Source organism: Balaenoptera physalus (genome assembly GCF_965194825.1).
Source record: "Balaenoptera physalus genome assembly, chromosome: 14".
NCBI classification, from domain to species: domain Eukaryota; kingdom Metazoa; phylum Chordata; class Mammalia; order Artiodactyla; family Balaenopteridae; genus Balaenoptera; species Balaenoptera physalus.
This window is the reverse complement of record NC_138893.1, coordinates 86,194,945-86,326,678: the sequence shown is the minus strand read 5'-3', so window position 1 is coordinate 86,326,678 and position 131,734 is coordinate 86,194,945. Positions and strand designations below refer to the sequence as shown.

At 50.9% G+C, this 131,734-nt stretch overlaps 1 protein-coding gene across 6 annotated transcripts; it reads left to right on the top strand.

The window, feature by feature from the left end:
- The first annotated feature begins 27,713 nt into the window (after positions 1-27,713).
- On the top strand, positions 27,714-123,210 carry PALD1 (phosphatase domain containing paladin 1). 6 transcript variants are annotated; one of them, XM_082424451.1, is made up of 21 exons: positions 28,177-28,485; positions 50,225-50,341; positions 67,431-67,644; positions 70,612-70,714; positions 72,030-72,209; positions 73,327-73,491; positions 74,332-74,492; positions 74,690-74,765; positions 75,385-75,536; positions 75,893-75,992; positions 76,209-76,313; positions 78,232-78,327; positions 78,766-78,894; positions 79,395-79,511; positions 79,592-79,747; positions 80,060-80,242; positions 81,390-81,530; positions 81,767-81,838; positions 91,246-91,386; positions 108,800-108,955; positions 110,985-112,791. In XM_082424451.1, exons 3-21 carry the CDS (start codon positions 67,460-67,462, stop codon positions 111,135-111,137), a joined length of 2,571 nt encoding a protein of 856 aa, XP_082280577.1. In that variant the 5' UTR covers positions 28,177-28,485; positions 50,225-50,341; positions 67,431-67,459; the 3' UTR covers positions 111,138-112,791. The 6 variants fall into 6 exon arrangements, with proteins under 6 accessions (XP_082280576.1, XP_082280580.1, XP_082280577.1 ...); XM_082424452.1 differs by lacking the exon at positions 50,225-50,341 and adding an exon at positions 45,367-45,408; XM_082424450.1 differs by lacking the exons at positions 28,177-28,485; positions 50,225-50,341 and adding an exon at positions 27,714-28,083.
- The last annotated feature ends 8,524 nt before the right edge of the window (positions 123,211-131,734 follow it).

Sequence of the window (131,734 nt, the reverse complement as noted above, 5' to 3'; positions counted from 1 at the left end):
GCTGGGGCTCTGAGGTCAGGCTGCCAGAAGGCAGACTCTGGATCCTTCTCTATCGCTACCTGGGCATATTAGATCACTTACCATCTTGAAGCATTTGCTCCCTCAGCTGTAAAATGGAGATAAAGAATAGTATCTACTTGACAAGAATGCTGTAAGCAGTAAATGTGTGTAAAGTAGTGCTTGGTCATTTGTTTATTCATTCATTGAACAAACCTGTTTATCTAGGAGTCTAAGGCAGGTTACCGGCAAGTGCTAGATTCTCAGGAAGTCAGGGCAGGAAGGCATTTCAGTTCCGCACATATTTAATGAACGTTTCTTATATCAGTGTGACACTGGCTGTCCTCGCATATATGTTAGCCTATAGAAGCCTGTGTAATCCTGTTTACCCCTCCCTGAAGCTCTGTAAGGTATGTAAGGCATTTTAGAGATGGGGAAACTGAGGTACAGAGGAATTAAATAGCATCATTATTTTGAAGGTGGAGGGCGTCTGCTTTATCACGCTCCTCCCATGCCTGGCACAGCTCCTGGCACACAGGAACTCAGTAAGGACTTGTCAGGTGATTGAATGAGGTCCACATTCCTGAACAGGTTCCCAGCACACCTCTGCCTTTCACATGCTCCTTCTCCATGCAGCCTCCTGCTGTTTCCACTTAATCTCCCTGGTAAACTCCTTCTCACCTATCAAGACACAGCGTAAACACTGCTGCTTCCTCTACAAACCTGTCACTAGCTCCCTAGCAATTTGGCAGAGTCCTCTTCTAAGCAGAGCGCTGAGGAGCAGTTGTCCCAGCCCTCATGAGCAACTGCCATCAGGCTGTGAGCTCCCTGGAAGTGCAGACGACTCCTGTCTCTGAAGCCCCAGCCCCTGCTTCCTAGCTGACCATTGCTTGCTGTGATCCTCAGCCTGATGCAGTCCCGCAAATGGCAGAGGCGGGACTAAACACAGGCTTCTGGCTTCCACCTCCGGTACTTGGTGCCCTTCCTGTACCCCTCACTGCTGGTCTTGGAGGGCCCATCTAGGTGCCTCTACTGGGCACACGTGGCTCTCTCTGTGATCTGGAGATAGAGACCTCAGCCTTCCTCTACAATCCCCTTGTACCCCAAATGCACTCTGGCCCCATGGAAACACCCACCCTTCCCCAAAGTTCAGAGCTGTTCTTGCTCTGCCCAGAATGATTTTTGCCTCCTCTTCATTCACACAAAATACACCTATTTATCCCACAGAATCCAGCTCAAGGGTCTCCTCGTCCACGTGGCCTCCTTCCCCCTTCAGGCTCTGGTCCCTGGAGCCCCTCGGAGTTTTCCACCAGGAGCCTGCTGCTGGCTGGCTCTGTATTCTGCAGTGTTCAGCAAAGGGCCTGGCCTTGGTAGGTAGAGCTTGCAAGTCTGCCTGCAGCCCACCTTGGCTGATCCACAGTGTTTTGTCTGCTCCCAACAGTGTTTTGAAAGGTTTTTATTTAAATCACCAATACTGAAAGTTCATAAGATTTTGCAGAAAATAGTTTGTTTTCATCATTTAAGAAATGGAAAGGGCTAGGCCCTCATTTTAACAAAGCAAGCGTTCCCTTAAGCTGAATAGGATCTGCTTCCTTTAGGCAGGGTCTGTTCTCTAAGGAGCGGCACAGTCCCCTCCACTCCTTAACTTACTGCACCCATGTGCCTGGCCCTAAAGACAAATGAGTTTGAGACACTTGCTGTATATTGGATGAGAGTAAGACACTCCGGAATCAGTTTGGAAGTGCAGGCTCGGGATCAGCCCACCCCATTGTCCTTCTCCAACTAACCCATGGATTGTGGGTACCTGGCCCAGGCTGGATGAAATAGAAATAATCTATTATTTAATAAGAACTTACCATGGGACTTCCCTGGTGGTCCAGTGGGTAAGACTCTGCGCTCCCGATGCAGGGGGCCTGGGATCGATCCCTGGTCAGGGAACTAGATCCCGCATGCATGCCGCAGCTAAGAGTCCGCATGCCACAACTAAAATAAAGATCCCATGTGCTGCAACTAAGACCCAGCACAGCCTAAATAAATAAATATTTAAAAAGTCACTTATTGGGCTTCCCTGGTGGCGCAGTGGTTAAGAATCTGCCTGCCAATTCAGGGGACACGGGTGCCAGCCCTGGTCTGGGAAGATCCCACATGCCGCGGAGCAACTAAGCCTGTGCGCCACAACTACTGAAGCCCGTGCGCCTAGAGGCTGTGCAGAGAAGCCACCACAGTGAGAAGCCAGTGCACCACAACGAAGAGTAGCCCCCGCTCGCCTCAACTAAAGAAAGCCTGCGCGCAGGCCCAACGCAGTCAAAAATAAATAAATAAAAATAAAATTTTAAAAGTCACTTATTAATAAGTACTTACCATAATGTGCTTGAATTATCTAATTTACCCTTCCTATCACTCCCATGAAGCAGACTGGATATTTACTTCCATTTTACAGGTGTGAAAACTGAGGCTCTGCAGAGTTAAGCCCCTTGCCCAGGATGGAATGCTTGCAAACGGTAAGGCTGAGATGGATACTCAGTCATTCTGACTCTGGAAGCCAGACTGGATATTGCCATGTCCCCACACGGTCGTTTATTACCTCCTTTACAGGAGGGGCCTTTCCCCTGTCTAAATGGACCTCCTGCACTCCATCACGTCACCCCGTTCATTTCCTCCACAGCACTTCCATGGTTGGAAATTAAGTTGTTTACTTTGGTACTGTTTGTTTATTTTTTGTCTGTTCCCCTTCCCCAGCAGTGGGCTGTCAGCCAGACTCCTGTCTGTTCAGTTCACCACTGAACCCCCAGTGCTCAGCACAGTTCTCGATTCTAGGACTCAGTACGTATATGTTGAAGGAATACATTTAACCTAGTCCCTGGACTAGGGGACACAGAGGTAAGAAGGCGGGGATAGGGGAGTCCCTTCTCCTCCAGTCACCACCAAAAGGGTATGAGCCCCGCAGGTCACCAGCTTCCTCTGGTTTCAAGTTCTTCACTCTCCTGCGCACATGTGGGGTACATAGTAGGTGCTCAGTAAGTGCTCAGTACACCTGCTTTGGCTTGCGGATGTCTTGACACCAGCAAGAGAATGCCTTCCTGGCGCTTGTGACTCCTCTTGAACATGCTTCACGTTATTGCACCTTTTGCATGCATCGCTCATGCCGCCCTCTCGCCTCCATCCTCTCCCCTGATCCTTGCAGGAGCTGAGGGACCTGAGCAGGGCTGGTCTCTCCCTCCCAGAGAGTGACTGGCCCGAGATGGTAGAACTGGTAAGGGCCAGGCCTGTCTGATTCTAAATCTCTTGCTCCCTCCAGCTCCCGTGGCCAGACTCTCGTCCCAGCCCCTCCTGGGTGGAGCCGAGGCTCGACTTGTGCTTCCCACAGGGTCAGGAGGTGAAGGCTCAGCCTGCCCTGGGAAACAAACAGAGAGACCACCAGGAGGGTCCCTCTCTTCCCACCCCAGAAGCTTCTCAGAGATTCCCGCAGCGCAGTCTGCCACCCCTGCCTTTGCCTTCCCACCCCCCCATTTCCCTTCCACAGAGAGTCACTGGTCCTGGAGTTGAACTGGAGTTTGATGACCCAGCTGAGCCTGGGACTGGGAGAAAGCTCTGTGCCTGTGTACATGCGTGCGCGCATGCGTGCTGTGTGTGTGTGTGTGTGTGTGTGTGTGTGTGTGTGTGTGTGTGGAGGGCAAGGAAAAGAATCACTACTAAGAACAAACCCTTAGGGGAGTGCTTCCTGTGGGGGTAAGGAGTGCTTGGGGAGCGCTTACAGTGGACCAGGCACTGACTATGCTAAGAGGTTTATGTGCACTATTAGCTCAGTGTCTTCCAAAACTGCTTGAGCATAATAATCCCCTGGGGCACTTATTAAAAGTAAAGGGAGTCCCAAAAGTCATAGTGTACTATTTTTAGTGCTCTTTTAAGCTTTAATAGCCTCAAAAATATAAATGATAGAAACTTACAAAAATCATCCTTTGATAGTTTAATTTTTTAAATTCCTTTTACACCTATTTAGTTTTGTGAATTTTAAAAAATTAATTAATTAATTAATTTTTGGCTGCGTTGGGTCTTCATTGCTGTGCGCTGTCTTTCTCTAGTTGCGGCCAGCGGGGGCTACTCTTCATTGCGGTGCGCAATCTTCTCACTGCGGTGGCTTCTCTTGTTGCGGAGCATGGGTTCTAGGCACATAGGCTTCAGTAGTTGTGGCGCATGGGCTCTAGAGTGCAGGTTCAGTAGTTGTGGCGCACAGGCTTAGTTGCTCCACGGCATGTGGGATCTTTCCAGACAAGGGCTCGAACCCGTGTCCCCTGCATTGGCAGGCGGATTCCTAACCACTGCGCCACCAGGGAAGTCCCTAGTTTTGTGAATTTTTAATAATACATTTTTAATTAAAATTTTTTGTTTAGTAAACATTTGCTATTTTTAAAAAACATAATTAAAATTTCATTATGCAAAATTCAAAACAGTGGATGATTGGATAAACAAATAATGGCATATATCTGTACATTGGAGTACTACCTGAAATAAAAAGGAATGCACTATGGATACAAATAACAAGGATGAATCTTAAATAATGATGCTGAGTTGAACAAGCAGACAAAAGACAGTATATACTGTATGATTCCAATCATATAAAATTCTAGAAAATGCAAACTAATGTTTGCAGACAAGCAGATTAGCTGCAGAATGTGGATCAGTGGTTGTCTGGGAGGAGAGGGGAGAGGGAGGATTCAGCAGGAGAGTTTTGGGGGTGATAAATATGTTCATTATCTTGATTGTAGTGGCAGTTGTATACATGTGTCAAAGCTTACCAAAATGCACACTTTATTTGCAGTTGTTGTGTGTCAGTTATACTTTACTAAAGCTGTAAAAATGAACATAAATACAATAAACTTTTAAAATATAAGAATTACTATTAAGAATTCATATAACTAAATAAACAAAAGAAATTTATTTTTTATATTTTTTATTTTCCCAAATTTCTTACTGTTTAACAAAAGAAATTTAGATAAACTTTGTGTTCTTTGTAAGTTTGTAGCATTTATACTTCTGAAATAGAACTATACTTAATAGAATATAAGTATATTCGACTAAATATTAAGTATATTCTAATAAATAGTATATTCTCCTGTACTTCTACTACAGCTTAAGAATGCACTAAACTTTAAGGACTCCAAAGTCTCATAGGTCTATGGGCTCAGTAGGCCTGGAATGGGACCCAGGAATCCCTGCCCTTCCAGAGAGCCTTATCAGGTAAGATGGAAAACACAGCATCATCTCTTTCTCTTTTCTTCCCTCTCTTCTGTCTTTCCACAGACACACAAGGTAGATGCTTCTGCTGGCTTCTTTCTACAGCTGAGGAGTCTGAGGCTCGGAGAGGCCGGGCAACTTGCCCAAGGTCATGCAGTTAATTAATAGCAGTGCTGGGATTTGGGGCCAGGCAGTCTGACTCCAAAGCCTGCACGTGGGGTAACTCACGCGGGGGACTTGTATTTCCAACTCTCCCACCCCCACCCCCGCGCAAGCCCTGTGCCCTGTTAGCCACTGACCTCAGGGCTAGAGGGATCCCAGGCTGGTGCATCCCCCATTCACATCAAAGAACCCCAGACTTCAAAGGCAGCTTGAAGGGAGATGCACATACCTGGCTGGGTATGCAGGGAAGCCCTGGAGAGCTAATATGATTAACCAGAGACCCAGTGGGGCAGGAAGAGTTTTCATGAAGCAGATAACTCAGTGGAAGCAGTTTGAATCCATTCTCACCCACCATTCACCCTCAGAGCCTTTCATTCTATGGCTACTGGCGGAACCTCCAGACACCTGGGAATTGGGGGTGAGGGGAGGGCTGAGCCAAACCTGTGTCCATTTCATAGATGGAAAAACATGTTGAAAGCCAGCTGTTACCTTTGTGCCGGGCATAGTGCTGAGTGCTTTGGACACATGCCTTATGCACAACTCTAAGGAGCTCCTTTCACACTGTGTTCTATAATGATTCCCGTTTTACCGATGACAAAACTGAGGGCTGGATTGCTTAAACACTTGCCCAGGGTCAAGTTGGTGCTAAACAGCTCGGCTGGATTGGACTCCAGGTCTGTTTTGACCCTAACCTTCATTCTGACTATCTCCTCTGCTGTTTCAGAGCCAGAGGATCAGGGTTGTGAGGCTTGCAGGAGGCTGTGCTTCCTCAGCTCCAGTCTTGGCCACACTGGCTTCCCTCCCCGGGAGACCCCGGCCCAGCCCCCTTCCCAGCCTACTCCTGGCTCTCTTCATTCTTGCCCTCCCCACTCCCACCCCAGCTCTCAGCTCCCCTTTTCCATCCTCCCTGTGGACTACACCCCTCAGAACTGTGTTCCTTCCCCACTGGTAAGAGGGCGCTGCCCTGCTGGGGAGTCCAGTCAAGGAAACTCCCAAAGAGCAGGGCGGGGAGGGGGAGAGGGTATTGGTCTGAATTAGTACCAGTTAGATTGGCATGCAGGAGGGGAGGGGGCGAGGACATCTAGGGCCTCCTCTCAGCTCAAGCCAGACCAGCATGTGACCTTGGCCAAGCCACATGGCCTCGTTGAACCTCAGTTTCTGCATCTGGGATTGTCCCCAGCTCTGTCCCCCACTTGGCTATCCTGGACTTGGTGGAGATCTGAGACCAGTGAGTGGAAGTGTTTCCTAACATTCAGGTCCTGCACATGTGGGCTTTGCAGTTTCTTCCTCCTCTGTTCATCCCAACCAGTTGATGAAATGTTAACAAAATTTTTCCGCTTAGTTCCTTGTATTGTGCTTTTCTGTGTACAGAATTAACGTATATTCACTGTAGAAAATTTACTGCATAACAGTACATAGAGGAAAAGAAAAATCCCCTCTAATCCTGCAATCCATATGTAACTGTGGTTCGCATTTTGGAGTATGTCCTTCCTATCCACCCCCCCCCCCCGGGCATTTATGTGCACATGTGTCTTTTACTTAGAACAATCACACTGTGTGAACTGTTCTGTAAACTGCTTCTTTCATGTAACCTGAACATATTTCCAGGCCAATAAGCATCCTTCACCACTATCTAAAAATAAATGTTGCTTATTTTAAGAGACCACCTCCTCCAGGAAGCCAGCTGAGATTTCTGCAGTCCAGTCAGCCCTCTCTCAGGACCCTTAAATCATGCCCCCTATTACCCACCTCCTCTTAGACTATGAGCTTTTAGGGGACAGAAGTCTCCTCTGCACCCCTGCACTCAGTGCCATGTGTACAATAGGTGCTAATTAAGGGGGATGAAAAAGTACTTTTCTTATAGAGCTTGCTTTCCCCAGGCAGGTTGATTGTTGTCATCGGGAGGTGACGGAGGCAAAGGAAAGGAACACTCATGGAAGCCGTGCCCTTCAGCGTGCATGCCTGCCTCTGGCTTTGCTCTCTTGTTTGTGGAGAGGAGTCCTAAAGGGACGTGTGCAGGGCGGTGCCCAGCCCTGCCAGCCGCGTCAGGCTGCTGCGCCCGCCTTCTTGGGAAAGCGCTCGGTGGGCGACCCGGGCAACTCGGCCGCCAGCTAGCCGAAAGAGCAGAGTGGGCTGTGGCGCCAGAGGAAGCTGGAGGAGGCGGTGAGTGGCCTGGAGCCCCGTCGCGGGTCCCCAGCGCGGCGGTGGGGTGTCTCCTGCCCAGGCCCCAGTGGGTGTGAGCGCTGCAGGTCTTGCCCGTGTGTCGCTGTGCCCACGACTTGGCGCTGCACCTCGGGCAGCTCCTCCGCCCTGCGAGTCTTGCCACTTGGTCCTGGACTGGAGCCCTGAGAAAGAGGGACCCTCTGGAGTGAGCCCCCGACCTGGACGTAGTGGTCAGGGACCTGGGTCCGCTGGATGTGTTCCCCTCCTGTCTATCCTGTCCCCACCCTGGGCCTACTCTGTAAGCTGGGGCCTCAGGAGGACGTTATGGCTCAGGGCCATCTGCAGAGCCCCAACTTGGTGCCAGGCTGGCTCTGGGGTGGGGGTGGGACAGGTGCGGTGAGTCACCACCAACTTTTCGTGCTCCCCAGCGCTTCTGCCCCTGGACTTAGGGAGGGCAGAGCCCCCCACCCCCACCCCCAGGGGAGCCCAGTCCACAATAGCGACTGTCACAGTTTGTCAGAGCTCACCCGCAACCCTTTGCACAGTTACCTCATTTAGTGCTCACACCTCTGCACGGTGGGTGCTGAGAGATGATGTCAGTTGCTTCAGGCGAGGGCAGCCACAGGTGGAGTTAGTTACCTTGAGGCTGATGAAGGGTAAGTTTCACGCCCCTCCAAGGTCCCCAGCTCTAATTTGTATTTGTATTTTTGTGTTCTTTCCTTCAAACCCCCTCTCCCAACAGTATGAGGCTCGGGCCCCATAACAAGTGATCTTTCCTGGGTACCTGGTCTTGTCTGCTGTCCCCTGCCACACTGCCCAGGGTGGGGGATTGCCGGAGCCGGGCAGTGCAGGCCTGGCAGGGAGGGAAGGGTGTGCAGACCCGTCAGGGGCCCACATGACCTCTGCACCATTCTTGGCTCCCCATGACTCCAAACAGCCTGCCCACCACCCGGCTCCCTGGCCCCCTAAGGAGCCAGCTTGGGCAGAGCCCTAGTGTGACCTTGGGCCCCTCTCTGGGGCTCAGTTTCCCTCATCAGAGAAAGGGGTGGTTGTTACAGGGGTGACTAGAGAAGCCAGGGTGAAAGTGGAGGAGTGGCAGAAGAAAGAGGCTCTGGAAAGCTGCGGCGTCCTGCAGCCCTGCCTGTGTCCTCCGTGCTCTCCCAGCCCCCATGCCCCGGGCCAGTTCCCATCAGAGCACCCCACCATGCCCTGACACCCCGTCTTTACAGCCACACACCCCAGTCCCCTTCCAGCTGCTCATCTTCTCGAATTGTCATTGATGGTGCTGCCTTCCCACACTCCCTGCCTCCTGGTCACTCTTCACCTCTGAGAGCATCTCCCCCTGCCCACCATGGACACTGCCCCGGCTTGGGTTGTGGGACACTCATGTTGCCAAATTGGTTTAGTCCTGCTTGACCTCAAGGCAGCTTTTGACACAGTTGAAACACTCTCCTACCCCTTGACTTTGGTGCCACCAAGCTTCCCTCCCACCTCCCCGGCGCTCCTGCTCTCTAGTGCCCCCCACCCACTCGGCACTGATGGCTCCCTCCCCTCCCCGTACATCCCTCTTCTGGAGCGTCTTGCCCTTCTAAGGCTTAAACCCCACCCGATGCTGATGGTGCCCTGCCTTTCTCTACGTCTGCGTCCAGGACCCACACCCACCGCCCACCTGTGCATCCACCCCGGGCTCCCTCATGGGCTTCTCCAGCTCCCCTCCCATCCAGGACTGAGCTCTTCACGTGCTGCTCGAGCAGTGCTCCCACTTCACTCAAGCCCCTCCCTCTACTCAAGCCAGACACCCTGATTCCCTCCTCTCCCCAACATCCCAACATCCGATCCAACACTAGCCCCACCGCTCCTGCTTTTAAAATCGTTCTCTAGAATCCATCTGTCCCTCTCCATCTCCTCTGTCATCACCCTGGTCCCAGCCACCCTTTGCTCTGCACTGGCCTTCTCGCTGGTCCCCACAATCCATTCCTCCCAGGAGCGGCAGCCGTGGGTGGGATTGCAGCGCTTCCCTCGTTGAAACCCTCGGAGCTCCCCTTGCCTCGGGATCAAATACAAGCTCCTGAAGCCCGGGCCCTGTGCCTCATGCCTCATTGCCCTCCACCTGCAGCAGCCTTCCGCCTTCTTTCAGTTCCTGGAATCTGGTGAGCTTGTTCCCACCTCAGGGCCTTTGCCCTTGCCGTCCCCTCTGCCCAAATGCCCTTTCTCCCGCTCTGCCTGGCAAACACCTACTAGCCTTCAAGTCTTTGCTTAAATGTTACATCCTTGGAGAGACCTTCCCCCAGCACGCGGTTGAAAGATGACCCCCTCACACTCCCTCAGAGCACTTATTGTCAGCTGTGGTTACATCTTCGCTCGGGGGCTGTTGGTTCATGTTTGCCCCCCACCCCCGGCAGACTGTAAGCGCCGCAAAGCCTGTTGGGTTTACTGTCTGTGTTGCTCTGCACCCCTGCACTTAGCATGGTGCTAGGCACACGGAGAGCACCCGGGAAACACCTGTTGTGAAGGAGAGGAGCGTCCGGCTGCCCGGGCTCTCCTGCTGCCATCTGTCCAGCAGGTGGCCTCCCAGGGCAGAACTTCATCGGTCCTCTGATTCCAGGACAGCTCCCACTGCGACCCCACAGCCCCCAGTCAAGCAGCAGGTGCAGGAGTCAGGCTCCCCTCTTAACGTCTTCCTGCCCCACAGAGCCCTCTGTACTCCGCTCTACTCTTTGAGATCTGGGGCTCCGCATCGTGGTTATGTTTACCGGCATCTCCTGCAGGGCGCTAGAGGCAACTTGAAGCCAGAGGCCAGATCAAACCCGTTTCTTTTTCCTTGGTGCCTGTGCAGAGCTCAGAAAACTGAATGACCAGTGGGAAAACCAAATGACTCAGTCCCGTGGAGAGGCTCTGCTCCTGGCGGTTGTCATTAAGGCTTTGGAGCCTGATTGCTTGGGTTCTAACCCTCACTCTACTGCTTACTAGTTGTGAGACTCTGGGCAAGTTACATAACCACTGTGTGCCTCATTTTCCTCCTCTGTAAAAGTGGGAATAGTTCCTGTCTCATAGGCTTGTTGTGAGACTAGAAAGAGGAAATACACAAGTATCTAGCATGGTACCTGGGTGTAGTAAATACTCAGTGAATGACAGCTTTTACTACTGAACAATTCTTTACCCCCTATGGGAATCCCCATTCCAGATGTGGGAGAGACTGTCCGTGCTTGTGCATGGCACACACACACACACACACACACACACAGGGAAAAACGCAGGAACAACACATACCTCTCCCAGCTGTGGGCTCAGGCAGGCCAAGGTGCCTCCTTTGCCAGGACAGGGGAGCCCAGCAGATGCCCAATTGCCTTCCTGGCACTGTGTCTCCTGCATTCAGTGCCAGTGGCTTGGCAGGACAGTTGCCATGGCAGCAAGTGACCCGGCCTGCAGACAGGGACAGTGGCTGGCTTTTGCTGAGCTCTCTGACTCTTTAGAAGGGGTGGTTTCCTGCCAAGGCACAGGCCTTCCTGCTGCCCAGACATTCAGCTGGCATGGGCAGCCTTGGCCACACCCAGAGCCTACCAGTCTCCCTACCCTGGGAACTGGGAGGCTGAGCCAGCCACTTACTCTGGGCATTCCCTCAGAAGCCCTGGTGAGTTCAGGTTGGGCCTGGCACCTCGTAGGCCTCTCTTGCATGTTTTTGGGGTGAATGAAAACACAGACAATGAATTTCCTCTCACCACTTTGAAGAGTAAAAGTTTGAGACATAATCTGACCTTCTCTAGAAATGGCCTTCTCACCCCACAAATATTTATTTAGTACCCACTGTGTGCCAGCCATTGCTCTAGGTGGAGCCAAGATTTGAACCCAGCTAGACACGTTCCTGCTCTCAGGGAGCTGACATCCTAGTAGGGGGAGAAAGACAATAAACAAACAAACAGCCAGAACAAGGAAAGTATCAGATAGTGACGGGTGCTGTGGAGAGAATTAGGGTGACGGAATAGGGAGAGAATGAGGGACTGCTTCAGGTGGAGGCGGCAGAGAAGGCCTCTCCAAGGAGGTGGCAGGTAAGCAAAGACCTAAGTGGAAGGAAGGAAGATCTGGAGGAAGAGCATCTTGGGAAGAGGGATCAGCAAGTGCAAACACCCCGAGGAGGGACCACAACTGGCCAGTTTGAGGAACTGAAAGAAGTTAGGCTGGAACTTAGTGGGCAAAGGGGATGATGAAAATAATGCATAAAGTGTACTGATTTTAAAGTCATAATCTGATGAATTTTCACAGCTGTATTCGTCTATGTAACATATCCAGATCAAGATATAGAACATCCCCAGTGCCCCAGAAGTTTCCCTCAGGCCCCCTCCCAGTCAATGTCGCCCCTCACCCAGAGGTGACCACCCTTCTGCCCTCAATCATCATAGGCTAGTTTTACCTGTCCTAGGAGTTGGTCTAAATGATGGAATCTTACACTACATTTTCATTTGGATCTAGCTCTTTTCGTCCATGATGTTGGTGAATTGGTAGTTCATTCATTTTAGTTGCTAGGAAGTATTCCATTAAGACACTGCACCACAATTTGTTTTTGTTTTTTTTAAAATAATTTTTTAATAGATTTATTTATTTTTATTTATTTATTTTTGGCTGCGTTAGGTCTTCGTTGCTGTGCGCGGGCTTTCTCTAGTTGCGGTGCACGGGCTTCTCATTGGGGTGGCTTCTCTTGCTGCGGAGCACGGGCTCTAGGCATGCGGACTTCAGTAGTTGTGGCACGCGGGCTCAGTAGTTGTGGCTCGTGGACTTAGTTGCTCCATGGCATGTGGGATCTTCCCGGACCAGGGATCGAACCCTTGTCCCCTGCATTGGCAGGCAGATTCTTAACCACTGTGCCACCAGTGAAGTCCCCTGCACCACAGTTTGTTCATCCATTCTTCTCTTGATGGACATTTGAGTTGTTTACATATTTTGGGCTATTCTGAATAATGCTGCTAGGAACATTCTTGTAGATAGCATGCCCGAAAAGATATTATACATGCACTTTTAGGTATGTTATATACACCAGTGAAGGATCAGCAAGCTCTACCCTTTCATTCTGCAGGTGGAGAAACAGGCCCAGAGAAGGGAATGGACTTGCCCCAGGTTACCCAGGCAATCAGTGGGTGAGGCGGGATGCTGCTGACCATTTTTGCACCACTTGTGCTAGGCAGAAGGCCCTGGGTCCCCAGGAGGGAAGAGGAAAGAAAAGAAATTTTTTGAGCACCTACTGCGTTTCAGGCCCTTCATAGGTATTATATCATTTGTGCTAATCCTCAAAGAATACCACCAATTAGGCATTATTGTGCCCATTTTACAGATGGGGGGCCTAGTCTAAGAAGCATATTTATAGAGATGGAATCAGGACTCAGGCAGGCCTGTCTGATTCTAAAGCCTGACCCCTCCGTGACATGCTGCCACCCAGGGGACTGAAGGCTCCACGTGCCAGGGCTGCAAAGGCCGAGTATAGAACCTGCGGGGAAATGAGAAACTTGAGAGGCTCCTCACATTAGCAGGTCCCCAGGCAGGATGGGAAGCAGCTGGGAGAAATAGCCTAGGTATTCTGTTTTAAACTGCTGCCAGACCCCAACTGGCCTGCATTTCCCTTCTGAGGACAGCTCAGGGCTGGGTCTGCTCAGTGGGCCTTGTGGTTAACTTGCTGTGTGACCTTGGGCCAGGCACTGCCTCTCGGTGCCTCTGGTACCTTCTGGCTCTGACCTGGGGTTGGGACTGGGGGTCTCCAGGCCTTCACTGGCCTGACAGGTGCCCTTTGCTCCAGGGCTGCCACTGGGGATGCTGGTGGGGAGAGGCGGCTTTGGGACTCCCAGGACCGCTCCATGGGGCTGGTGTGGGGTCTCTACCTCCCAGACAGTGATCTTCCTACTCAGAGCTGGAACTTTGGCCCACTTGGGACTTCTTGGTGAGGCCTTTTGTGTCGGGGGGAGGGGGCAATTATTTTCTCCATTCTGTGGGGTTTTTTTAAAATTAATTTTTATTGGAGTAGAGTTGCTTTACAATGTTGTGTTAGTTTCTCCTGCACAGCAAAATGAATCAGCCACACACATACATACAACCCCTCCTTTTTGGATTTCCCTCCATTTAGGTCGGGTTTTTTTTTTATTGTTGTAAAATATACATAACATAAAATTGACCATTTTAACCACTTTTAAGTATACAGTTCAGTGGCATTAAGTGCATTCACATTGTTGTGCAGCCATCACCGCCATCCATCTCTAGAACTTTTTCGTCTTCCCCAAATGAAACGCCACACCCATTAAACACTAACTTATTGAATAGGGGTTTTTGGAGGTGGGGGTAGGAGGTCGCTGTCCCTGAGTGACCAGGGGGAAGCTGTGAGAGGAAGTAAGAGAATGTGGAACAAACTAGTGAGGAAGGCAGGGATTTGGGGCAGAAACTGGGGCCCCTGAGCAGGGAGACTTAGCTCGCTCCCCTCCAAGACCCTGTCCTGGGCTGTCCTGATTCCCTGCACGGGGCTCTTTATTTCCTTCCCACCGGCCCCTGGCTGCCTGCCCCACCCCCATCCTGGCCTCTCCCTCTGTCTCCCTACAGAATAGTGAGCATTTTTAACGGCTTCACTGCTTCACTGCTAGCAGCAGCTAGAGATTTGAAGGGGGGCGGTGACAGGCTGGGAGGTGCGTGCCTGCGGCTCCAGAAGGACACTTGTCTGCAGGTTTCTGAATGTCAAATGTCAGCTAGGTGTGAAGTCAGAGCCCAGAGACTAGATCCCTGGGGGTAGGGAGGTGCTGAGTGGTGAGAGAGAAGGGTTTCATTCTCTTCTCAACCCCCTTGGGAAAGAGCTCCCTGGGGGACCTGGAGGTGGAATAACAGTTAAGACCTTTTCCGGTCTTGGAAGCTCCCACGGGGCTTTGAAAGCCCAGGGGTTGTTTAGCTGGAGAAGTCTGCAGGCAGGGTAAGAGATGGCATTTCTCAAATATTTGAAAGGAAGAGGTATGTACCTGTGCGCTGGTGGTCCCAGGGTGGCCGGGACAGGACCAGCTGGGGACTGAGGAGAGTGGCTGGGAAGTGGAGGTCAGATTCATGTTAGGAGGAGGAGGACAGTTCTGCAGAGAAGTCTCCCTAGGGGGTGAGCTCCCATCCCCGGGGAATTAAAGTCAGGTAGCACTTTGGCTGAACTCAAGGGCTCTGAGGTCAGAGATGGCTGAGGGACGTGGGGCAAGTTCCTCAACCTCTCTGTGCCTCGGTTTCTTCATTCAAAAAATGAGGATAGTAGTGGAATATGCTTTTCAAAAATGAGGAATGGGATTATGGATCTGAAGTCTAATACAGTACCTGGCACTTAGAAAGCACCCAGTAAAGGATCGGAGTACAGTGGGGAGCATTCTTGGGTGAGATGGGGAGTTGGGTTAAATTCCCACAAAGAGCCTCTCAGCCCTGATGTTCCATGGAAGGAGAACCATGGGGTTCATTCTGACAGTGCACCAGAGTTGTCTGAAGTTTGTCACTTACCGCCAAATGGGCAATTTGTCCACCTATCCACCATAGATGGGGTCTGAGAAGAGTACCTGTGTTTATGTGCAAGGCAAGAGTTATTTATCTCATTTTACAGATGAGGAGACTGAGGCCCAGAGAGTTTCCTTTAATTGCCCAGTGTAGACATGGTGAGGCAGGATCTCGATTAGGGCTTGAATCTCCAGAAGTCTGGTCAGGGGCTCTGTCCAAACAACCCGTCTGGTCATGGCCTTTATCAAGCCCATGGCCTCTTGGTTTTCTGCTCAGTTAGAGGGGTTGCCTGACTCTCTTGCTGGAAAAAAGGTGGGATGAGGGGTACCAGCCAAGGTTAAGGAAGCTTCTTTTCCCCAGGGCCTAAATGTGGACCCCTTTTCCCTGCTTTTGCCCCAGGAGGGGTCCCTGCCCAGGGCTTCTTGTGGACCTGCTACAGTGAGCAGGGCACAGCAGGCTTTGACGTCAGGAGAGCCATCCTCAGAGGAGTGACATCACCACTCCAAGCCTCAGTGCTCTGGGACGTGGGAGTGGCACCTACTTCTCAGGTTGGCTGAAAATAGCCAGCACGGTAATTTTGAGAAAGCCCTTTGTAATCCAAAAGCAGGCCTTGAGTCCAAGCTTGGTGTATGTAGGTACTCAGGACTTGAATTTCTTCCTTGTTTCCTCTGCCCAAGACCACCTCTTACAGTGGAAGCGGCTGTCCTGCAGCATTTGGAGGTTTGGCCTGGCCAATTATACAAGCATTTATTAAGCTCCTAGTATATGCTGTGCCCTGGGCTGGAACACAGCAATGAACAGTACATATTTCCCTGCCCTCCGGGAGCTCAGAGATAACAGTACATATTTCCCTGCCCTCCGGGAGCTCAGAGGTAACAGTACATATTTCCCTGCCCTCCGGGAGCTCAGAGGTAACAGTACATATTTCCCTGCCTAGTGGCGGAGGGACAGGCAAGCCGATGGATCATGCCAGGGGTGGCAGCCTTGAGGTGTGCTATTCTGAGCTCCCTTGCAGAGAACTTGCTGCAGGACGCAGTTAGCTGACTGCCCTCAGCTGCCCCACCTTTGGGATCCACTGCTGCGTTCACACTGAGGCCACCACCTCCCTGGGCTCCTGGCCAGTGGCTGAGCCCCGGGCGGGTACTAGAGCTGGGCCACATCTGCCAGATGCAGGACTCCTCTAGTGGGCAGTCTTTCTTCGGGTTTCCCGCTTGGCCTGGCTGAGGTGTTCTCAGGGCTGCCCTGGGCCCGGGGCTCTTCCTCTCAACCCTCCTTCCTTCCCCATCCTTGCACAGGTGTCAGACCTGCAACATGGTCTGAAGGCTCTCCCCACTCATTCCTACCTCCTCGCCCCTTGTCTTTCACTGGCATTTCCCCCAATAAACCAACTGCACTGCTAACTTTGCCTTGGCGCCCGCTTTCCAGAGATCATAACTGACACGCACTGTGGAGGGACACATACCCTGACCCAGGGACGCCTGGTTACATAGAGCATAGTGTCGCTGACCACGCTTTGGACGGCAGATGTCTGGCTCGGTCACTGGAGCACAGAGGCAGGCTGAGCTTTTGCTGTGGGTAGAAAAGCAGATCTTTGAAGTCAGGCTGCCTGGTGTGAATCCCAGCTTGGCCCCTTACCAGCTGTGTGCCCTGGGGTGGGTTAGTGCATCTCCCTGAGCCTCAGTTTCCTCATCTGCTAAGGAGGATGAGACGACTCCTGCCTCGTGGGGCAGGGGTGAGGCTTCAGTGAGTTAATGCATGTGAACTGTGGCACAGAGTAAACACTCAGTGTCTCCCTTCCCCTGTAGGAGGGAAGACCTTGCAGGGGAGGGGGCGAGATGCCATCTCTGAATCTGTGCCTCTGGCCTCAGAAAGCACCCTGGATTTGGGGGGCTGTCTGTGCCCTTCTGAGCCTTGGCCAGCACATTCTTAAGAGGAGTTGGCATCACCTGGTCCCCTGCCAGCCGCAGGTGGGAACACTACACCCTGGGCAGGGCTGGGGGCAGGCCAGAATCTTGGTACAGAGGCAGGCTGCTAAGAGTCGGATTGGCCCTTTGCAGAAGAGGGCCTTGGAGTCACTTGGCCCCGTGGTCCCCAAACACCAGATACTTGACTATTGCCTTAGAACCACCCAGGGGGCTTTCCCAGGCTCCAGCCCTGGAGATTCTGGCTTAGGAGGGCTGGAGTGGAGCCTGGGAATCTGTGGTCGAATCCCTCCTGCTGGTGATTCAAATGCACACATAGGCCAGCTGGGAACAGTTGTCCAGTCCCGGCCCCAGGTTTACCCCTGACTGCCAGGACAGTGAATGCCTGTCTCAGACGGCCTGGGGTGGGGGGTGGGGCGCCTGGAGAGGCCTTCCAAGCCAGCAGGTCTTTAGTGGCCTCCAGTTTACGTGAACGTGCCTGGCGTGCCATTATGCTTCTGAGTTTGTTTTGGAAAGGAAGGGACTCTAATGAGCTGGGCTGTTTCTCTGTGGCTTTGAGCTGCTTCTGCCCATGGCTGCGTGCCTCCAAGACAACAAAGGGAATGGGGGGTGGTGTCTGTCCCTTCTGAGAAGCCTAGCTCTAGGCCATTAGGACAAAGAAGGAGGCTGGGTCAGGAGTGAGTTCCTCGTCTCTGGGAACAGTCAAACAGACGCAGGGACCACTACCCCTCAGAGATTTCATACAGGGAATCCCTCTAAGTCTGCCAGGGTGCTCTGTCTGGCCTCGTAGACTTCATTTCTTTAAGATATGTTTACTGCATCCATCATATTCTGATGGAGGTTGGGGCGAAATTGTGTAATGTCTGTGGGTTGCTTTAAAATACTCCAGAAAGAAAACCAAAAGAGAAAAAAAGATGACAGTAGATGAAGCAAGAGTGGCAAAATCTTGATAATTGTCATATCTGATAATGGGTATATAGCGTCGATTATGCTATTCTCTACTTTTGTGCATATATAAAGTGTTCAAAATAAAAATTAAAAATGACAGTTATTAGGAAATTCCCTGGCGGTTCAGTGCTTAGGACTCTTCGCTCTCACTGCCAAGAGCCAGGGTTCAATCCCTGGTCGGGTAACTAAGATCCCACATGCCTCATGGCATGGCCAAAAAAAAAAAAAGACAGTTATTTGAATATTTCGTAGATGCATAGGGTAAAAAAAGCCAACTGTACAAAAGGATAGTGAGTGGAGGGCAAGCCCAATTCCCCTCCCCAAGCTTCTTGCTTCCTCTCCCCAGGCCTCATTTATCCTCTGAGGGCTAAGCCCTCTTCCCAGCATCTTCTGTAGCCTTCCAGAGACTGACCCTGTGTGTACAAGCCTATCAGTTGATTATTATTATTTAAAAATAGATAACACATCGACATGGAACAAAATTCAAATGCACAAGAAGGTGTGCAGTGAGAAATTTCCATCCAGCCACCCAGTTCCCTGGAGGCAACTAAAATCACTGGTTTCTTACCTGTTCTTCAGAGACATTTAATGTACAGTTTACCCTTGAACATCGCGGGGGTTAGGGGTGCCCACCTCCGTGCAGTCAAAAATCCGCATGTAATTTAATTTATAGCTGGCCCCTGGCGGTATCTCCCATTCTGCATCCCCAGATTCAACCAACCGTGAATCTTGTAGTATTGTAGTAAAAAAATTGTGTATAAGTCGCCCCCTGCAGTTCAAACCTGTGTTATTCTAGGGTCAACTGTATTCTGTGTATGTACGTATATATAAGCAACCCTCCATATCCAGTTTCCACCTCAGCTGATACCCACTGTACGTACAGCTGATACAGCTGTACTACTATATAAGGGACTTGAGCATCTGCAGATTTTGGTATCCATGGGCGTCCTGGAACCAATCCCCCAGTGGATATTGAGGGACTATATCTATACAGCTCCTAAAGTGCTAGAATATTAGAGACCTGTCCTGCAATTTCCTCTCCTCCCTCCCCCTTCCCTCCTTCTTTTTTACCTCAGCTGCAGTTGAGTAAATAATTTTCCTCAATCATCATCAATATATGTGAGGCCTTTCTCTTGCATTGTTCTCTTTGTTTCATTTCCCCTTCATTGTATTTCTTTTTCTCATAGGCACCCATGGTAGTGTGTTTGATCAGTGTTCTTGCATAGCGCACATATCCTCATTTTTAAAAACTATGGTTATTTTTCTGTGTATGAGTGTTGTTACTTTACATCAATGGTATTGTATGGCTAATCCAGCTCTATTATTTTATCACAGGATACCGTGTTTTCAAGCTCACTCCACATCTTTGCAGGTGCACCTGGACTGTTGGGTGTACCTGTTGGATGGGATTCTGTGGTTGGAATCCATGTGACTTATCTATTCCCCTAGAGACAGATGCCAACGCTGCCTCCAGTGCCCACTGTCACAGACTACGCTGCCCTGATCGTCTCTGTCCATGTCCACTCCTGGACTTTGCTCCCAGCTCTAGAGATCATTTTCCATCAGCCCACATACATCTGCCTCGTGTTTTAAAATAGCTGCATGGCATTTCCAGTTTCTAGGTGTTCCAGAGTTTATCTAGCCAATCATCTCTCTGTCCACAGACTTTTCGGCTGTTTCCAATCTTTCACCATCGCAAACGAGGAATAACCTTGCACAGTTGTCAATCTGTCCGTGTGCAGGCACATCTCTAGGCTAAATTCCTAGAAATGGAATTGCTGAGGGGAAGAGTCTGCATTTGTCATGTGGATAGATACTGTCAAAAAGTGTGAGACCGTCCCTTTCCTATCCCTCTTCCTTTTTTTTTTCCTATCCCTCTTCTGTCACTAAGGTTCTTTGAGGCTCAGAGAGGTGGGTGACCTGGCTGGGATAACACAGCCAGTGAGTTTTGGCACCGAGACTAGACCTCAGGAGGCTGAGCCTGGGCCAGTGATCTTTCCAAGGCACTTCGTTGGCTCCTGTGTGTCCCAAACTTTGGGGAGCCTGGGATCTTCCCTGTAAGTCTGGGAGGTCTTGGCCTCTGCTGGAATGTTTCTGGTAAGCAAGCACTCCTCACTGTCCACTCCTCTGGTGAGGGGTCAGCCCAGGAGCTCTGTTCCTGGGGACCAGGAACTTGCCATCTGAAGGCCTTGGGAAGGCGCTATCAGGCCTCTGTAGCTCCCTTGACCCCCACCCCACCCCCTTTTCCCTTGCAGCATCTTCATAAATGGCTCTGTCAGAGTGAGACATCCTTGGGCGCCTGAGTAGTGTTGCTTGGATACAACTGGGCAACAGATCTGGGTTATTTAAGGGAGAAGGATAGTGGGAGGGAAGGGGTGACAGCCTATTTATTCAGGGATAGATGGTCTTCCTGCTGCAGGGCTTGGCAGACCCCCTCTCAACACCCCCCATCCCACCCCGCCTCATTATTTTCAGTGTCCAGGGCCTGGGGTTCTGCAGTGAGACCCAGCAGAAGGCCACTTGGAGCTCCTTTCTCATAGCAGCGGGGGCAGGGGATTCTCTGCACGTTATGAGAGGGGAGGGAGAGGAGGGAGGAGGTGAGGGCAGACGGAGACCCCTAGGAGGGGATCTTCTGATGATGCTAGCAGCCACAACTACTATTATGTTATTGAGCGTCTTCTTGGACAGCTATTTGTTAAGGGCTTTAAATTTGTTAGTTCATTTAATCTCAAAATCCTGTCGAAGTATGTGTGACTGTCCTCATTTTATAAGCACTTTTTAAAAATTTAATTTAATTTATTTTTTGGCCAGGCTGCGTGGCATGCGGGATCTTAGTTCCCAGACTAGGGATCGAACCCACGCCCCTTGCAGTGGAAGCACAGCGTCTCAACCCCTGGACTGCCAGGGAGGTCCCAATCCTCGTTTTATAGATGCGGAAACAGAGGCTCAGAGAAGCTCAGAAACTTGCCTGAGGTCATGTAGCTAAGAAATGGCAGAAACTGAATTCAGACTCAGGTCTCTCTGATGCCAAAGCCGAAACAAATCAGTGTACATCACTGAGCTGGTAGGGCCCTCCCAGGACATCCACTTCCACTCTGAGCTGACCTGGGAGGTGGTGCTGGTGTCCTCTTCACAGCCCTCCCAGCACCCTGGTCCCCACTCCACCCTGCAGGAAACACATCTCTCTGAAAATTTACTGCTCTGCCTGCCTCACAGGTCTGGGAGCACCTGGGGCAGGGTGGGGTCTGCACCCTGAGACCAGGGTCAGGCACATAGTAGGTACTTAACGTTGCAGCTTGGAGCTCAGATGCTTGAGCAGCTCACCTGAGACAGGGATCCTCACTCACTTCCCGACAGCCCTGCAGGGACCAGAAGACAGTGTCCTGCCTCTGAGCCTTCTCTGCTCCAATTGAACAGACCCGGACCCTTCAGCATTTCCTGGGGCTGGGCTCCAGATCTCCACCCTCTTGCTATCTTGCTGGGAGTCAGCACCCATGTTCCTGGGCAGGTGTCATCTGATCAGCGGGAGTCCACAGAGGCGCAGGTGCGGTGCTGAAGGCTGCTGGTATCTGTCCCTGTGCAGCTCAGGACACCCACCAGAAGGAACTTAACTCTTCAGTGGCCCAGCTCTTAGGGAGGACTGGTCAAACTGGGCCGGGCTGAATTGTAGGGTGGGGTGGGAGTAGGGAGCTGTGGCTTGGGAAATGGGGAGAGACATGCCAGGTGAGCTGTGCAGAGGAAGAAGCCAATACGTGTGTGGGTCCTGGGCTTGTGCTGTAATCAGCGTGTCCCCTCATCATCCTCTGAACCCCAGTACAACCTTACACTTTGCGGAACTTTATCACAACCTGCCTTCAGTCACGCTTATCCATCGAATAGCGATGACGGTAAAGGCCACTCTGTGCTACATACTTTGAAGTCATCACCCCATTTAAGTCCCACAACCACCAGCTCAGGTAAGTGAGGTAAGTGTCATGAGTTACCTGAGGCTCAGAGACCTCCACTATTTCTAAAGTAGCCCCACTTTTCTTTACCATTCTATTATTTTCTTCATTGCATGAATCACTCAGGAATGATGTTGCCTCTGTTATTATTTACTTGTTTATTGTATCCTTTGCCCCGCCCTACTAAAATGTCAGCCCCATGACGGAACTTGTCTGCCTCATTCACTGCTCAAGGCCTAGAACAGGCCTTGGAAGATAGAAGGGGCTCTGTAAATGTTTGTTGATTGACTGACAATGAATGAATGAAATATCTGTGGACTGAATGAACCAGGATTCCTTCTCCCTTTTCTCTCTTCTTCTTCTGATGGAGGGCTCTCCTTGTAGTACTTGAGGAATGTTCTGGAGATAGAATCACCCTCCTCCCACATGTCCTGGGCACTCTTCAGTCAGGCATTGAGAAGTGCTGGGGGATGGGTAGGGGGGAGGTCCCCTTGCCCTCGGGGACCTCATTGTTCTTCAAGGCATTTTCAAACTGCAGGTCACAGGTAAAATCAGTTTTGTGCACTGTAATCAGTAAAAACAAAAAGAAATAGGATAGGGGCTTCCCTGGTGGTGCAGTGGTTAAGAATCCGCCCGCCAATGCAGGGGACATGGGTTCAAGCCCTGGTCCGGGAAGATTCCACATGCTGCAGAGCAACTAAGCCCGTGAGCCACAACTACTGAAGCCCGCGCACCTAGAGCCCATGCTCCACAACAAGAGAAGCCACCACGATGAGAAGCCCGCACACCGCAACAAAGAGTAGGCACTGCAACTAGAGAAAGCCTGCACGCAGCAACGAAGACCCAACACAGCCAAAAGAATAAAAATTAAAAATATATAAAATAAATAAATTTATTTTAAAAAAAGAAAGAAGTAGGATAGGATAGAGTAGAAAGTATCAGAGTGCATCACATGCAGTAAGGCTAAGCATTTTTTTGTTTGTTTTGGTATATTTATGTCTCTGTGTAGCTGGTGGTCCCAAGGTAAAAAAAAAAAAAAAAAAAAAAATATATATATATATATATATATATATAATATAGTTGATTTACAATATTGTGTTAGTTTCAGGCCATGATAATATTGTGTTAATACAGCCAAGTGATTCAGCTAATATATATTTTGCAGATTCTATTCCATTATAGGTTATAAGATGTTGAATATAGTTCTCTGTGCTATGCAGTAAATCCTTATAGCTTATCTATTTTATGTATAGTAGTTTGAATCTGTTAAACCCATGTTCTTGATTTGTCCCTCCCTCCCTCCCCCTTTGGTAACCATAAGTTTGTTTTGTATGTCTGTGATTCTGTTTCTGTTTTGTATATAGATTCATTTGGATCCCATTTCAGATTCCACATATAAGAGATATCATACAGTATTTGTCTTTCTCTGTCTGACTTCACTAAGTATAATATTCTCTAGGTCCATTCATGTTGCTGCAAGTGGCAATATTTCTTTTTTTATGGCTGAGTAATATTCCATTGTATAAATATACCACATCTTCTTAAGCCAAATGTCTGTTGATAGGCACTTTGGTTGTTTCCATGTCTTGGCTATTGTAAATAGTGCTGTTGTGCACATTGGGGTGTATGTATCTTTTTGAATCAGAGTTTTCATTTTTCTGGATATATACCCTAAAATGTATTTCTTTTTTTTTTAATATTTAGTTATGGGACTTCCCTGGTGGCGCAGTGGTTAAGAATCCGCCTGCCAACGCAGGGGACGTGGGTCTGATCCCTGGTCTGGGAAGATGCCACGTGCCGTGGAGCAGCTAAGCCCATGCGCCACTACTGAGCTTGTGCTCTAGAGCCTGCGAGCCACAACTACTGAGCCCACGTGCTGCAACTACTGAAGCCTGAGCGCCTAGAGCCTGTGCTCCACAACAAGAGAAGCCACCACAACGAGAAGCCCGTGCATGCCGCAACTAGAGAAAAATCCCACGCGCAGCAACGAAGACCCAACTCAGCCAAAAAATAAATACATAAATAAATAAATTTTAAAAACTACTAAAAAAATTATTTATTTATTTAGTTAGTTGCATGGGGTCTTTGTCACAGCAGGCGTGTTCCTTAGTTGCAGCTTGTGAGCTCCTTAGTTGTGGCGTGCAAACTCTTAGTTGTGGCATGCATGTGGGATCTAGTTCCCTGACCAGGGATTGAACCCGGGCCCTCGGCATTGGAAGCGTGGAGTCTTATCCCCTGCACCACCAGGGAAGTTCCTAAAATGCATTTCTTACTTTGAGTTTCGTCAAAAAAGTTTGAACCTAGTGTGTGAATTTAGGAGGTGGGAGATGCTATCCTTGGACCTAGACCCAAAGGAGGGCCAACCAATGAAATTAATAATCCAGCTGATAATTATAATGTCAATTATTGAACATGTATTCTGTGCCAGGCAGGAGTGCTCAAGTACTAGGGCCCTGCACAGAGGTGAGGGGGAAGGAGTCCAGGGCAGACAGAGATCCTTTGAGCAGGGAAGACTGCCTGGAGGCGGTGGAACCTGAACTGAACTCAGCCTCGGAGAACGCCTCTGCCCTGGCAGGTGCAGGGCTGGGTGAGGGTGTGAGCTCAGGTGGCAATAATAGTAACAATAACAATAGCTTCGGTCAGTGAGCTCTGGCCAAGTGCCAGGCACTCCTTTAATCCTCCAGACATTTCCTGGGGCATAAACTGCTCTTCATACCAGTTTACAAATGAGGAAAAAAAGACTTGGAGAAATGTGGTGACTTTTAGGGTAAGGGTCACATAGTGGTAAAATTGCTGAGGTTAGATCCAGGCAAATTGGCCCTACTCAGAGCCCATGTCTTTCAGCCCTGGACTGCACACAGCAAGGCCCGAACAAGCGAGGGCTGCTGGATCCTGGTGGTGGGGCGGTGGGCCTAGAGGGGCAGACAGCCAGAGCAGGACCCTGAGGCAGCTGGGGCAGGTGGGGACAGGTCTGTGTTGGGCCTCAGAGACCACCTGGCTCACAGGGAAGACTGCAGGCTCCAAGACGCCCACCATGGAGGGCCCACGTGGGTCCCAGTCTTGGCAATAACGTGGCCACGGGGAGTAGCGCCAGATTGGCTTCCTGCCCTGATGTTGTCTATTCCTCGGGCCCAGTGTCCCCCAGCCTGTGGTGGGCTTGGCGTGCAACGAGGAGCAGAGAAGAGCAGTAGAGCCTGTTTCTCATCTTTTGTCAAGTCTCATCTTTGTTGGTTTGAACCCAGCTCCTCTGCCTTCCGGCGAGTCATTTCTACCTGTCAGGAAATAATTCTTGGCCTGAGCGTTCCCACGAGGGAAACCGGGGGTTCGCACAGCTTATGTTTCTTCGCAGGGATTGAACTTGGGACTTGCTTGCCTGGGCAGAGGGGGCTGTGGATGGCCACTGGCGATTCTCTTGGAAGCGTGAGTAATGGGGTGGTTCACTACCCTTTGCAGTAGCGGCTTGCCTGGTTTTGGACGGTGGTGGGTTAGTTTGTGTGTGTGCTACACATGCCCACATACACACGCATGCTCACTCCTACATCCACACTCACACCCACTAGACACTCGCACAAACATGCACACTCTCATTCACATCTCTGCAAACATACATGAGCAACACGAGCACATATGTGTACATACATGTGTTCACACACGAGCACACAGTTGTACTGCAGGGCCACCCGCGGGGCCCTGGCATTCTTTAGATGATAAGGTGGCGTCTCGTCTCGGGTGCTTGTGCATCTGGGATGTGGGGTGGTGGCGTTAGTTCTGGTGGAGGTGCTGGGTCAGTAGGGGTGGGTCCTGAGCCCTCTAGTTTCTGAGATCCTGTTCGGGGACCATTGATCCTTTCTCAGCAGACTTTTGGGCTTCTGCTCTGAGCTTACAGACTTCTTGGGGAGCTTCTGCGGCAGTTTGCGCTGAGAGAGTTGGCCCAATTGATTCTTCCGTTCTGCCTGGGGTTGGAGAGAGAGGGCAGAGTGCCTTCTTTGGGGTATACCTAGGGCTGCTGTGTCCCTTCCTTCTTCTCTTCCTCAACATTCAGTCCCCTTCCCCCTTCCAGGCCGCTGGGTCCGGTGGGGGGCAGGATCTGGTCCTGCAGGCTTTCTTGTGGTGGGGGGAACCCCCAGCATTTGCTGCTCTGAGCAAGGACTTGGCAGAACCTCAGGGGCTGGGGGCGGGCTGGTGAGGCTGGACGCTGTGATCTGGATGCCATCTGTACCCTGTTTCTGAGATACCTCTAAACCCCCAGCCCTCTACTTCTGGGGTCTACCAGCTGAGCCCCGAGGCTGTCTGTTGGAGCCAGAAGGGCAGTGATTCTGGTTCTTCTGGGGACATCTCTGCCCTGGGCTTTTCTGCTTGATTCAACCAGAACACCTACTGTGTGCATGGTGAACACGAATGAATGAATGAATGACCAATGTGCCAGACACTGTGCTGAGGACCAAATGACAGGTCAGACACAGACTTTTGTCCTCCAGGAGCTCAGTCTAGAGAGGCAGCCAGCCACAGATCCCAGGGAGGAAGAGTAGTGTGTGCGTGCATGTGTGTATGTGTGCATGTGTGTATATGTGTATATGTGTGTGCTCGAGCACAGTCTTAGTGCACATACGCACCCCTACCTTAGTCCTGGCTGCAAGGGGGCATTATCCTGGATAATGCAGGTTTATGAGGATGCATTATCAGCATCCTCAGTATGGCAGGGGCTTCAGTTGGGGAATCTGACACGGGGTGGGGTGGTTTATGAGGTTGTACAAAGAGGAGGAAGGAAGGGAGCAGTGCCCAAAGATGGTGCCTACAATGTGCCACATGCCACGCCAAGGCATCACATGCCCCAGCTTCCTGGCTTGTCAACACCTCTTTGAAGGAGGACAGACCATATTCTGGCTGAGGCACTTGAAGATCAGACAGGTTATGTCACAGACCACACAGGCAGTAAACTATGAGCCAACTTGAGCCTAGCTCTGCTGGTCTCTGAAGGTCAGGTCTGCTTCCCAAGGCCACTCCTGGGTCTTCTCCGCTCCTCTCCTCCTCGCACATCTTGGTTGTTACAGGAGGGGGCCTGGAGCTGAGGGTGAGTGTTCCCTGGGCCTCAGTTTCCTCATCCACCAAAAGAGGGATAATAAAAGTAGTTATCTCATAGAATCATCCAGTGAAGCTACTTGAGACCTGGGTGCTGGAGACTTGGTAAAAGCACCACAAATAACAGCCATTCCGCTTGTCTTTATTTGTTCTTAGGGCTCCCATGGACTGCAGGGCCTGCCTGCCCCTCTCCTAGCCCAGCGCCTCTGGCCTGACTTTGGAGAGAGGTGAGGCCCGTGCTGCCTTCATCCTGGGGAAACTTGGACTTCACCGACTCCTGCTGCAGCCCTGATTGTGGGTGAGGCAGGTAGTGACAGGTGAGGAAGACCGATTTCCCCAGTGTGGAGCAGAGTGAAGGAAGAAGTGACTCACCAACCACGACAAAGCCCATCTCCCCCAGAGGAAACAGTGGCGAGAGAGCGAATGCCCTTGGGTGACTTTGGGGGCACGCGCCAGCGGAGGGCTGGCATGGGCTGCTGGGGCGTCGTCAGGGTGCACCTGGCTGGGCTGCCGAGTCCTGTCAGTGGCAGGCGGGGATAGGCCCCCCCTGGGGGTGGGTATTGTACGTATCACTGCAGGGAGCCATGGGGTGGGGGCAGAGGGACCCCTCCCCTTCCAAAGTTTCTGCCCCATTCTTCCCTTTTCGCCTCCGGGGACTGAGGGTGTCTAGGGCTTGGGAGAAGCCCACGATTGAGTGGACAGTCTGCTTTTTAAGGGCTCAACCGTTGACTCCTGTGGTGGCTGAGGTCCAGAGAGGGCAATCGCCTAGCTCAGGTTGCACAGCGCAGCGAGGATTCTTCCGGTGCCCAGCTGCTTGTCTCGGTCCCGCCGAGGCTTGGCCTGGCTTTAAAAAGCAGAGAGCGGCGAGGGCCAGCCGATTTCCCGGGGAGCTGGAGTCTGGGAGGGGGTGTGGCACCGAGAGCTTTTGCTTCTTTCTCCTGCCAGGGAGGCTGGATGTAGGGTTTGGGCTTCTTCCAGAACTAGCCGAACTAATGACAAGGGAAGAGGAGCTGGCTTCCCAGGCCATCTCACCCGTCCCAAACTTTTCCTCCCAGGCGGAAGGTGGAAGCGGGGCGGGAAAGGTGGGGCCAGCCGTTCCTCCCCGCCAGGCTGCCGAGGCTCTGGAATGCCGATCTGGACGCTGCTTGGTGAGTGTGTCTTTAAATCCGAGACCCCCCCGCCCCCTTGGCGGCTGGGGCCGGGGCTCGGGCTGGCCGGGCGGCGGCGGGCTCGGTGATTGGCGGCCTGGCCGGATCCGCCCCTCGGCTTGGGGGTCGTGGGGCGCGGGGAGCGGAGCGGCGCGCTCGGTCTGGGGCGGGCAGCTCCCTTCGCCGGCGAGTGCGGGCTCCTTCTCTCGTGGCCTCGCCTCGTCGCGCCCGGCCTGCCAGCCTCCGGAACCGCCTCTGCCCACGGATGGGCTGGGGAAGTTGGGAGGAGCGAGCCGGAGCCCGCGCCGGGCGCGACCCGCCGCTGCCTGACTCGGCGCCCGCCGTTCGGGCGCAGCGCGCCAGCCGCAGGAGCGCGAATGCCCCGGAGCCGCGGGCTGGCAGGTACCGATGCGTCCGGACCCGGGCTGGCGAGGGAGGGCTGATTCAGGAGTTCTCTGGGCACTCCCGGGCTGGGTTAGCTCCGACCACCCACTCCCCATCCCCCAGATCGCACGCCTCCCTGGGCTCCGCGGGGAAGAGAGGTCTTGGGCTCCCACCCAAACCCGCGCGGGATCGTTGCCTGGGAGAGAAGCGGAACCTCACATATTAAACAGTGAGGAGTTATTGAGTCCTTCTGTCTGTCCGGCTCTGGGCTACCGACTTCCTCGAGGAGGTTTCCCTCGGACTGGGGTAGATGTGGGCTGGCGACACCTCCACTCGAAATGGCTAGGCCTGGGGCAAGGCCCAAGAGCTGGGCTTCCTGTGCAGCTGCGGCGAGGCAGGACACTTCATGATCCACACTTGGGGTCCCTGGGCTCATCTTTAGGGGCTTGAGGCCCATGGCACCGAGAAGAGTCCAGAGAACCCAGTGGGTGCAAGCTTTGATGCTGGGCCCCATCTGGTCCTTTCCTTCTGTAGGCCTGGGACTCCGAGGGGAGCCCCCTTTTCATCTTCAGAGGTTTTTCCTGAAGGGGCAAGAGGCCTGGTCAGAAAGCAGAGTGCAGTGTGCGGGAGACTGTTGCCTTGGACTTTCGAAAGTGGCCAGGGTGGTTGGAACGTGTTCTTATCTCTTGGGGAGTCAGAAATGGAAGAAAAGCTCCCCGACTTCAGGAAGCTTCCCAGCTTCCCTACTCTCTCGACCAGAATTCCAGGCACCGACTCCTTGGCTTCCTGCAGAGCAACCTGGACCCGTGACTGAGCATTTCTTAAACGCCAGGGAGGGTGGGAGTGGTGGAAGGTGTTGGAGGGTTCTCCCCTTAGGTGGCTCAGCCCCACGGGGGGAGACAAGACATAAACACAAAGAAAGTTCGCTAATACAGGGTTTCGATCCCAGTTCCGGACTAATTATAATACTAGTGGAAATACCAAGAGCATACACATGATTAATTGCTGAGTGAGTGACAGGGTCTGCAGTTGCTAGGGGAGCTGGGATGCAGTTCTCAGGCAGCCATGCAAATATGTTTAAAATGTTGTGCCTCCATGCCCACCCTTTGTGATTACCGTGCTAGTGGTTAGGCCTTCTCACCACTTCCATGGATAGGGAGCAGCTGGAGTGTGCCCCAGCCCCACTCCCAGGTGTTTTTTGTTTTTATGTTTTCCTGCTGGTGGATTTCTAAAGAAGCACATTTGGTGTCTGGGGTCAGGCTGCCCATAGGACTCTCCCAGCCTCCCTGGGGCTCTTGAGGTTTAGGATCTAGATCCAGCCTTACAGGAGGAAGTCCTCTCTTCCTTTCGGAAGAGCCTCTGTCGCTGGGGGCTGGGGATGAGTTTGTCAGGCTGGAGGCCCTGAGCCAGACACTGTTTCCTGTGAGTGCAGACAGACAATCTTCCCCTCGCTGGCCATCCGGGGTTGGAGTTGGGGTGTTGGAGGTGGGCAGGCCTGGCAGGGCTGGCTTGAGGTGAGTGGTACCTGGGGCATCCTGACCTCACCTCTGAGGTTCTGCTTTGTCTAGGGCTCTGCCCTCTCCCGCATCATCCCTCGCAAGTTTCTGTTTTCTGGAACACTTTGCAGAGGTGGCAGTGTGCTTGTGCCTGTGGTCTTGGGAGCTGTTCTGGGGGTGGGAGTTGCTGAACTCACCCTTTAGCCCTTGGCCGGCACTGTGAGTACTTGGGTGAACACACCCACCTGCCTCCAAACAGGTGGCACACACAGGGTCACCCAGGCACAGGTGGGGAATGCTGGCACGGGAAGAGAGGTGCGCGCGTGCTCAGGTTTATAACTGTGTGGGCAAGGGCTGTGAGGAACTGGATACAGATGGACACGAAGGCAATGGAGGTGGGCAAGCAACCCAAGGCACAGACACGTGCAGGGGCAGACAGTGTGAACACACAAGTGTGGACCACGCACAGGCCGCAGATACGCTATAGATGGACCTACGCTATCATGGAGATTTGGCTGATAGAAGTGGACAGACATGTGGGTGGGCTCACGGAAGCACAGACAGGGATGTGAGCTGACATTCACCAACTCGAGACATGGAGCCACATGGACGTGCCTTGAATCCTGGGCAGACATGGAGTTGGCTCTGGGCACCTGGGACACAGACAACACAGACAGTTATACCTGCTGAGTCTTCCGGCAGCAGAGGGCAGAACACAGTCGGAGGTAGGTACCAAGATATAGTATGAGGCAAGTGCTGCTCAGTTATCCCTGTGACTCTGTGTGGCAGCAGTGCCTGAAAGCTGACCTGTTTGGGGTGGAGGTGGTACAAGTGCTGTGTGGTGTGGCTTCATTTCTGGATTCCCGCTTTGGAGTTTGAAGACCCCAAAGGGCTCAGTATCCTCTGTTTCACCCTGAGAGTTCTTTGACCTCCCTACTCCCTAAATTACAGGGCTGGGTGCATGCCTTAAACACCATCAGGGACTCCTTGAACTTTGAGGCTCATCTCCCCTGGGTCTCCAGAGCTTCCCGAAGTGAGGTCGTGTGGTCAGGGTAGGGGAGGTACCTGGCTGGGGACTGTCCTTCTGAGCCCAAGCCTGAGGGTTTTTGGCAGGGAACGGACAATCCCTGGGGAAGAGAAAGAGTAGACATGTAGTTGGGTCTTTGATGAGGCCTTTGCTTTCTGGTATGGATGGACTGCCCCTCCCCCAAACCCTTGGACAGGGAAGTCCCCCCTGCCCCCAATCTGGCTATGGCTCAACCTGGAGATTGGGAGATACAGCTCGACACTAGCTCACCGTGTTACCTGGGCAAGTTACTTAATGTCTTAACTAACTCTTTAATGTCTTAACTAAATCTTTAAAGTGAAACGCCTCATCTTTAAAATGGTGCCAGTAACCCCTCGCCCTTGGGGTGTGGTGAGGGTTAAATGTGAGATAATAAGTGGAAAATGTGTGGCCCAGGGTCTGGCACAGAGCAAGCACTGTCAGTGGGGCCTTGGTGACCAGCCTTCCCCTGTGGCCAGGACTCTCCAGAGCTGCTTCAGCAGCCAGGTGCCTGGCCCTGGGAAGGCTAGCAGGCCAGGCACCTCTGGGTTGAAAGATGGAGGGCTTTGTCCTCACCTCCTGCCCACCAGTCGCTCCTTAGCCCTGTGGGACCTCTGCACGCCTGCACGCAGGGTGTATGAAGCTTGGGCCTGCCTCCTGCTGGGCCTCTGGGAGGGGAGCCAGTGGTTTGCTAAGAATAGCCCCAAATTATGGCTCTGCCTCCCAGCGGGCAGCCATGCATCTTCCCAGCCTGGGCCAGGGGGCTTGCAGATGGGCCTTTTGTGTTTCCTGTAACTGGTACTCAGCACTGGGATGAGCTTGGGAGCAGCAGGCCGGATCTGGGAGGAGGCCCTGCTGTTCTTCCTAGGTGTTTGGCTGGGACCTGGGGACAGGGAAGGTCCGGGGAGAACTAGCCTTTAAAATCTCTGAGTTCCTCTTCCACTTAGAGCTTGTCCTGACAAGTGACCATCTTCCTACCCCTCAACAGACCTGTAGCGATTAAGAATACCGGGCCTGGAACCAGACCACTGTGGTCTGATTTTCGGCTTCCTCTCTTGCTAGCTGTATGGCATCAGACAACTCACTTAACCTCGCTGTGGTCTGATTTTCGGCTTCCTCTCTTGCTAGCTGTATGGCACCGGACAACTCACTTAACCTCGCTGTGCCTGATTCCCTTGTGTAACAGGATTAATAATAGTAACTCTCTTATAAGAATGTCACAAGGGTGAAAGGAGGTAGCACATGGAGAGCCCTTGGGGTAGTGTGTGGCTCATAGTAAGTGCTCAGTAAACATTAGGTGCTTCTGTTATCATGGTTCCAGTTAATCTCAGCAGAGGGAGAGACCTGTGAGGCCACAGAGGCCAGGCTGTTTGCACAGTGCCTCATGGTGGGAAGGCACCAGGATGGCTTCTTGGTTCCAATTCCTGGCCTTTCCTGCCCCCAGGTTCAGTATGAGGTGCAGGGGACCAAAGGTGAGTGAGACTCAGTCCCTGCCAGATGAGAGAGGCACATGTCTACCTTCTCCCACTGGTACCTTCCCGGGGCCTGTGCCAGCTGTGATTGGAGCCGGAGGGAGGGAAGGGCTTGCCTGGGGACGGGGTGGTGCTTCAGGTGGGCTTTGAAGGATGGCCAAGAGTTTGCAAGGATGAGAAAGGCTTCCCAAGCAGAATGAGTAGCCCATGCAGAGATGTGACAGCTTGGCGTGTTTAGGGAACATGAGCAGATCCACGGACCTGGGGTGGGACCCATGCTCAGCACTCCTGGCCTGTCAGGAGAGACCTTTCTGTGTCCTGCTGTCCCTCCCACACTGGGCTCAGAGGCAGCCCTGGTGTGCCTCTTAGGACATAAGCTAGAGGCCCCCCCGGAATTCTGGCCTCCCCCTTTCCTTTAAAGAATCACATTCACCGTCCCCCCATTCTCCAGGGGACCTCCCCACCCTCTTATAAATGCCTGCCAGCCCTTCCTGGGACCCCTCATTTTTGAGCTGGGGACTCCAGACTGCTCTCACCCCAGCATCAACATGCCTATTTTTGCTCTTAGCTGAGATGCCTATAGGTTAACAGGTCCCCTTCCTTAGGAATGAACTGAAGCCTTTGAAACCTCTCCTAAGGAGTGAATGTCTAATAGTAGAATTAGAAGGTGTTTTATTTCCTGTAGCTGACATGTGGACTGGCTTTAGCTCTGAAGGGTGCCCCTGCTTGGGCTGGAGCTGGGGCACACTGATGAGGGAGAGACATGGGGCATCTGGGGTTACCTCCATGCCCATGGCAGGCAGTAGAGAGCATCTTGGAACTGGGTGTGCCGCTCCTGACCCTGCGGGCTCCCAGGGAGCAGGGCTTTCAGAAATTCCAGGAGGAGGGAGGGTGTGGTGCTGGGACAGCTGTGGGTGCACGGCTTGGCTTCCCTCCCTCGCCCATGAGAAACAGCCCCACTGCCAAGAGGCTGCGTTGGGGGCATGTTGGGGGGGGTGGGGGGAGAGAAGTGAGTGCCCTCAGATGACCTTGGGCTTTGCCAGACACTGCATCCCGCTGAGCCCCAGGCCCTGCCTATCTGCAGGCGGTGTGTCTTCTGTCCTGGCCCTCCCCAGAGTGGAGGACCGGGACACTGGGCGTTTTTGAAGATTCTGTTTAGAAAGCACAGAGGGAAACTTCTCCCCTTTTCCTTTTCCTTTTCCTGGAACTGCAGACCCCAGGAAGGAGTTAACCCCTCTCCTGCCAGTCACAAAGTGGCTGGTGGACGTGTCCACTTTGACTGCTGCTCTCTAGTTAATGAGTCCTTCTCCAGGGTCCCTGACGTTGGTGCTGACCCCTCAACTCCCCAGGGCCCTGACTGGCAGGACCTAGAAGACCTCATCCACCCTGGATCTGATCGGAACCCTCCCTACCCACATCCTTGCTTTAGCCTTAGTTAGGCCACCCGCTTGGTGGTGCTCACTCCCTGCCCCCATGGCAGCCCTGTCTATTGATGGAGCTCGCAGACTTTGGGAGTCTCCTGCAGGTGCTGCTGTGCTGGCTTGCTCCAAGGCCTGTCGGGAAGCTCTGGTTTTCAAATGCCCCAGAGCCAAGGGCCTCTCTGGAGATCGGGCCCTGGTGCCGCAGAGCCTTCTGGGGAAGTACAGAGTAGGTCTCTCTCTTCTACTGGGTGTAGATGCTCTGAACTGGGTCTGAGGCATAGGTGGATAAGCCCGGGACCAGCAGTTGACTGCTTCCTCTGAGCCCAGTTTTCTCATCTGCAAAATGGACGTAATAAATTTTTATGTCTACTTAAAATTAAAAAAAAAAAATTGAGGCAAAATTCACTTGATGTAAAATTGACTGTGTTGAAGTACACAGTCGAGTGGCATTAAGTACATTCGCAGTGTTGTGGGACCACCACTTCCATCAAGTTCCAAAACATTTTCATCACCCCAAAGGAAGATCCCTTTCTCATTAAGCACTAACTCCATTCCTTCTACCTCACCTAGAAAAGAAGTTTTATTGAGGTACACATACCATAACAGTCATCCAGCCTAGGGGGCAGCTGGCTGAGTGTCGGTGAAGGTCATGGGCGTGCAGCCCCACTCCAGTCGAGTGTGTGAACGCTTCCATCACCCAGAAGCTTTCCTGGGGCTCCCCTGCCGTCAGTAGCCACTCCCACGCCTGGTCCCAGGCCGCTTACCTCCTGTCACTCTGGTTTTGCTTTTTTCTAGATTTTCACATAAGTGGACTCAGGTAGATAATAAGTATTTTTTTTTTTTTTAAAGAAATTCACGTTCTTTTATTTATTTATTTATTTATGACTGTGTTGGGTCTTCGTTTCTGTGCGAGGGCTTTCTCTAGTTGTGGCAAGTGGGGACCACTCTTAATCGCGGTGCGCGGGCCTCTCACCATCGCGGCCTCTCTTGTTGTGGAGCACAGGCTCCAGACGCGCAGGCTCAGTAATTGTGGCTCACGGGCCCAGTTGCTCCGTGGCATGTGGGATCTTCCCAGACTAGGGCTCGAACCCGTGTCCCCTGCATTGGCAGGCAGATTCTCAACCACTGCGCCACCAGGGAAGCCCCGATAATAAGTATTTTTTATTTCTGCCTATTCTACTAAGCGTAACGTTCTCGAGTCTCATCCACGTTGTCGTGTGTTCCGGGAGTGCCTGCCTTTTTCATCCCAATGTGTGCGGGGAGCATAGCTTACTTACCGAGTTTCCAGTTGATGGATGCCTACCCTGCTTTTGAAAATGTTTTCAGTTAAAACAAAATTAAGTAGTTATCTTTATGAAGGATTCAGGTAGTAGCTTCATAGAGAGAGAGAGAGAGAGAGAGAGTAAAATCTGAAAGCCACTTCCCCCTCCTGACTTCCTCTCTTCCCCCGAGGTATCCCTCTCAGCAATTTGTGAATATCCCACCATCTTCTTTTCTGTGCCTCTGTGTGAGTTTGTGTAGTTTTGATTTGGGGATATAGATGGGATGGCACTTGGTCCATGGCTCTGGGGTCCGCTTCTTCACTTAGCCCTTGGTCTTGGGGGTGTTCCCAGCACAGCCATCTGAGTTCTTCGTGTTCCCTGGGAGCCAGCCCTGAGCTGAGGGCCCAGAGGTGGGGGCCTGGGCCAGGTGAACAGGTGTCCACTCTCTCCCCCTCCCCCGGCTCCGAGCTGGGGCTTAGTGAACCTTTGGGGAGGCAGAAGAAGGCTTCCTGGAGGTGGTCAATTCCAAGAGGTTTGTGGAGGAGGGAGGCATTGGGACAAAAGGGGTCCGTCTGTCAGGGGTGGACGTGCACTCCTGCTGGCTTCACCAGCGCCTCCCACCCAGCAGCTGCCGGCAGGGGCTTCCTCTTCCTGTCTCTGTAAAGTGCCGCTGGAAGGAATAGGCCCAAGGAGAGGGAGATTTGCTGGGTCGACGGAAGATGGACCCTTGAGGCCTCCCTTCTTGTTGCCGCGGAGTTGCCCCTTGCTGAGGCTGGAGGCAAGCAGCGTGCTTGGATAGGGACCCTGTCCTGCGGGCAGGCTGTGCTGGGCGAGTGTGGGTGAAGGGTGAGGATGTCGGCTGCCTCCCCAGCATGGGGAACTGCCTGTGCTCAGATGTGCTGGCTCCTGGCTCTGCCCCGTCCCCAGCCAGCTGGGTCACTGAGGTGCGGAATCTTTATCGTCATGCTTCTTTCCTTGACGCTGCCTCTGATGTATACGTGAATCACATTCCCTGCGTACTTACTGACATTGGTTGTTTTCATTGTTTTTAAGTTTTTCCGAATTTAATAATTCAAATAGTGCCGTAATACTTTTGTATGAAGTGGATTCCAAGAGATAGGAATCCTGTGCTGTGGTGTCTGAGGGCAGCCAGCTGCTCACCCTGGGTGGGCTTGGCTTGTGACTTAGGGTTTCGTCTTAGCCTCTGTCTCCTGAGCCCTTGGGCACAGTACAGGTGGAGGAAGAGTAGAGTAGGCCTGGAAGGGAAGCCGTGAATAGGTGGGTTTGTTGATTTCCCTGTGATTTTTCCAGCTTAATGCAGCTCAAACCTGGGTAATAGGTCGACCCTCCCCCCCTTTTAAAAATAGGTTTATTGAGATTTAACTCACAAGCCATACAGTTCAGTGATGCAAAGTATACAGTTCAATAGCTTTTAGTGTATTCAAAGAGTTGTACATCTGTCACTACAGTCTAGTTTTACAACATTTTCATTAAACCAGAAAAATACCCTGTACTCATTAGTCATCACTCCCCACCCCACAAGTCTACTTTCTGTCTCTATAGATTTGCTTGTTCTGGACATTTCATATGAATGGAATCATAAGTATGTGGTTTTTTCTGGACTCCCTTTTAAAGGAAAAAAAAAGCCTCAACTGTTGATTTAAACTTTCTTATTAGAATATAACTTAAATGTACAAATATAAAACTCGGTGTAAGTGCCTCAGATTTACATAGTTTTTACATAAGTATAAAGCAAACATGAAATAAAGCCAGAATATAACTAATAAAACCAGAAAGCCGGCCCATTTCAAATGAGCAATATTAATTTTTTAAAAAAAATAAATTTATTTATTTATATTTATTTTTGGCTGTGTTGGGTCTTCGTTTCTGTGCGAGGGCTTTCTCCATTTGCGGAGAGCGGGGGCCACTCTTCATCGTGGTGCGCGGGCCTCCCCCGTTGCGGGGCACAGGCTCCAGATGCGCAGGCTCAGTAGTTGTGGAGAGCAGGGGCCACTCTTCATCGCGATGCGCGGGCCTCTTACCGTCGCGGCCTCTCTCGTTGCGGAGCACAGGCTCCAGGCGCGCAGGCTCAGTAGTTGTGGCTCACGGGCCTAGTTGCTCCGCGGCATGTGGGATCTTCCCAGACCAGGGCTCGAACCCGTGTGCCCTGCATTGGCAGGCAGATTCTTAACCACTGCGCCACCAGGGAAGCCCAGCAGGGAAGCCCAGCAATGTTAATTTAATTGGAAGGATGTGAACTGAAACGAAATTGCCATCGTTGGGTTGATAGCAGAGAGCTGGCCCCCTGTGTTTCCCCTGCTTCTGTCGCTTGTGCCTGCTGGGCTGGCTGGCTGGTTTGGGGTGATTCTGATTACAGTTGTCCCTCGGCAGCATCCTGGGCGGGGGGATTGGTTTCAGGACCCTCACGGATTCCAAAGTCAAGATGCTCAAGCTCCTTATATAAAATGTCACAGTATTTGCATATAACCTATACACATCCTCCCTTATCTTTTAAATCATCTCTAGATTACTTGTAATATCTAGTATAATGTAAATGTTATGTTAATAGTTGTAAATACAATGTAAATGCTATGTAAATAGCTGCCAGCACACAGCAAATTCAAGTTTTGCTTTTTGGAACTTTCTGGAATTTTTTTTTTTTTCAAATATTTTCAATCTGAGGTTGGTTGAATCCGAGGATTACAGAACCCAAAGATGTGGCTGACCGGCTATACCCACATTTGAGCCTGAACTGCCGATGAGTAATCCCCAAATGGCTGTTTTAATAGTACACCACTTGATAACCTGGAAAGCTGGCTCATTTGATCAAAGATACGGGTGTAATAATGGCGTTATTGAAATCTGCATATAGTGGCTGATAAGCCCACTTCTCGTGGGAATCAGGAACTTGGCACAGAGATGGGCTTTGCTCAATTCACACGGATGCTCTCAACGTGAACACAGTCCTGACTGCTAAGAGATTGGGCCTTTGAACTGGGCACATCCAGGCTGCCATGGGCTACAGGGTGGCTCGATTCTCCACCCCACCCCCTTCTCTTATTTGAAGCACAACCTTTGTTTGTGTTGTGTGCAGTGATGTCATTTGGCCTTCACAAAGAAGGAACTGAATCATAAACACAGGAGCAGACCGAAGCCCCAAATTGCACAGCAGCACTTGCTTGTGAGATGGTCATTTGGATGACCCAGGGCATGCTCTCATTACTTTTAAAAAAATTTTTATTATTTTTTTTAATTTTTATTTTTTTAACATTTCTATTGGAGACTTTTTTAAAATTGAGGTGAAATTCATATAACATAAAATTAACTGTTTCAAAGTGTGCAATTCAGTGGTATTTAGCACATTCACAAAATTGTGCAACCATCACGTCTACCTAATTCCAAAACATTGAAAAAATTTTTATTTTATTGTGGTAAGAACACTTAACATGAGAACTACCCTCTTAACACATTTTTAAGTGTATAATATCTTATTTTTGACTATAAGGACAATGCTGTACCGCAGATCTCTAGAGCTGATTCACCTTGCTTAACCGAAACTTTGTGCCTGTTGATTAGTAACTCCCCATTTCTCCCTTCGCCCAGCCCCTGACAACCACCATTCCACTGTGAGTTTATGAATTTGACTATTTTAGATCCCTCATGTAAGTGGAATCACGCAGTATTTGTCTTTCTGTGACTGGCTTATTTCACCTAGAATAATGTCCTCCAGGTTCGTCCATGTTGTCGCATACTGCAGAATTTCTTTCTTTTTAAAGACTGAATAATATTCCATTGTGTGTATGTACCACATTTTCTTTATCCATTCATCCATCAATGGACGTTTGGGTTGCTTCCACCTCTTGGCTGTTGTGTCTCGTGCTGTAGTGAACATGGGTATGCTAATACCTCTTTTGAGATCCTGATTTCAATTCTTTTGGATAAATACCCAGAAGTGGGATTGCTGGATCATCTGGAAGTTCTATTTTTAATTTTTAGGAACCTCTAAACCTGTGCAGTTTTCCACAGTGGCTGCACCATACTACATTCCCACCAACAGCGTGCAAGGGTTCCAATTTCTCCACATCCTTGCCAACACTTGTCTTTTGTTTTTTTATACTAGCCATCCTGACAGGTGTGAAGTGATATCTCATTGTGCTTTTTTTTTTCCCTTATTTATTTATTTATTTATTTATTTATTTATTTTATTTGTTTTTGGCTGTGTTGGGTCTTCGTTTCTGTGCAAGGGCTTTCTCTAGTTGCAGCAAGCTGGGACCACTCTTCATTGCGGTGCGCGGGCCTCTCACTATTGCGGCCTCTCTTGTTGGGGAGCACAGGCTCCAGACGCGCAGGCTCAGTAGTTGTGGCACACGGGCTTAGTTGCTCCGCGGCATGTGGGATATTCCCAGACCAGGGCTCGAACCCGTGTCCCCTGCATTGGCAGGCGGATTCTCAACCACTGCGCCACCAGGGAAGCCCTCATTGTGCTTTTGATCTGCGTTTCCCTGATGATTAGTGATGTTCAGCATCCAAAACATACTCATCGCCCCAAAGGAAACTCTGTATCTACAAAGCAGTCACTCCAGATTCCCCCCTCTCCCCAGCCCCTGGCACCACTAATCTACACTCTTGTCTCTATGGATTTACCTATTTTGGGTATTTCATAGAAATGGAATCATACAATATGTGACTTTTTGTGTCTGGGCTTCTTTCACTTGGTGTAATGTTATCAAAGTTCAACTACATTGTAGTGTGTATCAGTGCTTCATTTCTTTTTGTAGCTGAATAATAATCCATTGTGTGAATATACCACATTTTGCTTATCCATTTATCATTTGATGGACATTTGGATTGTTCCTACCTTTTGGCTGTTGTGACTACAACATTCGTGTACCTGTTTTCAGTTCTCTTGGGTATGTACCTAGGAATGGAATCGCTGGGTCATATGATAATTCTATGTTTAACTTTTTGGGTTTGATATTCTAGAATTAGGTAGTAGTGATGGTTGTACAACAATGTGAATGTATTAAATGCCACTGAATTGTATATTTTATAAGGGTGAATTTTATGGTTATGTGAATTAAATCCCAGTGGTGAGGGGGACAGGGGAGAGCTCACGGATCCCGAAGCAGACATCCTTGGAGTCTGGATTGAGTCATATTCTCAGCTCCGGGCAACCCAGAGTTCTCATCACCTCTTGGGATCTTGGGGACTTCCTGGGTGGTGAGGACGCCAGGCTTCAGCCCCGTGGTCCCTGTTTGGGGTGGTAGGTGGGAGCTGCCTGCCGCCCAGCCTTAGCTCACCCTGGCCCTTTCCGGCTTCTAAATGAGAGGTGCTCACTGTAGAACTCAGTGCCCTCAGTTTCCCCACCTGTGACGTGGGCCCATGAGCAGCCAGCCGTGGCCGTGGCCCGGGGTCTGTGGGCAGCAAGGCCTGTAGTGGGTCAGACGTGTGGCAGGTCAGACCTCCGACGCCACCTTCCCCTCTCTGGCTTTCGTATTGCTTTCCAGAGGGAGCCGCACAGGCCTCAGGGCCAGCTCCTCTTTCTTTTCAGGTCTCCAGGGCCTGCTGCTTCCTTCTGAGATTGCAGTGGGACGGAGACCATGGCCGCCCTGTCTGTCTGCTCAGCCCTCACTGCACATTGCTTCCCCCTTTGTCCCATCTCAGTGAGTGGCAGCCCCGTCCCTTTAGTTGTACAGGCCGAAGCTGAAGTCGTCCGTGGTTCCTCTGTGTCTCTCACACCTCAGAAACGTGTCAGCAAGTCCTCTTGGTTTACCGTCAAAATGGGTCCAGGACGAGCCATGCTGCGGGCCCAAGCCGCTAGCATCACTTGCGCGGGTGCGGAAGACTCCTAACAGGCTGTTGGCTTCCGTGCTCGGCCCACGACGGCCTCTTCTAGCACAGCAGCAGGGTGACCTTGTTGGAATGTAAAAGTCAGCTCAGGGCACTTCTCTGGCCCAAGCCCCCCTCCACGTAGTTCCTCATTTACCTGCAGTGAAGGCCAGTGTCCTTACTGTGGCCTCCATCTAGTACCTACACGCTCGCTCTCACCTTGCTCGTGGCTGCCCCACGGCTCCTGCAAAACATTGGGAACACCCCACCTCAGGGCATTTGCACGAATGATCCCTTGACCAGGGATGCTTTTCCTCCCCAGAGCCACATAGCTTGCCATGTAACTTCCTTCAGGTCTTTACTCAAATGTGAAGCCTCCCTTGGATACCCTAAAATTCCATGCCTCATCTCCATAACCCTTTTCTTTCTTATCAGTTATCACCTCCTGATATACCATATATTTTACTAATTTGTATAGTTTATTTCTGTGTCTCCAGCTAGCATGTATGAGGCAGGAATTTTTATTCTGTACTGTTAGCTCCTAGAACAATGCCCTGCACATAGTAGATGCCCCAGAAACGTTTGTAGAATGGCTGCATCAAGAGGGAGTGAATTGGGCCATTTTAAACGGTTTTTTTTTTTTTTTTTAAATTTATTTATTTTTGGCTGTGTTCGGTCTTCGTTTCTGTGCGAGGGCTTTCTCTAGTTGCAGCGAGCGGGGGCCGCTCCTCATCGCGGTGCGCGGGCCTCTCACTATCACGGCCTCTCTTGTTGCGGAGCACAGGCTCCAGACGCTCAGGCTCAATAGTTGTGGCTCACGGGCCCAGTTGCTCCGCGGCATGTGGGATCTTCCCAGACCAGGGCTCGAACCCGTGTCCCCTGCATTGGCAGGCATATTCTCAACCACTGCGCCACCAGGGAAGCAATTGGGCCATTTTATAGATGAGGAAGCTGAGTCTCAGAAAGGTTGACTTGAACCTAGTCTCTTGACTCCCAGTGCTCTTTTGCTGAGCCATAGTTCCACCTCCTTCTCCCTGTGGCCCTGTGTCTAGGGACAGCCATGCTAAACCTCATGGGTCTGAGGCTTCCAAGCTCCCCTTAGGAAGCTCCCTTTGTTAAAATGGTAACTACGGAGTTGGCGTTCATGCAGGTGATGGAACAGCCTGCCCCGTTTGTTGAGCGCTCACTCTGTGCTAGGCGCTGGGCTCAGCAGCTTAGATGGATTTATTTCGCAGTTAAACCTCACTGCATCCTAAGGAGGAGGAGGTGTCATTTACCCCATTTTGTGAATTGGGTGTGGAGAGCTTTTGTGTGGAAATAGAGAGCTTTCACGTGGGCACAAGTGGAAAGGATCCATAACTTCTTGAACCAATGAGGACGTGTCTTAAGGAATTCTGGTTGCTGTATGATGTGCTACAACCGTTTGGAAAAGTAATATGGCACTTAGTTACTCTAGTTTTTAAAACGCACGTGCCTTTTCATCTAAGCAGTCCAAATTTTGGTAGCCTGTCCTAAAGAAGTCAAATTATCAGGACATAAGGCTTTGTGCACAGGGATTGAGTGGCCGTACCCCAGAGACCACGCTGTCTCCTTTCACGTCTGTGTTCTCCCCACGCAATACCCTGGCACGGGCTGTGTTCCTCTTCCTGGCCTGCTTTTCACGTGGCCCAAACCTTCCTGTTCTTTAGATGTCAGCGTAGGCCTTCCGTGACCATCATATCTACAGTATAGACGGTCCCCAACTTACAGTGGTTCGACTTATGACTTTTTGACTTTAAAATGGCGTGAAAGAGATATGCAGTCAGTAGGAACCGTACTTGGAATTTTGCGTTTGGATCGTTTCCTGGGCTAGTGATGTGCGGTGCGCTCCTCTCCCATGATGCTGGGCGGCAGTAGCCACAGCTCCGTCAGCCACGCGGTCACGAGGGTAAACAGCCGATACACGTGTAACCATTCTGCACCCACACGACCGTTCTTTTCACTTTTGGTAGAGTATTCAATAAATTACACAAGGGATTCAACACTGTATTGTAAAACAGGCTTCATGTTAGATGATTTTGCCCAACCGTAGGCTAACGTAAGTGTTCTGAGCATGTTTAAGGTGGGCTAGCTAAGTTTTTCAGTAGGTGAGGTGTGTTAAAATGCATTTTTGACTTGCGATATGTTCAATTTATGATGGGTTTATTAGGAGTTAACCCCGTCATAAGTTGAAGATCTGAATGTCCTTTTCCTACCTTCCTCATTTTTTATCTCAGCATCTCAGCCCTTGGAGCCCTCATCACAGTGTATGCAATGTGTCACTATTGTATTTCTTTTTTTTTAAAAAATAAACTTATTTATTTTATTTTTGGCTGCGTTGGGTCTTTGTTGCCACGTGCGGGCTTTCTCTAGTTGCGTCGAGCAGGAGCTACTCTTCGTTGCGGTGCGCGGGTTTCTCATTGCGGTGGCTTCTCTTGTTGCGGAGAACGAGCTCTAGGCATGCGGGCTTCAGTAGTTGTGGCACGTGGGCTCAGTAGTTGTGGCTCGCGGGTTCTAGAGCGCAGGCTCAGTAGTTGTGGCGCATGGGCTTAGTTGCTCTGCGACGTGTGGGATCTTCCCGGACCAGGGCTTGAACCTGTGTCCCCTGCATTGGCAGGCGGATTCTTAACCACTGCACCACCAGGGAAGCCCCACTATTGTATTTCTTTGTTGACTCCCTCCCTCTCTTTTTCTCTGTTGTGGGAACGTCTGCTCCCAGGTGCCTATCTGGTTGACATGGTTAATACTTAGTAGCTCTTTGTTGAATGAATAGTGATACAATGAAATGACACACCACCATTAAACAGACAGGGTTAGAGTTGTATGTAATTAACTGGAAGGGGCTGTTTGTGTTGTCTTGCTAAGGAAAAAAAGCTTGTTGTAGAAGGAAGCTTAACAGGTGGGCTTGGAGGGAGATGAGACAGGCATAAACTTTTTCTTTATACATCCTTGTTTGACTTGTGGCATTAAGTACAAATTTCGTAATAAAAAATCTGGCCAACAACAACAACAAAATCACAAAAGAAAAGATCATATCCAGTCAGAGGGAGCATCAGGACTTGAACCCTGGTCCTTCTGACTCCCAGCCTTTGTTCTTACCCACCACCCAGCACCTTCCATAACCTTTCCACATCCAGCTTCGCAGTGTCCCCTCACTGCAGTCCTCAGAGGAGGACAGAGTATGAGCTATTAGCTGTTTGGATTTTATTTTGTAAATTGAGATAAAATTTTCAGACAGTAAACCAGGGCGTGGTTTGATGAATCGTTACAGGTATATCACCTGTGTGACCCATACCCAGATCAAGATATAGAACATTATCAGTGGCCTGGAAGATTCCCTGGGGTCCTTTCCCAGTCAGTTACCAGACCGTCCCATCCTCTCAAGTGGCCACGCTTCTGAGTGCCTTTCAAGGATTAGTCTTGCCTGTTCTTGAACTTTATGTGATTGGAACCATATGGTATGAGCTATTTTTATCTGGCTTCTTCTGGCTTCTTCCTCTCAACATGAGCTCTGCGATTCATATGTGATGCTGCAGCTTGTCTTTTTCATTGCTGTGTATTAGTCCACTGTGTGGATGTATCACTATATATATATATATATATATATATATATATATTTTTTTTTTTTTTCCTGTGGATGGACTTTTGCCTAGTTTCCAGTTTTGGGGGGATTATGAGAAAAGCTGCTGAACACTCTTGCCTGTGGACACAAACACTCACTTCTCTAGCATGTAGATCCAGGGGTGCTTGCTGGGTGCTGGGATAGAATCCAGAAGTAGATCCAGTATAGATCCAGAAGGGGAAGTACTTGCTCAAGGTCACACGATGACTCATGGGTGAAATCAACCTATCTACCCCACCCCCGAAGCCCTCTCACCCTGGTCTTACCAACACTTTCCACCCCTGGCCTGCTTCTTCTCACCCCAGCCTTGTGGAGGGTCAGACCCCTCCTCGTACTGGAAAGAGCCTCGCGGAGCGGCTTCGTCTGGGGCTGGCGCACGCCTGGCTGGGACCGCCTTCTCTTCTCTTCTCTCGCAGCCCTCCCAGGCCGCAGAGGCAGCCTTGTGTCTCTTTCCTCAGCTCCCTCCACTCAGTTCTGTGGCACCAGCTCCTCGGGAGGTGGTGCCTTTAGCTATTTCCATACCTGTCCCACCTCTCCACCCTGAACTCTCCAAGGGTGGGGACAGAAAAGAATATGGGCATTTTTTTTTTTTTAATTGGAGTAAAATTGCTTTACAGTGTTGTGTTAGTTTCTGCTGTACAATGAAGTGAATCAGCTATATGTATAACTATATCTCCTCCCTCTTGGACCTCCCTCCCTCCCCTCCCCCCCTTCCCCCCTTCCCCCCCATCTAGGTCATCACAGAGCACTGAGCTGAGCTCCCTGTGCTTATTGAGGTAAAATATACATACTATACAATTTACCCTTTTAACCATTTTTGTTTTTATTTATTTATTTATTTTTTAACATCTTTATTGGAGTATAATTGCTTTACAATGGTGTGTTAGTTTCTGCTTTATAACAAAGTGAATCAGTTATACATATACATATGTTCCCATATCCCCTCCCTCTTGCATCTCTCTCCCTCTCACCCTCCCTATCCCACCCGTCTAGGTGATCACAAAGCACCGAGCTAATCTCCCTGTGCTATGCGGTTGCTTCCCACTAGCTATCTATTTTACGTTTGGTAGTGTATATATGTCCATGCCACTCTCTCACTTTGTCACAGCTTGCCCTTCCCCCTCCCCATATCCTCAAGTCCATTCTCTAGTAGGTCTGTGTCTTTATTCCCGTCTTACCACTAGGTTCTTCATGACCTTTTTTTTTTTTTCCCTTAGATTCCATATATATGTGTTAACGTACTGTATTTGTTTTTCTCTTTCTGAAACCATTTTTAATTGTACAACTAAGTGGCATTCTGTACATTCACATTGTTGTGCAACCATCACCACCATCCAGCTCCAGAACTTTAAAATTTTCCCAAACGGTAACTCTGTGCTTATTAAACACTAACTCCCCATCACCCGCAGCCCCTGGTAACCCCCCTTCTTCTTTCTGTCTCTGTGAATTTGACTACTCTAGATACCTCATATAAGTGGAATCATTGTAATTGTCCTTTTGTGTCTGGCTTATGTAAACACTTAGCATAATGTCTTCAAGGTTCATCCAGGTCCTAGCATGTGTCAGAATTTCATTCCTTTTGAAGGCTGTAATTGTTCTTTGGAGCACATTTTAAAGGAACCTCAGATCTTCAGGATTGAGTGAGGGGATCAACTTGACTGTGGGAGTGGGAAATAAATAACATTTATTCACATCTCCTAGGCGCCAGCGCTTCCCCTATGTTGTCTCATGTAATCCTCACCACATCCTTATGAAGTAGGTACTAATATTATCCTCATTTTACAGATCAGGGTACTAGGCTCGGTAACTTGGCCAAGGTCACACAGCAAGTCATTGGTCAGCCAGGATTGGACACTGGGTCTGCCTGCCCGCACAGCCTGTGATCCGCGTCCCCACCGCCACCCAGGGCAGTGCCCCGCTCAGGCTGAGAGTCATTTCCTCGAATTCTTCTCATCAGCTGATTGGAGCTGAGTGTAGGGCCGATGGATGCCAGCTGGCTCCGAGGAGACAATGGCAGTGGTTCCTCCTCCCTGGCCCAGGTCCCCCTTCCTGGGCCCTGGTTTCTGTTGAAAGCCCCTTTGTGAAGCAACCTCCTTGGGCCGGGCAGGGGTCTGCAGGGATGTGGGCCTCAGTGCCCCCCTTCCCCCCCCCAGCACAGGCTGGCAGGGGCCACTTCGTCCAGCACAAGCCTGGCAGGGCAGCCAACAGCAGGATGTCACTCTTGGCAGAACTTTCTCTGAACAAATAACTACCAGGAGTTTTGGGATTGAGAGGATAGATAAACAGGAAGAGGGAGAAGCTTAGAAATATTTTTCTTCCCCTCCTGTGCCCTGGAGATTTCTCCCTGCTCTCCCCTTGGCCACTGGAGGTTTGAGGTGGTAGAGCTCTTCGCCTGTCAGAAACCGCCCTGAGGCCTGGGGAGCCATGGCTGGCGAGTTTTAGGTTTTAGGGTTTCAGGCTTTGTTTTGCCTGATGGGCTGGGATAAGCCTGGGCGCTGGGGCCAGAGAGTCCCCAGTTTGAATCTTGGCTCCGCTGTTTCTTTGCTGTGTGATCTAAGCTAATTAATTCAGCCTCAGTATGGGTCAGAATGGAGAAATGACGTAGTGAATATTCATTGAATACTGGCTGTGGGTGCTCAAGTGGGCATATACAAGGATTATCATGTCAGTTAATCCTCACAGCCCTCAAAGGTGGGCAGGGTTATTGTCTTTATCTGACAGCTGTTGAAGCACGGAGAGGTTAAGTGTTTCTGTCAAGGTCACACAGCTGGTGGTGGTGGAGCTTGGGCTCGAACCTAGGCAGCTGTGTACTTAGTGCCCTTCTATTTTATCAGTTTGGCATCTGGTACAGACCTTGGCACACTGGACTGTTGGTACTCTTAATTGCTTTCCCTTCTCTTTTACAGAGAAACTAAGTTTAGTTGGGGGTAATGTCATGGTGGGGTGAGGCCTGCTGAGCTCTGGGCCCCAGGAGTCCCAGAGCAATATTTAGCCCTTTCTGAGTTGGCTTCCCACAGGCTGCCTCCTCCATGCAGCCATCTTAGGTTGACACAGGGTGTCATCATGGCTCTCTCCAATTGCCCCGGCCTGGACAGCACATCTCACCCCACGGAGCAACATCCTAACTCTTTGACATGGTCCCCAAGGCACTTGGGGCTTAAACCAACCTTACCCCATCCTGTATTCTAGCCTCACAATGCAATAATAATAATACTTCCTAGGAGGCTCTGCACAGTGCCAAGCATCTCCCTCTCTATGCTGTTCCCTCTGTTCAGAATGACTTTCTTGTCTGTCAAATGTTGCTCATTGTTCAAGGCCCAGCTCAGTGGCCTCCTCTTCCAGGAAAAGTTCAGTGGCCTCCTCTTCCAGGAAGCCTTCCTGGAGTTCCCAACCCTGAATTAGCATCTCCCTCCTCTGTGCAGCTCAGGGTAATGGGAAAGGTCCTGGAGTTCCTGCCGTGTTGTCAGCCTCTCTAAGCCTCAGTTTCCTCATCTGTGGATTGGAGATCATTGGACGAGGGAAAGGAGAAAGCCTGGATTCTCAGGCCCTGGCCTGTGTAGAGTTCACCAGGGCTGGTGAAGCTTGGCCCCTTCAGGGTTAACTCCCTGCCATGCCAGGGGCGGAAGCGAGGAGGACAGAGTGTGAAATGAAGTCACTTCCCTGCCTGGGGGTCTGCCATGTGCCTGGCCTTCTGCAGTAAATCCTGTTTCCTCCTTGGCCACTGTGTGCCCACCCACTCCTGGCTCCCATGACCCTGAAGGTCACCAGCAGGTGGGGCTCCCCATGGAATGTTGGCCTGTGGTTCATCCGGCGAGGTCACTTCCTGTCTGGATAAGCTGACCACCTTTCCTGCCACAGCCTTCCACGTGTGGGTTTCATGGGAATCATGGGTGTGGGGTCCAAGGGAGGCTTCCCGAGGTCAAGTTCAATGCCCAGCTGATGCCTTTTATTCTGGGGGCACTGGGGCCCAGGGAGGGCAGGGCACTTCTCAAGGTCAGGCCTCTGGACCACACTGCAATTGTGGGGCCTCTGTGGGTGTCCCCCAGGGTCGCAGGCCTGTAGGGTAAGGTGAGGAGGTCATTCAGCCTCCCTGGGCCTCATTTTCTTCTTCTGTGGAACCTAGGGGAGCCTGTGTGTCAGATCTGCCTCGAGAACTGACCTGGTCAGCCCAGGACATCCTTGACCTCATTTAATCCTCACTTCACTGCAGGGACCCTGAGGCTCATAGAAGCTCAGGAACTGACCTGGGTCTCTGGTGGGGGGATGGTGCTGGGCGTCTACCCAGGCCTCTCTGACCCCAATGTCCTGGTTTATTCCACGGGAAGGTATTTAGCTTTTCCTCAGTGGCAACTCAGGAACATCCCCACTCCTCTGCTCTTTTCCTGTGGGATCAGGGTCTCCTTGGGCTGTAAAGTTGATGTAGAACCCTGGTCACTGGCATCAGTGTAGTGTGCATACTGTGTAGTTCCTTTTTCCCCCTTCTTTTTTCTATAAATAGTGTATATAGGAAAATCAGAGTAAATAAAGATATGCAGGAAGATTAGAAAAATCATCTGTGATTCCACTTCTCAGTGATAACCACAGTTTATCATTAATGTTTTGAGATTTGTCCTTCCAGACATTTTTCGTGGTGTGTGTTTGTGACTGTGTGTGAGTGTTTGTGCTTGTGTACAGGAACCCTCTCTCCTTTTCAGTGGGATGAAGCTGTAAATTACTGTTTAGTGTCTTTTTTTTTTTTTCAAACTCAACATACAATAGATATTTTCCTATGTCAGTAAATAAACTGCTCCTTGCTTCTTTTGAAGGAAACCTTTTTTGGAAAACTTTTAAGTTGAAATTTAACACACATCACAAGTATACAGCTCGATGATTGTACGAAGTGAGCACAGCCTTCGGAGCCTGACCAAGTCAAGAAACAGAATTCCTCCAGCACCCCGACCCTGTACCCCATCACCGTCCCCACCTCCTTCCTGCTCCAGACGTGACTTTGTGCCTGATTTCCAACACCATACACTAGTTTGGCCTGATTTTGAGTATTAGATAAGTGGAATCATATAGTGTTTGCTTATGTTGGCTTCTTTGACTCCACATTCTGTTAGGGACGGTCATCTGATGCTCTGTCCATTTTAATGACGATGTGATGATGTCCATGATACGTTCAACTTTGACCACTGTTGATGTGAAAGATGTTTCCAGTCTTTGACTAATATAAACAAAACTGTACCCAACACATTTGTGGCCGTATCTTTGATTATTTCCTTTGACTCAGTTGACGAATTGCTGGGTAAAAGGGTTGTAAATTGTTAAGGTATTTTAGGAGTATTGCCAGATTGTCCTCTAGGGAGCTTTGCCAATTTACATCCTGCCAGGTGCTTAGGAGGGAGCCCGTCCCTGGCACCCATGCAGAGATCTGTTGTTTTCATCCTGCTGTGCTTATGATGCCGTGAAAGGCAACACGTGGCAGCTCCTTGTTCCCAGTTTTTAAATTACGTGAATATCTTTTCTCACAGTCATGGTCATTTGTATTTCTTCTTTGTTGAGTTTTTGCTTTTGTTTTTGGTATGCTTTACTTTAAAAAAATTTCTTTTTAAGGTTTTTGTCCACGCTGCGTGGCATGCGAGATCTTAGTTCCCTGACCAGGGATCGAACCCGCGCCCCCTGCATTGGAAGCTCGGAGTCTTAACCACTGGACTGCCAGGGAAGTCCCTGGTATGCTTTCCTTTTAAGACATACTTGTTTTCTCATTAAAAAAAAAACCCTCTATATTAAATATGATAAATATAAAAATATGTTGAAAATATTTTTATCCAATTTGTCATTTGCCTTATAACTTTGTGGTTTTTCTGTGTTGGTTAAAAGCTGACCATTTTTTAATGTAGTCTGGTCTATTGATATATAACTTTATGTCTCCTCTAGCAGTTGCATAGAAAGTTCTGTTATGCCCCAAGATTATATAAATATTTGCTTATGTTCTCTTCTTTTGCTTCCCTGGTTCCCTTTGTAGTGTGTCATTGTTCATCCTTCTGTACTTACCTTAGGAGCATGATGTTAGGTGAGGGACAGCTTAGAGGTTAAGAGCATGCACTCAGAGGCTTTCAGCCACCAGTGTACCCTTGAGCAGATTACAGAGGCCCTCTGTGCCTCAGTGTCTGTAGCTGCAAAATGGGAATAATGCTAGGACACAATAACCAAGGGCCTATGGTGGGGGTTAAGTCACGGTTATTTGCAAACTTTTTAGTCTCAATATTCCTTCCTTTACACTCTTAAAAATTGAAGACCCCAAAGAGCTCTTGTTTATGTGGGTGATGTATTTATAAATTGATATTTACAATATTAGAAATTAAAACAGTATATTTAAAAGCATATATTTATACATTCATTTAAAAAATAATGATAGCAAACCCATTATATGTTAAAATAAATAAATTTTTTCCTGAAAAATAACTGTGTTTTAAATATGGTAGGAAGAGTAGCATTGTTTTGCCATTTTGCAAATCTCTTTAATGTCTGGTTTAATAGAAGACAGCTGGATTCTCGTATCTGTTCCTGCGTTCAATTTGTTTGTTTTTTTTTTTTTATTGTATTTATTTATTTTTTTTGGCTGCGTTGGGTCTTCGTTGCTGTGTGTGGGCTTTCTCTAGTTGCGTCGAGCGGGGGCTACTCTTCGTTGCGGTGCGCAGGCTTCTCATTGTGGTGGCTTCTCTTGTTGCGGAGCACGGGCTCTAGGCACACGGGCTTCAGTAGTTGTGGCACGCAGGCTCAGTAGTTGGGGCTCATGGGCTCTAGAGCGCAGGCTCAGTAGTTGTGGCGCACGGGCTTAGTTGCTCCGCGGCATGTGGGATCTTCCTGGACCAGGGATTGAACCCATGTCCCCTGCATTGGCAGGCGGATTCTTAAGCACTGCGCCACCAGGGAAGTCCCCAATCTGTTTTGATATGTTGTTTCAATTGAAGTATAGGAAGAAAATCCAGCTTCACACAGGTAAGTTTTTGGAAAAGGGAGGAGTATTTTGTTAGCCTGTGGATATTTTCCTTTGATACTACATAAAAGTTCAACAAGTGATAGTTTCTTGAAGGGAATGTAGAATCTGAAAACATATTAATGAACTTTTCATATTTTGTTACATTAAAATTCACTGGACTCTCTTCTACTATGAATGGCTCTTTGACCAGGTGTGATTTTGTAACACCATATATCAGTCATTGGGAAAATATTGGTTCACTGACTTGTTCAGATGTTCCAAATGTGGCACAATTCATTTCATCATATCCAAAAATTACATATGTTAACCATATCATCGCAAAATCTTTGTGTTTTATGAAGCTTTTAAATTCCTGGTAGATGATGCAAGTTTTTGAGAATTGTAATTTTTCCTTAAAAGTTCAAATTTTATCACTGACCATAAATGCTGTCAGTTGTTTTCCTTGAAGGGACAGGCTCACTTTGTTCAGTTTTGAGAAAATGTCTACCAAATATCCAATTGTGAATAACCATCATTTGTTTGTCAGCCATTCTTTCACATGAAAGTGGTGCTCCACGAACAGAGAGGCTGGTTCAGCCGACAGCCCAGAGCAGCTCACAAGGGCTTGTCCTGCAGACATCTGTCGTATGCCACTAACTAGCCCATGTGCTCTTCCCAGGTCAGCACACAGAGTATTGAAGAGACATGTACTCAAGGGCTGAGAGTCAGTGAAATTAATTGGTTTCACTGCTCCATCAAGGACATTCTTAAGTGACACTGGTGTATTTTGTCACCGCAAGTGATGACCAGCCCAGTTCCGGGCCACTGCTGGGCCTCCTGCTGAGCCTCTAGCAGTTTCACCCACCGTGGCCTTTGCTCCTCATGGTGAGAAAGGCAACGATGTCTTAGTACTGTCCTGAGAACGCTTTGACCTTGTGCTTCATTCTCTGGAGCAAGAGAGCTCTTCCTGGTCAGGATCTTCCCTGCTCAGTAAAGTGAAGCAGAACAGCAGGGAGGTACAGGGAGAGGGGTAGGAGGCCCCCCGGTCCTGGCCCTGCTGGCCACTGTCTCTGTGACTGGGCAGGTCTCTGGCCTACTCTATACCTTAGTTTCCTCTTCTATAGAATGAGAGGGACAGACTAGAGTCTCAAAGGTGGCTATGACTCTAAGATACATGTTGGTGCCTAAGGGGAATTTAGACCCTGTCTTGTGTTTGCGAGTGTGTGTGTGTGTGTGTGTGTGTGTGTGTGTGTGTGTGTGTGTGTGTTGGGTGTTGGGGGATGAGGCCCAGGGCAGGCAGTGGGCTGGTCTGAGCCCCTACCCTGGGTACAGACTGAAAGTTTTATGCCCCCTTCTTCTCTAACCTCCTCCCCCAGCTCTCCCCTGGCCCCATAGTAGGGGAGCCCTGGAGCATGGTGACTTCCTCTGTGTTTGTTCTGCAGCTGAGGCAGATGTTTCCTGCAGCTGGCCACTCAGCCTCCTGTCCTATTTTTAGCTCCATTGTTACCCACCCCAGGCATCTGGCTGCCAGGGGTGTGTGAGAGGCTGTGGCCCTGGAAGGGGCACTCTTCCCTGGGTTCAGCTTCTTCTCTGCCTTCTGCCGGGTCCCTGGGTTAAGCTTCCCAGTGTCTTTTGGGAAAGTGAGGGTGGCTACGGGAAAAATGGAAGAGTAGATGGATGCATGGATGATGCAGTACAAAGGGCCCAGGCTGCGAACCAGAGGCCTGGCTGTGTTGTTATGTCATGTGATAAACTCTCCATGCCTCAGTTTTTCCATCTGCTAAATGGCATAATAGCTTGCACTTCTGCCTTTCTCATAAGGTTGTTCTGAAGCTGAAATGAGATAGTGGATGTGAAATTTGTTTAGCAAAATGACATTAGGAACCTACAACTATTGTGGGTTCAACCCTGTGGGGGCCCCGGAGGAGCATCAGATCCAGAGTGGGGAGATGAGGCATGTACTTTCCAAACACTGGGCCAGTGGGCGCAAGGTCAGGGTCGTGTGGGGTATAGGCTGCGTTTTGGAAGGTTTGGAGGGGAGGGGGACATTTCCACTGGACGTTGATGGATGGGGTGACGGGGTGAGGGTGGGGATGGTGTTCCTGGTTGTTGGACCATGAGGGCAGAGGCATGGAGGCAGGGAAGGGCCGGATGTGTCCTGGGAGGTCCAAGCAGTAAAGGGCCTTGAGCATTTCTGGCCGGCAGCTCTGGAGCTGCTCCCCTAGGAAGGGGCCCCATGGTGGGTCTGGGGGCAAGAAGCCCAGCGACCCCCTTCCTGAGCTGGTAGCCAGCACAGCAGCTCTGCTTCTGGCTGTTTTACACACTGGATTTCCATGAAAGATTGATTTTGTGCAAAGGATTGAGCTGCTAAAATGTCCTACTCATCTTGTCCAGCTCCCTCACTTTCCAGGTGGAAATCAAGTGTGGCCCAGAGAGGGCTGTGTTGAACTTGAGGCCTCTCAGAGAGCCTGTGCTGGAGGGAAACATCTCCTGGGGCTTTTCCTGCTCCACACCATAGGGCAGCTGGGACCTGGCTTTGCCTGGAATGTCGGGGTGTGGAGGGTAAATAGGGGATGATGAGGGTGGGAACGGGGGTCTTGAAGGCCAGGCAAGGGAGTCTGGACTGGAGGCCGCCGGGGTGGGACGGATGGGGACAAATCCCAGAATTGGGTCATGGTTCTTCCCAGCTCCTTAAAAGGATACTTTGGGTCCCTGTGGCATTGCTGGAGGTCAGAATTGGGGTTCAAGTGTAAGTTCCCACTGGCCTTTTGGGGCCCAGTCCCTGGAAGCAGCCAGGAGAGTGTCAGCAGGGCCAGGGTCCTGGGCGTGGTGTCAGGAGACTCTAGGTTTCTGCTGACCTTGAAAATGCCCAAATGCCCAGCTTCTTTGTGCACCATCACTGAGCACGTGAGCATGTCCATATACTTTTAACCCTGCTCTCCCCAGGGCCTTCCCCCTACTCCCAGTCTGAGATGGACGGGGGCTTTAGGCTCTTTCAGGCACAGAATGAATGTCCTTTCCAGAGTTGACTGGCGCCTCCCTGGGGATTTTTACACTCACCTCCTGCTCGTCCTTGAAAGAACCTACAGGCAGTGTCCCTCCCAGCCAGATAATACCTTCTTGTTTTCCAGGGAGTTCCCCTGCTCAGAAAGGCCCCTGAGAGGGACACAGAGAGACTCCAGATGGGGAGACTCTTGCGATTTCTCTCTACCTTTTTGGAGGAATGGAGCCCAAGGCTCTACCTACACTGTAGAACAAACATTTAGCAGCTTGGAACTTTCTAGATTTATACAGCTGACTCGGGGAGAGCTCCTGCACCACACGGCCTATCAGTTGATGGTCCTGTGACGCGTGTGCATCTCCTCAGCTGCCCCATGGGCCCTAGTGGCCAGGGATAGTGTCTTCTGTATTCGTGAGCCGCCATGGCCCCAGCAAGGGCTGGGCTCACAGGATCCTGGCATCGACCTGCTCGAGCATGACCGGCAGGGAACCCAGTGTTCTACCGTGAAAGGGGAAAGAAGGAAGTTGTGCCTTGCGGTGTATGGTCATTGAGGGCCAACCCTAAAAATGACGGAGTGCATCAGTCAGGATTAGATTTGCCTGTGAGCAATAGGAAAAGCCAAATAACAGTGGCTTACACGAGAGGGAAGTTTATTCCTCTGTCCTGTCCGAGCCCAGAGCTTTGCAGTCCAGGCCTGGTGCGGTGGTTCGGCTCCACAAATTCCCAGGGTGTGGCTTCACGTGCTGGCAGTTCAAGACAGCTCTGAATCGTCAGCCATCACGCCTATGTTCCAGGCAGCAGGATGGAGGAAGGGGGCAAAGGGGGCTCGTAAGGAAGGATCTGGAATTTGCCAAGGGCACGTACTGCCCCTTATGTTCCATCAGCTAGAATTAGTCACCTGGCCCCAGGTAGCTGCACGGGAGATAAGGAGTGTGGTCTTGGCCGTGGGCAGCCATGAGCTCAGCTAGCTGCCCTGTCCCTCCTCTGGTTTGTGTAGTGCAGACGGAGGGAGGGAGGGGATGAAGGCATTGTGGGCATTTTGATCAAACCTGAGGATGTTCCCAGGCTGAGAAACTGGGCCAGCGGTTCGAGGGCAGCAGAGCCTCACCCAGGGAGATTTCTCAGGAGGAGGCCAGTCCTGCCTTGGGACCAGAAAGCCACACGCCCCAGGCCAGGAAGGGAAGCAGGGGCTGAGCCTGAGGGAGAAAGGCTTTCAGGGGGCTGGAGCCAGCCCCGTGGCGTGGTCAGAATGAGGGAGGTGGGCCACCCTCTTCTCAGAGGGTCGGGGTGTGCTGAGAAAGTGCTGTCCCCCCTCCAAGATCCCATATAAGCAGAGCTTCCTATCAGGCACAGCTGACCCACCATGGGGAGCTCCAGAGATGGGGGGTTCCCCCGGCCTGGAAGCAGGTAACTAGGGGTGCTGGAAAGGGCCCTTTTCTTTCCTGAGGGTCCTGAATTCCAGGAACCCCCAGCCCCACTGGAGCACCTGGTAGCAAGTTCCAGGGTCTATTGCTGGCCGCGGAGCAGGCAGGCGCCCCCTCTCTGCCCTCCGCCTGTCAGGTGAGCCGAGAGGGAGGCTTGTTGCCCCTTCACCGAGGGCGGGGCCTGCTGCTCCACCTGCAGCTTCTCCCGGCCCAGGGGTCCATCTGCAGGGTGATTCCCCCGGCTCCGCTGCTGCCCCACACCGGCCCCCGCTCTCCACAGCTCCTCGGCTGGCCGCCCGGTCACTCTGCCCACCTTCGCCCCACCTCCAGAGGCTCCGCCCGGTTTGCAGGCTGAAGCCCGGAACACAAGGCCCACTTCACGGAGGCAGCCCACCTGATGGACACATGGCACTATTTCCAAACATTCATCCACCTTCTGTTTTTAATTTTTAACCTTATTTTTTTTTTTTTGGTTTAGAAAAACTAAAAACACTTCAGAAACATATAATTTAGCTGGTGAATGTCTCCTGCAATCTCAGACCCCAGACAGCTTTATTTTTAAAAAATTGATCTTGTCCTAATTTTAAAAAGAAGGAGGCTAAGGGGCAACAGTTGCGAAGGGATTGGTCTGGGTGACCACCAGAGACATGAGGTGAGGGGCTACGACGCAGCAGAAATCAGAACTCTGGTTCTACTAAGCCACGTAGCCTGGGGAAATTCACGTCATTGACCCTGCTTAGCTGTTTCCTCTCTGCAAAGTGGGAGCCGTAAACCCTGTCTCGCCTCCCTTGAAGGTGGTTGTCAGCAACAAAGACAGAGAAACCACAAAGACACAAAAAGCGCCACCAGGCTGCAGGAATGGAATGATTATCATGGGAACATGGATGACCACAGGCAGAGGGTGGCAAAGGCCCTGAGCCGAGGGAGCACAGGGGGACTTGGGGGTGGGTGAGGTGGGGGATGCACTGGGTGAGGAGCTGTGACCTTTGTCCAACTTTGAAACTATTACACATAACCGCATTTAAAAACATTCCCAAAGTAATCATGTTCACTGTAGGAAATTTAGAAGTGATGGATAAGCAAAAAAGAAAATAAATACCGTACTCAGTCCCCCAGCTCAGGAATGAGTACCATAATGTTTAAACATCTTCCCCCTTTTGTGCCTGCTTGTTGTTGGGTGCCATCCTTGGTCCCATCAACAAGGAGCCGGGCAGGGTGGGAAGGTGAAGTGATGGAGCTGATTTGTTCCATCAACAATTGTGTGTCTGGCTCCCTCAGTGGGACAGAGCCAGGAAGGACACAGGATGGCCCCTGCTGGGAACAGCATGCAGTGGAATGGAATGGAATGTCCCATTTTGTGATGCTCACAATGGGCTGTGGGAGTTGAGGGATGGGGGTGGGTGTGTAGTCAGTCTGGGAGAGCTTCCTGGAGGAGCTGGGCGGGTAGAATGTGGGGGAGGAGGGCAGTCCAGGTGAGAAAGTGCGGGGTGGGAGCATCTTCCGCCGCACCCTCTTTTGTGCACTGAGACCTGCTCCTTGATGCCGGGTCTCGCTCTTCTGTGAGTCCTGAGAGCTGCAGGTGCCCCCAGGTTGTCATCTATTCATCTCAGAAACATTTCCTGAGCATCTACTGGGACCTGGGCACTGTTCTGGTGCTGGGGCCATGGTGTGGACAAATTAGGCACCGTCCTGCTCTTGGGAAGTCAGGGAGGCTGCTGCTACAGACATAATCCCGTCAATGAGGCGATTGAAAAATAAAAGGAGGTCATAAGCTGGAGAAGAATTGAGGGGTGTGTGTGGACAGACCGCATCGCCAGGACCTCAGAGAGGCTTCTGAGGAAGGACGTCTGAGCCAAGACTAGGGGAGGGGGCAGCCACATGAGCAGGCTGCGTGGTGCTCCAGGTGGAGGGGTGGTGGGTAAGAAGCTTTCGTGAGTAGGAGAGGGTCTGGGGTGTTGGAAGGAGGAGGAGGACGTGGCCAGTGGCTGGGGCATCATAGCGAAGGGAGGGGTGAGGGCCTGTCCGCCGGGCTGAGGGGTTTGCATGTTACAGTGTGATGGAAGGAAATGACATGACCTCCGCCCGAGCGCCCTCTGCCTGTGATCGTCCGTGTTCCCGTGGTAATCCTTCCATTCCTACAGTCTGGTGGGGCTTTTTGTGTCTTTGTGGTTTTTCTGTCTCTGCAACTGACAACAGCCCTTGAGGGAGGCGAGACAGGGTTTATGGCTCCCACTTTGCAGAAGAGGAAACAGCTAAGCAGGGCTAACGATGTGATTTAGGACTTTAGAGATCCTTCTGGCTGCTGCATGGAGGACGGATTGCAGGGGTCATCCATCCTTCCGGAGGGAAGGAGAGAGACTCCTGGAGGCTGCTGTAGTTGCTCTAGGCAGGGGCCAGTGACCAGTGGTGGCAGAGCAGTTTGGACCGACTAAGGGTGCGAACCCGTTCATCTGTGGGTGGGTTTTCAGAGCAGTCAGAGGACTTGCCCAAGGCCCCAGAGCAGAGCTAGGCTCTCTTGGTTCTTGATTAAGACCAGAAGCAGATGGAAATCTCCCTAGATGGCTCACCGGGCAGAGTGAAACGGGGAGATTTGTAATTCTGTGTTACTACAGTAGGGCAGCTGCTGCGGCCCAGCCCCACTCTGCCCTGTTGTTTGCCCGGGATGAGAGCCAGGGGATTGCTGAGCCCACATATTCCCTCAGACCATTCCTTTTATAGGCAATGTCTGGGCACGGCCCTGGCCCTGGCCTGGGAGGTTTAGATCTGGTACCAGTCCGTGGTTGCAGGGAGGGGATGTGGAGAAGGTGGGGAGAGAGTGCAGGCAGAGTGGGGCCTGGGGGGATATGAAGGGCTGCTGGTGAGTCGCGCCCTCGCTGTGTTTGGGCTGGGTAGGTGTTGCCTTAAACACACATTCACTTACTTCATTCCCGTAAGATCCAATTAGGGAGGTAGAGTTATGGTCCCCAGTTTATAGTTGGGGAAACTGAGACTCAGAGACGTTAAGCATGTGCCACACGACTAATACGTGGTAGAGATGAGAAGATCGGAATCAGCCAGATTTCGGCCCCAGAGTCCATGCTTCACACAGAGTCGAAACCACTGGATCCCCCAACTAGGTGTGAGGGTGTTGGGGAGTTCTCACTTTCTATCTGTTAAATGGAAATGCTGCCACTGCCTTCCCGGGGTTTCCTCATGCCTCAAACAGAGGGTTTTAAGTTCTTGCCTGCAGCAGGCATTGGGCTCAACTCTGAGGACCCTGAGCTGCCGAGAGGGGCCCTCAAGGACCACGGAGAACTTGAGACTCAGCAGCACAGTCCAACAGGAGTACAGGTTTCCCCGCTACCCGAAGGTAGAGCATTCCTGTGGAAGCTTCGTTAGCTGAAGTGGCATCCAGCGGAGAAACAGTTACCTTAGGACAAATGCACTTGCTAACGATGCACAAAATAAGTTGGATAAAGCACAGATGTGCACCGATGCAGTTCAAACCTCTGGGCTTGCTGCTGAGATGTTAAGAGTGGTTCCTGGGAAGGAGCTTGGCGAGGGGTGCGCGGCCCCTGTAACGGCTCCTGCAAAACAAACGCTCAACACTATTTTTGTTTTCCACTTTTTTTTGTGGTAAAAGCAAAATCCTCTTCAGATTTCTCTTGGTTAGCGGAAACAGTTACTAATGTAGGTCTTTTGTAAAAGCAAAGTGGCATAAAGCGAACTTTCAAAAAATGGGAGATACCTGTATAAAGTGAGCCACGTGTTTTTTCTAACTGAAGTATAGTTGGTTTGCAATGTTGTGTTAGTTTCACCACGTGTCATTTTAACTGGCCACATAAAAAAGTAAAAAGAAATAGGTGAACTTAATTTTAGTAACATGTATTATTTAATCCCAGTATATCAAAATATTATCATTTTGACATATAATCAACATAATAAATTGTTAATGAGATATTTCACTTTTTTTTGTACTACGTCTTCGAATCCAGTGTGTATTTTACACTTGCAGCACATCCCAGTGTGGACCAGCCACATCGCAAGGGCTCAGCAGCCAGTGCGGTGGTGGTTACTGTATTGCACAGCCCAGCTCCAGAGTCTGATTGATCCCTGCCCCCACCTCTGCAGTGCATGATAACAGCTGATTTTTATGGAGGACTCACTGATCAGGCCCCGTTCTGAGGACTTTCATAGTTACACAGTGGACCCTTGAACAACACAGGTTTGAACTGCGCGGGTCCACTTATACGTGAGGTTTTTTCAATAGATAGCTACTGCACGATCTGTGGTTGGTTGGATCCAGGTACACGGAACTGCGGGTACAGATCTTAGACTGCCCGGAGGGTCAACGCCCCTAACCCCCGTGTTGTTCAAGGGTCAACTGTATTGTTGAACCTTCATAGCAACCCCTCAGGGGAGGTACTGCTGTTGTCCCCATTTCATTGATGTGGCAACTGAGGTCCAGAGAGGTAGCTTGGCTGAGGTTGAACAGTGGGTGAGTTGCGGAGCTAAGGAGGAAGGTGTGATGAGGGGGGCAAGCTCCTTTTGTTTTTAACAGATTTATTTAGGCAAACTTCATACGACAAAATTCACCCATTTTAAGTGTGCACTTCACCACTGGCAAATGTATGTAGTTGTGTATAGTCACCACATTCAATACATAGAGCAATTCTATCCCCTAAAGGTGCCCTCAAGCCCCTGTGCGGTCGACTCCCCTGTCCCTGACAGCCATCGATCTGCTTTCTGCCCCTGTAGTTTTGCCTTTTCTTGGATGTCATGTAAATGGAGCCAAATAGTTTGAAGTGTCCGGGGCCTGCTTGTTTCTCTTAGTACGATGTTTCTGAGGTTCATCCCATGTCATGTGTATATCAGTAACTTGTTCCTTTTTTATTGCTGAGTAGTATTTCATTGTATAAATGTGCACGTTTTTCACATTTTCTTCATCTGTTCACCAGTTGATGGACATGTGAGTTGATTTCAGTTGGGGGCTACAATGAATAATGCTGCTGTGTACAAGCCTTTTTCTGGACATGGTTTCATTTCTCTTGGGTAGTTAGTTACCTGAGAGTAGAATTGCTGAGTCATATGGTAATTGTATGTTTAAATTTGTAAGAAACTACAAAGCTGTCTTCCAAAGTGGCTGTGCGATGTTACACTTAAGCACCGTGTCTCCAGTTCCTCCACAACCTTACCAACACTTGATGTTGTTGGCCTTTTAAAATTTGTCATTCTATGAGACTTTCCTGGCAGTCTAGTGATTAAGACTCCATGCTTCTCCTGCAGGGGGTATGGGTTCAATCCCTGGTCAGGGAACTAAGATCCCACATGCCGTGCGGTGCAGCCAAAAAAGAGAAAAAAAAAATTGTCATTCTAGTGCATTTTGCTGATGACATAAGGTGCTGAACATCTTTTATATGCTTATTTGGCATCCGTATGTACCTTTAAATCTTTTGCCATTGTAAATTGGATTTTTGGTTAACTTAATATTGAGTTGTAAGAGTTGGTACCTCTTTTTTTGGTCGGGATTAAATGAGATAATATATGTCAAATGCTTTGCAATCAGAGGTCCACCCACTGGCCCTCCTGGCGTCCCTCTGGGTCAACACTCAGGGTCACTGGCTATCTCAGGCACCCTGTTTAGACCCTCCCCTTCCTGCTCACCCAGGGTAGGCATAGGAATCACATACTTGACCAACACCCCCTGATTTGGCTAGCGGTACAATGTCTGCTCAAATCGATCTTCCTGCGCTCACTGTAAAAGCTTCCCCTTGCCTCAGGCCAGAGTCAGCATGGCCCAGCCAGGGGGCCTGGAGTTGGGAGGCAGGAGCCCTGCGTCCCAGTTTTGTCCTTATGACCTCTTCCCTTATGACTTGGAGCGCATCACTTTCCCTCTCTGGACCTCAGTTTCCTCATCTGTAGAAAGAGAAGGTTGGACTAGGTAACCTCCAGGGGTGTAGCCAGCTCTGAATCTCTGCTTTTGGGGGCCTTGGTGACGGCCATTTGTGGAAGTTCCTGTGATCACAGCATTCCCTAAGGCAGGACTTGGGATTTTGCAAGAGGGTCTGGCGGGCAGGAATGGCAGGAGAAAGGGATGGGGCAGGGTGGTGGCTGGGTCAGGAGCAGATGTCCAGCTTTCTGCTTCAGTTGCAAGAGCCAGACTCTGCTTTGGAAAAGCCACCATTCATCTTTTCCAAGTCCGTAGGGTTTGACAAGCTGGAGGTCATGGCTGCTGTTCCGTGACCAGGACAGAAGACATGGGAGAGGGGGGACTGTGAGCTTTGGATGAGAGATGGGGAAACTGAGACCAGAATGGTGATGATTCACTTCTACTAAGAATCATATGAAAAGAAATGGACTTGGGCTCCTGCGATGTTTAGGTCCGGGGTCTTAGGAATCAGCTGTTGAACCTCTTGTCTGTCATCCCCACTCTAGGACCCAGAATGGTTGTCTGCAGCATCCCCTTGGCTTGAATACAGCCATTGACGAGAGGCTCACTGCTCCGGCAAGCTGGGCGTTTATGCTATAGCATCAGGCAGTTAGTTGATGACTTGGAGCTAATATTCCAGCTCCTGAAGTTTGATTCTTCTTGGAGAAATGAGGTCACCTCTCTGTGAAAGATTCCATAGGGTGGTTTCTTTTCTCTCGGGACTTGTCAGTCGCTGTTAGACTGAGGAACAAGTCCTGAGAGCAGGTGAGGGGATTAAGAAGAGACGGGGTCAGGAGGGTGGTGTACAAGCACACACACCTTTATTTCCCATCAAAACTCTTTTTATAGATTGCAGTAGGCAATACATGTTTTTGTTAAAATCACAAGACAGAATCGTCAGACAGTATTTCCTTAATGTTGAAGTTATAGTACAAAACATACTGCGAACCAGAATATAAACATGCGTGAGAACAGACTGTGATTACCAAAATATGCCATGGACAAACTATAGTTAGAGAAACCGCAAGCAACCTCATGGGCCAAGACTCATATCTTCTCTAATAACTCTTTCGGGTCCTGTCAAGAATTAAGCAGGACTTTGCCATGCTTTAAGCTGCAAGGACTGTGTCAGCTTGCAGCTGGTTCCCGACAGGGACTGACTGCTGTGTGATTGCCCAGAGGCAGGAGGGTGGCACGTCCATGTGTAGAACTTTCTCAAATGCTGTTGTAACTGCAGCCCAGATGATTCTGTGGCTTCTTAGCTGGTCACTGAGGACTTTTGTGGGTGAAATGGAGTCTGGAGTCCTCGCTCCCTGCATGGGAGACTGTGCGTCTCTCTTCCCCTCTAGGAGGTCGTGTCTGGGTGCCCTGGCAGAGAGTGGAGTGGATGGGGGTCCCTAAGGTCCCTGAGTGGCGGTCAAGCAGATCCAAGAGGGAGAGGAGAGTGTGTGGGGTGTTCTTGCCGTCAGGCTCAGCTGTGGAGAGACGGGGAGGCAAGCTTATGCTGCCACTTAGCAAAGGCCAGCTGTCCTCACCTGAAATGGACACAGTGAGGCCCGAACCTTATAGGGTTGTGTGTAGGGGGCACCATATGTTGTAAAGCACCCAGCATGGTGCCTGGCACTTAGTAGGTGCTTTGAAATGTTAACAAACAGAAGCAAAGGAGAAACGTGGAAGGGGGCCTGTATTTGGTGGGGCATGGTCTTCCCTTAAAGCAGTGGTTCCCTTTTTTATTTGCCAAGAGCCCCTGTAGCAGAATGGCAGAAGCTCACAGCTCCCTTCTCGGAATGATGTTTTTAAATGCACAAATTAAATATTTGGGATTACAGAGGGAGTAAATTTTATTGAGAGTGCTATCAAAATACTAAAGAACAAACTTGTGATGTAGTAATACGTGTCCTTAGATATTCTTGCGTTAACACGATAATCCATTAAGTGAGTTAAGGTTAAATTTTATTTTTTTAAAGACACACCAGCGTCAAGGCTACTGTTGCTTGGCTTTGATGGGGACATTCATCTGGGGTGTCCCTTTGAGGGCATGTGGCCAGCATGGTGGACATGCAGGCATTTGCGATTGGTTCGATGGTCCCAAGTGTGGAGAACCCCATTTTGCAAATGGCATGGCAGCTTCTTTACAGCTGGCTTCGTAACGTGAGGCTAGGCTTCTCGCTCAGATCGTCACATTCTCCACGCTTGTTGAGTGAAAGGCGGTTGTGTGAATCTGGATCCCACTCTGGGGGATCAAGACCACCAGGCGCAGAGTTGCCCAGAGTTGGCCGGTCCTGTCACCCGAGATCTGGGGGGCAGGGGACTCAGGTGTGATAATTACAGTGGCGTGAAGGGAGTGATGAGTGCAAGCCACGTTTCCAGATACCTGCATGGCTGCTGTGTGATGTGAAAACGTCTCTGAGATAAGTGGTGACTATGTCCTGGGCTTTGCGACACAGCAGGAGTGGCCTTCACTTGTGGTTAAGGGAATGTTAGCTTTTAGTTAGAAGTTAGGAAAATAAGGCCTAATTGTTTGCAAAACCATCCAGGCTCTAGACAACCCCCCCCCCCCCCATCTTACTATCTAGTCTCATCCTAGTCTACCCTGATTCTCGCCCCAGCAGAGGTTTGAGCACTAGGGACCCCACCTACATGTCTGCCCTTGCTGACCCCTGGCCCTGGCAGTGGACAGCAGTGGTATCACCACTAGGACTGCCAATCTTAGGAGCCAGATCCATTTGGAAGGGGCCTTCAGACTGTCCCATCCTTCACTGTCATTTTATGGCTGGGGCCGCGGAGGTCCAGAGGGGAAGAAGTAAGTTGCCCAAGGCCCCACAGCATGTGGCCAGCAGGATGAAGGGTCCTTTGCTGGCGAGGCTCACTCTAGGTGGGCTGGAGAGGCTTCAGGGGGAGAGTTGCAGAGTGAGAAGCCTGGGAATCCCAGGGTTTCCCCCTCCTCTAGACATTTTGGAGACAGGTCAACTTTCAGACGATACGGTCTTTCCCCCACGCCTGCAGCTGTGCACATCTGTATTGTCTCCGGGCTGTCCTTATAGGGACCGGCTGGGGCCTGTCACCGCCTGTGGAGCCCTTGAGAGACGAAGAAGGCAGGAGCTGGAGCTTTGGGGGAGGCGAGGGGCAGGCGAGATGGAGGTTCCAGGCCTGGCCCAGCCCCGTGGGAGCAGGGCCCAGCCTTGGCCTGGCAGCTGTAGCCAGCTGTTGCCTCCTGCAGGCCCTTCCCATGTCCTGTCCGTCACTCCCTCCTTTGGGATAGCCTCCCGAGTCCTGTTCTGGGAGGAGGCTGTCCCCACCCATGCCTCCTTGGCCCAGGCTGCTGAGAGGGGTCTGGGGAAAGTTGGTGAGCCGTGTTGGGGGCCTGCTGTGGCAGGCGAAGCGGAGAGAAGGTCCTGGCTCTGCTGACGGTCAGCTGGGGGTCCACTGTGCAGCCCCTCACCCGCTCTGAGCTCCTGTGTTTCTGTTTGGAAACAGAGGCTCATTCCTTCCACCTTCTACCGAGAAAAACAAGAAGAGAGAGAGATTGGACCGGGTGTGGAGAGTCGTGATGAGGCTCTTACAGAAACACTAGGTTGGCGTGTTAGCAGCGCTGTCACCCAGCTGCTGGGAGTTGTCAGGGGTGACGAGGCTGGGCCGGAGAGAGGTGGGGAGCCCTTTCCAGACTGGAGAGCGAGAGGGGGGTGGTTTGGCGTGCTGGGAGGGATGGAATGAGCGGTCGTTCTGTCTAGGTGGCTCTGGGGAGGCGGAGCCTGAGGGCACAGCCGGGGGAGGCCCTGGGAGCGCCCGCCTTGGGACCAGGAGCTCTGACTCAGGATCTGGGAGGGGAGAGGGCGCAGTGAGCTCAGCCTTCAGACTGACATGCTGACCCCTGACCCCACCATCCACTGCCTGAGGTGCCGCTGCTGCTTATGAGAGGGCAGGGGCGGAGCGTGGATGGTGGGGGACAGGTAGTCCCCGCTGCCTGAGGGGGAACAGCTCATGCCAGGCTGAGGGCAGCTTGGGGAGCGGAGGGGAGTCGTCAGGTTCTAAAGACTGCTTATCGCCTCTGTGTTCTCAGAGGGGAAGTATCTCAGGGTGCAGGTCGGGGGTGGGGGCTGGCCGGGCAGGTCGCTCCCTCCCCCTCCTGATCCTGGTCCGTCAGCGCCACATGGGGCCAGCTGCTGCTGGGCTCTCAGAAAGTTCTTTGAGCCTCTGTCTCCCACGTCTGTCGCCCCCTCTCTTGGGTCTGTGTGGAATTCCCAGCCCCTTCCCTCCCCTTCCCAGCGGCCCTGGTTCTTGGACGCCTGAGCCAGTCCTCCCCACACCCTCTACCAGCTCTTAGCAGCTCTCCTGGCCTGCTTCCCCAGCCATTCTTTTTATTTATTTTAAATAGATTTTATTACCCAGTGTTCAGAGGAGAAAAATCAGAAAATGCAGATAAGGAAAAAGGAGAAAATAAAAATTGTCTGTAATCTCATCACCAGGTGATGACTCGGGTTAGCATCTTGATGTGCCTCCTCCCAGATTTTTCTCCTGATACATGTTCATGCATTAAAATGAGATTATAGCCTGTACTTGCTTTGCAGCCTGCTGCTTCCACTCCTGTTTCCTAGATATCTTTCCACATCAGTCAATAAGATATTTTTAAGGCTGTTTAACATTCCACCTTAGAGATACCCCACAATTTATTCAGCAAATCCCGTTGCAGGCTGTTTGCAGTGTTTTGTTACTATAAGTAACATTGCGATCAACAAAACACCCTTGTAGCCCGCTTGTTACGCGCATCCTTAACTATCAATATTTCCCTAGGAGAGAGCCCTGTGAGAGGAATTGGGAATCCACGAGGATGCTTGGCATGCCAGATGTTGGGCAAAAGCTTTGGCTGTTGAGATGTTGATGGTGTTGAGGTTATTGCTGTAGAGTTCAGGGGCCTGGTGCTTTTGTTGAACCCTTGATCTGCTGAGAACTCACCCAATCTGGACTTCCCTGGCCTCATTTTGTGACATTCACGGCTAGAATATCCTCCTGCGTCCTGTTCCCATCCAAATCCTTCAAATCTGCCTCCAGACTTCCCTCTGCCTCTGCCTCTGGTTCTCCCTCTGGTGACGGCCTCCTCCTTCTCCCAGTCTAGAGGGCGTGGCCTCCATGTGGCCTGACCCAATTACTTGGAGCCCTAGGTCCTGCCCTGATGGGGATGGTTAACCCCTTCCTGTCTTATCTTCACTAGGGGAGTGTAAGCTGTAAGGGGTCAGGGGGCTACATCTTCTTGACTCTCCATGTCCATAACTCCCCCCAAGGCAGCAGCAGGGGGCCAGGCACACAGTAGGTGCTCCGCGAACATGTGCTTTGCTGGGCACCGGCGTGGAGGCAGCAAACCCACCCTCTGTCTCCAGCCGCAGGGTGAGCTGGCCTTCTCATGGGCCTCAGACTGTGTATCTGTTCACAGGGTAGGGATGGTGGGTGGGCTGGGTCCCTTCCTGCTGTGGCTTTTCCCACGCCCTCCTTGACCTCTTGCCCCACAGGTCTTGGGTCCTGAGGCCGCCGGCAGACTATGGGTACAACGGCCAGCACAGCCCAGCAGACGGTCTCAGCCAGCGCCCCCTTTGAGGGCCTCCAGAACGGCGGCACGATGGACGGTCGGCACTCACTCAGTGTCCACTCCTTCCAGACCACGGGCTTGCACAACAGTAAGGCCAAGTCCATCATCCCCAACAAGGTGGCCCCCGTCGTGATCACGTGAGTGGCAGGACGAGCGTGACCGTGTCCCCTGAAGACATGGCTGGGGGGAGCTGCCTGGAGGGGTGGTGGCATACAGCACTTAACGTCTCCAAACTGCTTTCATAGATGAAGATACTGAGGCCCAGAGAGGTTAAGCAGTTGGTCTGGAGTCACACAGGAAGTGGGTGGCAGAGCCGGTGTCTGTTGCGGGTCTCTTAGCCCATATTACTTACCATGTCACAGTGCCAGGGAGTGTGGAGAGGGAAGAGTGGCTGGGGGAGGGGGTACACCCTTTTGAGAGTAATTTTTGGCTGACGTTTTCAAAGGAAGTTTAATTCTTAGATGCATAAAAAGTAGATTTTCCCCCCCCCCCCACAACCTGTAATTATGGTTCGAAACTGAGGTTAACACCGGGCCATAAAAGGGCCTTGGGCTGAAAAAGCTGGAAGCTGTTGGTCAACTCTCCTAATTAGGCCCTTCAAGGACATTCCCAGAGGGGGCTGAGGGTTTGTTCTGGCCCCATATTTTGAGAGACCTGGACACACTGCATTCGTCCTGTGGTCCCAGGAAAGGAGCGGGTGCTGGGAGCCTGAGGCCAGGGAGACAGAAGGGGCATTGGATCCGTCTCCTGGTGAGTCAGGAAGCCTTGTCTTATACCATATCTGCCCACCAAGCTTCCCTGCCTCTGGACCCCTCCAGGATGGAGGAAGTGGGACATGATGAGCTAAGAATTAAATGTGTTCCACGCAGAGACGTTTGGCAGAAAGTTAGCAGATGGGGCCTTCTGTATAAAGAAACCTGAGGAGTGGGAATGATAAATCCGGCCTGCTGCCTTTAGGCCTGACAGGAAAATTGCAGTCATAATACGTTACTGTGCTCATGATAAGGGGAGGAAAAGAGATGTTAAATAAAAGGGACTTGAGGGCTTCCCTGGTGGCTCAGTGGTTAAGAACCTGCCGGCCAATGCAGGGGACATGGGTTCGAGCCCTGGTCCGGGAAGATCCCACATGCCGCGGAGCAACTAAGCCCGTGCGCCACAACTACTGAGCCTGCGCTCTAGAGCCCGCGAGCCACAACTACTGAAGCTCATGCGCCTAGAGCCCGTGCTCCGCAACAAGAGAAGCCACCGCAATGAGAAGTCCACGCACCACAACGAAGAGCAGACCCCGCTCACCGCAACTAGAGAAAGTCTGCGCGAAGCAACGAAGACCCAACACAGCCAGCAATAAAAAAAATAAAATAAACTTATTAAAAAAAGAAAAAAGGGACTTGATATATAGTATTTGGACTAGCAGATGACAAAACTAGGTTCGGGTCTTGAGCGCAGTGTTGGAACCTCGTGTCCTGGGCCTGGCTCTGCCTCTGCCCTGCTCTGTGACCGTGGGCAGATACTTTTCCCTCTCGGGGCCTCAGTTTCCTTATCAGGATATGTGGGGATGACATTCAAAATATTTAAGCGTGGTGTGGCTCAGGACAGTCACCCGTCTGCTTCAAAAATCCACTGTAGTGAGACTGTGTGCTCCCTGGAGCCAGCCGTGACCCAGTGATCCTTGGGTTGTAGCTTGTTTGAGGTTCAAGGGACCTTAGAAGATCATCCAGTACAGGGGCTGGCAAACCATATCCTTCAGGCCCATCTCCTGTTTCGGTAAATAAGAGTTCATTGGGACACTGCCACTCCCGCTCATTTGCATATTGTCAGCGGACGCTTAAGGCTGCAACGGCAGAGTTGAGTAGTTGCAGCTGACTGCGTGGCCCACAAAGCCTAAAGTATTTACTATCTGGTCCTTTATAGGAAAGGTTTGCTCACTCCTGATCTGATAGCTATTAGATCAGATGTGAAAACTGATCTCTAGACACAGAAACTGAGTCTCGAGAGGCAGAAGGGTTTGCTCGCCACGGGTCCCGTGTGATGGAGGCAGAGCTGGCCGAGGGAGCCCAGGTCTCTGGACTCCTGTCTAGTGCTCCCCACCCCACTCATTCCCCCACCCTGCCTTTCCTTTTGTAAAGAGGCTCAGACCCCAGATCACGAGCTCTGGAAGGCTGTGTCTTATTCATTGTTATAATCAGCACAGAAACTTGTTGGGTCTTGAGTGCACAGCGCTCCCCCTGGTTTAACATCTACAGAAAGCTGTGGGTTTTGTTTGAAATGGCCCTGTGTGGAGGTAGAACTACTGCTAGTAATTGTAGTTAGATTACTAAACGATCACAGTCTTCGAGGCACTGGGCTAAGCACTTCATTAGCACATTGTCTTCTCACAGCAGCCCTTAGGAGGTTGCAGTTACTGGAAACGGAGCTATAGAGCAAGTAACTCCAAAGCCTGGAGTTACTGAGCAGTGGAGTTGGAGTCATACCCAGGCCACATGGCCCCAAAGCCTGGGTCCTGAACCACTGCACTGTGCTAGGGGGTTGTCGGTGTGGGGTTGTTCTCAGAGACAATCTGATGGAGGGACCGTCTGGGATGGTTCTTGTTAAGCCTTGTTTAAGGAGGCCTTAAACAAGACAGAAGCTTCTCTCTACACAAAAGTCCAGGAGCTACTCCAGGCTGATGTGGCTGCTCCATGATCAGTCAGGCTCCTCCTCTCTTGTTGCCCCACCATCATCAGCATCTACTTTCTGCCGTCCTTTCTGGATGCTAGACAGGGAGAAGGAGGGAAGGGTAGAGGGCACACATCTTCTCTTTCAGGGGATGGCCCAGAAGTTGCACACATCACTTCTCCTCACATCCCATTGGCCAGAACTGAATCACATGATCACACTAGCTGCAAGGGAGGCTGGGACATGTAGTCTTCAGCTGGATGGCCCAGTCACAATTCCAGGGTACTAATGCTGAGGAAGAAGGGGAGAGTGGCTATTGGGGGACAGTGGTCAGCCTCTATCATAAATGCGTGGGTGGGACGGGGTGGCCCTGCCATAGGCCTGGTGAGGGTGGAGCGGATACTGGCCGCGGAGGTTGCCTGACTCAGTCTCCATTCTGCCCCTGGCAGGTACAACTGCAAGGAGGAGTTCCAGATCCACGATGAACTGCTCAAAGCCCATTACACGCTGGGCCGGCTCTCAGATGCCACCCCAGAGCACTACCTGGTGCAGGTGAGGTTGGGCCTGTCCCTCTCTCCCCCTTGCGGCCTCTCCCACCCTCTTGCCCTCCTTCCTCACAGGCTCCCTCCCTAATCTCCTGCTTTCCACACTGTCCCCCTTCTCTGCTTCACTGCCTCACCCCACCCTCTGGGGTCCTGATCCCACTTCCTCTCACCCCCTGGTTTCCTGGGCCCCGTTCCTCCTGCCCTGTGGAGCCCCCTGCTCTTCTGTCCCCATCTGTCCCCTGCCTGGCCCCATCCTGCCCACACCTCTCTCTCAGAGCACCAGAGAGAACAGAGAAGGGAGCCTGAAGTACCTGGGACCCCAGATGGCTCCCCCCAGGCTGGGAATCTCCATCCCATTCTCTTTTGAAGTTTCAGAACTTCTCTGGAATGTAGATAGAGATGTAGATGTACATGTACATCTATCTATCTGTCTTTGTATCTTTTTTTTTTTTGCCTTAAATATCCCCTGGAAAGTAAAGTCTACAAGGGCAGATGACTTTTCATGTGTCTTGTTCACTGCTGTAGCCCCAGGCCCTAGAACAGTGCTTGGGTATAATATAGGTGCTCAATAAATAGTGAATGAATGAATGAATGAATGAATGATAATAATGATAATTAAACTGTATTTGTTGAAAGAGGGTCCGGGTAGGAGGTGGCAGTGGATGGGTAGATGGGTGAACAGGTGGATGAGATGACCTCATGGTTCCTTTTTGCCCAGGAATGTGTCTTCTGGTTCCTCCTGCTTTCACCTGATCCCTGAGTAGTCTTTTCCTCTTTTCTCTGTAGTCACTGCCTCCCCACCTGGGGAGGGGAGAAACCTGCCCATTCCCAGAGCTGCAGGCCTCTAGGAAGTGGCTAGCAGTTTTCTCCTGGTTGGTTCCTGGTGCCCCAGCTGTGACTCCCTACTCGAGCCCCTTTTCCATGAGCTTCCTCTGGGTATGAGAGATGTTTGCTGTGTGCCCGGGGAGCTGCACGCCCACCCTAGAGGCAGCTTTGGTCTTCTGTTTCATGTCCCTGGAGTGCTTCTCCTTGCTCTCCTTCTTCAAGGCCAGGCTCAGATGCCACTTCCTGCATGAAGCCTTTTTGGATTCCCCCTCAGGAGGAGTTGCCTTTCCTTTTTCCACACTGTACGACACTCCTCCTGGCGTCACGGATAGTCACGTATTTTGTCTACTTTTTCCATGAGTCAGCAGACAACTTGAGGACCATGTCCCCCACCCCCTCTCCCTGCTCCCCATCCCCTGGGGCCTGGGACAGAGCCCTGTTTGTAGAAGACGTCCCTGAGTCATCTGAGTGACCCCCTGTGGCTCTCCCCCTGCCAGGGCCGCTACTTCCTGGTGCGGGATGTTGCAGAGAAGATGGATGTGCTGGGCACTCTGCAGAGCTGTGGGGCCCCCAACTTCCGGCAGGTGCGGGGCGGGCTCACTGTGTTCGGCATGGGGCAGCCCAGCCTCTCAGGATTCAGGCGGGTTCTTCAGAAGCTCCAGAAGGACGGACACAGGGTAAGCATGGCCATTCCCCAGGCAGGGGCTAGCCCCCAAATCTGGGGAAAGGGGTTCCCGGAGGGGCAACTTCAGAGACTCTGGAGGATCCTGGCCATATCATAAGGAGGGTGACTGGTGACCAGGACCAGGCCCTGCCAGGCCTTCAATGCCATTATGGTCACTGTGGTCAGCATAACTGGGAAATTCTGGCTAAATGTTTATTGCATTGTCCTGTGTGGACATGGGAGCCCCAAGGTCAGAAGCCCCTTATACACCCCACAGGATGATGATCACAGCTAACACTTACGTCCTCATGTCAATCCTATGAGGCAGTTATTCTCCCATTTTATAGAGGAGGAAACTGAGGCCCAGAGAGGATAGGTGACACAGCCCCTGAGTGGTGTCCCAAGACACAAACCTAGACCCCTGGACTCCACGTGCCTGCTTTACATGCCTCCTCTCTCCTGCCTGATGTGGAGGTGGGGTTTTGAGTGTCTCCAGGACAGAGGATGAATGTCCGCTGTGATTGCAGGCTTATGGCAGGCAGCCGAGTGTGATTTGACCTGGGTTAAGATGGAGAGTCCTTAGTGAACCAGAGTGGGGAGGGGTTGTTAGCTGAGCATGGATTCCACCTTCCCAGCAAGTTCTCCAGGGTGGGGCCTGCCCACACATCTCCCTCTGTCTGTACGGTGCTCAGTGAATGAATGATTACATGGTGGTGGTGGGCGGCATTCACTTCTTCAGCTGATGTTTATCAAGCACTTGATTTACCTAGGGCTCTGCACTAGGAATTGTGGGGACATAAAAATGACAAGGACATGATTCTACCCACAAGGAACCTGTAGTCCACAAAGGGAGAAAGATGTATTCATTGATAACGTTAATCCAGAGCAGGAGTGAACACCACAAGATTCAGATGAAGGGCTGTTGGCCCTGAGAGGAGGGAGGGTCAGGAGCAGGTGGCACTGGGACCTAGCTTTGCTTCTGGGGTAGGATTCAGGTTGCAGGGGCAGAGTGGGGCGATGGGCCCGCGATGAGGGGGAGCGGCTAGCTCGGAGGCCCAGAGGTGGGGCAGTGGAGCAGGTGTCCACTCCGGGTAGCGGTGATGGGGCCTTCCTTCTTGGGTTCCCGGCAGGAGTGCGTCATCTTCTGTGTGCGGGAGGAGCCCGTGCTGTTTCTGCGTGCTGATGACGACTTCATGCCCTATACGCCTCGAGACAAGCAGAGTCTTCACGAGAACCTCCAGGGCCTCGGACCTGGGGTCCAGGTGGAGCGCTTGGAGCTGGCCATCCGGAAGGAGGTGAGGGCCACCGGTGTGGGTGGGAGGCCGCCCTCCTGGTAGGCCTTGGACAGCTGAGTTGAGCCCCAGCCCCGAGCCCCGCTTTGCTCTCGCTGGCCCACGCTCGCTCACTTTTCTGCCCTGCTTGGGTGAATGGCTGCTGCGAGGCTGGCTCTGGGCAGCCAGGGAAAGGACTTCTCTTCTCAGCTCTATTTGCCTCTGCCCCTTTCCCACCCTGCTTTTCTCCTCCAAACTCAGCATCTTTATTTAGAAAAGGGTCTGGTGGAGGGGAAAGAGCACGAGACTAAAAGCTCCAAGACAAGTTCAGCCTCCTGTGAGCTGTGAGGCCTGGGCTGGGTCACTTCTCTCCATGGGCCTCTGTTTCTGAGGTCCCTCTGTCCTCCTTCTTCACAGCTGGAAGGTTTGTCAGGGTCTCTGAGGCTGTTGACGCACCACAGAGGTGTGTAAATAGTGGGTGGGGGTCATGGCGTCCCCTGCCTCCCCTGGGACATCCCGGGCAGGAACGGAGGCCGCAGCTCAGGCTTTCTCCCCTCGAGCTCCCAGCTGACCGAGCTTGCTCCTGTCCTTCAGCCTGGCGGTTTAGCCAATTCCTGCTGCCCACTGGGCCAAGCCCTTCCAACCTGGCCCCAGTGTGGGCCATATCAACTCAGGCGTAGCTGGCTGCCCTCGGGCCAGCGGCCACCCTGGTCCCGTCAGGGCTCCCAGGGCACAGAGAGGACCTCTGGTGTGTAGTTCTCCCTGGAGAGAAAGCAGCCTGTCCATGGCCTCTGTGTGGCCTAGGCGCTGCAGAGCTCATCCAGGAAAGTCAGTCATGGCCCTCTGGCCCCCTACCTCCTCTAGATCCATGACTTTGCCCAGCTGAGCGAGAACAAGTATTACGTGTACCACAACACTGAAGACCTGCGGGGGGAGCCCCACGCCGTGGCCGTCAGGGGCGAGGACGATGTGCACGTGACCAAGGAGGTGTACAAGCGGCCCCTCTTCCTGCGGCCCACCTATAGGTACCGAGGGCCTGCCCAGGGCCCCAGTGTGCTGGGCGTGGCTGCTCGCTGGGCCTGCTCTCCAGCTGCGGCCTCAGTCTCACCATCTGCAGGTTGGGCTGAGTTCCCCACGCCTGTGTCTCCCATGGGAATATGGGGTGGAGGGGATGTCCGGGGTGTGTGGCCTGCCTGATGGGCCTCTCCCCCTCACCCGGTAGGTACCACCGTCTGCCCCTGCCAGAGCAAGGGGCCCCCCTGGAAGCCCAGTTTGATGCCTTTGTCAGTGTCCTCCGGGTAAGTGGGGGCAAGAGGGGTGGTGGGAGCATGGAGGGTGGGCAGGTGCTTGGAGAGTGGGTCTGTGTCGAGGCCCCGTCTCCATGGAGATGCCCTGGTGGGTGTGGCTTCTGGAGGAAGGCTGAGGGCGTGAGTGTGTGGGCTGTGTGTGTCTGGTGTGGGTGTGTATTTGTACATTCTCTAATGACAGAGCCCAGCGCTGACCGTCTGGAGGACTGGACTCTGGCTGTGGCTTGGCTGCTAACTTGCTGTGTGATCCTGGACAGATCTCCTAACTTCTAGGCCTCAAGTTCCTCATTTCTATATCGGAACTAAAAATTCTTACCTTCCAGGCTTCAGCTGATGTCTCCTGAGTACTGGTGTTTCTGTCCCGACCCCTTTGGGAGGTCACCTTGTTTAATTTGCCTCTCACAGCAGAGTAACTGTGGCCCTGTCCCCTGTGAGTAATTCTCACCTCCAGGGCCCTGGGAAGGAGGCAGGGCCTGTGCTCCTGGGGCAGGTGGAGCAGATCGGGCCGTGGGGCTGGGCGGCCCATGTCATGACCCCCCAACCCCAATTTGGTCCTCAGCTGAGGGCTTTCTGGTCATGCTGTTACCTGCTCTTCATGTTCCTTCCCCAGGAGACCCCCAGCCTGCTGCTGCTCCGAGATGCCCACGGGCCTCCCCCTGCTCTCCTCTTCAGCTGCCAGACGGGCGTGGGCAGGACCAACCTGGGCATGGTTCTGGGCACCCTCATCCTGCTTCACCACAGTGGGACTGCCTCGAGGCCGGAGTGAGTGGCCTGTGGGACCCAGTGCCCCAGGGGACTGCGGGGATAAGGAGAGGGGAGGGCGGGGCTGCCCCAGGTTGCCGGGGACACGTCAGAAGCCCAGAGCTACAGCTGGAAGTTGGGCAGCTGGGGTTCACTTCCCGGTTTGCCACAGACTTCACTGGCTGACCTGGAGAAAGTCACTTGACCTTTCTGGGCCCCAGTTTCCCCAGTGGAACAAATGCCTCTTGTCTCCCCAACTGATTTGGAAGGAAAACTTGGAGCATGTAGTCCGGTGCCTCTCAGCGGGAGGGTGTGGACAGCGGGGCGTCCTCCAGGCCTTTGGGAGCGCTGATTATGCTACTGCCCCTTCCTGTCAGGGCTGCCCCTACGAAGACCAAGCCACTGCCCATGGAGCAGCTCCAGGTGGTCCAGAGCTTTCTCCACATGGTGCCCCAGGGGAGGAGGATGGTGGAGGAGGTGAGCGAGGGGGCTGGGCAAGGAGCTGGGGGCGGGGCGGTGGAGGGGCACTCGCTCCCCTCACTGGGGGACCTCTTCCTCCCCTGCCCCCTCCTTCCCTTCCCGGCCAGTCATTCTCTTTCCCCCTCTCTTCTCTTCTACCTCCTGCCATCTTTCCTTGACCCTGCTCCCTCCCTGCTGCTGTCCCCTCTTCCCTGCCCTGGTCTCTGGCACCAGGTGGACAGAGCCATCACCGCCTGTGCAGAGTTGCACGACCTGAAGGAAGTAGTCTTGGAAAACCAGAGGGAGCTGGAAGGCAGCCCGCCAGAGACCCCGGCTCAGGTGAGGCACGGAGAGCTGCTGCTTTTGCCTGAGCCCGGCAGCCTTGTTTGGTTGGGCCTGTTGACTGCCCCCCTTCAGACTGGCTTTTCCTAATTGCTGCTTCTCCCATGAGCAGAGCAGTTTTCAGAGGAAGGGGAGATGGGGAGCTGGGCCTGTAGGAAGAGAGGAAGTTTACTTTCCCTGACCAGGACCCCTCGCAGCAGAATAAACAGGATGGAGGAAGGGGCTGCTGGCAAGGTGCTGGGGGCCTCTGGCTCCAGATACTTCCCAGGCTGCTCCGGCTCCCCCTGCAAATAAAACCCTCGCTGTTCTTTGGGAAGGCCAGGGTTTGGTCCAGCCGCTGATTCTGGAAGAGTGATGGGCTCTGGGCTGTCTCAGCAGGCCTGTCCCTGTGCTCTGGGGAGAGGAGGTTGGCTTGTTCGCACACAGCGCATGGAAAGAATCTAAAGCCTGCAGAGTCTTTTTCTTCTTTAACACTTAAAAAAGTGTTTTAAAAGCAATATTATATTATAGAAAATTGAGAAATTAGAGAAGGAATAAAACTGCCTGTCATCCAAGCCCAGCTGCCGTGAGCATTTTGGCTGCCTTCCTTCAGTTTTCATATTTCTGATGTTCTTTTGTAGGTTGCCTAGGGCACGTTTATGTCCTGCTTATTTCATGTAACCCTGTCTTTCCCATGTCATACCTGCTTGTCGTTGTTGAGGTTTACTGGCTGTGGAACCAAAGCCATTGCGAGGCTCAGCCATCATTGGCCTGATAGGTTAGGAGCAGAGCTCTGGCCCGATTGCCTGAGTTCTGTTCCTGGCTCTGCCACCTTGAGGCGTGTGGACCTGGGCAACATGCTTCACTGCTCTGTGCCTCGGTTTCCCCACTCGTAAAATGGGGCCACTAACAATAATACCCCATAGGGTTGTTGTGAGGATTAGGTGAGCTCAGGTCATAAAGCCTCAGAAGGGAGCCTGACAGAGCAGGTGTTCCTCCTGGCCATCACCTGCTGTGATCTGCAGGCCCCTTCTAGTTGCACAGTGGGGTTAAAGTAAGTACTTTGCATTGAACTACTTCATGAAAATGAGGCTTTTGTGTATTTAGGATTTTTCCCCTTATAAGGTCTAGATTAGGGGTTGACAGACAATGGCCCATGGGCCAAATCCAGCCCACCACCTGTTTTGATAAATAAGTTTTGTTGGAACGAGGTCTTGCCCATCCATTTATGTACTGTCTATGGCTCTCTTATGCTGCCATGGCAGAGTCCAGCTGTTGCAAGGCAGATCGTGTAGCCCACAAGCCTAGAAAATTTACTGTCTGGCCTTTTATAGAAATAAAAGTTTGCTGACCTCTGGCCTAGATTCGCAAAGATGGGATTAAATTTCATCCAAGGGCATGACCTTTTTTTTGGGCCTATACGAATCTCACTTGCCCTCCAGAAGGTGGTGCTGACCCAGCAGGAGAAGCCTGAGATCCGAAGGTGAAGAGAGGGACCCTTGGAATTTTCTGTGACAGCCCCCTGCCCAGAGGACTCTGGGGTGGGGAGGATCGCAGCTCTTCAGTGAGGGCCTCTGGTTCAGGGAAGGGTGTTTATACACTTGCTGCTTCAACACGGATTGTGTGTGGCCCTGCATGGTGGGTGGCATTGGAGCAAAGCGGCGAGGCCCAGCCTGTCCCTGGGCACAGAGCCTCACTGAGAGCTGTAGTGCCTGCTGGGGTCACCAGTAGCTCTTCCTGCACCATGGATAAACCACAGCAAATGGGATAGGGTTGGAAGAACTTCTAACCTGGCGAAACAGGGTTATGCAGGGTTGGGGTAGATTGTCTAATGGGAATTTCTGAGGCTTAACTCCTGCCCTTCTGGGGATGGGGATGGGTGGCTTAGCAGCCCCATCTTTACTGCCGGCCCTCCTTCCTGGTCCCTTCCTCTCAGGAAAGCGGCAGCCAGCGCGGTGTCCGGCAGAGGGCGCTGCGGAGCCTGGAGCGATACTTCTACCTGGTCCTGTTTAACTACTATCTCCATGAGCAGGTGGGGTGGGGGGATGAGCGAACCCATCCCCCTTTCTCCTGGGGCCCCTCCAGACTCTCCACCCAGTGACTGGCATGGGGTTGATGGGGACCCCTGTGGAGCTGGGGAGGGGAGTGGGGACATGTGTGTTGGTTCCAGAGGAAGGCGGGTTTGGAGGAGGCAAGGAGAGACCCAGATAGAGGGACGGTCCCCGAGCAGGTCAGGCAAAGGGAGGCCCCACGTCTCTTTCCTCTGGGCCCATCTCTGTACCCTTAGCCAGGGCATCGGGGCCTGGAGGGATCTCGCTTCGGATATCCTGGTCCTCTCTCCCCAGCCCCTCATCCCTGCCCTGGGCCATGATGGGTATCTCTTGGGGTCCCCTGACCAGAGGGCAAGCAGGGAGAGTTTGGGATGGCCATGTGCCCCTGAACTCCCGTCTCTCTCTGCCTCGGGCTGCAGTACCCGCTGGCTTTTGCCCTCAGTTTCAGCCGCTGGCTGTGTGCCCGTCCCGAACTGTACCGCCTGCCTGTGACACTAAGCTCAGTGGGGCCTGTGGCCCCTCGGGACCTCATCACCACTGGCTCCCTGGTGAGTGCGCCTGGCTGGCTGGGGAAGTGGGCGTGGGTGTGGGCTAGCCCTGGGGTTGGTTACAGCCTTGGTTCTTGTGGGGTTGGGCTAAGCATTGCCCTCACAGGAAGCAAAGGGAGGATGGCCTGTGGGGTGATGGGATCCTCCTGTGAACAAAATGGGGCCATTCTCAGGCCCTAAGAAGCATTTGCAGCTCTGGCTATTGTTCCAGTACCCGCTCCTCATTCTCAAACCCAAGCGCTCTGGGCAGGGAGTCAGGAGACCTGGTGCTGGTATCTTTGCCACCAGCCTCTCATCTTTGAGCCTCAGCTTCCTCATCCGGAGAGTGGGCACCATTGCACTTGCCCTTGCCAGGGTGGTTATGAGGCTCCAAGTGTGCAAAAGTGCTTTCTAAACTGTCAAGTGCTGGTCTCACCCCCCCGCCCCCCATGCCCACTTGGGGCCAGGTTCTGAACCTCAGTCGGCCGCTGAGGGTCCCAGGCTTGCTTCTCTCCCAACAGGGGACAGATGACCTCGTCTCCCCGGACGCACTCAGCACCGTCAGAGAGATGGGTGTGGCCAACTTTCGGCGGGTGCCCCGTTTGCCCATCTACGGCACGGCCCAGCCCAGTGCCAAGGTGACCAGCCAGGGGGCCCACTTGTGGGGTGAGGGGAAGGGGGGTTGAGCTTTTTCACTGACGGCCATCTGTCCCCCCAGGCCCTGGGGAGTATCCTGGCCTACCTGACCGACAACAAGAGGAAGCTGCAGCAGGTCGTGTGGGTCAACCTGAGAGAGGAGGCCGTGCTGGAGTGTGACGGGCGCACCCACAGCCTGCGGTGGCCTGGGCCCCCCATGGCCCCTAGCCAGGTGGAGGTGAGGCCCTCCTGCCTTGTACGCACCCCTGCCTTGGAGGCCTTCTGGGGACTTGGCCTGAAAGGGTCTTCAGAAGCTTCTGTGCTCCTATTGTACAGATGAAGAAACTGAGGCCCTGAGAGGAGCAGTCTCAGGGAGTGGCTGACTCAGGACTCCCTTGCAGCCCCGGGTCTGGTTATAAACCTTGAGGCTTGAGAAGGGGGAGAGATGGGCCCGAAGGCCAGGACTATCCTGGCCACAGAGGCTCTGGTCTTTCAGGGCTGGCCTGGGGGCTGCTGCGTGGCCTGAGCCCTCCGTCCCACCCTCCCCTAGAACCTGGAGACCCAGCTGAAGGCCCACCTGAGCATGCCTCCCGCAGGCACCCAGGGCCCACGGACCCACAGGTTCCAGACGTGCCTCACGACGCAGGAGGTCTTCAGCCAGCACCGCGGGGCCTGCCCCGGCCTCACCTACCACCGCATCCCCATGCCAGACTTCTGCGCCCCCCGCGAGGAGGTGAGGGGGCTGTGTGGCTGAGGCCTCTGGGGAGGGAGAGGACGCCCCCCCTGCCTCCCTCGGGCCTGGGCCTTGGCTGTGGGCACAGCTCCCCAGAGGGACTAAGAGCTTGTTCTGCAGGGTTTCAGATCGGCCTAGGTGGTTTATTCTCATGCCTACCAAGCTCCGTGTTGGCGTGTGTGCGCACGCGCCTGTGTGTGTGTGCATCATGTGTTGTAGGTATGTGTGGGGTGGGTGAGCATGTCTGTGTGTGTTCAGAGTGGGTGGGGGTGTGGTTGTGGAGTGTGTGTGTGTGTGTGTGTGTGTGTGTGTGTATGTGTGTGGTGTGTCTTTGTCTATGGAGGCTGTGCTGTGCCACTTGTCTTTACTGGGGGACGCGTGGAGAGCGTGTCTGGTGGAGAGCTGTGTGGTGCGGTGTGTGTAGGGGGTTTGTGGAGGAGGGTGCTGGGGGATGCTGTGTGTGACTGAGGGAGTTTGTGTGTGCATGTGGTATCTGTAGGTTTATGCCTGTGAATGTCTGTACGGTCTGTGGGTCTTTAAGGTTTGTGTGGTGTGTGTGCCTGGCATGTATTGTGTGGGGGTCGCTGTGTGCCTGTGTGATGTGTCGGTTGTTTGGGCGATGCGTCTGTGTCTGTCTGTCTGTGAGACGGGTGGTGACCGGGCTTGTATTGCCCCCTCACTTTGCTCTGTGGGTCTGGTTGCCCGTAGTTTGTTGCCCCCTAGTGGTCTTGCGCTGCAGTGATCGGCTGAGGTCGGGACTGCCCTCAAACTGGGATCTGGGTTGGGTCCACCTCAGGGGGGCAGTAGGGCCGGGGGTCCACGTGCAGCCCAGGGGCGCAGCACATAGGAATGTGCTTGTTCCACCTGGCAGATGGTGGGCACCAGGAACCTCAGGTGTGTGCCCGTGTCTGCTCATACGTCCGGTGCCTGGTTATATGGGAGTGAACGTGTTTACGTGCACGTGGTCTTGCGTGTACTGCAGTGAGCTGAGTGTGTGTGCATACAAGGTTGTGAGCCTGACACCGCCAGGCTCAGGGCAAACACTCGCAGGACAGCTCCCGGGGTTGCCATTTGGAGGGATGGGCCATCTTGGGAGTCTGTGCAGCTGGGAGCACCCACTGACTCAGACCTCGGTCTCCCTGTGCAGGATTTTGACCGGCTGCTGGGGACCCTGCAGGCTGCGCTCGCCAAGGACCCGGGTACCGGCTTCGTGTTCAGCTGCCTCAGCGGCCAGGGCCGGACAACGACCGCCATGGTGGTGGCTGTGCTTGCCTTCTGGCACATCCGAGTATGTGTGGCCTCCTGTGTGAGGACAGGGGTCTGCCCAGGCAGGGCGGGCATTCGGTCCCTGGGGACCCTGGCTGTGGCAGGAAGGTGTGGTCCCAGAGCCCCCTCTCATCAGCCCTGGGCAGATGGCGCATGGGCTGGCAGACCCCCGGCACGGGCTCCAGCTGTGGGCAGAGTTGCGGGGGAGGGTGCGGTCTGGTAGCCATGCTCCCAGTCCCAGCAGCTGTCCTCCCTTAGGGCTTCCCCGAGGTGGGCGAGGAGGAGCTCGTGAGCGTGCCTGATGCCAAGTTCACCAAGGGCGAGTTTGAGGTGAGCATGCCCTCTGGGGTCCCCAGGGGATACCTGGGGGAGGGGAGGGGTGAGTCTTGCTGGCAGGTCTGGGGGAGATCTTCAAAGCTCCTCCTAAGGCCATTACCTTCTTCCACCTCATCGTATCAGCCCTTGCCTGTCCCCATGTCACAGATGAGCAAACCAGGGCACAGGGTAGCTTGGCTCTGGGCAGTGGCAGATGGTGTTTGGAGAAGAAGGGGCGGATCCCCCCCACTCCTCCTGGCTCTGCTGCTGGGCTACTAGCCACCATCTTGTCTGGGTAACATTGACGACCACCTCACGGGCACCTGGGACCCAGCTGTGGTTGGTGACCCTGGTGCCGGGCCCCGGACCGCCCCACCCCACTCCCATTTCAATTCAGGGCACTGGATGGACAGTGCTAACATCTCACATTTAGCCACCCATGTATTGCACCTCATGTGCCTCATGTCATCTTCCCTGACACCCTGTAAGTAGGTGGCAGTGTCCCTGTCTTACAGACGGGCACGTGGAACTCAGAGTTGGCACGTGGCTGCCCGGTGTCGGTGTTGTGGTCGGCTCCTGCCTACCTGGCCGGCCTGGCCAGTGCCTCTCCCCTGCCCTCCCTACTGTCCTGACACCCTGGCCTCCATGCAGCTCCTCAAACTCACCAAGCGCTTTCAGCTTCTGGGCCTTTGCATATGCTTTTCCCTTGCCCTGGACCACTTCTCTCTTCCTTCTTCTGGCTGATTCACTGATTCTTTTCTTTTTAATTTTTTATTGTGGTAAAATATACATAACACAGAATTTACCATTTTAACCATTTTTCAGTGTACAGCCCTGTGGCATTAAGTACATTCACATTATTATGCAACAATCACCACCATCTCCAGAACTTTTTCCTTAGGCCAAATTGACCTTATCCATTAAACACTAACTCCCCAACTCCCCTCCCCCAGCCCCTGGCAGCCACCATTCTACTTTCTATCTCTATGAATTTGACTATTTTACATACCTCATATTAGGAGAATCATACAGTATTTGTCCTTTTGTGACTGGCTTATTGCACTTAGCATAATAGCATCAAGGTTCATCTGTGGTGTAGCGTGTGTCACAATTTCCTTTTTTAAAAGGCTGAGTAGCATTCCATTGTAAGTATTGACCACATTTTGTTTATCCATTCATCTGTCCATGGACACTTGGGTTGTCTTCACCTTTGGGCTATTGTGAATCACGCTGCTGTGAACATGGGTGTACACGTATCTGTTTGAGTCTTTGCTTTCAATTCTAGAAGTGGAATCACTGGATCAACTGGTAATTCACTGTTTAAATTTTGAGGAACTGCTATATTGTTTTCTACAGCAGCTGCACCATATACATTCCTACCAGCAAAGCACAAGGGTTCCAATTCCTCCACATTCTTGCCAACACTTGTTGTTTTCTGGGGTTTTTTTTGATAATAGCCTTCCGAGTAGGTGTGAAGTGACATCTCACTGTGGTGTTTATTTGAATTTCCCCACTGACTAGTGATGTTGAACATTGTTTCATTTGTTTTATGGCCATTTTTGTATCTTCCTTGGAGAAATGTCTATTCGAATTCTTTGCCCACTTTTGATTTGGGTTGTTTTGTTATTGTTGAGTTGTAGGAACTCTTTGTATATTCTGGATATCAATCCCTTGTTAGATATGTGATAGTTCCGTGGGTTGCCTTTTTACTCTGTTGATAGTGTCCTTTCATGCAAAAATTTTTAATTTTGATGATATTCAATTTGTCTATTTTTTCTTGTTTCCTGTGCTTTTGCTGTTATATCTAAGAAGTTATTGCTAAATGCAATGTTATGAAGCTTTTCTTCTGTGTTTTCTTCTAAGAATTTTATGGTTTTAGCTTTTACATTGAGGTCTTTGATCCATTTTGAATTAATTTTATTTTTTTAATTTAATTTAATTTTTTTATATAGCAGGTTCTTATTAGTTATCCATTTTATACATATTAGTGTATATATGTCAATCCCAATCGCCCAGTTCATCACACCACCACCCCACCAACACCACTTTCCCCCTTTGGTGTCCATACGTTTGTTCTCTACATCTGTGTCTCTATGTCTGCCCTGCAAACTGGTTCATCTGTGCCATTTTTCTAGGTTCCACATATATGCGTTAACATACGATATTTGTTTTTCTCTTTCTGACTTATTTCACTCTGTATGAGATTCTCTAGATCCATCCACGTCTCTACAAATGACCCAATTTCGTTCCTTTTTATGGCTGAGTAATATTCCATTGTATATATGTACCACATCTTCTTTATCCATTCGTCTGTCGATGGGCATTTAGGTTGCTTCCATGACCTGGCTATTGTAAATAGTGCTGCAGTGAACATTGGGGTGCATGTGTCTTTTTGAATTATGGTTTTCTCAGGGTATATGTCCAGTAGTGGGATTGCTGGGTCATATGGTAATTCTATTTTTAGTTTTTTAAGGAACCTCCATACTGTTCTCCATAGTGGCAGTATCAATTTACATTCCCACTAACAGTGCAAGAGGGTTCCCTTTTGTCCACACCCACTCCAGCATTTGTTGTTTGTAGATTTTCTGATGATGCCCATTCTAACTGATGTGAGGTGATACCCCACTGCAGTTTTGATTTGCATTTCTCTAATAATTAGTGATGTTGAGCAGCCTTTCTTGTGCTTCTTGGCCGTCTGTATGTCTTCTTTGGAGAAATGTCTATTTAGGTCTTCTGCCTATTTTTGGATTGGGTTGTTTGTTTTCTTAATATTGAGCTGCATGAGCTGTTTATATATTTTGGAGATTAATCCTTTGTCCATTGATTCATTTGCAAATATTTTCTCCCATTCTGAGGGTTGTCTTTTCGTCTTGTTTGCAGTTTCCTTTGCTTTGCAAAAGCTTTTAAGTTTCATTAGGTCCCATTTGTTTATTTTTGTTTTTATTTCCATTACTCTAGGAGGTGGATCAAAAAAGATCTTGCTGTGATTTATGTCACAGAGTGTTCTTCCTATGTTTTCCTCTAAGACTTTTATACTGTCCAGTCTTATATTTAGGTCCATTTTGAGTTTATTTTTGTGTATGGTGTTAGGGAGTGTTCTAATTTCATTCTTTTACATGTAGCTCTCCAGTTTTCCCAGCACCAGTTATTGAACAGACTGTCTTTTCTCCATTGTATATCCTTGCCTCCTTTGTCATAGATTAGTTGGCCATAGGTGCATGGGTTTATCTCTGGGCTTTCTATCCCGTTCCATTGATCTATAGTTCTGTTCTTGTGCCATACCATATTGTCTTGATTACTGTAGCTTTGTAGTATAGTCTGAAGTCAGGGAGTCTGATTCCTCCAGCTCTGTTTTTTTCCCTCAAGACTGCTTTGGCTATTTGGGGTCTTTTGTGTCTCCATACAGATTTTAAGATTTTTTTGTTCTAGTTCTGTAAAAAATGCCATTGGTAATTTGATAGGGATTGCATTGAATCTGTAGATTGCTTTGGGTAGTATAGTCATTTTCACAGTATTGGGTCTTCCAATCCAAAAACATGGTATATCTCTCCCTCTGTTTGTATCATCTTTAATTTCTTTCATCAGTTTCTTATAGTTTTCTGTATACAGGTCTTTTGTCTCCTTAGGTAGGTTTATTCCTAGGTATTTTATTCCTTTTGTTGCAGTGGTATATGGGAGTGTTTCCTTAATTTCTCAGATTTTTCATCATTAGTGTATAGGAATGCAAGAGATTTCTGTGCATTAATTTTGTATCCCGCAACCTTACCAAATTAATTGATTAGCTCTAGTAGTTTTCTGGTGGCATCTTTAGGATTCTCTATGTATAGTATCATGTCATCTGCAAATAGTGACAGTTTTACTTCTTCTTTTCCAATTTGTATTCCTTTTATTTCTTTTTCTTCTCTGATTGCCATGGCTAGGATTTCTAAAACTATGTTGAATAATAGTGGCGAGAGTGGACATCCTTGTCTTGTTCCTGATCTTATAGGAGATGCTTTCAGTTTTTCACCATTGAGAATGATGTTTGCTGTGGGTTTGTCATATATGGCCTTTATTATGTTGAGGTAGGTTCCCTCTATGCCCACTTTCTAGAGAGCTTTTATCATAAATGGGTGTTGAATTTTGTCAGAAGCTTTTTTTGCATCTACTGAGATGATCATATGGTTTTTATTCTTCAGTTTGTTAATATGGTGTATCACATTGATTGATTTGCATATATTGAAGAATCCTTGCATCCCTGGGATAAATCCCACTTGATCATGGTGTATGATCCTTTTAATATGTTGTTGGATTCTGTTTGCTAGTATTTTGTTGAGGATTTTTGCATCTATATTCATCAGTGATATTGGTCTGTAATTTTCTTTTTTTGTAGTATCTTTGTCTGATTTTGGTATCAGGGTGATGGTGGCCTCATAGAATGAGTTTGGGAGTGTTCCTTTCTCTGCAATTTTTTGGAAGAGTTTGAGAAGGATGGGTGTTAGCACTTCTCTAAATGTTTGACAGAATTCTCCTGTGAAGCTATCTGGTCCTGGGCTTTTGTTTGTTGGAAGATTTTTAATCACAGTTTCAATTTCAGTGTTTGTGATTGGCCTGTTTATATTTTCTATCTCTTCCTGGTTCAGTCTCGGAAGGTTGTGCTTTTCTAAGAATTTGTCCATTTCTTCCAGGTTGTCCGTTTTGTTGACATAGAGTCACTTGTAGTAGTCTCTTAGGATGCTTTGTATTTCTGTGGTGTCTGTTGTAACTTCTCCTATTTCATTTCTAATTTTATTGATTTGAGTCCTCTCCCTCCTTTTCCTGATGAGTCTGGCTAATGGTTTATCAATTTTGTTTATCTTCTCAAAGAACCAGCTTTTAGTTTTATTGATCTTTGCTATTGTTTTCTTTGTTTCTATTTCATTTATTTCTGCTCTGATCTTTATGATTTCTTTCCTTCTACTAACTTTGAGTTTTATTTGTTCTTCTTTCTCTAGTTCCTTTAGGTGTAAGGTTAGATTGTTTATTTGAGATTTTTCTTGTTTCTTGTTTCTTGTTCCCTCTTAGAACTGCTTTTGCTGCATCCCATAGGTTTTGGATCATCATGTTTTCATTGTCATTTGTCTCTAGGTATTTTTTGATTTCCTGTTTGATTTCTTCAGTGATCCTATTTAGTAACGTATTGTTTAGCCTCCATGTGTTTGTGTTTTTTACGTTTTTTTCCCTGTAATTGATTTCTAATCTCATAGCATTGTGGTCAGAAAAGATGCTTGATATGATTTCAATTTTCTTAAATTTACTGAGGCTTGATTTGTGACCCAAGATGTGATCTATCCTGGAGAATGTTCCGTGTGCACTTGAGAAGAAAGTGTAATCTGCTGTTTTTGGATGGAATGTCCTATAAATATCAATTAAATCTATCTGGTCTATTGTGTCATTTAAAGCTTCTGTTTCCTTATTTATTTTCATTTTGGATGATCTGTCCATTGGTGTAAGTGAGGTGTTAACGTCCCCCACTATTATTGTGTTACTGTCTATTTCCTCTTTTATAGCTGTTAGCAGTTGCCTTATATATTGAGGTGCTCCTATGTTGGGTACATATATATTTATAATTGTTATATCTTCTTCTTGGATTGATCCCTTGATCATTATGTAGTGTCCTTCCTTGCCTCTTGTAATGTTCTTTATTTTAATGTCTTTTATCTGATATGAGTGTTGCTACTCCAGCTTTCTTTTGATTTCCATTTGCATGGAATATCTTTTTCCATCCTCTCACTTTCAGTCTGTATGTGTCCCTAGGTCTGAAGTGGGTCTCTTGTAGACAGCATATATATGTGTCATGTTTTTGTATCCATTCAGCGAGCCTGTGTCTTTTGGTTGGACATTTAACCCATTCACGTTTAAGGTTAATTATTGCTATGTATGTTCCTGTTACCATTTTCTTAATTGTTTTGGGTTTGTTTTTGTAGGTCCTTTTCTTCTCTGTGTTTCCCACTTAGAGAAATTTCTTTAGCATTTGTTGTAGAGCTGGTTTGGTGGTGCTGAATTCTCTTAGCTTTTGCTTGTCTGTAAAGCTTTTGATTTCTCCATCGAATCTGAATGAGATCCCTGTTGGGTAGAGTAATCTTGGTTGTAGGTTCTTCCCTTTCATCACTTTAAATGTGTCATGCCACTCCCTTCTGGCTTGCAGAGTTTCTGCTGAGAAATCAGCTGTTAACCTTATGGGAGTTCCCTTGTATGTTGTTTGTCTTTTTTCCCTTGCTCCTTTCAATAATTTTTCTTTGTCTTTAATTTTTGTTAGTTTGATTACTGTGTGTCTCAGTGTGTTTCTCCTTGGGTTTATCCTGCCTGGGACTCTCGTGGACTTGGGTGGCTATTCGTGGACTTGGATGGCTATTTCCTTTCCCATGTTAGGGACGTTTTTGACTATAATCTCTTCAAATATTTTCTCGGGTCCTTTCTCTCTCTCTTCTCCTTCTGGGACCCCTATAATGTGAATGTTGTTGCGCTTAATGTTGTCTCAGAGGTCTCTTAGGCTGTCTTCATTTCTTTTCATTCTTTTTTCTTTATTCTGTTCCACGGCAGTGAATTCCACCATTCTGTCTTCCAGGTAACTTGTCCATTCTTCTGCCTCAGTTATTCTGCTGTTGATTCCTTCTAGTGTATTTTTCATTCCAGTTATTGTATTTTCATCTCTGTTTGTTTGTTCTTTAATTCTTCTTGGTGTTTGTTCTTTAATTCTTCTAGGTCTTTTTTAAACATTTCTTGCATCTTCTTGATCTTTGCCTCCGTTCTTTTTCCGAGGTCCTGGATCATCTTCACTATCATTATTCTGAATTCTTTCTCTGGAAGATTGCCTATTTCCACTTCCTTTAGTTGTTTTTCTGGGGTTTTATCTTGTTCCTTCATCTGGTACGCAGCGCTCTGCCTTTTGATCTTGTCTGTCTTTCTGTCTGAATTAATTTTTGTATATGGTATAAGGTAAGGGTCCAAGTTCATTCTTTTGCATGTAGATATCCAGTTTTCCCAGCACCATTTGTTGAAGAGAATGTCCTTTCCCCATCGAATGGTTTGGCAAAAATCATTTGACCGTATACACGAGGGTTTATTTCCAAGTCTACACGTCGGTCCCTCAGATGTGATAGTTGGAACTCTCTCTACTCACACCCAGTCCTGTGCCAGGAGCTCTGTGTGTGCTCCCTTCTTCACCCTTCACAGCCCCCACGGGTTAGGTGCCCTTACTACTACCAGTTGATAGATGAGGAAACTGAGGTGCTGGGAGCCAAGCTCATCACCCTAGAACCACGTCAGAGAGGTGATGGGGTCAGGGCACAAGCCAGGTAGTTGACCTCTGAATCTGTGTTCTAAAGTTACATCATGTGACCCAAGGATGCCCCTGTACCCACATCCTTACCCACCCCAAGACATCGTCATGTCTAGGCCAGCTTCTTTTGTAATTAATCAGGCCTATTGAGCCCACAGACCAGTGGGGAACATTCAGTAGACTGTGAAGAGTGCTGAAATAGACATCAGTTCTGAGCGCCGAAGGTGCAGCTTGGGGAGCCCAAGAGGGCTTTGTGGAGGAGGTGACATTTGAGTGCATTTTAGAAAGATGAGTGAGTCTGCAGGGGCTGGGGGGAGGGATAGTGTGCAGAGGGGATCAAACGTGCAAAGGAGGGAGTCTGGAAGGGGCAGGACCTGTGGAAGGCTGCAGTTGGCCAGAATGGAAGGAGGCAGGGCTGAGGTGGGGGCCCCGACTGTGAGGACCCTGGAAGACCACACTGTGTGTTTGACCTTAACCTTGGGGCCAGCAGAGAAGTAGGGGAGGTCGTGATCAGATTCTCATTCTGGAGGCCAGTGTGTGGAGGAGGGTGTGGAGAGGAGAGCCTGGGGCCTGAGTGAGGCGGGGGCCGCCCAGTGAACAGGAGCCCAGTCACCACTGGCTGGTCTTGGGGGCCACTGGTTGTGAGGCAAAGAGGGAAGACACCCAGGATGACCTCAGGTTTCTGGCTGGCGCTGGTGACAGCCAAGGAGATGAAGAATTCAAGGGGAGGAGCAATTTAGGGGGAGAAGCTAGGAGTTTGGTTTATTGCATTTGAAAAAGCTGCAGCCCTCTGCCTGGGAACTGCCCCTGGGCCGTCCTGGGGACCTGCCTGTGGTCCATACTCCTCTCAAGCGAGATGTCCGACCCAGAGCTTGGGATCCGGGTGTGGCCTGAGCCGGATTAGCCGAGGCTCCTCCCAGGTGATGGGTCCTCTTCTCCCACTGGGCCGTAGCTCCACCCCTGCCGGTGTGCCAGCCCTGGGCCAGTTCCTTCTGAGAAACGCAGGGGTGAGGGAGCGCCCTCCCTGCCACGATCCCGCTAGGGCCCAGTCATGGAGATGGGTCAGATTGAGAGAAGAGCTGAGCTGGGTAGGGTTTTGGTCTTTCGTTCATTTAGCATCGTCCACGGGGTGCCTCCTAGGTGGAAAAGCTATTGCTCTTGGGGATTAGGGAGCTTCTTGTCTGGTGGGGAGTGGATGTGAACAGGTGGACACACGGATGGATGGGATGGATGAGTAGGTGGAAGTCGACTTCGGGGCTCTGAAAGGACCGTGCGGGCTGTTGGGGTGACTGAGGGGGCCCCAGGAAGGTGTTGGAGCCCTGGGGGAGGTTATGAGGGAGGCTGGGAGGCAGGTGGGGTCAGGCACTGGGAGACCTTGTAGACGTGGGAAAGCTTTCGGTTTTTATGTTGAGTGCAAGGGAGCCAGGAAGAGACTGAAGCCCGGGAATTGCACAAACAGGACGTGCTCACACTTATACTTTCCTATGGCCTCTCTGGCAACTAGCGAGGAGGAGAAGGAGGGGCTGCTGCAGTGGGGGTGGGAGGTGCTTGGGGCCTGGGTTGGTGCTGGCGCAGGGGTTGCAGGGTAGGCACATCCGGAGGGGGGTCCACAGGGGCGTGGTCGGGAGGGTGACTGCGGGGAGGAGCCCTGCCCTGCAGAGTGATCTTAACGGGCCTCAGTTTCCCCGAGTAAAGGGGGGCTTACTTCAGATGAGCGGTGTCCACACTGCGTTCCCTAGAGCTGGGTGTTTCCAAAGTGCCTAGGGGCTGCTACCGGGTGGAGGGAGAGCCAGCGAGGCCCCAGCTCAGGCCTGTCCTATACCCGCCCCTCGCCCCGCCAGCCCCGGTTACATGACAGCTATCTGTTTTACGGGTTAGAGTCCTGGATAAGGCTTCGTTTGAAGCAAGGTTCCTGCTGCTTAAAAAATAAGCACCTTGGGAGCCCTGGCCTCAGAGATACGGAGGAACGCCCTTGTTCCCCGCCCCCATCTGAGAACCAAGGAGTGGTCAGGGCCCGGGCCTTGAGGCCAGTGCGGCCCTTGGTGTGGGTGAACCTGTTGCCGGGGCTGGAGGGCCCCCCACCTTCGTCTTCTCTCTGCTCATCCCCCTCCTCTGGTCCCAGGTGGTGATGAAGGTGGTGCAGCTGCTGCCTGATGGGCACCGCGTGAAGAAGGAGGTGGACGCGGCGCTGGACACGGTCAGTGAGACCATGACGCCCATGCACTACCACCTGCGGGAGATCATCATCTGCACCTACCGCCAGGTGAGCCCCGGCCCTGGCCCGGGTGCCGTCCCCACGTGCACAGCCCAGGAGGCGGCCACCGTGGGCGTGAGGGCTGGGGGCCCCACGGGACCCGCAGGGGCTCTCGGTCACTTCTTCACCTTCTGGGAGCGGAGGGGATCCCTGACATGGAAATACGGCCAGCCCCGGCTCGTCCCGGCTGCGTTCTAGAGCGCTCGGTGGGGTGTGTGCGGGGGTGAGGTACGGGGTATTTAGCAGCCACTGCGGCCCTGGGACCCGTCGAGGATGTGAGCAGTCACAGGGAGCACCGTGTCCTAGATCCCTGTGGTGCCAGGCATTCACCCTCCGGTTTCTGGGCCACGGGGACCCTGGGGGTCCTGGGCAAGACGCAGGTTGGTAGATGGGTCCTGGAGAGTGGCTGTTTAATATCCGGCGGGGAAGCCGTTCAGTGTTTTCACAGCTGATGCTGCCGGAGGGACTGGGCATTCAATCATACAAATCAGAAGTTTTCTAAAGAAGTCCAGATTTCATATAAACACTCAGATTTTTAGCCTATCCAGAAAAAATGTGCCCTCCAGTCGGCTGTGGTTCCCCGTGCTCTGTCACATGTGGCCAATCTGGTGCAGCCATGTAACCTGCCGGGCCGCTCTGGGCATCAGACTCTGTGGCCTCTGGCCTCTGTGTGGAGCACGCTGACCTGTTCTTCTGTTCTCCTCTGGCCCAGTGAACTTGCTTGGCTGCTGGAGAAGAAGAGGGCGCTGGAGTGGGAGGGAGCAGCTGTGGGGGGAGCCGAGAAGACTGAGCCTGAAGTGAGAGAGTACCCCTCTGGGTGCCGACCTTGTGCTGTCTGCTGTGGGCCAGCGGTCCCCAAGGTCAGCTTCTGCCTGTGGCCCCTGCAGAGAAGGGGCAGCTCCAAGCCAGCCCCATGCGCAGCCTGCACCTGGCACATGTTGTGAATGGCTGATCCAGGCCAACCTTTGCTTAGGGTCACCGATCAGACCATGGTTGGGAAAAAGGGTGTTGGGCTAGAGGCAGGCCATCTGGGGTCAGGCTATGCCCAAGGCAGAGGTCACTTGGAAGGGCTGCCAAATTTGGGGTGGGGAAAGTGGTTAAGGAGTGTCAGAAAATGGACTTTGCTGAGCTTTGGAATATGGGCTCGTTTTCCCCAGGGCCAGCAGCTCCATTGTATATCCCCTTTGGAGTTGCCTGTGGGTCTCACTCATGATGGTTTCGTATACTGCCACCAGGTGGCAGCAGTGAACTGAGAGCCTGAGCTCCTCCTTTCAGGACACCCCGAGAGGGCGGAGAACTGACGCTTCCATTTCTCTCTGTAGCTGGAGGCCCGAGTAGTTGAAAAAGGATGCCTAGCCCTGCCTCAGAGCACCATAGGCCCTCTCCCCACACTGACCACACTCTGTCAGAGTCCCCCTCTCCACAGCCCCTTCCTTCCGGCCCTGCTAGCTCTTCACTGCCTTTAGGCAGTTCAGGGACCGCCCCCCCCCCCCCCAAAGGTGATAGGCCCTCCCCTCCTCTGAGCTCTGCAGCCATGGATGTTCATTGTGGGGCACACCGAGGGTGCAGCAGGGAGCATCAAGGGGACGTGAGCCTTGGGAAGAGAGGAGAGGTCCCACAGAGCTGGCCTTGAACAATCCCGAAGTAATGAGAGCCAGGCGAAGGCACTTCAGGCGGGAGGGAGCTCCTGGGCAAAGACCAGGAGGCTGAAAGGTGCAAAGCGAGTTCAGAAGCAGTGAAGGTGCTAGAGAACACAGTTGTGTTGGAAGTTGTCAGAGATGAGGCTGGGTGGGTGAGTTGGCTCTACTCTGTTGGCAATGGGAGAGAAGGGTGGTGTTGTTGGGGCTATGTTCAGCAGTAGATGCTCTGGCTGCCTTTGGGGTGTGGGGTGTTTTAATGGAAGCAGACCCAGCAGAGGACTCTCGCCCCCCTCCCCGCCAGGCCAGCCCCCTCATCTCCGTTCCAAAGGCTAGGATGGTGCCAACCTCTGCAGTGGGAGGAGGGGAATCCCTGAGCTCCATTCCTGGGCTTCCCGGTGTTGGTGATGGAGGGCTAAGAGTCCGGGGCAGGGCTTCCCTGGTGGCGCAGTGGTTAAGAATCTGCCTGCCAATGCAGGGGACACGGGTTCAATCCCTGGTCTGGGAAGATCCCACATGCCGCGGAGCAACTAGGCCCGTGTGCCATGACTACTGAGCCTGCGCTCTAGAGCCCGCGAGCCACAAGAGAAGCCACCGCAATGAGAAGCCCACGCACCACAATGAAGAGTAGCCCCTGCTCTCCGCAACTAGAGAAAGCCCGTGTGCAGCAACGAAGACCCAACACAGCCATAAATAAATAAATAAATAAATATATAGATTAAAAAAAAAAAAAAAAAGAGTCCGGGGCAGAAGCAAGATGTAGATTCATTCCCCAATTTGGCCACCAGGTGGCACCAGCGAGCTGGGGTCAAACTCTCAAAAGAGCTGAAGAGGAGGGGGGCCTGAGACACCCTCTAATCCAGTTCTTCTCACTCTGGCTGTGCAATAGATTCACCTCGGAGCTTTAAAACAGGCCCATGGCTGAGCTCCATCCCCAGAGTCTGATTTAGTTGGTCTGCTATGGGGGCCGGGGCATGGAGCTTTTCTTAAAGTAACTTAGGTGATTCCAAAGTACAGTCAAGGTTAAGTACCACGTACTCTAAGCAGGGGTCCCCAACTTCACTGAGGTTCAGGATCACCTGGAGGACTTGTTAAAATGCATATTGCTGGGCCCGCCCCCAGGCTTTTGATTCTGTAGGTCTGGGTGTCTAGCAAGCTCCTAGATGACGCTGACGCTCCTGGGTGGGGACCGCACTGCGGGTTCTGCCGCTGTAGTGTCTTGCCCTCTTGCTCTCTCCTTTTTATAACAGCTTTATTGAGATGTAACTCACACACCACACAAGCCACTTATTTAAAGTGTGCAAGGCAATGGTTTTTAGTATATTCACAGAGTTGTGTAACCATCGTTACCACAATCAACTTTAGAACATTTTCATCATCCCAAAAAGAAACCTCTTGTACGCATTAGTAGTCGTTCCCCATTTCCCCCTCTCCAAGCCCTAGGCAACCGCCAAGCTACTTTCGGTCTCTGGGGATTTGCCTATTCTGGACATTTCATATAAATGGAATTATACAATATTTGGACCTTTGTGACTGGCTTCTTTTACTTAGCATAGTATTTTTGAGGTTTATCCACATTGTAGCATGTATCAGTATTTCACTCCTTTTTATGACTGAATACTATTCTGTTGTGTGGATATATCACATTTTGTTTATCTCTTCATCAGTTGACGGACATTGGGTTGTTTCCGTTTTCTCACTATTATGAATATAAAGCTGCTATGAGCATTCATGTATAAGTATTTGTGTGGATATGTTTTCAATATACACAGGAGTGGAATTGCTGGGTCATATTATAACTTTAGGTTTAATCTTTTGGGGAACTGCCAGACTGTTTTCCAAAGTGGCTGCACCATTTTATATTCCCATCAGCAGTGTGTGAAGATTCTAATTTCTCCATATCCTTGCTAACCCTGGTGATTGTCCTTTTTAAAAAATTTTTTAAAAAATTTTATTTATTTTTTTGGCCAGGCTGCGTGGCTTGTGGGATCTTAGGTCCCTGACCAGGGATTGAACCCATGCCCTCAGCAGTGAAAGTACAGAGTCCTAACCACTGGACCGCCAGGGAAGTCCCTGGTGATTGTCCTTTTTGATTTTAGCCATCCATTATAGCTGTAGCCCAGATGATTCTGTGGCTTCTTAGCTGGTCACTGAGAACTTTTGTGGGTGAAATGGGGCCTGGAGTCCTCGCTCCCTGCATGGGAGACTGTGTGTCTCTCTGCCCCTCTAGGAGGTCGTGTCTGGGTGCTCTGGCAGAGAGTGGAGTGGATGGGGGTCCCTAAGGTCCCTGAGTGGCGGTCAAGCAGATCCAAGAGGGAGAGGAGAGTGTGTGGGGTGTTCTTGCTGTCAGGGTCAGCTGTGAAGAGGCAGGGAATCAATTTGGGGATTGCCATCTTTTTTTTTTTTTAATTTAATTAATTATTAATTTTTGGCTGCATTGGGTCTTCGCTGCTGCACAAGTGCTTTCTCTAGTTGCGGCGAGCGGGGGCCACTCCTCGCTGCGGTGTGCGGGCTTCTCATTGCAGTGGCTTCTCTTGTGGCGGAGCCCGGGCTCTAGGCATGCGGGCTTCAGTAGCTGTGGCTTGTGGGCTCTAGAGCTCAGGCTCAGTAGTTGTGGCGCATGGGCTTAGTTGCTCCGCGGCATGTGGGATCTTCCCGGAACAGGGCTCGAACCCGTGTCCCCTGCATTGGCAGGAGGGTTCTTAACCACTGCGCCACCAGGGAGGTCCTGGGGATTGCCATCTTAACAATAGTCACTCTTCTGATCCATGAGAAAATAGGGTATCTTTCCATTTGTATCGGTCTTCTTTAATTTCTTACATGATGTTTTGTAGTTTCCAGAGCGTAAGTTTTGTACTTCTTTTGTTAAATTTATTCCTAAGTATTTTATTATTTTTATGCTATGGAATAAATTGGAATTATTTATGCTAATTATTTATGCTAATTATTTTACGCTATGGAATTGATTTCTTAGTTTTATTTTTTGACTTTGTTCATTGCTACTGTAGAAATACAACTGATATTTGTATATGGATCTTCTATCTTGCAACCTTGTAGAACTCGTTTATTAGTTCTAATACTTTTATTTTTTTTAGTGAATTCCTTAGAATTTTCTATATACAAGATCATGTCATCTGCAAATAGAGATATTTTATTTTTTTCTTTCCAATATGCATGCCTTTTATTTGATTTTCTTGTCTGATTGCCCTGGCAAAATCTTCCTGTACAGTGTCGACTAGAAGTGGCAAGAGCAGACAGCTTTGTCTTGTTCCTGGTCTTAAGAGGAAACCTTTCAGTCTCTCACCGTTAAGTATGATATCAGCTGTGGGTTTGTCACAGATATCCTTTGAGGAAGTTCTCTTCCATTCTTGGTTTATTGAGTGTGTTTTTTAATGAAGAGATGTTCAATATTGTCAAATGCTTTTTCTCTATCCATTGAGATGATTCTGTGGTTTTTGCCCTTTATTCTATTGGTATAGTATATTGTTGGAATTAATTTTTGGATATTAAACCAAGCTTGCATCCCTGGGATAAATCCTACTTGGTCATGGTGTACGATCTCCTTTATATATTGCTGCATTTGGTTTGTGGAGGATTTTTGCATCAAATTCATAAAAGCTATTGATCTGTAGAGTTCTTTTCTTATGATGTGTTTGGTTTGGCATCAGGGTAATATTGGCCTCATACAATGTTACCCTGTCATGGGGAGACAGAAACCTAGGGAGGGAGAGAGGGTATCACAAGTGTGTTAGTCAGCTTGGGCTGGCATACCAGACTACCACAGACTGCATGGCTTAACCAACAGAAATTTATTTTCTCACAGTTCTGGAGGCTGGCAAGTCCAAGATCAAAGTTCTGGCTGATTGAGTTTCTAGTGAGGGCTCTCATCCTGGCTTATATACAGCCGCCTTCTCACTGTGTCCTCACATGGCCTCTGTGTGTGTGTGTGTGTGTGTGTGTGTGTGTGTGTGTGTTTTGTGTGTACGGAGAGAAGGGAAGGGAGGGAAGGGGCTCTCTGGTATTTCTTCTTATAAGGACACTAATCTCAGAGGTCTTCTAATCATTGACGCCTGGAAGTGCTGTTAGAGAACAAAGAAAGAATCCAAAGACCTTATTCCTAGCCCAGGTTTCACAGGCCAGTGTTAACAAAGGGAAGGATCTTTCAAGGGTTGCCAATATGTAACCTTGTTAAATGTGTTCATTTTAAAGGAAGGAAGGAAGTAAAGAAGCAAAAATGAAAAAACCCAACTACCATCTAACATGGTTGGCATTTTAGAAAAGAAAGGATATTTTAGTACCAGAAAAGTAGGGTGGGTGTTCTCAGAATAGAGGACAGTCCTTGAAAAGATTTATATTTCTAAATTCCTGTGGAGTTGTGAGACTGGTCATAGACCTAGATTTGGAAATTGCGATGAGGCCACTGTTTACTTTAGTCAGAAAGGCTGAATGCCTCCTTCAGGGTCACCCCGCACTCGCCCCAGCCTGACTGGACCCAGAGCCCCTGTCCTGCCTGAGGTCAGGGTGATCTGAGCGGTCCCAGCTGCCTCCAGGTTTGAGGGGGCATCTGGCCAGCTAGGTGTGTGTGTGTGTGGACCCTGGAAGGGACTTAATTATGACCGTCAATCCCCATGTGGATGGGAAGGAAGCAGGTTAGATTGTCCTGGGTTGACTGGCGGAAGGAACGAGGATGTGGGAGCTGGAAGGAGCTGGGTTCCTACAGGACCATCTTCATCCTCTCTGACTACCTTTGTCCCCCCGCCTACAGGCTGGACTAATGCTGCTTCCTGGCAGGGCTGTGTGTGGGAAGGACACAGGGCAGGCTGTGTGTGGGAAGGACACAGTAAATGCTTGAAAATGGGAGGCCCCAAGGATCATTGTAGGGCACAGTGTCCTGTGATGTTCTTCCTAGCTTCAAACCCCCTGAACAGACTCTCAGATTTTAGTGCCAAGGGGACTTAGAGAGCATGTGATCTCTCTGTTTACAGAGGAGCAGGAGAGCGGACTGCCCAGGGCCCCACGTGAGTTGATGGCAGATCAGGGATGAGAGGCAAAGATCCTCACTCCCAGCCCCGAGCCCCTCCCCTGACCACGATGCCCTTGACCCCAGGTCTCAGTCAGTGTTGCCCTGGTGGGCTGTGGTGGGCTTGCTGAGGCTCCAGAGGCAGCTGCTTCCTCTACCCTTTCCCTCTGAGGGACTGACTCCTCTGGAAATTGGCAGCCATGTCTCACCCCTGGTACCAGGCGGTTTATTTAGACCCCTGCCCTCTGGTTTCAAGCCGGAAGCCCCCGGGTGCTCTCCGGTGGAGCCTGCAGTTGTCTGCTCAGAGCAGGCCAGGTGCTGCGTGTGCAGGTGACTCTCGTTCGCCTGGTTGGACACCCAGGACCTCTGAATGGAAATGGACCTGAGCCCAGGCTCAGGTTGGGGGTGTATCGCCTACATGGGCTCCATTTGCCTGGGAACATTCCAGGTCCTGTCCACATTCTGCCTCTCAGAAGGTTTCCTCCCAGGATCCCACAGCCTTGGGATTCTGAGACTCTGAGCAGCACGTGCTCCTCAGCTCCCTGCCCTGCACCCCGGATCCCCCAAACAGTGCATTTCCCTTCCCTGGCCCTGCCAGGTCCAGCAGTCAGCTTACACCTTAATCACAAGCAATTAAGAAAACGGTTCCTGGAACCTGGCGAGTGCACTTCTGCCAGCAGTAAAACTATTTCAGGGCCCTTGGTGGAGAAGAACAGGAGAATGTGGAGGTTGCTGCTCTGTCGTGGAGCAGAAAGGAGGGCTCAGAGTGTGTGTAAGTCTCCGTCTGCACGGCGAAGTCACACACCAGCGATGAGGACTGTTTGTAGCTTGTTTGTGGTTTTGGAAATGGTATTAGACCATTACCCAGCCTCCCAGGGCTGGTTTCAGTTTTGCCTTCTCTTTCTGGTCTTTGTGCGTGTGCGCTCACTTCCTCTCACAGGGGTGATCGCGGTGTGTACACAAGCTGTCCTGCTTATTCACCTGGGTGACGTTCTTGCATTTAAACATGTGCTCAGGCAGCACATGCTTACTGAGCGCCTGTCCTGTGTCTGGGGACGGGACAGTGAGTGAAGCTTCACTGAGCTTATATTCTAGTAGAATGAGGAGAGGCTCATTAATAAATAGTTTGAGCCCGTGGACACTTTAGCCTGTCTGTTGAAGAGCCTCTACATCATCCTATGGAATGTCGGCATAATACCTGGTTGAGTGGATGTACTCCAGCATCACCTGTTCTTCCTGTGGAGGTGGCCCATGAGATTACTTCCTGTTGTTCTCTGGGCAGGTGATGGTACCATGAGCCTCACAGTGAATGCTGCTCTTTCATCCATGTGGCTTGTTTCTGTAGGCTGATTCTTAGAAGTAGGATTATTGACTGAGTTGAAAAATAGGAACATTTTTTCAAATTATTTTGGAAAATTTCAAACAGAACAATTCAAAGTAGGGAGAATAATTTCACAGACCCTTGTGTGCCCACCTCCCAGCTTCAGGAATCAGGGCCAGTCTTATTTCATCTGAAGCCCTACCAGTGCCACCCACTACCCCAACTGGATTATTTTGAAACAAGTCCCAGACCTCATATTACTTCCTCTATAAATATTTCAGCATATCCATCAAAGAAGGGATCTTTTAAAAAAAGACCATCATAGGGACTTCCCTGGTGGTCCAGGGGTTAGGATGCCGTGCTTCCACTGCAGGGGTCACGGGTTCGATCCCTGGCTGGGCAACTAAGATCCCGCAAGCTGCGGCGTGGCCAAAAAAAAAAAAAAAAAAGACCATCATAGGACTTCCCTGGTGGCGCAGTGGTTGGGAATCTGCCTGCCAATGCAGGGGACACGGGTTCGAGCCCTGGTCTGGGAGGATCCCACATGCCACGGAGCAACTAGGCCCGTGAGCCACAACTACTGAGTCTGCGCGTCTGGAGCCTGTGCTCCGCAACAAGAGAGGCCACGATAGTGAGAGGCCCGTGCACCGCGATGAAGAGTAGCCCCCACTTGCCGCAACTAGAGAAAGCCCTCGCACAGAAACGAAGACCCAACACAGCTAAAAATAAATAAATAAATAAATTTATATATAAAAAAAAAAGACCATCATAACGCCATTATCACACCTAAAACGACAGTGATTTCTCATCCTCCAATACCTAGTCAGTGTTAGATTTACTTACTGATCTCACGATGTATTTCTGCAGTTGGAGCAGGACCCAAACAAGATCCACAGGTGGCATTTGGCTCACGAGGCCCTTAAGTCTCAATGAATCTAGAACATTTCCCCTCCTTACCTCCCCTGAAGTGAATGTGATGAGGTAACCGGCTTATCTTCCCGGGCGTCCCACAGTCTGGATCTTGCTGATTGCACCTGTGGGTTTAGTTGAGCCCGTGTTGCAGTTCCTGTGCTTCCTGTAAATGGGTAGAGCAGAGGCTTGATCAGATTTGGCTTGGCTTTTGGCCGGCACAGTCGCTGGTGGTGCTGTGTGCTGCCACGGGGGCCTGGAAGGTCCTGTGGTCTCTACTGTGACCTGGCAGCTGCTGGTGCTCATCCCCTGGATTCCTTGTTTCTTTGGGCGTTTGCAAAATGGTTATACGCCGGCTCTCTCATTCCCTCTGCATTAATTAATTGCTTACTTCCAGAAAGAGACTTCCCCGAGATGCAGTGAGGGCAGGAAGGCAGGGCCGGTGCTTGCTTTTCCCTTGGATTTACCCGTCCCCAGGGGAGGTTTGGGAGATGCTTCTCTAAAGCCGAGGGGAGGTACTCAGTAAGCCCTAATGTTCCTTCAGACTCGGATGGCACTGGAGTCTGTGATGAGGGGCTGGGGGTGACTGGGTGGGGGTGGGCCGGGAGAGGGCAGACGGAGGGGCTCATGAGGGGAGGCTGGGTGTTGCTGGAGGCCATTGCTGGAGGCCGGGGGACCCAGGCCCCACGTGTCCTTGGGCAGCTCAGAACCAGCCTGGGAGGTGTCCACGCCAGGCTGACTGTACATTTTCACATCCACGGTCTGGCTCAGTCTTCCCTGTGTGCCTGTGCCTGACCAAGGCAGCTTGTAACATTACCTCCATTTGAGGAAGGGAGGCCCTGGGCTTGTCCGAGGACACACAGCTGGTAGATGATGGCAGGAGGAGAGCCCGACTCCAGCCCCCGACTCCCAGATCAGGCCCTCTCCACTGTGCCACACTGCCGCCCAAGGAAGAGGGGGCAGTTTCACCTCCCTTGCCCATCTCCAGCCCCACTGGGGGAAAGCATAAGGCCTGGAAGCCGTGGTCCTTGCCCTTGTATTCCCCGCCTGAGTAGGGGGAGGAGCCCAGAGGACAAGAAGACATCCCACACTCGGGTCATGGCTGTAGAAGGGCATGGGACCAAACCTGCACACACATTTTCCGTGGAGACAGACCTTCCCCGGTATAGCAGTCTTTGTCGAGGCCTGTCTCAGGCTGCCTGGCCTCTGGGGGCTGCAGCCCGTGATGCCTCCTCCATTCCTGTAGAGGCAGTGAGTTTGGGTCAGGGCCTGATCACCCCACGTGTGTGAGGCGGCCAGAATGCTCAGGGTATTTTTAAAAATGCCTTAATAGGAAAAAAGAAAGAGAAAATCCTTTGAACTAAGCCACTCCATGAGTTTGGAATAGAGGTGAGAAGGCTGGGCCCCCGACTGAGGAGAATGCAAGGGGCCCCCAGCCCACAGTGGTGACTCCATCTGGTGAATGAGTTGTTTCCTGCTCGGCCTGGAAAGGGAAAATATTTGTGACAGAAACCAAGGTCAGGGCTCCTGAAGGAAGTCCTGTTAGAATCATTAATGCCAGGGGCACTTTTCCTTAGCCTTGGCTAGTGACATTAATTCTGTGTTAGTTCTGTGTTTAAGACAGTCTGATGTGTCTCCCGTCTGTCCCTTCAGAAGGAGTTTGAGGAAAATCTGAGGTGAAGGTAACCACACGGAGAGAAGTAAAACGTCCTTTGGTCTCAAATTGAGATTTATTTTATAGACTATGATGCTTTAACTTTGAGCCGTGCTTTTCGAGTTTCCTAAGAACTTCCCTGTCTTTCCTCTGGTCCGCAGAGTAGCTGGTGAGGAGGTGAGGGTGGGTTTTATTAGACCCATTTTCCTGAGGAAGACACTGAGGCCTAATGAAGTTTTGTGACCAGCTGGAGGCAGGATTAGCACCAGTCTCCCAACTCCTTGGCCTGCATTCCCTTCCTTCACTGTGGTGGCCACGACCCAGAGGGCGGTTCTCTTGTGGCAGAAAAAAAGGGCTGACAAGGAAGCCACCAGCCCTTCCTGGTTGCACTGCCCTGGGTTGGTGCAGAGTTGCTAAGAGGTCAGAGAGATCCAGCTCAGCGCCGCAAGGACGAAGATTATTTCTTTTTTAAAATATATATATTTATTTATTTATTTATGGCTGTGTTGGGTCTTCGTTGCTGCGTGGGCTTTTCTCTAGTTGCGGCGAGTGGGGGCTACTCTTCATTGCAGTGCGCGGGCTTCTCAATGCGGTGGCTTCTCTTGTTGTGGAGAACAGGCTCTAGGCGCGGGGGCTTCAGTAGTTGTGGCACGCAGCCTCAGTAGTTGTGGCTCGCGGGCTCTAGAGCACAGGCTCAGTAGTTGTGGCGAACGGGCTTAGTTGCTCCGCGGCATGTGGGATCTTCCCGGTCCAGGGATTGAACTCGTGTCCCCTGCATTGGCAGGCGGATTCTTAACCACTGCGCCGCCAGGGAAGTCCCGAAGATTATTTCTTAAAAGAAATGTAGAGAGAGACAGCTCTGGCCCTGAACCCCAAGTGGGGTCTCTCTCTGTCTCTCCAAGACTCCGGCTTGGCCAAAGTTGTTCCCTGGAGACTTCATTCTGGTAGGTAAAGTGTTTCAGGCAGTGCAATTAGAGCAACCCTGGAATGCTGTGAGCTGTCGTGTAACATGTGATGGAAGAAAAGGGTTGCTTCCCAAGGCTCTTTCACACCAGGCCAAAATAGAGCCAGTGGATTGGTGAGCGGCTTTCATTCAGATGGAGTGTGGGTGTGTGGGTCTGTGTGTGTAAGTGTGAGTGTGTGAGAGTGTGTGTGTGAGTAGGCTCAGGTTCTCAGTAGCTGCGACCTCCCTTGCTTTCCCTTCCTTCCCATCATACGGCTGAGCTGGAACCGCTTGCACCCTCCAGGAGGACCATGCTGGTTTGTTCAACGGCATCCATCTAGTGAACGCTGACAGGGTGCCAGGCGTGGTTTCTGAACGTGCGCCATCAGGCTTGGGATTTTCAGTGGTTCGGGAGGGGTTCAGATCTCAACCCCACCATCTCCCTGCCTCCCCCCTACCCCCTGCACCCTCTCCGTCTCCTGAGACCCTGCCTCTGTGCTTATTGCTGTCATTATCAAGTTTGTGGTTGTCACTAAAGGTGCCCTTTCTGCAGCTCATCTCTGTTCCATGTGCAAGGGCTCATCCCTGAAACCCTGGCTCAGACCCTGCCTGGCACAAGTAGGGCTTCACAGATGTCTGCCTGTGAGTGGATGGAAAGCGGACAGTTGAATAAGTCATTGTGTGATTAAATTGGAAACCCGCCCCCTACCATCTTTGTATCTTTTGGTTCTTTGTCCACATCGTTGGTCTCCAGGAGAGGGCGCTCTTCTCCAGCAACCAAAAGAGCCCTGGGAGGGGGTTGGAAACCCCGGTCCTAGCCCAGGCTCTGCTAGTAACTTCCGGCACAACCTTGGGCAAATCACTTTGACCTGCCTGGGCCTCTGCTTTTCCATCTGTCACCTGGGGTCACTACTGCTGCCCCGCCTGCCTTGAGGGGTGGCGGTGAGCACCTGCCTGGGTACCGGTGAGGTGGGAGTGGGGTGTACAGTTGCCGGGACACCAGGCTGACTCCCTTGGTTATGTGTAGGGACAGTGGGCTCCTGAGGCCGGGACCGTGTCTGGTCAGCACTGAATCCCAGAGCCTGGTCTAAGGGTGAACGGTGTTTGTTGGATGAACAGCAGAGAAGCACATGGCACCAGGTTTAGCCCCTTCATGCTTTGAAAGTGCTGATCAAAATATGACATCTTTGGAAAACCAGTTACCCGCCTCTGGGGTGAGGGCCCCTTTCTCCCTTCTGGGGACTAGGCATGGAAAGCATCCTTGGGCTTGAGGCCCCTCAAGCCCACGCAGGCCTGAGGATGGAGTCTGCAGGGACTCATGCAGAGCCCCCAAGGAGAGGGGTGGCGTTCAGTTTTGAGAAGAAGGGTAGGGTCTGAGCTCTGGGACCCTGCCCCTTAGAAACTGACCCTCTTTGAGGGCTGTCGGCCGCCCGCCCAGTCTGGACCCCGCCTTAGCTGGAGGGCGGTGGTCGCCAGGCCACGCTTGTTCCTGGGGAGCGGGTGGGGAGAGGGCAGCAGGGAGGCTCCAGTAATGACCGCAGGTTCTCGCAGGGTCACTCTGGTGCCGCGCTGAGACTGGACAGTAGGGGCGGGGTTGAGGGCGGTGGCAGGGAGGCCAGTCAGGCGGCGTCACCGAGATGAGGTGGCTTGACTGGGGCGTGAGAGGGGGCAGCTTCTGGGAGTGTGTTGACATAAAGTTGACAGGATTCCCTGATTGGCTGGACGTGGGGCTGAGAAAGGGAGAAGTCGAGGAGGGCTGTCGGTTTGGGCCTGAGCAGCAGGGCTTGCCTGTGAGATGGCAAGCGTGTGGGCAGGGCAGGTTTGGGGAGCGGTCCCGAGGTCCGTTTGGAGTGCGCTGTGGAATTTGAGGAGCCCGAACCGTATCCACGCGGAGCTCTCGAGCAGCGGTTGCACGTCTGAGTCCGGAGCCCCGGTGCAGGTACACACGTGGGGGTCCCCAGGGAATCTGGACTGTCGGTCCTAGGTGCCACTGAGAGTATGACACTGAAAGGGCGACATGACCCAGGCAGTGAGTGCCCGTTGACCACCTGAACACCCTCTGCACGCTGGGTCCTAGTAGACGCTCAGGGCGGCGGGAAGGAGGCGGAGATGGAAACCTGGTTGTAATCTGGGGCCTGCCGCCCCGGCGTATCGCTGTCTTGAGGAGACCGGTCATGCCTTGGAGAAGCGATTAGAAGCCCTCACGATGGAATGTCATGCAGTAGTTAGGGAACTGGTGCAGAGCGGAGGAGGCTGAGGAGCGGCCGGTGGGGCTGGATGGTTCAGAACCTCGGGAGAGCAGTGGCTTGTCCAGGGCCTGGAGGGAAAGCTGAACGCGGCCAGCCCCGGCGGAGGGGAGGGCATTCCAGGCAGGAGGAAGAGAGAGGGTAAAGGTACAGAAGCAAGAGTGAGGCGAGGAGCACTTGAACTTGACTGTGGTGGGAAGGCCTAGGGTGTTAGGAGAGCTGGGGTTTTGGAGTTGATGTCCCAGCTTGGAACTCTGTGACCTTGCTGAGCCCCGTCTGCACCATGAGATGTCCCTCTTGCTTCATGGGTTTGCTGGAGGGCATATTAGAATCTCCTCATCAGATCTACGTGCGTTGTGCTCAGCCTGGCACGTGCATGCAGGGGGCCTGGGCACACCCGGGGAGGCTTCCCAGCCCTGCCTCCGTGGGCCTCTCCCAAGTGGCCCAGCAAGGAGCAGCGCACCTCGGGGCCCGCGTTGATGCTGGGCAGCCTGGAGGCTTGAGAGGCCTGACGAACCCAGTGCCCTGGCCACCTTCCCGGGGCCCCGTCTGTTTTAGTGCTTAGTCCCCAATGGACGAGGAAGCCTTGTCTGCTCCACCACAGCTAATGACAGCCTGGCCTGCCAGGCCCTCTAAAAACAGCTCCACTATTTTTATCTACTGGAGGTGGCTGGCCTGTCCTCCTCCCCAGACAGTGCCAATATGGGGTGATTTTAAGGAAACCAGGGCTTTGCTAGGAAGATGGGGCATTGTCTCAAATCACAGACTGCGGTCGAGCAGGAAGCGCCCATGGAACCTTCTGGTGGGTGTGAGGCGTCACCTTGACCCAGGGGTCTGAATTTAGAGATAATTCCACCCTACCTTGCCAGTAGAGCCTCGGAAGGAATCACTTGACCTCTCCACCCAAGATGTTCCTCAGAATCCTTGCTGGAATCTCTGGGGGCAGCAGGCTTCTGTCCCCTCTGGAGCAGGGGCACCAAGAGGATAGAGCTCTGCCCCCGGGGCCAAGTCCCGAGCCGAGACCTCTTCACACCCACAGGAACTTACTTCTGAGCTCTTGAAAGTAGTTTAAAGTGACTCTGCCTGGTGGCACTGTGGGTGAATTCCTTTCCTTCTTTCTAAGAAAATGTGTTTAACTAGGCTCCCAGCCTTTGGATGGAGATTGGGGAGCAGCGTAAGGGATCGGGTGGTGAATGCCCAGCGCCGCGCGGCTTGAAATAGTCACCCTTAGAGACAGGCAGAGTCGTGCTGTATTGGCCGCAGTTTGTATTTAGGTAAAATCTTTTTTTTTTTTTTTTTTTTTTTGGTCCACTGGCTAATTTCTAAACAAAACTGCTTTTTTTTGGGCACTTGGTTGGTTGATCCATCCTTAAAACAGTAGGCGTCCTGCCCCTACCGGCCCCAGTCAGCTTCCCGCACCAGTGGCCCTGGGGCCATTCCTACCCTCACATCCGCCAGAAGCCCTCACTGGCCCCTTTGTCTGTAAGGTCAGGGCTTGCCTGGCTCTGGGCCCCCTGCTGCTACAAGGCCCTTCCCGTCTGCCTCCCTTGAACTCACCTCACTCTTTGACCCTTTCCTCCCCCTCTCAGGGCACCTTTCTGTCCCCTTCGTCCTAACGCATCTCAAATCCTCCTCCTCTTGGAGGCCCTCCCTCGTCCGCTACCTGCCTTGCCTCGATCCCGTGATCCGGCTGCTCTGGGTGTTTGGCAGTTGTCCCCTGTCTCCCCCAGACCACGAGTGTCTCTGCAGGCAGGGCCTGTGTGTGCCCCACCTTTGTGCCGTGGCTCTGGCCCCCGTTCCGTGAATGGCTGGACCCATGTGGCCCCCCAGGGTTTATAGGTGCTTCCTCATGCCATACTTTACTGAGCAATGTGACCTCCAGCAACGTGGGGCTGAGAGTTTAAATGGCAGAACTGGAACCAGAACCCAGTCGTGTCTCCCAGGGAGTCAGGGCACTGGCTGTGGTCCCCTTGCCCCAGCTGGACCCTGTTTGCTGTCCGCCTTCCACCCCTGCTCCGTCCCCAAGGTTCCAGAGCTCCTTCTGGATGGTGTGGTGGGCCAACCGTCCACTCCCATGACCCTGGGGGCAAAGACGGCAGAGGCACCAGAGGCTGAGTCACCCGAGGCAGAAGTGGGAGGTGGGGGACTAAGGTCCCACAAGCAAGCCCACTCCAGCTCGCGGTTCTTAGGGCTGTGGGTCGTGTCATGTCTGGGGCGGGGGCCCACCCAGGAGCCTTCCTGAAGCAGCCCGGAGGAGACGCGTGTAGGCTGACGTGTGCCTGCGTGGGGGGGCTTCCAGCTGTGGCCCAGTTGTTGGGAGACTGCCCTTCCTGGTTCCCGGAGGCCCGGGGGCTGGCTGTGCCCTCCCCTGGGTGTTCCCGGTGCCTGAAGGTACGGCCGCTATGCCACATCCTCTTCTTGGAGCAGAGAGAGCTGCCTCGGCCCCTGGTGGAGGCCAGGGCAGGGCGGGTGTGGGCGAGAAGGGGGGAGGGTGCAAGTGCAAGGTGAGGTGTGGCGTTCAGTCCCCCGGGCTCCCCCCTAGGGCGACGGTCCATCTGCGGTGGGTTGGAGGAGCACGCCCAGATATGGTGGCAGACACCCGGCAGGGGGAGAGCTGGCTCTGTGTGTCCTGGGCCTTGTCCCCCCGCCTACCCACTGACCCCGACACTGAGGAGAACCTGGAGAGGACCCCGTATAAGTCCTCTTCCTTCTGAGCATTAGTCTCCCGCGAGTCTTCCGTTAACAGGTCACTCCTATTCTCAGAGCTTCAGTGGCTCCCCAGTGCTAAAGCCACGGAGCTCAACCCTGGCTCCCTAGAATGGCCCCGGGGACTTTTCACAGCCCCTGTGCCCAGGCCCACCCCGCGGAGGTTCTCGTCTGATTGGTCCGGGGTGGGGCCCAGGCATCTGCACACCAGGGTTGGGAAGCTGGCTTTAGAGGGTAGACTTCTCGGCACCAGGGTGGCTTCCACAGTTGGGGGCCAGCCCAGTTCCCCTCTTGTCCCTTCGTGCCCTTGTTCCAGCCAAGCCAGCCCCTTCCCAGTCCCCCTACCTGCTGGGCACCATCCTCGCCTCTGGGCCGCCCCGTCTGGTGCCCACTATCTTCATGCGAGTCCACCCAGGCCCTCAAGGCCCAGCTGCATCCTGTGCTCTCTGGGAAGCTACCTTTAGTCACTTGGCTGTCCCTTCCTTCCCTAGCGTGGCCTGTTCTCCTAGAAGGTGCTCAGGATTGCCGTTCAAAAGACCGATGCCCCACCCCCCATCCCAGCCTGTCCCTTCCTGAGCTCCCGCACCTCTTGCTGATCCTGCTTCTGTGGTCTTTCTGTGCTCTGTCCCCAGCCTTGGAGAGTGTGTGTTGTGTGAGAGTGTGTCTGTATGTGTGTGAGTATGTGGGGGGGGGTGTTGTGTGTATGGTTTGTGTGTGAGTGTGGAGTGTGTATGCGGTGCGTGTGTGTGCACGTGACTGTGTTGTGTGATTGTGTGTGGGGTGTGTGTGACCGAGGGCATGTGGTGTGTGAGTGAGGTGTGTGTGGGTGTGTGTATATGTGTATGAGTGTGTGTGTGGTGTGTACGATTGTGAGAGTCTGTGAGTGTGTGAGTCGGTGTGTGTCTGTGTGTAGGGCGTGTGTGGAGCGTCCCTGGCTGGGGGTGAGCACCCACTCTGACCCCCGCCCCGTGCCATCCGACCTCTAGGCGAAAGCGGCCAAGTCAGAGCGGGAGGCCCGGACGCTGCAGCTGCGGAGCCTGCAGTACCTGGAACGCTACATCTGCCTGGTGCTCTTCAACGCGTACCTCCACCTGGAGAAGGCCGGCTCCTGGCAGAGGCCCTTCAGCGCCTGGATGCGGGAGGTGAGGGCGGGGGCGGGGGCGGGGGCCGGGACGGCCCTGTGCGTCTCCCCCGGGCCCAGGGACAGGCTCCCTGTTGAGCGGGCAGAGTTCTCATCTCACTGTACGGGACGCTCCCCTCTGGCTGAGACTGTGTCTCGTTCAGCTCCGGGTCCCCAGCACGGCCTCTGCGCTCAGCAGGCAGTGAGTGGATGGATGAGGAGGAGGAGGGAGGAGACGAGGCGCCTGGGGACAGAGCAGGGCGGGTGCTGGGCTGGGCCCCTCCTCCCTGCCTGCGTCCCCAAGGCCAGCGTCACCTGGGTGCTTCACGCCCACTGTTGTGTTCATCCCTCCCCTGTGCCCTTCTGGCTCCCCGCTGTGGCTCGGCCCCTGCTGCCTTGCAGCCGTGACCTCGGACGAGTTAGTTAACCCCTCTGAGCTGCTGTCCTCGGCGTTACCACGTCAGCACCACCTCAGGAGGCTGTGGTGGGGATTCCATGAGATGCATACAGTGCCGTCTGCCAGAGCTTGTGTGAGCGGGTCTGCCTTACGTGGCGACTGTGACTGTATGCTCCCATTCTACAGAGGAGGAGACTGAGTGCAGAGAGGTTAAGTGCCGTGTTCACGGTCAGCGTTAGAGCAGGTTGTTTGGCTCCAAAGCCCACCATGTCTGGCCTAAGACGCTGCCCTCTCATGCCGCCTCCACCCTCCCTCTCTGCTTGGCTCTTCCTGGTTCTTCCCCCGGCTCGCCTGCTTTTAGAGGAGGAGCCGCTGCCTCGGCACCTCTAGGGCAGGAGAAAGGCCTCCTTCCCTCCTTGGCAGAGGAGCCTGTAATTACCCCTCCGCTGGGACACTGGCCCCTACTGACCTCACCAGACTGTCCTGGCAGTTCTAATCTGGACTCAGGGCTGGAATTAGCTCCCGTGGGGCAGGTGGGCAGGAGGATGGGAGGCTGTGATGGGTATAGGAAGGGCACGGGGGCTTAGGTAGGTGTGCACGTGGGGTCAGAGCTGTGAGGGAACAGAGGCAGGGAGGCCACCACAGGGCCTGGTGGCAGGAGTGGTGGCTGCTGGGCGTTTCTGCTGAAGATGGGCCTTCAGGGTGTTCCTGATAGGGCGTGGGTCACACCAAGGCCACATTGGGGCTACCCTCTTGAGCAGGCCTTGGGCTCAGCTTCCTCTTGGAGGTGGAGGTGGTGGGGGACCTAGGACACTTCTGCTTGGGTTCTGCTCGGAGAGCTGAAATCAGGGAGACCAGGGGCTGGGGAGGAGCTTGATCCCCTCGCCAGCTGAACCTGGGTGGTGGGTGTTTGGGGACGTCAAGGAGGGCAAGAACTGCTGGTCCAGCCCCGAGCGTGGGTTCCAGCCTCAGGGGATGAACAGAGGGCAGGGGTGCGGGTTGCCCGGAGACCTCTGTTTGGAGTGGAGCCTGCATCTTCCCCATCCCCCAGGACGGTGGGGAGAGAAGGAGGCTGGTCGTTGAGTAGTTTGAGTCTAGTGCCAGGGTCTGGGCCATAGGGCTGTGTGGAGAGTGTCCAGGGAGGCCCCAGTTAACCCGCCTGAGCTGAGGCCCTTGGTGGGCCTGCCTGCTCCACAGCCGGAACTCACAGCCGAAGGGCTCCTGCTGGCTGCTGCATCCACACTGCCTTCCCCAGCGCTCCCTGAGGGCCCAGCTGTAATACCGGGAGCAGCTGGGCCTCTGCTCCTGAGGTCCCCATGGGAGCGTCCCCATGGGGCTACACAGGCATGGGGCGTGCTTGGCCTCCCGCGCTGCTCTCCGCTTGCTCACTACGTGCCGGGCGCTTTCTGTGAAGTGTTGCCCTCCACACTGTGCAGTCCCGTTATAAGGAAACGGAAACGCAGAGCAGTTAATAGTAATCAAGACGCAAACTTGTGCAGGTCACTGAGCTGGGGGGAGGCAGCGCTGGGCCCCAGACTCGCCTGCATCTGCGGAGCCCAGTGAGGGGAGGACGGTGGGACAGAGGGGGACGGGGGACCTGAAGGATTACCCCCTTTCCCTGGAGCTCTGCCCCCATCTCTGCTGTCCTCCCCAGGTGGCAGCAAAGGCCGGCATCTACGAGATCCTCAACCAGCTGGGCTTCCCCGAGCTTGAGAGCGTGGAGGACCAGCCCTTCTCGAGGCTGCGCTGCCGGTGGCAGGAGCAGAGCCACAGCCCCGAGCCCTCCGCTGCAGGGGACTTCCTGTAGGACGCGCTCCCCCTGCCCCTGCTACCGTCGCCTCCCGCGGGGCCACCTCCTACCCTCGCAGGCTGGGGGTGCCGGTGCTCTTCACTGACAGTGGCCCTGAGAAATAATTCCTCAGCTTAGCAGAGAGACTGGCATGGGTGGGGACCCCTTTTCTGAAAGAGTTTTTATAGGACAATTGGCGCACAGTGATACCTTGTGAATGGCAGGCGCGGGGAGGGCCTGCAGGAAGGCCGGTGTGGCGTCACGTCTCCAAGGAGCTCACTCCCCAAGTTGCCAAGCGAAACCCCTCGCCGCTTCGCCCTCCCCTCTCCCCCGAGCGGCTCTGATGGCCCCTGGCGCGGAGCAGCCCTGGCCAGTGTTGGTTTCCCTCTTTCCCTCTCTCGTGGCTCTCCCATGCGGCTTCTCCCGTTTTGCTGCTTGAGCACTGCCCTGGGGGCCCCGGGATCCCTAGGGAGTAGACTGTGTGCTGGCTGATTTGTTACCTTAAAGGCAGCTTTACCCAGTTTTCTTGCCTCTCATGCCTCGTCTCAACCTGGAGACTTGAAGAAGGACAACCACACGCCCGGTGGGTCCCGCAGGGGCCTCTGCCTCTCCTTCCTTTGCCCTCTCCCCTCCCCTGGGCTGGCAGGACTGTGGAGGTTTCCAGGGAGCTGAAAACGAAATGGAGTCCCTCTCGGGGGAAGAAAGAGCTTTCAGAAGGTGCATGCAGCCCTGTGGAAGAGGCTAGCTCCATTTCTCTGGAACCATGGGCGGGAGGTCTAGGGAAGCACTGCCTCCCTGCCCCACCATCCAGAGTGGCCTGTGCCCCGACCTGCTGTGGCAGGAGCCCCAGAGACCGCCGGGTGACCCTGAGCGAGCAGTGGGGCGTGTGAGAGTGGGCCAAGGATGGCGTGAGGGGGCACTTGGATTCCAGGCCATCCTTGCTGAGCATCCTTGAGCTGCCTTCCAGTGGGGGCAGAAGGGGCCAAGTGCTGCTGAGTTAGCAGCTGCCGGGACCAGCTCTGGGCAGACAGTGGGAGGGTTGCTCGGAGAGGCAGGCGGTGTTGAGCTGAGTCTGCGGCTCTCCCTCTGGGGGCTGGTGTCCCCCGAAGCACAGGGGCTGAATGGTGTGGACGCTGTCCTCCTGGCCTGGCTCGTTGGGGCCAGGGAGGTCTCTCTTGGTTGGACACCGGCACTTGTGCAGAGAAACAGGTGATGTGTCACTGGTCATGGTATTTTGAAAAGGGGGAAGAGGCCAAAGTTGTTCACGTCTACCTAGTGTTGGAAAATTTATGACCGTTTTAGCTGAATTCTTTTGCAAATCTACTGTATGTCCGTTCACTACCTTTTCAGATTTGTTGTTGTTTTCGGTTTTATTTTTGCATGTAGTAAAAAGTGTTAATTTTGTTGCAGACAAGGTCTAGAGGAGGGGTCAGAGATCAGGGCTGAACTGGGAGGGATCCTTTGCATTCTCACGGTTGGCCCTGACTTTCAGCTGTGCTGGGACTACTGGCTGGTCACATCACCTCTCTGCCTCAGTTTCCCCATCTGTAAAATGGGAGAATAATACTTGCCTACCTACCTCACAGGGGTGTTGTGAGGATTCATTCGTGATTTTTTTTTTTTTTTTTTTGTACAGAGCTTTTGAGCATTAAAAGTGGCTAAATGTGAAGTGCGCTTGGCTGCCTGTCTTTAGTGTGGGTCAGGTGTTACAGAACTGATGCAAGCTGAGGTCCCTGCTCCTTCAGAGTAAGGGTGGGAGGGCAGGGAGAGCCAAGAGCACCTGCCCGTAGTGCACCTGATTCTCAGGGAAGGTGGATTTTCCTGGACGCCTCTCTCCTTCCTTCACATCCCCAATCATGTTTGACCATCTCACCCTGGATGCCCACAGCTGACGTGCTGAGCCCCTTCTTGAAGAAAGCAACATAACAGGCTAATTCACGCTGAAGTGTGAAGGACTGTTATATCCAGGGAAACAACAAAATGGAATTTCAAGGGCTATGAAGGAGGGTGGTCCTCAACCTCTATTTCCTTTTCTTATCCCTACAGGCTCCCCTTGGTCCCTTTAGGCCCCTGAATGCTTGAACACACTTGTGTTGAGAAATTGGTGTGTAAAGAGGCAGTAAGGAGAGTGAGGTAGAGAGAGTGCTGACCTGAGGCTTCTCTCTAAGCTCTTCCAGGATTAGGGGAATCAGACCCTCTAGGCTGTAGTTCCAGGGTCAGCTGGGGGTGGTGAGAATGGAATCCGGAGCCCCGACCGCATAGGGTTGGTGATCTCCCCAGCCTCGGAGCGGAGGCCTCCTGGGGTTACTTCCCAGCACAGCAGAGTCCAGGCATGCTCTGTGTGGCTTCTGAATGTGAGCGCGGTGGTGTATACACCAGTGTGCATGTGTGTCCGTATGTGGGGTGGTTCAGCACTTCTCTGCCAGGGATGAGGGGATTGTAAAAATATGATCAGTGGAAGGATCTCCTGGGACCCTGATGGAGGTGCGGCAGGGTCTTGGGACGACCAGGACTGGGAACTGGAATACTGTCCAGGGAGCCCTAGAAGTCCTCTGCAGCATCAACGGGGGTGCGCCGCTCCAATCCCCCCTCAGGAGAACCCGCTGCAAGAGCAGACGGCACAACTCCAGCCGCTGCAGCTTCGATCCAACACGCACCGAGGCCGCGCTCCGTCTCCAGCCCTCTCCCCGCTCGGGCTCTCCCAGACCATGACTGAGGCCGGCAGGGCTCTCGAGCCACTAGCCACGCTGTTTCTGCCCGTGGCAGCCTTGCCTGGGGCCTCCCCGTTGGTCTGGCTGGGGGTTCCCCAGACCCACCCTGCAAAGTGGGGCTCTCGCTTCCTCTCTCCTTTCACGGGCGTCAGACCCGCATCGTGGTCTGCAGGCTCTTCCTGCCTTCTGCCTCCTCCTCCTTTATCCTTCACAGGGGTTTCCACAAATAAATCTCCTGCACATCTGATCCCATCGTGGTGTCTGCCACTCTGAGGACCTGAATGACACACCCTCACCCTCTTCTTGGCCTCCCTGGGCAGCTTCTTTGTCCCTCTTGCTGGTTAAGGCAGCCTTCTCTGGCGCTGCGTAGGGACACCACCAGCCCGGTTTCCAGCTTCATATGTTCCAGTTCCAGCCAGACTCAGTTGTCTTTCTCTCTCTCGCACCGCCCTGCCCTTCCATCTCGAGTGTGCGGCTGCGGGGCCTGTGGACTGGGGCCTGTGTGGAAGGAAATTGCTGCTCACCTTCTCTGTGGATGGGGTGGGGTGGGGAAGGCGGGACTGAGGCGCTTAGAGTTATCTGGGTGGATACCCCTAAATCTGCGAATGGCAGTGCCAACCTCTGATTATTTCCTAAATAGAGGGAATATTTCCTAAGTAAACCATTATAAAGGTTTTCCATTTGTCCTCCAGAAATGTCCTATTGGATAGTCTCAAATAGCAGTTAATGAGCTCGCTGTTTCTCATGCCTGGCCAGCACTGCCTATTCCACTTTTTAAAAAACTTCTTGCTAGTTTTGTGGCTCACAATAGAATCTCATATGTGTTTAATTTTATATTTTATTTATTTACTTTTTTTTAATTGAAGTATAGTTGCTGTACAATATATTACAGGTATGTAATATAGTGATTCACAATTTTTAAAGGTAATACTCCATTTATAGTTCTTATAAAATATTGGCTGTATTCTCCATGTTGTACAATATATCCTTGTAGCTCATTTTATACCTAATAGTTTGTACCTTTTACTTCCCTACCCCTGTATTACCCATCCGTCCTTCCCTCTCCCCACTGGTAACCAATAATTTGTTCTCTATATCTGTGAGTCAGCTTCTTTTTGGTTGTATTCACTGGTTTGTTGTATTTTTTTAGAGTCCACATATAAGTGATATCATATAGTATTTGTCTTTCTCTGACTTATTTCACAAAGCATGATATTCTCTAGGTCCATTCTTGTTTCTGCAAATGGCAGAATTTCATTCTTTTTTTATGGCTAAGTAATGTTTGTGTGTGTGTGTGTGTGTATGTGTGTATACATATATATACACACACACGTATATAATACCACATCTTCTTTATCTGTGTGTCTGCTGATGGACACTTGGGTTGCTTCCATGTCTTGGCTATTGTAAATAGTGCTGCTGTGAACATCGGGGTGCATTTTTTGAATTAGTGTTTTTGTTTTTTCTGGGTATACCCGAGTGGAATTGCTGGATCATATGATAGTTCTCTTTCTAGTTTTTTGAGGACCCTCCATACTGTTATTGAAGAGACTGTCTTTTCTCCGTTTTATATTCTTGCCTCCATTGTCAAAGATTAATTGACCATAAGTGCATGGGTTTATTTCTGGGCTCTCTATTCTGTTCCATTGATCTATGTGCCAAGAGAGTGTCTGACTCCAAGCCCGTGCTCATTTCAAAGGTGGATGTCGGTGCCAGCTCTGGGTACTGGAATCCTCTCTGACATTTTCAATGATGGGGAGAGAGATGTCAGTCCTTCTGGAAGTGTGCCCTCGCTGGGGCGGGTTGGGAGGGGGTTGAGGGGAAAGCATGATTACTTTGAAAACCTTCCTACAAGGTCTTGTGGTTCTCACACTCAACGCTTTTCAAACCCCTTTGTTCTTTCAAGAGGTTCCCCTCAACACCACAAGAAGTACTTGTTTCCTATGAGTCACTTTGATAGATTATGATGGGGGCTTTTGAGTTTCATTTTGCGCCTCCCCTTAGTATATTCTTTCTTTTCCTACCATCTGCCCACCTCACCCTGAATTAAACATCAATAGTTTATGAAAACACACATTTCCCCATTCCCATCCCAACATTTGAAGTCACCAGTCTTTTAATTTTTGCCCATCTGATAAGGAATTGCCCATCTGATAAGGAAACAGTCTTTTGTTTTTATTTTAATATGATTTTCCCAATTACTAATGAGATGAAACATCTTTTTATAGGTTTATTGGCCATTTGGATTTGCTCTCTTATGTGTTTGCTTATTTTTCTACTGGGTTGTCTCTTTTAAACTAATAAGCGTAAAAATTTTAATACAGTCTGTTTCATTCGTAGGTAGATAGATAAATATACAGCCAGTTCTTTCTTCCAGTTTATCCGTAATTGTTTTGGAGTTTATTTTGTTAAATTTTTGCCTTTTATATTTTGTGTCTTGTGTCAGCAGACCTTCTCTACCCAAGGTTACTTATCTATTTCCTGGTTTTCTTTGATTGCTTGTACAGTATTGTCCTTTATGTTTCTTTCTTTAATTCACCTGGAGTAAATATTTGTGAATGGCATGTGGTAGAGAATATAATTTATTTTTTTCCAAATGCGTATCCAGTTGGCCTATGTTATTTATCGAGTAGCCAAGTTTCTCTACTCCTTGAACTGCAACACTTGTCATATGTTAGGTCCTGTGTATACATGGGTCTATACAGTAGACATGTGATTGCCATTGCCTCTAGCATCCATTCATCTTCCAACAACCATCTCTGACTTTCCATCCTAAGTTTAAAAAATCTCGAGTGGATTTTTAATTTTTTAAATCTTTATTACTCTTTTCTGGACTTGTAGTTTTCCTTGGGTCAACTTTGGTAAAATACCAACATTTTCCCAGAATAACACATGGACATCTGTCAAGATTTTCAAGTTTATTAATGTAAAATCATATGTAATATTCTCTCTTTTCTTTTGGCTGCACCCAGCGGCATGCAGGATCTTAGTTCCCCAATCAGGGATCAAACCCATACACCCCGTGCATTGGAAAGGCGGAGTCCTAACCACTGGAACGCCAGGGAAAACCTTGTAATATCCTCTTAAGTATTTAGAAAGCTCCTGTGCATCTGTGACTGTCTTCTTTCTCAATCTTAATGTTTATGAATATCTTACATATTTTCCATGGTCACATTTGCAAGTTTTTCTGTTTGTTATCTTCAGATAACCTATTTTTGTTCTTATAAATGTAAACATTGAGAATCTGTGATCACATAAACTAGTAGAGGTGACTGTTTGCTATAGTAATGCTACTTGATTCTATGAACCTCTTCTGAGTAATATGCCAAAAATCACATCATGATCTCTCATCAAAGCATTAAAAACTTTTTTTCTATTAGCTGTCAGTCAATTGGGTACTCGTGTAATTTTGTTATAAGCATTGAGAATTGGAAAACACTGGAATTGCAAAAGGATGTATTACCTGGATATTGGAGTCATTAACTCTCTCACTTTCTGGAAAATATGCCCCCAAAAGTTTATTAAGATTTGTCAAGTGACTACTAATTATATCTCTTACTCTTTCACTCAGAGGTACCCTGTATAAACTAACATACACAAAAATAGATGAGGAAAATATTGTTCATTTTAACTCTCCTTTTCCAATACAAACTTTTCTTTTTTTTTTTTAACAGTTCCAAAAAGTTTTTTAAAAACAACTTTATTGAGGTATAATTGACATACAATAAACTGTACGTATTTGAAGTGTATAATTTGTTAAGTTTTGACATAGGTATACACCTGTGAAATTATCATAATCAAGATAATGACCATATCCATCATCTCTGAAAGTTTGCTTATATATCCCTTTATAATTTCTACTTCCTGACCTTCCCTCCCCCATCCCTCTCCACAGGGACACTTTGATCTGCTTTTTGTCATCATAGATTCGTTTGCATTTTCTAGGGTTTTATATAAATGGAAGCATCAGTGTGTACTCTTTATTTTCTGGCTTCTTTCACTCAGCATATTTCAAGGTCATCCATGTTTAATGTACATCAATTGGTCATTCCTTTGTATTGCTGAGTGGTATTCCATTGTACGGCTATACGCTCAGTTGGTTAATCCAAATTGTTACTGGATATTTGGGTTGTTTCCAAGTTTTGGCTATTACAAATAAAACTATTATGAACATGTACAAGTCTTCGTATGGACATATGTTTTCATTTCTTTTGGATAAATACCTGGGAGGAGAATGGCTGAATGGTATGGTACGTGTATGTTTAAATTTTTAAGAAACTGCCAAACTATTTTCCAGATGGTTTCATCCCCACCAGCAGCATATGGGAGTTCCATTCCCTCCACATTCTTACCAACCTTGGAATTGTCAATCTTTTTTGACTTTAGCCATTCTAATTGGTGTGTAGTGGATGTATTTCCTACCACCACCCTCCCAGGTCACATTTTTAATTGATAAGATTTCCAATTCAGTCTTTTTTAGGGTAAGCCTAAAAGCGTTGGAAGGCTCATCTCTTTGAAGATATTAATTATTCTTATTTGAGGGCTTATTCAGTTAGTTCTATTTCCGTGGATGTTAGTTCTTCTCTTTATTGAATTTGGTGTTTGTTTTTCATGGTGTTGGTTTTTCTCAGTGGTTGGTGAATTTGGTTGTGCACTCAACTTTGTCTTGAGATTTCAGGTTATCCTGTTGGTAAGGCTTGTGACTATTCCACATAGCCTGGACTGGTGACTACTGGGGAGGGATGAGACTTGATGGCGACAGCGTGTGCCGGTGGCTGCCCTTCTGGATGAGGGTGCCCCCTCGCCGCTAGGTGGATATCAGCCCTAGGATGCCGCCTCAAGTGCCCCACTCGCTGCTACTACCTGGCAGACTCCACTGCTACCCAGACTTGACCTGTGCTGCTGAGGGGGGCACGGGGAGAGCCAAACTCTCCAGCTGCTTCTGCTGGAATTCTCCAACCTTGTCCTGATGGGGGTCCAGGCTTCCTCCTGCCTCCTGGCTTGGCACCTGTGAGCTGAAAGCTTCCTTAAAGCTGGTCCCTCCTCTCTCAGAGGCTTTCAGCTGCGTGGCTTGTGGGCTGTCACTTCCCCTGTCCATCCAGTTCCATCAATCTCTGTCTTTCAGGGATTCCTCACAAGTTCTGACCTCTTGTTATTCTAGCACTGGCATAGAATTTAAAAAATTAATACTTTTAATGACATTTTGAGGGCTGTGGGTTGGGAAGGGGAAACTAGAGCATATGCTTAATCATAATTTGTATATGAAAACAGCTCATACTATGCACTAGGCCCTGTAGCAGTTAGGATCCTGGCAAAGAATGGATGGCAACCTTAGCTCCAAGTTCAAAGACAATTTAATGAAAGGACCATTTGCAGAGGTGTGGGCAGGGTTAAAGGAACCAGCGTGGAATGGCGAGAGGCATTCAGGAACTAGTTACAGGGGGAAGCAGTAACCTCCCCTAGACTTGAAGGGGCAAGGGGACAGCACAGTGTGACCTGAGCCTGCCACAGGTATCTTCAGGGGACTCTGGGGACCATCCAACAGAAACTGAGTTGAGAAGGGGGTAACCATGGCCAGAGCAGCATCCCTGAGCATGGGGCTGAGGGAGGAGGAGCAAATGCCTTGACTTCTCCCTTGTCTTGTCCTCTGATCTCCCGTCAGTGCCTTCCTTTGATTGCAGGAGGTGCCAGCAACATGGTCCACGGGGTGGGTCAGCCTCCGGAGATGGGGAACGGAGAGAGAGACAAACAGAGGATAACCCGCACAGCCTTCTCCCAGGCGCTTCATGTATGTCGTCACCTCCAGTAGTTCCACGACAGCCCGAGGAGGTAGGCCTGTTATCCTTATTTTACAAAGGAGGAAACCCAGGCACCTTGATCCAGTGACACCTTCAGAATTTCCCTCTGCTCCTCCCTCTGCCTGGTGTGCCTTCCCTCCCTTCCTAGCGCACTGCTCCTGTGCTTCAAGTTCAGCTTGATTCAGGTCTCCTCACCACTGCGATCTAAGTGTCCTCAAGATATTTAGAGAAAGGGTTCTGACTTCTCAAGATGCTGTGCCCACATTTCCTCCAGCATTTCATTATGAAAATTTCAAAACTACAGGAAGGTTGGAAGTACTGTATGAAGAACAGCCCCGTACTCCGGGGCCCACTTCTCAAAAACACTTTCACACTATTGTCTGTCGACTTGTCTAAACCTCCACTAACTTGTGAATTCCTTAAAGGAAGGGCTACCAGTGATCAATCTTTGCATCTCAGGGTCTATGATGGCCTGGCACACAGAATGCAGTCAGTAAATGTTTGATGAATTGATAATTCACAAGGCATTTGGTGTTTCCCAGGAAAGGGGAAGGAGAGTTTTATTTATTGAGTGCCTATGGGTGATTTTGATACATTGTGTGGGGCATTGCGTTCATTATTTCACCAAAGCCTTGCAAGTCAGACGAGGCTGGGATTATGATCTCTCTTTTACAAGACCAAGAGAAGTTTCATAATTTACTCAAGGCTCACATTGTATCCCTAAGGGATCTGGGTTTCAGATCGTCAAGCTGCCCTCAAACCCATGCTGGTGACCCAGTGCCTTCTCTGTAGACTGGAGGCTACTTGGTGCTGGGGACTGTGCTTTATGCATTTCTGAATGTCCCAGGACCTTGCAACTAGCAGGTGCAGTAAATATTCTTGGCAAGAATGAATGAATGAACCTTTAGTGAGTATTTCCATACTACTGGAATATGGCATTCACTGCTGGAAATTCATTCACTACGGGAATATGATACCTGAAGGGAGCTCGTACACCTCTTCACTAAGCAAAGGAGGGATCTGAGGCTGGAAGGGCAATGACATCCAAGGTCGTGCAGGGAGCCAAGGGCAGACTCAGTGTGCTGACTTCCTGCCCAGTGCTCTTTCTTTTCCCTTCCTCTTCACATCCACCCGAGCATCTGAATTGGCACCAGTCACTAACCCAGAGCCTGGAGACCCACAGAAACCGCATTTCCTAAGGCTGTGTGGGTGGGTGCCTGCCCAAGCACTAGCTCATGGTGCCCGTCTTCCTTCTTCTTCACTGAGGGTACTATGGGCTTCAGACACTTGAAGTTGTGTGTGAAATTGTGTTTATATACTCTGCTCAGGTGAGCATCCAGTGTTTGCATCAGGCTCGCAAAACAAATACAAAAACCGTGACCCCCCCAAAGCGGGTGAGGCCTCCTTTACGTGTTCTCTCCAGTGGTTCCCCAAATTCTTGATTGTGCAGACAAACAGAATTTTTAAAAGAATATTAGGATGCAGATTTTTGCAAAGTTGGCCGATTAAAAAGAAATGAACCCCCCTTACAACTCTATCGTATCATAAAAGGATATTTTTAACCTCTGCAAACAAGAAGGACGAATTCTCTGGGGGATAAAAGGGGCAGGCCTTCCAATTAGGTGAAATAGCTTTAACATGCTACACGGTCCTTATTTTGCTCACTTTGCTCTCGACGGAAAATGTTAGCGTGGACCAGCCTTTGGGAGCCTTGCTCTCCGTGGAGAAGCTTCCGCTTAGACCTGTGTCCTGGTGTGAGAACTCTCTGTGGAGAGTTCTCTTGAAAGGTGCCCCCTGGAGGTGGCTGTGCGTGGGTTCTGTTGGATCCCTGGGTGCCATTTCCACCAGGGTGGCTGCCGGTAACTGGCCATGAACTTTGGTCACCTGGGGAGGTTATGTCATTGTCCATTGGCTTAAGTTTCCTCACGAGGGTTTTGGGCGAGAATCTGAAGAATACAGGCTCTGAGTGGCCAGAGCAACCTGCTGTCCCCAGCTCCCTTGGAAAGGAAGCATTGCGTGGTGGGCGCCTGTGGGAGCCCTGGGGGTGCAGGGCTGTGGGGACCATGAAAGCACTGGGTGGAGGGGAGCTGTGGCCGTGTGAGATGACCCCACTCCCTTTGGGTTGCCCAGATCTCTGTGTCCTTCTCTTCTGCCAATGCAGGAGACAGGCCCTTGTCCTTCCTGCCTTGGATTCCCCCATCAGGGCACTGGCTGGACTTCTCTCTGGCTAGGCCCACCCTCTCCTTGGCTGAGGACAGGCAGGATCGCAGCTTTGTAAAGAGATTTGCCAGGAAGGTTTGCTGAGGAGGGACGTTGGCCCCAGCAGGGAGTGGGTCTCTTGGCGGCGAGGTGAGAACAGCAGACCAGCGTAGCAGGCTGTGGCTGGCGTGTCTTTGTGGTTCTGCACACAGTAACATCTCCGTGAGTGTTTCTTGAGTGACAGGTACTTCTGAGCATCTAACATGTGTCTGACAAATTGCTGCAACTCTCCCAGCCCCAGTTTCTACATCTCTAAAAGGAGCTGACAATGCTCTCCTGCCCCAGACCCCATCCTGCAGCGCAGGCAGGATTCCCCAGCTGTCTACGGGATCTGGGGCAGGACAGGCATCAACCCATTAAGTGGGGCCCCTTCCCGATGCCGCTGCGCCTGACGTGTTTGTAGGTGCTTCCACATCCGACCCTTTACCACACAGGAGCCCACGTGTGATCTTAAACTCTGACCTAGGTGTTAGTGTGTCCAGGCGACGTGAGGAACAGCGGACTCGGAGGGGAACCCATTTGTTCTAGGTCACGTAACAAGCAAGGGCGTAGCCCACTGCACACATCTGGTCTGGGAGGGCTGTGGGAATGCTCTTCACTCCAGATGGTACCAATAAAGGCCCTTTTGCTCAGTTTGTTGATACAACAAAACAATAAACAAACAACTGCTTTTTGGAAACAGTTGGGGGACATAATTAGGGAAGAATTGACCAGAACGTCTAAATCACTGAACCTTTTCAAGGAAAGCCCTAGTATTATTTTCAGATACACTACAGATGAAAACCAAGAGTAAGGTACCTTCTGGACCCAGCGGAGGCCCCTGCAGCACCTGCTCAAATACCAGATAAGAATCATGAGGGATTACTCATGGTTTATAAGCTAATTTGCACGGTTTGCTTAATAAGCACATTTGCACGGTCTTAATGGTTTCCAAAGGACTTGAAAGCAGTTTGGGTTCTTCACAAAGTTATAGAATCCCCTGCCATGTCATTTGCCCTGTGAATTGGTTCAGCAAACCATACTTCTGTTTTGTGTTTGAAATCAGAAACAGATGTTTATGTTTAGGCTGCCGGCTCCAGCTTAAACACAGGCTTTCTGTCTCCTCTGCCCAGTTTGCTCTTTAAGGGACAGGGAGGTGTTCTGGCTAAGCTGAAGTCCCGTCTCTGGGCCCCTCCCCTGAGCTGCCTCCAGCAACTGGCTGCTCCCTTAGCAGCCGGCCTCCTGAGAGAGGAGAGGGCCCTTGGGGATGGAAGGGAACGGCTGCTAAGGAGTGGGTCCTTCTGGGCCTGTCTGTATGGCCTTGAGCAAGTCCCCCTCCTGTCCTGCCTGTGGGGTCCTTGCCTGGCAGCTGAGGGGGTTAGAGTGACAGAGAAGCGTGCTGCCTGGCACCAGTAAATGTGTCAGGGATGCCCAGTAAATGTGTGCCCTCTACTTTCCCTTCAGGCTCCCTGGAATTCCCAGCCAGCCTTCCCCACCCTCTTGTGGTCCAGAGGGTGGGCATGGGAGCTGGGCTCAGTGAGTGTCCCAGGGAGGGGAGCCGAGTGCACCCCTCGTTCTGGCCCCTGGAGAGCGATGTACAACCTGCAGGTGTCATTTCCCAGTGCTGAGGAGGACAGAGTGGGACAGCCAGGGTGGGCTAGGAGCCTCCAGTGCAAGGTGGGCCAGCGTGGAGGAGCGAGGAGCCAGAGGGGAGGGAGCCCTCGTGAGAACCCCGTGCCCTGGCCAGGACAGGAAGAGTGACTGAGGCGCCTGGGCACCACCCCAGGTCCGCAGTAGCTGAGGGGTGGATGCCCAGGGAAGACGGGTGGGGCGGGGTGTCGACTGGCAGCAGAGCCCCCGGTTCGCATCGTACCTTTCCCAGCACTAAGTAACTGGGAGACTTTGGACCAGTCATCAAACCTTCCTTAGCCTCAGTTTCCTCACTTAACAAAGTAGGGCTCTTAGGAAAAGTAAATGAAATCATGCATATTTACACAGGCCATGTCTCACAGTAGGCACTTAAGAAATGGTTGATAAAGGTAAAAGCAAACTAGAAACCTTGAGATCTCATCCTCAGCTTGGCATTTATCATGAGCTTGTACACCTGTGCATGAGGGCAGGGGCACCTTGGTTGGCTCTGGTTGGAAGTTCCTTCCTCCCAAACAGTGGCTCCCCACACTGGGTCTCCAATTGTTTCAAGGTAAGAGGGGGAAGAGTTGGCCTTTCTGGGTGGGGGCAGGGCCGTGGGGGGCAGTGGGGAGGGAGGAGCCGAGGCCTCCCCTCCAGCCTGGCCTCGGCTCTTCTTCCCAGGAGCAGGGCTCAGTGCTCGCTCTCCCACCCTCCCCAGTCTCCTTGTCTCCCCCTCACCCAACAAGCTCATTGTCCTGTGAGGCAGGAGGAAATACATGCCAACATTCATTCATTCAACAGTGTTTTTGGAGCACCTGCTACGTGCCAGGTCTTGCTAGGGGTATGGAGGCCGTGATGATCAAGACAGAATGGGACAGTTCCAGGCAAGAGAATCCCGAGGCCTAGTGACGGTGCCCACCAATTTGGCTTTCTTCCCTGCCCCCCACCCCACCCCAGGGCCACTGCTGTAGCGGGGAGCTCTAGGGGGAGGGCGGAGTGGTGGGCAGGGCGAGTTCCTTGGGGCCTAGAGGGCTTGGAGTCGCCATGGCCCTGTCGTAAGTGTGAGGTTGGTCTCTCCAGTTCTGGAGAGCTGGGCTGGATCTTGTTTGAGTCCTGATTTGACAGCTAGGAAGATAGGCACAGGAAGGTCAAGGCAGAGGCTAGCTAAGAAGCCAGTGGCAGGCTGCAGGAAACAGTTTGGTGGTTTCTCAAGAGGTTATACATAGAACTACCATATGACCCAGAAATTCCACTCCTCGGTGTTTATCTAAAAGAAGTGCAAGCAGGGACTCAAGCAGAAACTTGTGCCCCAATGTTCATAACAGCATTATTTACCATAGCCAAAAGGTAGAAACAATGCAAGTTTCCATCTATGGATGAATGGATAAACAAAGTGATATATCCATACAGTGGAATATTATTCAGCCATAGAATGAATAAAGTCCTGACACAGCCGACAACATGAATGGACCTTGAAAACATGTGGAGTGAAAGAAGCGAGACACATAGGACAAATACTGTTACAATTCCACTTGCCTACCTAGAGTAGGCAAATTCAGAGACAGAAAATAGAATAGAGGTTACCGGAGGCCGGGTGGAGGGTGTTTATTGTTAATGGGTACAGAGTTTTTGTTGCAGAAGATGAAAAAGATTCAGGTATAGATAGGGGTGATGCTTACATGACACTGTGAATGTATTTAATGCTACTGAACTGTATGCTTTCAAAGGGTTAAAATGATAAATATTATGCTCTGTATGTTTTTATCAAATTTTAAAAAAAGCGAGTGGCAGATGGCATGAGGAGATTGCTCTTCCTGAGAACACCTCCCTAAAGCGGGTCCTCTTCAGCCACTCGAGGGCTCTGTGTTGAGGTGGTTGGGGAGACTGTGCAGACAAGACACTAGGGGAGATGGTGCAAAATACACTCTCGACACCTCAGGGCTCACACCGTGGGATGGCTGGAGAAACAAGCTCCTCGGCTTTTTGGGAGACCTCATTTCTAAAGCAGGGATGAGTACATCCACCGCATAGGGCTGCTGGGACGATGCATGTACAGCCTTCAAAACACTACAGTAAGCACTCAAGAAATGTTATTTATTAGTATTTCACTTGTGGTGTTAGTGAGAGAAAAGTAAGGGGAGTGAAGAGGCAAAGGAGAGGCAGGGAGGTGTCTCAATTACTGCAACTTGGAAAAATGCCTTATGAAATGAAGTCCCATGAAGCCCCACATTCCCGAGAGAGCGGGATCTGGTGGAGGTGGGAATGACGTCCTCAATGACTGCCTCCGAGTGAAGGAAGGACCTTGGGTGAAGGTCCCAGCCCTCCAGGCGATGACTCCTGTGAATAAAAAGGACAGGGAGATGGGGGGACCTTCAAGATGGCGGAGGAGTGAGACATGGAGATGGCCTTCCTCCCCACAGATATATCAGAAATACGTCTACATTTGGAACAACTCCTACAGAACACCTACTGAACGCTGGCAGAAGACCTCAGATCTCCCAAAAGGCAGGAAACTCCCCAAGTACCTGGGTAGGGCAAAAGAAAAAAGAAAAAACAGAGACAAAAGAATAGGGGTGGGCCCTGCACCAGTGGGAGGGAGCTGTGAAGGAGGAAAAGTTTCCACACACTAGGATGGCCCTTCACTGACGGAGACGGGGTGGTGAGGGGGAAGCTTCAGAGCCATGGAGGAGAGCACAGCAACAGGGGTGCAGAGGGCAAAGCGGAGAGATTCCCGCACAGAGGATCAGTGCCGACCAGCACTCACCAGCCCGAGAGGCTTGTCTGCTCACCCGCCGGGGCGGGCGGAGGCGGGGAGCTGAGGCTCCGGCTTCGGAGGTCAGATCCCAGGGAGAGGACTGGGGTTGGCTGCGTGAACACAGCCTGAAGGGGGCTAGTGCGCCACAGCTAGCCAGGAGGGAGTCCGGGAAAAAGTCTGGAACTGCCTAAGAGGCAAGGGACCATTGTTTTGGGGTGCACGAGGAGAGGGGATTGAGAGCACCGCCTAACCGAGCTCCAGAGACGGGCACGAGCTGCGGCTATCAGCGCGGACCCCAGAGATGGGCATGAGACGCTAAGGCTGCTGCTGCAGACACCAAGAAGCCTGTGAGCAAACACAGGTCACTGTCTACACCTCCCCTCCCGGGAGCCTGTGCAGCCCGCCACTGCCAGGGTCCCGTGATCCAGGGACAACTTCCCCGGGAGAACACACGGCATGCCTCAGGCTGGTGCAATGTCACACCGGCCTCTGCCACCGCAGGCTTGCCCTGCATTCCGTACCCCTCCCTCCCCCTGGCCTGAGTGAGCCAGAGCCCCCTAATCAGCTGCTCCTTTAACCCCGTTCTGTCTGAGCGAAGAACAGACGCCAGAGGGCAACCTGCATGCAGAGGCAGGGCCAAATCCAAAGCTGAGCCCCAGGAGCTGTGCGAACAAAGAAGAGAAAGTGAAATCTCTCCCAGCAGCCTCAGGAGCAGTGGATTAAATCTCCACAGTCAACTTGATGTACCTGGCATCTGTGGAATACCTGAATAGACAACGAATCATCCCAAAACTGAGGCAGTAGACTTTGGGAGCAACTGTAGACTTGGAGTTTGCTCTCTGCAACTGACTGGTTTCTGATTTTTATGTTTATCTTAGTATAGTTTTTAGTGCTTGTTATCACTGGTGGATTTGTTTATTGGTTTGGTTGCTCTCTTCTTTTTAAATTTATTACTTTTTAAATTCTTTTATTTTTACATCTTAAATTTTTTATTTTAATAACTTTATTTCATTTTATTTTATTTTTTCTTCCTTTCTTTTTTTTCTCCCTTTTCTTCTGAGCTGTGTGGCTGACAGGGTCTTGGTACCCCAGCCAGGTGTCAGGCCTGTGCCTATGAGGTGGCAGAGCTCAGTTCAGGACATTGGACCACCAGAGACCTCCCAGCCCCACGTAATATCAATCAGCAAGAGCTCTCCCAGAGATCTCCGTCTCAACGCTAATACCCAGCTCTACTCAATGACCAGCAAGCTCCAGTGCTGGACACCCCATGCCAAACAACTAGCAAGACAGAAACACAACCCCACCCATTAGCAGACAGACTGCCTAAACTCATACTAAGTTCACAGACACCCCAAAACACACCACCAGACGCGTTCCTGCCCACCAGAAGGACAAGATCCAGCTTCATCCACCACAACACAGGCACCAGTCCCCTCCACCAGGAAGCCTACACAACCCACTGAACCAACCTTACCCACTGGGGGCAGACACCAAAAACTATGGGAATTACGAACCTGCAGCCTGCGAAAAGAGACCCCAAACACAGTAAGTTAAGCAAAATGAGAAGACAGAGAAATACACAGCAGATGAAGGAGCAAGGTAAAAACCCACCAGACCAAACAAATGAAGAGGAAATAGGCAGTCTACCTGAAAAAGAATTCAGAGTGATGATAGTAAAGATGATCCAAAATCTTGGAAATAGAATGGAGAAAATACAAGAAATGTTTAACAAGGACCTAGAAGAACTAAAGAGCAAACAAACAATGACGAACAACACAATAAATGAAATTAAAATTTCTCTAGAAGGAATCAATAGAAGAATAACTGAGGCAGAAGAACGGATAAGTGACCTGGAAGATAAAATAGTGGAAATAAGCACCGCACAGCAGAATAAAGAAAAAAGAATGAAAAGAATTGAGGACAGTCTCAGAGACCTCTGGGACAACATTAAGCGCACCAGCATTCGATTATAGGGGTCCCAGAAGAAGAAGAGAAAAAGAAAGGGACTGAGAAAATATTTGAAGAGATTATAGTTGAAAACTTCCCTAATATGGGAAAGGAAATAGTTAATCAAGTCCAGGAAGCACAGAGAGTCCCATACAGGATAAATCCAAGGAGAAACACATGAAGACACATATTAATCAAACTATCAAAAATTAAATACACAGAAAAATATTGAAAGCAGCAAGGGAAAAAAACAAATAACATACAAGGGAATCCCCATAAGGTTAACAGCTGATCTTTCAGCAGAAACTCTGCAAGCCAGAAGGGAGAGGCAGGACATATTTAAAGTGATGAAAGGGAAAAACCTACAACCAAGATTATGCTACCCAGCCAGGATCTCATTCAGATTTGATGGAGAAATTAAAACCTTTACAGACAAGCAAAAGCTGAGAGAGTTCAGCACCACCAAACCAGCTTTACAACAAATGTTAAGGAACTTCTCTAGGCGGGAAACACAAGAGAATGAAAAGACCTACAAAAACAAACCCAAAACAATTAAGAAAATGGTAATAGGAACATACATATGGATAATTACCTTAAATGTAAATGGATTAAATGCTCCAACCAAAAGACACAGACTGGCTGAATGGATACAAAAACAAGATCCGTAGATATGCTGTCCACAAGAGATGCACTTCAGACCTAGGGACACATACAGACTAAAAGTGAGGGGATGGAAAAAGATATTCCATGCAAATGGAAATCAAAAGAAAGCTAGAGTAGCAAGTCTCATATCAGATAAAATAGACTTCAAAATAAAGACTATTACAAGAGACAAAGAAGAACACTGCATAATGATCAAGGGATCAATCCAAGAAGAAGATATAACAATTGTAAATATTTATGGACCCAACATAGGAGCACCTCAATACATAAGGCAAATGCTAACAGCCATAAAAGGGGAAATCGACAGTAACACAAGCATAGTAGGGGACTTTAATACCCCACTTTCACCAATGGACAGATCATCAAAATGAAAATAGATAAGGAAACAGAAGCGTTAAATGACACATTAAACAAGATGGACTTGATTTTTATAGGGCATTCCATCCAAAAACAACAGAATACACTTTCTTCTCAAGTGCTCATGGAACATTCTCCAGGATAGATCATATCTTGGGTCACAAATCAAGCCTTGGTAAATTTAAGAAAATGAAATCATATTATCAAGTATCTTTTCCAGCCACAACGCTGTGAGACTAGGTAACAATTACAGAAAAAAAAAAAACTGTAAAAAACACAAACACATGGACGCTAAACAATACGCTACTAAATAACCAAGAGATCACTGAAGAAATCAAAGAGGAAATCAAAAAATACTTAGAAACAAATGACAGTGAAAACACGACGACCCAAAACCTATGGGATGCAGCAAAAGCAGTTCTAAGAGGGAAGTTTATAGCAATACAATCCTACCTCAAGAAACAAGAAAAATCTCGAATAAACAACCTAACCTTACACCTAAAGCAATTAGGGAAAGAAGAACAAAAAAGCCCCAGAGTTAGCAGAAGGAAAGAAATCATAAAGATCAGATCAGAAATAAATGAAAAAGAAATGAAGGAAATGATAGCAAAGATCAATAAAACTAGAAGATGGTTCTTTGAGAAGATAAACAAAATTGATAAACCATTAGCCAGACTCATTAAGAAAAACATGGAGAAGACTCAAATCAACAGAATTAGAAATGAAAAAGGAGAAGTAACAACTGACACTGCAGAAATACAAAGGATCATGAGAGATTACTACAAGCAAGTATACGCCAATAAAATGGACAACCTGGAAGAAATGGACACATTCTCAGAAAAGCACAACCTTCTGAGACTGAAGCAGGAAGAAATAGAAAATATAAACAGACCAATCACAAGCACTGAAATTGAGACTGTGATTAAAAATCTTCCAACAAACAAAAGCCCAGGACCAGATGGCTTCACAGCCAAATTCTATCAAACATTTAGAGAAGACCTAAAACCTATCATTCTCAAACTCTTCCAAAATATAGCAGAGGGAGGACCACTCCCAAACTCATTCTACGAGGCCACCATCACCCTGATACCAAAACCAGACAAAGATGTCACAAAAAAAGAAAACTACAGGCCAATATCACTGATGAACATAGATGCAAAATTCCTCAACAAAATACTAGCAAACAGAATCCAACAGCACATTAAAAGGATCATACACCATGAGCAAGTGGGGTTTATCCCAGGAATGCAAGGATTCTTCAATATACACCAAATCAGTCAATGTGATACACCATATTAACAAATTGAAGGAGAAAAACCATATGATCATCTCAATAGATGCAGAAAAAGCTTTTGACAAGATTCAACACCCATTTATGATAAAAACCCTCCAGAAACTAGGCATAGAGGGAACTTACCTCAACATAATAAAGGTCGTATATGACAAACCCACAGACAACATTTTCTCAATGGCGAAAAACTGAAACCATTTCCACTACGATCAGGAGCAAGACAAGGTTGTCCACTCTCACCACTATTATTCAACATAGTTTTGGAAGTTTTAGCCACAGCAATCAGAGAAGAAAAGGAAATGAAAGGAATCCAAATCAGAAAAGAAGAAGTAAAGCTGTCACTGTTTGCAGATGACATGATACTATACATACAGAATCCTAAAGATGCTACCAGAAAACAGAGCTAATCAATGAATCTGGTAAAGTAGCAGGATACAAAATTAATGCACAGAAATCTCTTGCATTCCTATACACTAATGATGAAAAATCTGAAAGAGAAATTAAGGAAACACTCCCATATACCACCGCAACAAAAAGAATAAAATACCTAGGAGTAAACCTACCTAAGGAGACAAAAGACCTGTATGCAAAAAACTATAAGACACTGATAAAAGAAATTAAAGATGGTAATAACTGATTGAAAAATATACCATGTTCTTGGATTGGAAGAATCAACATTGTGAAAATGACTCTACTACCCAAAGCAATCTACAGATTCAATGCAATCCCTATCAAACTACCACTGGCATTTTTCACAGAACTAGAACAAAAAATTTCACAATCTGTATGGAAACACAAAAGACTCCCATAGCCAAAGCAATCTTGAGAAAGAAAAACAGAGCTGGAGGAATCAGGCCCCCATACTTCAGACTAAAGTAATCTGTACTGTACTAAAAAGCTACAGTAATCAAGACAGTATGGTACTGGCAAAAAAACAGAAATATAGGTCAATGGAACAGGATAGAAACAGAACAGGATTGAAAGCCCAGAGATAAGCCCACGCATATATGGTCACCTTATCTTTGATAAAGGAGGCAAGAATATACAATGGAGAAAAGACAGCCTCTTCAATAAGTGGTGCTGGGAAAACTGGACAGCTACATGTAAAAAAATGAAATTAGAACACTCCCTAACACCATACCCAAAAATAAGCTCAAAATGGATTAAAGACCTAAATGTAAGGCCAGACACTATAAAACTCTTAGAGGAAAACATAGGCAGAACAC

What these genes read in the sequence shown, in the direction of transcription:
- PALD1 (XM_082424450.1), top strand. Translation starts at nt 67,460, where the DNA reads ATGGGTACAACGGCCAGCACAGCCCAGCAGACGGTCTCAGCCAGCGCC. An exon ending in TCCAGAAGGACGGACACAGG is followed by an intron (nt 72,210 to 73,326) that starts GTAAGCATGGCC and finishes GGTTCCCGGCAG; the next exon opens with GAGTGCGTCATCTTCTGTGT. An exon ending in CGCCAGAGACCCCGGCTCAG is followed by an intron (nt 76,314 to 78,231) that starts GTGAGGCACGGA and finishes CCTTCCTCTCAG; the next exon opens with GAAAGCGGCAGCCAGCGCGG.